Source organism: Lepidochelys olivacea (genome assembly GCF_965140295.1).
Source record: "Lepidochelys olivacea isolate rLepOli2 genome assembly, chromosome: 22".
Classification (NCBI taxonomy): Eukaryota; Metazoa; Chordata; order Testudines; family Cheloniidae; genus Lepidochelys; species Lepidochelys olivacea.
In genome coordinates this window covers 9,326,527-9,470,264 of record NC_140432.1, presented here as the reverse complement: position 1 = coordinate 9,470,264, position 143,738 = coordinate 9,326,527, and the positions used below count along the sequence as shown (strand labels likewise).

Here is a 143,738-nt window from a genome sequence, read left to right as displayed (position 1 = left end):
AGAAAATATTGGAATCAGTGCACTGGGGGGGAAATAATAATACTCCGCTCTCTGTAATGCATTTCCTCTGTAGATCTCAAAAGCACTTTGCAAAGGAGAGCGGGATCATTGTCCCCATTTTACAGTGGGGGAAACTGAGGCACAGAGTGGCAAAGTGACTTGTCCAAGATCACACCCAGAGTCATGAGAAGAGAAGCTGTTTCCCGAGTTTGAGTACCCATCCAGTACTCTGTTAGAGCCAGGGTTCTGAACCAGCGGGTTATGACCACTGTACTGTTTTCATATTGCTAAATGGGGAAAAGGCCCCAGTATGGACTAAGGACCTTGCACATGACTATATGAAGGAACAAACTAACCAGCTGCAGTGTGATAAGCTATCACACTTCAAAAGGTGGAACACCTCTAAAGCTGGAGAACAAATTAATTCTTGTTCCTCCCCAGCAATACGTCCCTTGTTCCCTCGATGCTCCCATACCTCTGGCTGCCCTTCCCCTTTTGACTCCCTGCCATACCTCCTCCTTCCTCTGGCTCCCCATATGTTCCCCACCCCCCCCCAACTACCCACAAGTTCCCTGCCTAGAGAGACCCTATCAGGAGCATGGTCCCCAGCTGGCCTGTGACTATGGACTTATGTTTAGAGCACCTGTCTGCATAGACCCACACAGCCCACAACTTTCACTGTATCTCTGCAGCCAAAAGTGTGGGGGGGGCGGGTCTAGGCAAAGAGTCCTGGATGACCCCTAGAGCGATCCTGTGGGACTCTACCCATATGGACGCAGCACAGAGCACCTACCCCACATCTGCTAAGAAAAATGGGCCATAGAACGGGGTGTTCTGGGAGCAGGTGCCTAAACTTAGGAAAGTCCAGGCTGTCATGCTGGTTTTTTTTTTCTTTTTTTCCCCTCTCTTCTTCGGAATGGGCAGCCACTGTCCTGCCTGTGGGAGAGCCACTTTGGCCAGGGACTCCCTAGTTTCTCAGGGGTGAAATAGGCCGGGAGGCTGCAGAGCTCTGTGTGATGAGACATAACTGTGTCCCAGGGGAACTGCTGAGAAGCACTTGGCCAGGGGAGGGGCACGTGTCCCAGTGACAACCAGGCCAAGGCCAGACAGTGTGACTGAGGGACGATTGTGTGTCTGAGCTGTAACCTTGCCATGGCCCATTCACTGAGGCACAGACGTGTGCCATAGAAGGGGGTAATGTCCCCTTTGTTCTGTCCTCCCTCCCACCCTGCTCATGCAGGGGCTTGAAATACAGGCAGGTGTTTCTAATCAATTAGACTAATACAGAACTGGCTGTGTGGGAGACTTCCTAATTTACACAGGTGTTCACCAGTAAGGCTGGACCCAGTTTAAGGTTTTGCAGTTATAAGATTTCCTAGCTGTTGGGGGGATTTATTCTTTGTATTGTATTACAATAGCATCCCAAATCCATAATGGATACTGGGCCCCTGTTGTCCTAGGTGCTGTATTGTATGCGTAATAACAGAGTCACTGCTCCAAACAGCTTAGAATCTAAATACACAAGACAGACCCTGGGTGGGAATAACATACCTAAGGTCACATAGTAATACCAGGGAGAGAACTCAGCTAACCTGACTCCTAGTTTAATGCTCTATCCACTGGGCTACACTGCCTTCAATGCCACAACTTCTCTTGCTAATTTTAATGAGAGTGGATAGTCAATCTCCTGCCCTGATTTGAAAAAAAAAATCTGCATAATAAATAAGAAAACAAAAAGTAGAATTTGGAAGTTTAGACAAACAAATATGGAATGAAATGTTTTAATGAACATAAAACACCTAATGAAATGAAAACAGAGGTTTTGGGGTGGAGTGCAGGTTTTGTGTTTTGTTTTGCATCCCAGACACTGAGTTACTGTGGGATACCCAGAAAGCCAAACTGACCAGCCTACTGTAATAGTCCCACCTAAAGGAGAAATGCAAAAGATAAAAAGGAACATGCAATCTGGCTGCATGGGAAAATGCAAACGAGACTGGTTTGGGGTTTTTTTGCTAGCTATTCACTGAAGTTAAACAATCCAGCAATTTCCCTACATTCAGCCAAAGCCTGGAGTGCAAGGAAGAACTGGAGAACAATGCAAAGAAAGGAGAGGTAAAAATGGTTTGTTTGTTTTTTTTAAAAAAAACAACCTTGTAAAGAGGAAAAATCTTTTAAAAAAAACTGAGTCCCCCCGACCCAAATGGGTGAAAGGGGACAATGCAGATAGAAGCCTATGCCTTAACTTTCTCCATTCCTTCCTTCCATTTAGAACTGGGCTGAGTCCCATGGTACTGGTTCTGGTTACCTGATTGGCTGCGCATATCTCCTGTGGTCAAATGGGCTAGTAGAAGCCATAATGACTTTCTTTTTCAGAGGCAGAAGCAGCAGCTGGGTGTTCTGATGCAGCAGAGAGAAAGGTTGTTTAATGTCTCCTCACCCTGAAGACAGCCCAAGATTTTACTGGAGCAGCGATCTCGCCTGGCAGCCTCCCACAAAACATTAGCTGGGAGAGAGCAAGGATTCCAGATCATGGGACTATTCAGCCAATGAGAAGACAATAAAAGGTAGGATTGAAGTTAAAGGCCAAAGTGTACCTGAATCTTTTGAGGTGCCTAGGTTTCCTTGGAGTTTGTTTAGGATGCGGGGCTGGTAGACTCTGTGCGTTTATGTACAATAGAGTTTTATTAGTTTAAAATCTGCATATGGGTGCTGCCACACTTCTGGCTTGAAGTGGTTTCCATTATATACAGGATTTACAGTTTGGTTCGACGGCTCTCAGTACCCCCACTATACAAATCGTTCCAGCACCCTTGAATCTACATTTTTTAAAATTTTGTTGCCCTTGTGGTCATAGTGTATGGATCATAAGGATCAGTAATGCTGCTGGAAATACTGGCTGGCTTGTCTGACACACCATGACAACAGCAAGAACAATTTAAGATGTGATTTCAAACTTGGTTCGCTCATTTGGGATGCCTGAAATTCTGTCTGAAAGGTGTACATTTTGTCAACCCCCATCTGTGTGTGTGTACTTCCCATATTAATCTGTGTAGGCTTTTTGTACATGTTGTTCTATATCTCTACATGCCAAAAATGCTCAAATGGCAGCCACAGGTCTTGTGTGACATTTGGAATGGGCAAAATCATGAGCTAGAAGAGGAGAATTTTGCAAGCTGACCTGGGGCAGGGGAGGAGGGAGAGGGGATTTGTGGAAAGGGTGGCAAAGTTTAGAATTTGATGGAAAAGCACTTTGAATGCTCAGAGGGTCATGCAAAACAAATGGATCAAAATGTACCTGCAAAATGTTGTAGAAGGGTCATTGCTAATTTAGACTAGTCCTAGAGGGGATTAGTGGACATTGCTAATGACTAAGATGCCTTTCTGTCTTCAGTTGCATAAGGGAATAGTAGCGGTCATGGGTATAGGGCCAGGTGCCTCTCTGTGACCAGTGGTGTACAGTGACAAAACAGGCTTCTGAAACCAATGCACTGTTTATTTTAACAATAGGAACAAAGCATTTAGAGAAAAAGGCAGACCTAACTTCTTCAGACACCCCCAGCAGGTGTGTGTCTCAATCCGGTTCCTACAAACAACTCCCTGCTCTCGAGAGACAGACTCGTTTTAAGTTGCTATAGTTTTTTAGTTCTTTGGGATCCCAGGCTTTTCCCTGTCCTAGTATTGTCTCTTAATAATCCTTAAGTGTTTGCAGAAAAGTGGCTTATCTGGACCCATTTTTCTTCGTTTTTGCTTGACAAGGGAATGGGTTAACTATGGGCCTGATTTTGAGCTGAATTTAACTCCTGTTGTCACTACTTTCCATTGATTTCAACCGGAATTGGACAATGGGCTCATAGGGGTGCTGAAAATCTACATCTCCCACTGAAATTAATGGGAGCTGCCAGGTACTCAGTGCACTTGTCAAATCAGGCCCTAGATTGCGAAGGTATTTTTAAAGTACCCACTATTATAGTATCTAAACACACGATGCAGGATGAAAAGAATCCCTCCTTGTTTGTAAGGACTAGTTTGTAAGGACTGGCTAGTAAGACCATATCACCATACAAAAGTTGTACTGCGTTAACTACAGTTGAAGCGGTACAAGCCTCCTTTTGTGTGTGCAGATAAGGGCCATTTCTAGGGGTGGGTGAGAGGGCAGCTGCCCTTGGCTCCAACTTCCAGGGGACACCAAACTGCTTATTTCTGTAGAGGAAGGGGAATAACCTATGCTGGTATTATGTGTGCAGTAGGGGTTGTACCAGTATAACTATCAGTACCACTAACTGACTTAGTTATATACCAGTACAATAGCTGTGTAGTCCAGGCCTGACCGTCCCTGCTGCACAGGTGGGAAAGGGTCAGTCGGATTTGCGGGAAAGCCACATGCAGAATGGTGATTAAAAGGGACAGCAAATGGTCAGAGAATCCCTGTTGAGAAGGATGAAATATCTCAAGGGAAATGTGACGCAATTTCCAGCCAAACGTAGTACATTTTACAAATGCTTTAACCATTAATTAATATCAAAATCTGCAGCCCATTATAGGGCTTTGGCAAAACATTTCGCTTCATACTCAAATAATTGGGAGAGTGCCCAAGTGTATTCATAGGCCAACTCCCAGGGCTACAATAAAGGCTATTGTCTTGTGTCAAATAGTAATTTACCCCTCCTAAGTCTCTTTACTCTCTGTATGACCTTTGGAACGGGGCAGTTGCCTTTACCATACATGGAAGAGCATCTTCAAACCTTAGTGCTGAGGTTAGGAGGTATTTTTATTTTTGTAAACCTAAAATATCATTGTTACCAAAAAAATCTGGGAACTAGGACGAAAAAACTCTGCAAACTCAGCCAAGCATTGCAATATGGTTTAGATTTAGTGCGAGAATTATGTCATCACTGAGCCCTGTAGCCCAAGCAGGAACTTCTGGTGTCTCTCATGATGGAAGGTCAGCCTGAACGAAGGGTGACACAGTTTCTTGTTCTAATGACTGACTGTTGGGACCCTAGGAGAACAGCAGGCTCTAGTGTACTAAGCATAGGACTGGGAGCCTACACTCCTTGAGCCAAATTTTCAAAATTCAGCTTCTATTTAGGCACCAGAATGAGGGGCTAGATTTTCGAAAGAGCTCAGTAGCAAGGGTCACATCTTTCCCTGCCCAGAAGGGTCCTGATGAGAGCTGCTGCATGCTGTGCTCTGTTTAAAAAATGTGACCCTGGACTCTGTTTCTGGCTCCACCACTGACTCTGTACCTCTGAGCAAGTCGTTGTGCTTAAGGCACTGAACTAATTCAATTCCCTGCCCTGTGTGACTTTGGCAAAGTCCCTGAATCTCTCCCTGTTCCCCACCTCTAAAATGGGGATAAAAATACTTTCATTCTCCCCTCGCTGTCTTTCTGTGTAGATGAAGTGACCAGCACATAGTTAGACTGGGAGTCTGCCGCACAGTTAGGAGGTGAACCCAGATCTGCAGAGATCCAGTCCAGTGCTATAAGCCATCCTTCCTTAGACCTCCAGGTTACACTTGCTTAAAGGTAACATGTAGTAATTAGGGCAGGGGATTGGGAACCAAGTCACCTGGGTTATTTCCTGACTCCGCCACTAACTCGCGGTGCTATCTTGGGCCAGTCGCCCTAGTACGTACCCGGGGGCCCTGGGGGGGATTTGTACACAGGTAGCTAGCCCAAGCTGCTGCTCCTGCTACCCCCAGCTACACTGCTCTTTAGTGCACTTGCTCAAGCAGAGCTAGCATGTGTGTCATGCTGGGAAGTACCCTCCCAGGAACTGCACAGATGTACTTAGCCTCTTCCTCTGTAAAACCCACTTCGGTGATTTGCTTTGAGGACCTTCAGCAAAAGGCATTGTATACGTGCAGAAGCGTTAGCCCTTTAATCACCATTAATAAGGCAGTTATCTTAATAAAAGAACAGATTATGACATGACCGTTGTGTTGCGGTTGAACAGCTGCCATGGATCCACTGAATTATAGATTTGTTAATCCTCAACGAGGGTGTTCCGTTTTGTCGGTGGATTTTTAGTGAACATGTAATAAGTGTTTTACTCAAGTGAATCTCTATTAAATGCATATGTGGAAATCTTAATTTGAAGCATGGCAGGAAAGAAGGACTTGGTTCAATTCATAAAATAGTGTTTAAACCCGGTGGGCTCCAAAATCCATCCAATGCCAAAGCAAACTGTGACCTGTAAACTTCAGACCAGATATCTCACATGGGATAGAATAAAAAGCCAAGGGGAAAAAAGAAAAAGAGTCAGAGGGGAACAGTTTGGCCCTTGAATCTCCAACCCATACAAAGGGGTTTCGTTTCCATTCAGGAAATACAAACCTCTTCTGTGTGGTTCATATTCAAACGGTGTGTGTACAAGAGTCCCCCTTCTCCCTTCCCAACCTCCCAAGCAGCAGCAACAGCTCTAAGTAACGCTGGCGAGCAGAAGCCAGATCTCGTAGCGAGGTTTAGGACATGTTCTATGCCTCCCTTGAAACGATGGAGGAAAAAGGGACATCAAATGCAATTGCGGTGGCAGAGATGGCTTCATAGGACATGGACTGGGCTTTGGCCTAGCAATAGGCCAGTACAGAAGCTCCCGATCTGAGTACCCAGTGGTCTGAGGGAAAGGTTGATCTTGTGGTTTAGACACTTGACTAGGAGGTAGGAGACCCGAGTGCCACTCCTGGCTCTGATCCTGACTCCCTGAGTGATTTTGGGCAAGTGTTTTCACCTTTTTGTGCCTTCATGTAGTCCGCCCCGCCCATCAGTAACCTGGGGAGACAACTTTTCTGCCTCACTGGCCTATTGCAAGAGTACATTAATTCATCTTTGTGAGAGGCTCAGGTACTGTGTTGACGGAGGCCATATAAGTGCCTGGATAGTTGCAATCTTTTCAGCTGACCCTTCTCTGTAGGCACAGCAGTTTGACTCAGCCTGTCAGAGAACACCCCTGCGTTTTGGGGAAGTTCAGATCCAGATTGAAACTCTTCAGGGCTCTAGTACTTATCGTAGGTTCCATAATGTGGGACGTACTTTGTATTCGTTCCACCTGTATGTAAATATGTCCCTTTGGAAGGGGGGTAAGGGGGAAGAGGCGATTCGTCCAGATTTCTGCAGCTGGCTGAGCCATCCTCATTTTGAGCAAATAAAATCTAGTAACTGAAGTAGGGGACTGGCACCTGGGTCTTCAGGGTTCTATTCCCACCACTGTCACTGACTCACTAAGTCACCCTGGGCAAGTCTCTTCACCTCTGTTGTACGTTTTCCCATCTGTAAAGCAAGGCTATTTGCCTGCTTCAGAAGGGATGTTGTGTTGCTTGATTTACAAACATGAACTACTACAAGATCATCTGATATAACAATAGCACTTAGCACTTTCTCAGCTGGAAATACTTTACCAAGGTGGGTAGAGTATCATTATCCCATTTTACAGAGAGGGAAACAGAGGTACAGGGAGGCAAAATGATTTGCCCAAGGCCACAAAGTGAGTCAGTGGCAGAGGTATTAAAAGAAACCGTCTCCTGACTCCCATGCCCACTTCAAACAGTCCACAGCTACATTGAGGAGAGGGCCTATATCCAAATGAAACTTTGTATTACCATTTGGGATGTATTGTCAGGATTAGGTTGTATTTCTTGTGGCAAATAACTGGATGGCATCGGGTACAGGATTCTGTGTTGGAAGCATTTCCAGAGAGGCCAACCCCACTTTCCATACTTAAGTATTGACCCCTGTGTGTTCTTGGTTTAATTGGAGTTGATCTCCACAGTTCTGGTCCCGCCTACGTCCTCCCACCTCTGCCACCATTTTCTCCTTACTCAGACCATAGGGGTCTCAGGGTAGCTTCATTTGTCTCCTCCACTCACTCTTGACTTCACAGCTTTATCCAGGCTGTCCTGTATGCTTGGACCAGCTTTCAAACTCCTGGCTGCTGGGCTTTCCTCATTCTAGCCAGCTGTCATGGGCACATCTCACTCTGGGTCTGTTCGCTATCTTGTACCCATTTGTTCTCTGATGCATGCTTCAGGCCAGGGATCTTGTTGGCTTTTTGCTGAGCACGTTCTACCTGGTGTGAAAAGGCAGAACCCCTCATCCAAATCTTACCCTCCTTAAGATTGCAAAACTCCCTTCTTACATTGCAAGCTGGTCAGGAAAGCAGCCATGTCCACTTCTCTGTCTGTATTGTATCTAGCACAACAAGGCCCAATCCTGACTGGGCCAATGGGCTTTATCCTGATAGAAGTAATAACTATGCTGAATAAGGACTAAGGTCTTGACGATTTGATGCATAGGAATAAGGGGAGGGGGGATAAAACCTATTAGATCATCTAATCCCTTTCCTCAGCTATTGGAGAATTGTTTCCTATATTCCACTCTCCATTGTTTTCTCAAGTCTAATTATAAATGTACCCTGGGGTGGAGATTCCACCTCTGTCCTTGGGAAATTATTCCACAACCTATTAGGTCTCACCATTAGGAGTTTTTCCTGATATTCAGCCTAAATTTTCCCTTTCCTAATTTCATCCCATGACTCCTCGTTATACCCGCCCCCTTCTATTGTCCTAAATAATTCCACTTTCTGTAATGTTTATTTGCTCTGTATATCATGAGCAGTTATGTTCTCTCCCTCACCCCCTCTTAATCATTTTCTCCTGAGTCAGTCCCTCCAGCCCCCTCTTCATTTTTGTGGTGGTTCTTGGAATCCCAGCTGGTGACAGTATTCATTACAATAACATCACTACCTTCAATGACTGTGAGAGACATTTGGGGGTTCAACCCAGAGCAATAAAGGATTGTGTCACTTCCTACTCTGCAACTCTGGCTGCCTTCAATGCTATGCTGTTGTGGTTCACAGCCCGGACACCAACAGCCAACCTACAAGCATGCAAGTCACAGCCTGGCCTGTCCACTTTTCACCACAGGCCTCCCTCCCTTCCCATCTCCCACCCAGCCAGGTTGGCAGCTGGAGCCCATCTGGGGAGCCCGGGCAGCATGGGGCGCCGTGCTACGGATCCTCCCCCTGCCTGGGATAGGGGCGGGGGCCGAGAGCAGCCCCCAGCTCATGTCTCCGCTCCCCGTGCCCCCTGCCCAGGGCAGGTGGAGGGTCTGCGTTGTGGCTCCCCACAACGTCCTGGCTGGGCTGCAGTTCTGAGGTCCTGTCCCTCAGTTGGAGCTGGGGCGGGGAGAGCCACGTGGGCAGCTGTAAGGAGCTGCAAACCCTCCCCCTGCCCTGGGTGGGGGGTCCGCAAGGTGGAGACACAGGCCAGGGGCTGCTCTCAGACACACACACCCCCACCCCTATCTCTGGCAGGTGGATGGTCCATGGCTCCCAGCCTGCTCTGGCTTCTGGCTTGTCTGGGGCCTCAGGCGGAAGGGGCAGGGCGGGGCCATGGGAGGGCCTCTGGCCCCCCCACTTTTGGAAAGGCTCTGCCACCCCTGAATACCTGCCTAGGTACATATGCCATGTCTTCCCTGTGGAACACATAGGACCTAGGATGCACCTCCAGAGAGGATGCCCTTTTGAGGAATATATGCTGGGGCTCCGTTTTCAAATGTATGCCTTAATAGGGTGTCCAAATCCACCCTTTAGATTTTAAGATCATGTAGATGCCACCACAAAGCCATAGAATGGGTAAATGAAAATGTGAGCACCCAAACGTAAAATTTGAACTTCCTATTGCGTTGCCTACATTTGAAAGTTGGGCTCTATATGCCCAAAGGCATCGAAACAGTTAGGAGTTGAAGTTCTGGGCATGTTAGCAAAAGTGCTTCATATAATTAAGGAAACAGCTAGAGCCAGGCGAATAGTGGGGAAAATCTGTTTTGTGGACATTCATTTGTGTTCTAAAACGAATTTAGATTCAGCTGCATTCGCGAGCTTTTGATGTTCATTTCCTGGGAATATGCGAGGGGAATTCCTAGTGTGAATCCTGTTTTGTGACTGGTTAGGCAGCAGGTGTGCTGAGACCACTGCCAGTCCTTCTAGCCAGTATTGTTTCTTTGTGCTCTCCTATCTGTCTGTTGTCTCTTGTCTTATACATAAATTGTAAGCTTTTGAAAACAGGGACCTTCTCTTTGTTCTGTGTTTGTACAGCGCCTAACACAATGAAGTCCCAGGCCATGACTGGGGCTCTGGGGGGCACTATGGCAATACAAATTAATAAGAAAGTGAGTTTTATGCTTGAATCCTCCATTCTATAAATGCAAAATTCTAATTATATATTTTGCTGCACTATTCACAGCTTTAGTTCTGAGTTTTCCAACCAGCAAACAAAACCCACACCGTGTGACCTATGTAACTAACCAATGCCACATGAAGCTTGAATATCAAGTATTGTAAACAATTGCTTGACAGTTTGGGGGATAAGTCTATGTCCGTTGATGGAATCCATTTTGGTTTTGCAAATGCTACATATTTCAAACTCCATTTTGAATGTCACCTTTGAGCGTGGATTTTGTTGTAGGAACGTCACACTTAGTGGAGAGACTGTGTCTGGGAAGCTGTGACAGAGAAATCAGGGGGCCACCAACTAATCTGCAATGGGTTTGCTACCAGCGGGGCCATTGACTTTGTGAGGACCCTAAGGAAAAGTGTATTCAAGAGTTTGTTGTGTGTCCATAGACGTGTGATTCTCTTGTGCTTCTTTAAGAGTACAATGTGTGTGCGTGTGCACATATGTGTGAGAAGTTCCTTTGCTAAGCCTGTGTTTCCTTCATTTACTACCACATTGTAACTAGGAAACGAGAGCTCTCACAGCCAGACAGACTAAGGGGAAACGTGTTTAAGCAACTGGGGGACTTGGAAGGACTGAGGCATTGGTTTCAGGGTCTCGGCATCCAGGCTGCAGGGTCCCACTCCCCAAAAAGAGTGTCAGGAACAGCATCTGCACCTGACCATGCACTTGAGGGACCCAGAGCTAGGAAGGGCGATCAGTTGTTACCCAGAGCCAGGGGCTTGGAAGCATGTGGGATCCAGTGGTTGGATCCAAACCAAGACTAGTGTCTGTCCAGAGAATGAGACTGGGCCAGGCTGTGACAGATGGTTATTGACACAGAGGGAAACTTTTGTGAATAACTTCAGATTCAGGAATATCACCATCTGCTAATGAAAAGAAAAACATGTACAATTTGGCATAATACATTATTTGTTAGCAATTATTCACTTGGCAACAATGTTTTTGAGCTGTGTTCCTGGTTATCCCTTAAAAATTATTTAACGTTGTGGTCACAAATGGAGCAAAATGTAAAGTATTTGAATAGAACAGAGGTAGAGAAAGGAAGTGGAGGAATGAAATCAATTCAGATGCATGGGTTGACCAGAAGTGTTTAATGTCAATTGTTCATGAGGGGGTGTTTGTGATCGGGGGGGAACGTGATACCATCTCAGATCACAGAACTTTCAGATAAATAGGGTTTTACTGTGTGAGTGGGGAGAATGGGAGTTGGCGGTATAAGCACAGAGGAAGCAAATGGGGACATGAGTCTATGGTAGGCTCAGATGAACAGGAAGGTCCTCTGTTACTGATGGAAACATAGCAAACATAGCAAACTGATGGAAACATAGCAAAAGCTTTTGCTTCACCTTGCTGCTGTCTGTCCCTCAGCTCAACATAGTGTCCTATTTTTACCATGTTTTGCCTGCGGCAATTTTGTAAGACTAAGACACGGTCTGAACAGCCACAAGCCTGTTTTACCTCACTGAGACTATCATTATCCTGAAATCGGAATTCATCACCCTGCCGATACCTTGTTTTAACGAGTAGGTTGTCTGTCTGCTGATGCTACAATGATAACAGAACCTCTGACTTCTTCGCAAAGTGCCTGTCATATTACGGAAAAGTGATTGGGGCCAGAGTTCTTGTATGGGGGCAGTGCCCTTGTTATGAATAACCAGGCAGACGCAGAGGGCTGTGGTGGATGTCTTTACTGTAACTCTCAACTCAGCTGCCTACTTGACGTTCACTTGAGGAGTGCGCCCAATAATGGTGGATGAATCCAGGAAAAGGAGGATAATCATGGAGGCATCTTGTAGATGGCTGTGTTATGCCTGCCCTGAATTGTTATTCTGGATGAGACTAATTGTCCATGTAGCCTACTATCTTGTCGCTGACAGTGGCCAGCACCAGGTATTCCAGAGGAAAGTACAAGGAACCCCATAATGTACAATTATGGAATAACCTGTCCCTCAGGGAAGTTTCTTCCTGACCCCCCAGCGATGAGTGGTTGCCTCATTCCCTGGAGCATAAGGATATTTTCTTTAAAAATTGTTATCCTAGTTAAGGTAGCTGGGGATGTTCTCATGTCCAATCCTTTCTCGGATTCTGCTAAACTGATGGCCTCAGTGATAACATGTGGATGTCACAGGAAATAAGTTAGTATTATGTTGAAATATCCTTTATTAATTGTAGATTCAAGGAGTGAAATAGGTTACCACTGTGGATATTTGTGCCCATGGAAGTTACAAGTTAAAAGCCAGCAAAATGATGGACTTGTGACAAGCCAGGACAGTGGACATCTCTCTTGTAGATTTGGGATCTGCTATACCCTGTCAGAAGAGCTGTGGGGTTGCTTAACACTTACAGTTCTTCTGACAAGTGTCTGTCTTCACTTATGATAGAGGCTTTGGTCCTTGTATCCAACAGTAACAGAATCTTGCCTAGGGAGTTGTCCGTGGCACATGGTCAAAGATGTTTGCGTGGCGTAAGCCATGCTGAATGTCAAGTCATGTCATCTTTCTGTGGCTCAGTTTCCCATATGGGAAATGGGGATAATGCTTCCTTTCCCCATCCTTTTCTGCCTGGTCTCGGACGGTGCCTCTAGGTGTTGGACACCCTCTCCGTGGCAACTACGGTTCTTGGGTGTATGAATACGCCCTATGAGGACAGTGTTAGAGACACATGAAAGTAAACTCCCTTTAACAAGCCAGTGCAGCTAATTGAGTACATCTCCCTGTTGTTTTCTTTGTTACCCATGATGATTTATGACTCTCCCCTAACCTCCACCAGTTCCCACTGCTCTGATCTCTCCAAGGCCTTTTTTTTTTTTTAATATCCTTCCTTGGGTGTTTGCTATGTTTCCAACCAAGATGCTATCCACAAATCAGCATCCAGGTGAGGGCTTTTGCATTTAGTCAAAAAAAATCCTCTGAAAATGCTTGAACACCTTGCCTGGACTGCACCTGGAAGCAATCCCTTCTGTAAGCCTGAAAGATGCTTCACCGGTGGGACTGAAGAAGTCTGCAGTGAACACCAGTTGCCTGTGGACCAGTGTCTTCTGATGATTGATCCCACTTGCCTATACACAAGACTCTGTCCCACCCATGTGCTATGTTGTTGTTCTCCTTGATGGGCTGTGTTTGACAGCCTAGCTCTAAGGGCCTTTTTTGTGTGTGTGTGTGAGTACCCTGTGTGGCAGCTGCCAGTTAACTGGGAGTAGAGGATGGCTGGCTGAATAACTCTTTCTTCTCGTTCTTGTCCACGGTTTCTCAGCACCCAGAGAGGGCACATCAAGCCTTATGCAATAGCTCACTGGTGCAGTTTCACTTGGGATTGGCTGGTTTCTGTAAAGTGCTTTGAAATGTTGGGCGAGAATTTGAAATATGCTGGAAGTACAGCAAAGCGTGATCACCTTGTCATTGTTACAACTCCTCCCAACCCATCCAACATTACAGTACTGGTGATGCTGTATGGAATCTGGGGGACACCTGTGGATATGAATATCAATACTGTAAAATTGCAATGAGTTATGCCAGATATGCCGTGTAAGATATCTGAAAAAATGTTATAATTTGCCAGATCTGATCATCTCATTTATATGTGTATCACCTTTGTATTTTGGGTTATAGATATGTATGTCTGTATTTCAAATTTGGCCTATGCTTCTGGGTGACACGCCCAGAGAGTTTGGCATTAGCACTGCCTAGCCATTAAGGACCAACAGCTATACAATTGACCCACTGAGAGAAGGCAGATACACTTTGTGACTCAGCAAAGCATGCAGGGGCATGCCTATGGACAGAACTCTAAGGCCTCCAAGCCATGTGCTGGGCAGTTTGTGTTGGAAACAAAGGAAGCACAGGCCACATGGCAAAAGACTATAAAAGGCAGCTGCATCTTCTCCATTTTGTCTTCAATCCTGTTTCTTACCTCTGGAGGAACTTAGATACAAACAGAAGCTCTGAATAAAGGACTGAATAACCCATCCAAGCTGTGGGTGTGATCCAGAGGGACTTTTAAACCAGCAAACTCACAACTACTGCTAGGAACCTGATATGTGGACTTTGAAGTCTTTGTATATGTCTGACTGTTTTACCGTTTAACATCTCTCTTCTTTCTTCTTTCTTTATAATAAACCTTTAGTTTTAGATACTAAAGGATTGGCTGGCAGCATGGTATTTTGGGTAAAAGCCAGACCTATACTGACCTGGTAATGTGGCTGACCCTTTGGGGTCAGAAGAACATTTTGTATATGTGAGCAGAGTTTTTTAAATAACTTCTCACTGTACTGGACCTAGGTGCTGATTGGGAACCAGAGAGCTGGAACACAATAAAGTGGGGGCTGTGTGATTTCTTTTTTGCTTCTTCGTAACCCGTGTGGGGGATCAGAAGCACAGTTTGTGACTGGTTGGGGAGTTTAACTTCAGTGTTACCCACCGGTCTTGGGAGTATCTACTGTCCCTTGTGCAGCCTGCCCTGACCTTGGCATTTACAGTGAGGGCTGCCCCAGGCACCACTGGTCATAGTACCCACTAAGCAGTCTGAGATTTCTGCTCTCAGCTGTTCATGGTCTGTAAACCACTTTTTTCTTCCCTTTGGGAATTCCTAGAATCACAGAAATTAGAGATGGAAAAGATCTATGAGGTCATCTGGTTCATCCACCTCCTCCTGGGGCAGATTTGTTCCCTACACTATATTTTCCTGTATTTTGTCCAGTTTTCAGTGATTTAAGCAATGGGGCTTCCATCATTTCCCTTTGGGGACTGTTCCACAGCCTGGCAGACCTCTCACCATTAGGAAAGTTTTTCCTAATGTTCGACCTAACCGTTCCATTTCTTAACTCCATCTCCTGGAACGACGAGGAATACAAAATATAGAATTTTGCTGAGAATTAGTTACGTGAGACCTTCTATCATCTTACTCTCTAGGTGTCAATCTTACATTTGTGATTTACCCTTTTCATGCCAGTCAAGTGAACGTAAGAACAGCCATACCAGGTCAGACCAATGGTCCATCTAGCCCAGTGTTCTGTCTTCTGACAGTGACCAATGCCAAGCGCTTCAGTAGGAATGAACAGAGCACGCAATCATCGAATGATCCATCTTGCTGTCGCCTACTCCCAGCTTCTGGCAGTCAGAAGCTGGGGACACCCAGAGTATGGGGCTGTGTCCCTATGTTGGCTAATAGCCATTGATGGACCTATCCTCCAGGAACTTGTCTCGTTCTTTTTTGAACCCTGTTATAGTTTTGGCCTTCACAACCACCCTGGCAACATGTTCCCCAGATTGTCTATGCTTTGTGTGAAGAAATACTTCCTTTTGTTTGTTTTCAACCTGCTACCTATTAATTTCATTTCAACTTCTGTTATGTAAAAGAGCAAATAACACTTCCTTATTCACTTGCTCCACACTAGTCATGATTTTACAGACCTCTATCATATCCTCTATTAGTCATCTCTTTCCAAGCTGAGTCTTTTTAATCTCTCCTCATATGGAAGCTGTTCCTTACCCTTAATCATTTTTGTTGCCCTTCTCTGTACCTTTTCCAAGTCTAAAATAACTTTTTTGAGATGAGGCGACCAGAACTGCAAGCAATATCCAAGGTGTGGGCATACCATGGAATTCTAGATTGGCATTATGATATTTTCTGACCTCTTATCCATCCCTCCAGTCCAGTGGAAACCGCACCAAGTGTTGCACCCCGTTTGCCCAGGTACAAGTCTGTTCTACACTGTCTTGTTGCTGATGATTTGAATTTAATGTTGCTAAAAGGCAGTAGCGTGACAGAGTCAAAACTTTTATCCATGAAAATAGGGCTGGCCAGAGCAGAAGCAGTGTAGCTGTCCCATCCCTTAACTGAGCAGCTGGGGTTGGCTGATGAGTGATTACTTGAACGAGTTGGCAGTAAATTATAAACAGGCAGGATGCTTATTAATTAAACTGATAGAACGGTAGAGAACGTTACGGTCTTCTGAATACCTGGGAGCACTTGCAGTTCTACCCCTATCCCTGAGGCTGTCTCAGAGCCTTTCCGTAACCTAGTCTGTCTCCTCTGGGTAACAGAGGTGAACTCTCGGCCATTGTTCCTAGGTAGCTGGGCCTTACGATTTCAGCTACCTGGTAGCTGCCACCTCTGCCCCTTTCAGTCAATCCCAGTGTTTTCACACAAAGCACACTTAACCTGTGGATCTTGATGCTGTAAGATATCACTGGGGCCAAGACTAGTAGGGTTCAATGAAGGATTGATCACTATATATGGATAACAAGAATATCCACATTTGTTGCAGTTAGGGCTTAAAAATCCCGAGGTTTGGAAGGCCACCCACTTCAGGACATAAGCCAATTTCTACTTGCTGAAGATCAGGAAGAAAATTTCTCTGTGAGCCGGTTATTCCATCACGGACTATTGCAGGATTTCTTCCACATTCCCCTGAAGTATCTGCTGTTGGCCACTGTTGAGGTCAGAATATTGAATGAGATGGACTGTTGGTCTGATCCAGCTTGACAGCTGTTTTATTTAGGCTTTGCCTCTGCTTAAACATCCCCATCAGGAAGTAGGTGTTTCCTTTCCCGCTTCTTCTTCTTCCTGTATTACCTGAGAAGCTATTGATTTTTCTGTTTGGGGGAGGGGGAGTTAATCCTGACTGTGCTGCCCTTGCCACTTACCTGACAGGGTGACTCTATCTACTTTAGTGTAAAATACAACCTGCTAAATGGATCAGTCACTACAGGGTAAAGCCGCTTCCCAGGACCTAATCTTGTAAACATTCTGGAGAGCCCTCTGCCTGGGATGGTTTAGAGTAGACCACAAATCCTGCATCTTGGCAGGGGGTTAGACTAGATGACCCTTGCGGTCCCTCCTCACCCTGTGGTTCTGTGATTCTATAATTAATTCTTTTCAACATTTGCTTTGTTTTATTTGTGTAACGAAAAACGGTAGTGTAATTTTAAGAAATGTAGCACAATTTGGCCAAAGAGGAGCCAGTGGAAGAGTAAGTGAAAACAGTGAAAGCTAGTAATAATTAAGGCTGTGATTTAGTCATGGAAGTCACAGAATCCGTGACTTCCAAAGACCTCCGTGACTTCAGCCAGCACCAGCACCAGGGAGCTGCAAGATACCCCTGCTGCCCCGGGTGCCGGGAGCCCCACACAGCTCCCAGCCACTGCAGGTGGCAGGGGGGACCCCCGCTCTTCCTGGCTGCCCTGTGCGATGGGGGGAACCCCAGAGCTCATGGTGGCTGCTGGTGGCAGGGGGAACCCCCGCAGCTCCAGGCCGCTGTGGGTGGCATGGGGACCCCCATAGCTCCCTGCTGCCATGGGTGGCAGGGGGGAACCCTTGCAGCTTCCGGCTGCCCTAGCGGCAGGGGGGACCCCCACTGCTCCTGGCCGCCCCAGGCGACGGGGGAACTGTAGAGCTCCTGGCGGCTGTTGGTGGCAGGAGGAATCTCCACAGCTCCAGGCTGCCGTGGGTGGCAGGGGGGACCGCCGCAGCTCAGAGCCACCAGCGGAGTGGGACCCTGGAGCTTCGAGCCCACACGGGTGGTGGGGGCCCCTGTAGCTCCCAGCCCACACGCAGCTGCCCAGACTTAGTCCCCATTTTGTCAGGGATATTTTTAGTAAAATTCAGGGACAGGTCATGGGCTTCCATGAAATTTTCATTATTGCCCATGCCCTGTCCATGATTTTTACTAAAAATATCCATGACAAAAATCTTAGCCTTAGTGATAATACGTATAGGTTGGCTGGACAAAGGATGAAACAGGAGACCCATTTAAGTATTTCCAAGAGCCAAATGCCAAGAAGGGTGAGAAATTGCTTAGGCCGGGACAAGAGGACGGAATCAGGAGTAATGGGATGGAATCAGGCAGAATGTCAGGGCATGTTTCCTAATGGTCAGTTTTGTGCAACTATGGAATGGTCTCCCAAGATGAGTGGTGGAACCTCTAAGTCAGACTGGGGAATAAAACATAGGGAACAATCTTGCATTCACCACCTGGGGTGGAGCAGATGTTCTAGTAGGTCTTTTCCATCCCTCACTTGCATTGTCCTCAGTCTTACTGTAACTGGTGTGGGACTGGATGAGTGAACGAGCGAGTTTGTTGGGGCAGGGAATCACAGCCCAGGTGTTGGGAGACAAAGCCAATGAACATGACTAAACAGCTTCATAAAGCAGAACCACGGCTGGGTGAATCAGAGTCAGACTTTCCTGCAGGAATGTCCGATAATGGTGTGCACACAATTGAGATCACATTTTTAGCAGGAGCTGGCTGCAATATGAGACTCAGTCATCTGGCAGCAAGTTGCTTATTGCTGTCTCCGAGGCAACCCTTGGACATCGTGCATGTTGTCTTCTCTCTTACTGTAAGCCCGGCAGATGTGAAAGGCTTTACCCATGCCAGTGAACCTTTACCGGACAGCTCTGCTGTGACAAATGGTATGACCTTGCACAAAAGATTCATCGGTTTTAAGGCCAGAAGAGACTATTATGTTCATCTAAGGTCTGTTCCTCCTCTGTCTGTCTGTCTCTAGCTGATGTCAGCGACAAAAAGCTTCACTTCTTCCTCTAGCTACCTCTGAGAGTGAGCTGGAATCTACTCCCTGGGCATCATCTACTATCTTGTTTACAAACCCACTGGAGACAGATATCCCTGGGGTATAGCAGTGTACACAGAGGCATTTATTAATAATGCTGATGCATGAGGTGAAAAGAGCCCAGTTCAGCTGTCAGGTCCCATGGTGAGTTTGCCAGGCCCACAGTTGATAACTATTTATAAACCAACCATAAACCCAGGGTTGTGAGTTCAATCCTTGAGGGGGCCATTTAGGGATCTGGGGCAAAAAAAATTGGGGATTGGTCCTGCATTGAGCAGGGGGTTGGACTAGATAACCTCCTGAGGTCCCTTCCAACCCTGATATTCTATGATCTCTAAAATGGAGAAAAGGGAGACCCTACAAACATGCACCTCGGACAGTCACGAACGTAAACGCCCGTGCGCATTGATCTGCAGTGCGAGGCTGCCCCGGAAATTGTGGTGTCTGTGCATAGGACTGGGTGCTTGGGTTCTAGCCCTGGCTTGGCCTCAGGTTTGGGCAAGTAACCGCCTCTGTCTTTGTTTCCCCATCTGAGTACATCAGTGTTACCTCACACACAGGGCTGGGGGCTCCACGTGTGCTTCTCATACACTCCCCCAGGCTGCTCAGAGCTCTTCTCGTTTTGCCTGAGGCACATGAGGCAGAGCAAAGAGCAGCGAAGTGCTGAATCAGAATGGGTTCAGTGCCTGGCCATCCTTCCAAGCAGCCAGTAAGAGAGGAGATGGAAGGTATGAGAATTGCTTTTCCCTTGCCTCTAAGCAACCAAGTGCCAGCAGAGAGTACATAACCGTGGAAACGTGTCATGATGCGGCTTTGCAGTGACACAATCAAGGTGCAGAAGTCCTTAAAGGGACACCACTGCCCGATTAGCTGTCTAGTTCTTTGAGTGGAGTACTGCCGACAGAGGATATAATACCACCTTCTTCACAGGGGTGCCAGGGTGCTTAACAAATGTTTGTAAAGGGCTTGAAGAGCACTGATGCCGCAGAACAGGGGCGGCCAACCTGGGGCTCCGGAGCCACACGCGGCTCTTCAGAGGTTAAGACGCAGCTCCCTGTCTAGGCACCGGATCCGGGGCCGGAGCTACAGGGGCCAACTTTCCAGTGTGCCGGGGGGAGCTCGCTGCTCAACCCCCGACTCTGCCACAGCCCCTGCCCCCACTCCACCCCTTCCCGCCCCCTCCCCAGAGCCTGCCGCGCCCTCGCTCCTCCCCCTCTCCCCCAGAGTCTCCTGCATGCCATGGAAGAGCTGATGGGGAGGGAAGGGGAGGCGCTGATTGGCAGGGCTGCTGGTGGGTGGGAGGTGCTGGGAGCACGGGGGGAGCTGACGTATTACTGTGGCTCTTTGGCAATGTACATTGGTAAATTCTGGCTCCTTCTCAGACTCTGGTTGGCCACCCCTGCTGCAGAAGGACAAATAACTGACCCAATTCCCACGATTGATTTATAGTTCAGAAAGGCATTGTTGCGCGGCCGAGATGGAGCTGAAATGGGGGTATGTGTGCGTCGAGAAAAAATACTGACCTTCTGCACTGAGCTTATAAAGGGATCCCGATCTCGTGAAAGTATCAATATAAATAAGTGGCCTTCTATCTTTGACTAGTAAGAGGCCCATGAACTGCTTCTAAACATGTCCGCTAGTATGACGCCTTCCTTGGCGTGTGCTCAACACAGCCAGACATACCATCAGCAAGACTTCCCCTGACCAAACCTTCCCCTTTCACAGTTCAAGTATGACTTTCGGGGGTGGGGGAATTCAGGCCTTCTCACTCCTTCCAGGATTAGAAAACAATCCAGGCTGCTGACATCAAGGCTTCTAGCATCTAGTGTTCCCACCTGTCAGTGAGAATAGAAGAGCCAGGAAATGCAGGGGCCGTGCATGCAAGAATACATGGGAGGAGTCTCTGTGCTCGACAAAGGCAGTGTAACCCCATCTTCTGCGCTCTGAGAATGCTGGGCTCTTAACGTTCTGGGCTGGCAGGAGGCCAGGGAAAAATCCGTTGCATAAGAGAAAATGAAAAGTTGTAAAACTCCTACACTGAAGCTGAAGTCAGCTGGAAGTTATGAGTCTGATCCTGGGAAGCATGGCACATCCTCAGCTTCTAATAGCAGCTCCGTGCTGCCCGGGCCCTGGGTGTTCTGCCAAGCTAGGGTGACCAGACAGCAAATGTGAAAAATCGGAACGGGGGTGGGGGTTAATAGGAGCCTATATAAGAAAAAGACCCCAAAATCGGGACTGTCCCTATAAAATCGGGACATCTGGTCACCCTATGCTAAGCCCAGGCTTCTGAGATTGGAATTCTGTCCACACACAAAAAAGACAGTCATAGAATTACAGCTGCTAACCAGAAAGCAGCCTGGCCCAATCACACCACAGCCACTCTCGCAGGGTCGGATTGCTAATGGTTTGATTGCATTTTTGTCCTCACTTACTGGGAACCCTCATTCAGCTGCCACCCTCCCAGCAACTCTGTAAGGAGCTGGCATTTTATAAATGATGGGCCAGGTTCTGTACCTCTTAGCACCTGACTTGGCAAATGGTCCCATTAAACTCAAGGGTCAGAACCAGCCGCCCTCACTCCCTCTTGATCATGATTTGTACTACGATGCCCATGTGAAAACGTAAACGGGAATAAGAGCCACTCCCTCCCCTTCCCATCCAACATTTCCTGCTCAGACCTTGAATTCAGGGCTGCCTGCTTCTTACTCCTTGTGCAGAACACATGGGTGAGAGAGAGCTGGGTGTAGGCTGAGCCTTGGCTCCACTCTCGGTGGCCAGCACAGATCAGCCATTGCTGGGTGCAATAAAAATCTGCTGGTATAGGCCACCCCTAAACTGGGGCAAGGAGCAAATGAGGATGAATTGTGACCTACGCTGGTAGACAATCTCCTATCCCGGTGTCCTCATTCGAGGCCTGCTTCTGCTATCCTTACTTGTGTTATGTAGCATCTTACGTCTTGTTGATTTCAGTGGGGGTTTACAGAGTAAGGCTCGATGAGCTGTGAATGAGGAGGGGAGAATCTTGCCCATGGTTCTTACCAATGAGGGCTGCAGGATTTGGCTCAGGGTTTTCAAAAGCATCTTGAGTTCTTCCTGGGTGACAGGTACTCTAGATATATGGCATTCTCATTTACACTGCCTTATGACTGTCCTAGGAATAAAAAATATGGTCTCTATCTTAAGCCTGTTTGAGTATCAGGGAGCTAGATGCAAACCTGAGCTGCTTCATTTGCTCAGGTACATTTGCTCACCTATTATTTTTCAGCAATAACAGTAGTTAGGAAATCCCATATTGGAGTTGTGAGCCCTACTTTCTTCCCAATCAGATTCTGGCTGTCTGGACTAGACATGCACAGCTCTGCCAGTGACCTCAGTTGCAGCATCTCTTGCTAGTCCAGTCCTGGGTTTCTCCTGAGCCAAGTCTGCCACTTGTGCCAAAGAGTGGGGATGTGTTTATTTAGACATGCATCCTCCAGGGACCAAGCAGATGCCACCAAATCAGTTTAAGGTGTGACACAGGCCTGGTACTCTGAGCCTGAGTCTCCCCAAGTCTCCCAAAGCAACCAGTGAGAGAACTGATGGAACCCATTGTTGCATTACATTGAGGATCAGAGCAGAGAGAAGGCTTAGAGGGGTGGCGATGCCTGCCACTCCACCTCTGAGGAGCTGTAACTCAGTGATACTTGGGAGAATATCACCCAGCAGGAAAGCCAAATGGGGCTGGAGTATGCAGCGTTTACACTGAGCTGTCAGCCGCGATAAGATAAGAGCCTGAGTGTGAAATAATGAATCTGCCTGGCAGGTTGAGATAATTGTTTTTGAGGGATGTTATGGAGACTGTCCACTTATGTCTTGGCTGCTAAGGTGGCTTCTTCCCGCATCTCCCCATCAGCGAGCGGGGAAATGTGTTTTGGAAATGGATCGCTTCAAGTGAAGTGGCCGACAGACACATTACAGTAATTCTCCTCTCATGGATGCGCTCCTTGATGGACCCGTGTTTCCCAAAGAACAGTTAGATCAGCGACGCTAACTCCAGACAGAGATTCTACTGCCTTGTAATGTCCCCAGAATGAACTGGGAGGAGAGAGGAAGCAACATCTGGGCTGCTGCTCTCCAAGTGAGGCATGCACAGAAATAAATGGGCTTGTGCATGGTCCCCTTGCTTAATCAAGCTCACAAGTGAAATACAGGGAAGGAGATAGGTTAGTGCTGAAGCACATGTAGGGCCTGATACAAAAGGGTGGTGTAAAAGTCGAGCTGTATGGGAGAGAATATTGCCCTCTAGGGGCTATGGAACAGGTAGGATGAGAAACCTACTGCAGTGTGGTTCTCCTTTAGCTCACATGCTAGGGCCTGCGCTTTTGGAGCAGGAGGACCTGAGTTCTATCCCCATTCTTGCCATGAAGTTCTGAATAGCTAAGGTTTGGAGCTTACCCTGGCCTGCCCTCTCCTGGCTAGAAATTGAATGTCCTTGTTAGCCCCACAGTGTGCGGGCATATGAGAGGGATGACACCCCACTTCTGGTTGCAGCCAACAGATGGCAAAAGCTTTATGGTCCCTCACCAAAGGCTTTTAAGCAAAGTAAGCTGTCATGGGATAAGAGGGAAGGTCCTCTCATGGATGGGTAACTGGTTAAAAGATAGGAAACAAGGGTAGGAATAAATGGTCCGTTTTCAGAATGGAGAGCTGTAAATAGTGGTGTCCCCCAGGGGTCTGTACTGGGACTGGTCTAATTCAACATATTCATACAAGATCTGGAAAAAGGGGTAAACAGTCAGGTGGCAAAATTTGCAGATGATACAAAACTACTCAAGACAGTGAAGTCCCAGGCAGACTGCGAAGAGCTACAAAAGGATCTCACAAAACTGCGTGACTGTGCAACAAAATGGGAGATGAAATTCAATGTTGATAAATGCAAAGTAATACACATTGGAAAACATAATCCCAGCTATACATATAAAATTAGCTGTTACCACTCAAGAAAGAGATCTTGGAATCATTGAGGATAGTTCTCTGAAAACATCCACTCAGTATGCAGTGGCAGTCAAAAAAGCAAACAGAATGCTGGGAATCATTAAGAAAGGGATAGATAAGACAGAAAATACCATGTTGCCTCTATATTAATCCATGGTACGCCCACACCTTGAATACTGTGTGCAGATGTGGTCGCCCCATCTCAAAAAAGATATATTAGAATTGGAAAAGATTCAGAAAAGGGCAACAAAAATGATTAGGAGTATGGAACAGCTTCTGTATGAGGAGAGCCAGGGCCAGCCAAGAATGGGCGAGGGGGAAGGGAGGTGGGCATCAAAGCTGACAAGTGTTGGCACAAAGGCCAGCTAAGCATGAGAGTCAGAATCAGCCAAGCACAAGGGCAGCTGGCACCATGCCACCTTTTGAGCAAACTGAGTCACTCCTTGAGTACCCGCTGTGTGTGCGCTAGTTACGGCCAAGGCTTTGGACTAGGCAGCGCATGGGGATGGCATTTATCCATCACACTAATGCCAGTATATGGAGAAATGTTTCTTTCAACAAGTCTGGTGCCCTCACGCGGCAGCTTTCCTCTCCTCCCAGTGTGTTTCTATCTCTCTACCGGAGCCACTGGCGAGCATGAAGCCTTCATTGGTTGCACAGGGCAAATATTCTGTGCGTTAATGGAGCACTTTTCCTCTGCAAGCTTGCTCTCTACACACTTCAGGCCAAACCCTGAGACGCACTTAGCACCTGCCATACCCACAGACTCCAGCTGGATCCACAGGCACCCAGAACCCCTTAGGATTTGGTCCTTAAAATGCAGGGAGCACCAGTGAACATAGGTGCTGGAACTAGGGGTATGGGGGAGTGCTGCTGAACCCCCTGGCTTGAAGTGGTTCCCATTCTATCCAGGGTTTACAGTTTGGTTCAATGGCTCTCAGCACCCCTCATTATACAAATTGTTCCAGCACCCCTGCCAGTGAAATGCAGCCACCTCCAAAGTGGAACAAGGTAACTGTTGCTATGTCAGGGTTTAGGACACAAAGTGGAGAAGAATCCTGTATCCAATTAAAACTGCAGGGGGCGGGGGTTGGGGACACGGAACATAATTGTCCATCTTGGCCAGAACAGGGGAACTCAGAAATATACCTAGATTTACTCTGAAAGGGAAGCCCGCATGGTCATTTTGTCTGGCCCTTCCAAGTCATGTGAAAATCTTTTCCATGTAACCATGTACACCTGGGATATTTTCCTTGGTTTGATTCATCATGTGTAATTTCTCCAGAGGGCCCTGTGCAGTTTCACAATCACTCACAATCTGTTTGGGGGTTGTTCTTGGTCTGGGCATGGTTGCTTTGGGTCCTGCTCCCAGTGTTCTCATTCACCTCTAAGGGATGCAGCTATTTCCAGCTACCGTCTGCAGATCTCGTTAGGGTTTCCTCCACCTCCCAGCAGTGTGAAATGCTGTCAGCTCCCCGTTCCCTGACCCTTTTGCCTGAGTGGGCTTTTTGGGGTTAGAGGCCTCACCGATGATTGCTTTAGGATCCTTGATCTCTTTACTTTTCTCACCGTTTCTAAGGCGACCGATGCAATAAGAGCTGAACATCAGTCCCTCTTGTATATTTTGTGTGTGGACAGGTCTGAGTCTCTGCTTCGCCTCCCAGTTACTTCCTCTGTTGCCCTCGGGTTACATAAGCCTCTTGCCTCCCCCATTCTCAGTGTTACTGTTAAACGTCTCCAGCCATGAGCACAGCAACCACTCACCCCTAACGGCTTGACATACAAAGCGGACCGAACACTGTGCTTACATTGCTGCTGATTTATTTAGGCCGACGCAAGTGGGCAAATGGCCAGCCCGAAGCGTGGCCTCAACAGACCCTTTGCAGTTTCTTTTTTACTTTAGATTAAGCTGAGTGGTAGTGAGAAGTGCCAAACTGACAGCCCCACAGACGGGGCTGCCTTGTCTATCCACAGAGCAAAAACTGACATGGCAGTGACAGGGCAAGCTTCCCTCACACACAACCCCACCAAGTGTGCCTTTGTCCTGACAAGGACCATCTGCCTGGAGGGACAAAAGACTAGTTCTGTTTCCATGCCTTTGGGTGTGAGGCTCCTGCAAACCCACCCCAGAATAGAGGTCACCCACCACTCAAAGAGATCATTGAATTCCAGCTGTCACAGACAGTGCTTTCCTCAGGGGTCCTTCAAGGGAGCTTTAGAATAGCTACAGTACAGGTATCTGAACAATTACATCGTCGTACTGCCATTGGATAAGCCGGGATTCTGCTTCCTGGCTGATGGAAATTAGTCTGGTTTGGAAGGTGACAAAGTAAGGATGTCTTAGGAGGTTAGATACAATGCTTTGCAGTTGATCCACAGCTGAGTTAAGGAGATTTGGCCAAGAGTCAGTGTCTAGCTACCTTCACTGACCTCTAATTGGAATCAGGGTCTATGATTCAGCACAGCAATTGTTACGTTTGTGGACGAGATGGGATGATGGGATTGCCTACGATGGCGTGTAGCCGATCTGCAACTGCTTGTAGCAAATATCTCCAATGGCTGGTGATGGGACACTAGATGGGGAGGCTCTGAGTTACTACGGAGGATTCTTTCCCAGGTGTCTGGCTGGTGGGTCTTTCCCACATGCTCAGGGTCTAACTGATTGTCATATTTGGGGTTGGAAAGGAATTTTCCCCTCGGTCAGATTGGCAGAGACCCGGGGTAGGGGTTTGTCTTCCTCTGCAGCGTGAGGCACGGGTCACTTGCAGGTTTAAACTAGTGTAAATGGTGGATTCTCTGTAACTTGAACTCTTTAAACCATAATTTGAGGACTTCAGTAACTCAGCCAGAGGTTAAAAGTCTATTACAGGTGGGTGAGGTTCTATGGCCTGCAATGAGCAGGAGGTCAGACTAGATGATCATGATGGTCCCTTCTGACCTTAAAGTCTCTGAGACTCCTTAAGAGAAACAGCAGCTTCAGAGCAAAGAAGATGGGAAACACCCCAATACATAAAGACACCAAGGCCCTGAGAACAGTGCCAGCAGCGACTGTGGAAAATAGAGAAGGATCTGAGACGCAAATATTCAGATCCAGATAGGGATTCTCCCCCACCCAAATTTGGCCATGTTTGGGTCAGAGTTTTATTTCTGCCAAATTCAGATCCTGATTCAGGTTCCACATCAGAATCTACCCTCTTCCCTCTCTAGTTCAGGGCTGTTTAGATCCAGGATCATCTCTAGCGGGAGCAAGTCAGTCATTATAAATGCTGTCAGGCTTGAACCTGGAGCTAAACAGAATGAAGGAACTTTCCAGACTGATTCAGTTCTATTTCCATCCCCTTTCCCTCTGAGAGGTCTATTTATTTACCTGACAATGTCTCCCAGCTGCTGTGAACTGTACATGTCCCTTCAACACACAGTGTTGAGTACATTTGTTTCTCTGTAGAGTTTCTCATACTTCCTCTGTGCTCTCCAGGTGCTGTCTCACATATTGTCTGCCACCACCCCCTTGGCTTGGAGAGACGAAGGGACGTGGATTGCAGGATGGACACCTGCCCTTTAGGTGCCCCTCTCTTCACCATCTCAACAATCCCAGATGTTTCTCAGCAGGCAGGATAGCCAGGAGCCCTTTTTAGCATGGCAAAGAGAGACATCTAGTGGGAGATGAAGTAAATATGATTTTTAACATCTTCCTTTTTCCACATATAAGTAGAGAAGATGTGAGTGGGTCTGAGAGAAGGTGTGTACATCAGACTGAGTTTTGGGGTAGTCGTGAACTTAGCCATTGTCTGTCTGGTTCTGCTCTAAAGTCCGGATGCTTAGTCGTTAGGACTCCGCATTGTCCAGTTTGACTCTCTGCTCCTCAGACTGGGAGCTCGGTTGGGGTTGCCCTGGTTTCCTCTGGGGTTAGTTAATTGCATTGCCATGTAGGAGAAGTAGGTTGGATGTCCAGCCATAATATGTTGCTCTTTTTCAGGCTGGTTCTGAAGGGCCAGCCGCATGACCTGTCTCTTGTGGCTCACAGGCTTGCGCTTGAATAACCCAGCAATGACCAAGGGGTTTCTTGCTTCCCATTGAGCTGTTTGAATGGCTCATGTGACAGCTTTTGACACAGTCTCCCACAGTATTCTTGTCAGCAAGTTAAGGAAGTATGGGCTGGATGAATGCACTATAAGGTGGGTAGAAAGCTGGCTAGATTGTCGGGCTCAACGGGTAGTGATCAATGGCTCCATGTCTAGTTGGCAGCCGGTGTCAAGTGGAGTGCCCCAAGGGTCGGTCCTGGGGCCGGTTTTGTTCAATATCTTCATAAATGATCTGGAGGATGGTGTGGATTGCACTCTCAGCAAATTTGCGGATGATACTAAACTGGGAGGAGTGGTAGATACGCTGGAGGGGAAGGATAGGATACAGAAGGACCTAGACAAATTGGAGGATTGGGCCAAAAGAAATCTGATGAGGTTCAATAAGGATAAGTGCAGGGTCCTGCACTTAGGATGGAAGAATCCAATACACCGCTACAGATTAGGGACCGAATGGCTAGGCAGCAGTTCTGCGGAAAAGGACCTAGGGGTGACAGTGGACGAGAAGCTGGATATGAGTCAACAGTGTGCCCTTGTTGCCAAGAAGGCCAATGGCATTTTGGGATGTATAAGTAGGGGCATAGCGAGCAGATCGAGGGACATGATCGTTCCCCTCTATTCGACATTGGTGAGGCCTCATCTGGAGTACTGTGTCCAGTTTTGGGCCCCACACTACAAGAAGGATGTGGATAAATTGGAGAGAGTCCAGCGAAGGGCAACAAAAATGATTAGGGGTCTAGAACACATGACTTATGAGGAGAGGCTGAGGGAGCTGGGATTGTTTAGCCTGCAGAAGAGAAGAATGAGGGGGGATTTGATAGCTGCTTTCAACTACCTGAAAGGGGGTTCCAAAGAGGATGGCTCTAGACTGTTCTCAATGGTAGCAGATGACAGAACGAGGAGTAATGGTCTCAAGTTGCAGTGGGGGAGGTTTAGATTGGATATTAGGAAAAACTTTTTCACTAAGAGGGTGGTGAAACACTGGAATGCGTTACCTAGGGAGGTGGTAGAATCTCCTTCCTTAGAGGTTTTTAAGGTCAGGCTTGACAAAGCCCTGGCTGGGATGATTTAACTGGGAATTGGTCCTGCTTCAAGCAGGGGGTTGGACTAGATGACCTTCAGGGGTCCCTTCCAACCCTGATATTCTATTATTCTATGATCCACAAGGACAATATTTTCGTATTCTCTTGAAGAAACCAAATAGCTTAGTAAATTTCATACTAGGATTGGACATTAGTAAGGGTAAGAAAGTAGTAGCGACAGTGACACTAACGAAGGTAAATATTGCAAGGCTTTTATGCTTTGCGGGCATTAGCCAATCACCAGCTGGGGAGGAGTCCAGAAAACATCTCCCTCCTCCACTGGTGATCTATGAGGCTAAGTGAGCAGTTACATTTTCCTGACAGCTAGAAGGTCCATCTTCTCCAGTTTGGCAAGTCATCTGTTCTTGACTTGGGTCCTTCTGTTCCTAGCTCTGAAGACTGATGGGTTGGCTTGTTATTTGGGATTCTTCTATAGTTCCTGATCAGCCCTCCCCGTGGGCTCTCAAAGAGTAAAGCGATCCAGCAGTCAACTTTGTGAAGGGTATGGGGAGGGGAAGAATAAGTCTGCCACATCAGAAGTAGCTTACAATAATACACAGGACCTGTTTGTTTGACACACATACAGGCACAGACCCCCACCTGTAATCTCCTGGCTCCCCAAAGACAGGGCTAATCTTTGATTTAACGTTTGTCTCTTGCTGAAATCCCATTCTTGGCACTGCTACCTCTCTCTCTCTCTAATAGGTTGCACATAGTTAGGCAGAAACACGCCAGCAGCAGCAGCAGGGAATAAAGCACGTGATGGGAAAGTTTTCTCTGCTCTCATGTAAGACAGGAGAATGGGGGATTTGGTGTGTGTCATAAATAATTTGCTCTGAACCTGGCTGGCTGCTCTGACTAGTCACAGGAGTCTTGAAGATCTCACATCCTGGGTCTAGACTGTGGCTCTTAATAAAGGGGGATGATGACAGACAGAAAAGTGTTGCCATTATTATTTCTATTACAACAGTGCCCAGAGGTCCCAGCTGAGATCAGGGCCCCATTGTGCTAGGCGCTGTAGGGTAAGAGACAGTCCCTGTTGTGCAGAGTTTATAATCTAAATAGGCAAAGCGGACAAGGGGTGAGAGAGGAAATATCTCTATGTTACAAACACAGACTAGAGAGAGACAAGGGTGAAGTAACCTGTCTCTGGCAGAGCCAGGAACTGAACCCTGCTCCCCTGGGTTCCAATCCGGTGCCATAATCTCAGAACCATCCTTCCTCTCTAACCTTGCCATTGGCCATCTCATGAGAAGGTGGGGAATGACACTTATGGAGCAGGGGAGAAGAGAGGAGCCATTTCTGGAACTCCATTTAGTGTAAGCATTCTTGTTCACAGGGCAAACCCCTTACGTGAATTTGGGGCTATACAGGCTCAGGGGATGTCATCTTGTTTAATTCTGAGCCCATTCAGACATTTGAAATGTCTTCCTTGTAGACGTTGGCACGTCTATGGCTAGGATCGAGTGAGTCAGGTAACTAAACCTCAAAGTGCCCCCGAGGAACTCCTCAGATGCTGCTGCCAAAGTATCTGCCCTGTTGGGGATTGGCAAGCTAAAGGTGGCCCTGTGGTGTCTAATGGGGTCAGCGAATGCGATCTGAGAGGGGGCAACAGCAAAGGGTCTGAATGGGGTAATGAGAACTCGAGAAGAGAAGAATGAAGCTAGATCCTCCTTTGAAAGTCCCGCTCGTTGGTCCCTCTCCCCACTTCACCAAGCAGCCCATAGGCAGGTGAGCTGCCAGCACTGTTCAGTGGACGCCAATGGCTCACAGAGGGCTGATGTGCCATACCAGGCCTCTCATTGTCAGAGCAGAGCTCAAGAGATCTCTTGACCTCGTGAACTTTGCGCCTCAGCTTGGATTCCTTCTCCCAGTAATCTTCTTCCGTGCGGGACACTTCTGACACTACTTCCATACTTCATGTTCAGTAGTAAGGAAGGCACTGGTGTTAAAATGAGTGAGATGACCCCATGGCTTTAAAACTAGGCCATGCTGGTCAGTGTGGCTTTCTCCCTCATTTCAATTCTAGCATGGTGTTGGCAGCCAATATTTTGATAAGTCCCTAGAGGCAGAGTTGAATGACATATGCCACTTGAAAAGTGGGATTCCAAGCTCTTGGACGGCATTCCGTGTTGGTACTGTCTCATAACGGTCCTTGAGAAGTCAGAGAGCATGAAAATCGGGTTGGAAGTGAAATAAGAGGAAGAAACCAAGACTGTCATAGAATCATAGAAGATTGGGGTTTTAAGAGACCTCAGGAGGTCATCTAGTCCAGCCCCTTGCTCAAAGCAGGCCCAACACCAACTAAATCATCCCAGCCAGGGCTTTGTCAAGCCGGGCCTTAAAAACCTCTAAGGATGGAGATTCCACCACCTCCCTAGGTAACCCATTCCAGGGCTTCACCACCCTCCTTGTGAAATAGCGTTTCCTAATATCCAACCTAGACCTTGTCATTGAAACAATGAAACAATGTCATTGAAAGTTGGATTTCCTACACACCACCCCAGTGTTAGGGGAAAAAACTCCTAGACATCATCAACAAGTTAATCTTCCCAGCTTTCTAGTAAGGTATAACATTAGTTCCTATCCATGCAAGCTCATGACGTATATTTTGAAGAGATCATTGGCCCTTGGATCAGGCAAAAAAAACTAGGCCATTTACCAAACAGACCCAGGTGATTTCAGCATACTGAGTATGTCAAATATCCACCCCTTTCATCTACTAATGTTTTCGGCCCATCTCCCAACCACTCTTCAGAGCTCAATTTTGCCAAACGCTAGCCCTCAAAAATACATTCCAGTCCATGCTCATCTTGCATTACAGACACAATAAACACACATACCTAGCAGTGCCAAGAGTGAAGAATGAGTTTTCTACTCCACTAACCTTCCCTGCCTATCAAACCATGTTACTCAAGAATCACAATAGCCCCATTATAAATCAGGTGACGTTATAAACCCACAAAAAATGGAAGGAAGGAACTTTTAAATCAAAGGTTCCATTAAGATCCATTCGTAGCGAGAACGGGCAGAATGTTCCTTTCCACTGCATGTCTCCCACTGCACATCTTGGGTGATAGGACCCTGGCTGCGTCACGTTTACGTTCAGGGCATAAAGGACACATTGGAGAAGGAAGGAAGGAATGTGATGTCAGAGCCAAAAAGGCTTTTAAGATATTCCTCTCCCAAAATTAATTCAGGACAGATGATAGTCGGCTAGCTTAGATCCAGTCTGCAGTGATGGATGAAAAGTATTGTCCTTCCGTTCTTCTCCCCACCTCCCCGTGTACTTCTTAAGAAACCGCGTCAGCTGTTCAAGGATCACCCGGTGGTTTCTGATTTGACGCATCCAGGAATTAAATTGGCCTCCTCAAGCACCCATGTGTTTTTAACTGGGCTTTGTCAGCAAGGAGTTTACTAAGCAAAGCAGTCACGTCCACATGAACTCGGGTACTTCACGATGATTTGTCCTGGCCTGCTGCTTGTTGTTTTGTTTCTAGGGAGGGTGGGTAAAAATTCAAAAGTACCTTTAGTTATGTAGGTGTTTTTGAGATTTTTACCCATCTTTTAACTAGTATATTCGATTAAACAGTTGGTATGATTTATTTGCCTGAAACATCCCAAGAAAGGGTTAACTGGGCTCCACTGACTCACTGCCTCACTGGGATACAAGGAAGGTGAGAGAGGACCTAGAGTATGGGCTGAGTAGCCGTGAAGGGGGAACCAAAGAAGCAGCCAAAGCTGGGGAGAAGATTTGTGCTGAATTTTTTTGTTGTTGATTACTTTGTTAGTAAAGCCAAACCCTAGGAAGGGGATGAATTTGGACTCTACAGGGTGTTCGCAGAACAGACTGGGAAAGCATGCCCATCACCATAGCATCTGAGTGCTTATAGGGAGGAGCTGAACCGTTCAATACTTCAGTGGAAATTGAGGCCACCTGGGGTATGTCTACACTGCACACTAAGCTGACTCGGGCTCACGGGGCTATAAAATGGCAGTGTAGACGTCCGGGCTCTGAGACCCTCGCCTGTTGCGGGGTCCCAGAGCTCGGACGTCTACCCTGCCATTTTATAGCTTCACAGCCCAAGACCCGGGAGCCTAAGTCAGCTAACGTGAGCCAGCTGCGTATGTTTTATTGCAGTGCAGACAGACCCTTTGAGACAGATACTGGGGGATGGGAGACTAGGGTTTTGGGAAATAGCCCCTTGGCAAGCAGTCAACCCAATCACTGAATTTAAGAGTCTTCCAGGATTCTAGTTCAGGCCATGTCTACACACAGATTTGCACCAGTTTAGTTGCACCAGTGCAAACCCATGTGTGTGAACAGTTGTATTTCAGTGGAAGGACAGTTTAAAATCACCCCTTAAATTAAACTGATGCAACATTGCTTGTAGTACAATCCCTCTGTGTTCACAGCCGCAAGGACAGAAGAAGCTGGAAGGATTCCCCAGGTAGGGAGGTCTAAAGTCTGGACCAGTTTAACTTAAGGTATGGTTTTAAAATTGCTTTAGTTAAACTGTTGCCAAAGGCCGCCTGGGCCCTTGCAGTTTGGCTTCATTTAAGTCAGTTACAAACAAGTTTAAACTAAACCAGCCGCTCTTAAACCTAAATAAGAGTGTCCACATGGAAGCTTACACCACGTTAAGTAAACCTAGTTTAGCTAAACCAGTGCAAATTTGAATGTAGATAAGGCCTGAGTCTTGTCTTCTCTCTTTCCAACCTGCAGTGCAAGGCTGACCAGGGCTGTGCCATTCCCAAGAGACAAGGGCCCTCGAGCAAGGGTCAGTCTGGATCAGCCCAGCTGCCCTGGTAATCTCTGCTTGTTGTGGCAGGGCCTCCATTACTCCGAGCCAATTAAAGGGTCTGGATTGTAATTGGATTTGTCTAAATTTAATTGCTTCAATGTCATCTTGGTGGTTTAACTTGATCTGGGATTAGTTTGATTCCTCATTGCCAATCATAAGATCTGCCTTAACTTCAAGTGACTGTGAGGATGGATGGGTGGGGGGACAGGAGGATGGAGAAGACCCCAGATCTCCTGGGCTTGTTCTGACTGGGTGAAGGAGAGAGAAACCACATGCTTGGAACACGAGTGATGTTTATGGAAAGACTGGATCTAGCTACCCATTGAAATGGAGTGGTTCAGAGATAGGATTTATGATCTTGGGAGAGACCCATGGTTCATCTAATCCTGTATCCCGTGACCGGGGCAGATGCTGAGGGCAGAGATGCTCAGACAGTGGCTCGCAAGCCGCATGTGGCTCTTTAATGTGTCTTTGCAACACATGTGTGACTTAATTATAAACCAATCAGGATGCTTTTACTATGTAATTAACCAATTGTAGTTGATTAAAATAATAATACTTGGTGAGTCATTTTGCTGTGAGAATAATATACACTAAATATTTCCCATCATACTCACTGCAATGAGCCCCTTGCTGGCCCAAATCGGTCTGAACGGTGATAGTTATGAACTGATCCTGCTTGGTAGGTTCAAAGAGCATTTGGCTTCTGCTAGCAATGTGACACACTCCCAGCCCGAAGATTTGTGTGACAGACCCTGAGTGACTCCCCTAATCCGCTCGCTCAGAGGTTTAACAGCAGCTCAGCCTGCGAAGGGGCTAAGGGGAACAGTCACTGCTGTGGGTGGCACTGCACAGCCCTGATGGGAAGTGCAGGGGCCCAGGGAAGTCATGTATGTAGCCAACGTCCCAGAGGTTTCTCACCCATTCAGCCGTCACCTCTGATTAGAGAGGGAGAGAGTGTGAGTGCACACACCCAGAGACCAGAGTCCCCAAGCCTTAGGATGGGGCTGAAAACTTCCGAAGAAGCCATAGGGCTGTTCTCAGGAGCAGTACTGTACTGATCGCAGGTCCAGGTCTGCTCTCTGACACCCATGTTAATCTGGAGTAACTACTGAACCACTGGAATTGCTTAGTCTTTACGAGGAGTAAAACTGAGAGCAGCTTGACTTCTAGTTATGTCACAGGCTCTGGGCCAGATTCTGATCTCTGTTACACTGATGTAAATCGGAAGTAACTCCATGTGACACTTTCTTGTTCCCAGAGCTGTGAGTCACTTGTTACACCTCTGCCTCCAGCAAGAGAGAGAGAGAAACTTGCTGGTTCTTAATTGGTTGTCAGCTCCCTGTTAGCACCAGCATGTCAATCTCCTCTGGGCTACACCAGCCCGAACTTTGCCTTGCAGGTTAACAATGGTGCACCCCAGGCCCTGAGACCCTGTGATATCCAGCCCCTGTCACTGGCTACTCACAGAAATACCAGGTTTGCTATCCCCAAGGGACCGGTGAAGTGCTAGCATGTTTGATCAGCTCAGCATCACAGCACTGAGATCTGTTTACATGGAAAACACCCATCAGTTTGTCATCAAAGATTAAGATTGGAAAGATAGGGAGTAAGGATGAATGATAGAAACATCAAAGTTACATATAAAACAAAATCCTAACACGCTTTCTAGCGATTTGGCTTAACCTCCTGTCTAAAGCAGTCTAAACTCACCAAAGTTGTCTTGCAGTATTTCCAACCCAGGCTGGGTAGGAGCCTGTTTTCATGAGTGTAATCGCACTACTCAATTACTTCCGCAGGTGCAGGATAAAGGGGTATCTTTTTGCCTTCCTCTCATATTCCCCAAAGTCATTGTCCCCAGAGTTAAGAGGACCCCCGCCCCCTTCGGGATTTATTCTCCAGTGTCTTGCCTCTCTGTTGACTTCCCATCCCCCTGCTGACTTCAGATGTAAATGGAGCTTGCAGTGTGTTCGCTTACAATGATCAATTTTGTGTGAACCAATACAGACAGGTGACTATCCATCCCATACCTGGCAGAGACCTGTTTGCCAACCCTGCCTTGATTCAGACTTGAGAAACATATTTTCATTCTACAGATAGAATGTTTTACATAATAACTGGACATACATTTCATAATGATATTAATGATCCCGGCTTTCACTGAGGCTCCTACATGACATCATTGATGGATAAATGCCATGATGGTGACAGGCTAGGTGACGTGAGTTTGTCAGGAGTTGCTGTTACAGAGCAGTGAACCTGTTGCCAGATGGCACCAATGGGCTGCTGTTTCATACTCCACTGACTTGCTTTGGAACTACCCAGGTGTGAGCGATGACAGAATATGACCCTCTGCCATTCAGGATCTATACACTTGGGTTATATACCCAAGGCCTGATCCTTCTCTTACTTACACCATTTGACACCGGTTTAGTGTCACTGTCTTCAGTGTGGTTAACCCCTGATTTATACCTGTGTAACTGAGAATATTAGCCCCCAGAGTCTACTGTAGATACCCAGCTTGGTTTGTGTTCCTCCTAGTCACTGGTGAATGAGGCTGTCCTGATGCTGTCACATTGATTAGCCCAAAGGCTCAGCTCAGCACCTTAATTTTACGGGACTGGATTGAGTAAGAATTTTTCGTGATTCACTTGGAGAGTCCGACAGTATAGATCAGTCTGGTGGCTATTGTACTAGAGCCCACATGGCACTTCCAGGTGGTCCATGGAGCAGCTTCTGTCCTATTGGAAAAGCGCCTCTCCAGATCCCCAGGCATGAGGCTTCCTAATAGTTCTAGCTCAGACTAGGACCATTGATGGATTCCCAGAGGCTAATGACAACCCAAACCCCTTGCTGCACCATGAAGCCCTGCTCCATGGCTTTCTGCCTGTTTCTTTTTGTGCGGTGTAAATGCAGGATCAGATTTGTGGATGACAAAAAAACTGGAGGAATAACTAACATACAGAGGGGAGAGAAGCAAAGTGAATTCAGAACACAGAAAAGTGCAAACGATAGGGGAGGTTCGTGCTAGTGAATGCAGTGTCTTGTGCTCAGCAGGAGCCTAGATGCAAAGTGGTGGTGGGAGTAATGGGGAGACAGAACCAACCAGCCCACGTGGGTGCATTAAAGTAAGTTTATTTCCATCTTCTCTCCTTGATCCTGTCCAAATGTGACTGCTTCATACAACAGACCACGAGAAATGCCACGGGAAGGATGCAGGATCAGGAGTGGGTGGTTGGGAAAGGAGATGTTCACTAGAAGATCGGGGTCATAAGAAGTGGACACAATATGAGAAAGTTTCAGAAGTTGTGTGTGTGTGCGCGCACGCGTGCACAAGAGTGACACTCTTGTACAAAAAAAAGGAGGACTTGTGGCACCTTAGAGACTAACCAATTTATTTGAGCATGAGCTTTCATGAGCTACAGCTCACTTCATCGGATGCATACCGTGGAAACTGCAGCAAACTTTTATATACACACAGAGAATATGAAACAATATTCTCTGTGTGTATATAAAGCAGGACAGTGGGGTGGGAGGAGGTATTGTTTCATATTCTCTGTGTGTATTATAAAGTCTGCTGCAGTTTCCACGGTATGCATCCGATGAAGTGAGCTGTAGCTCACGAAAGCTCATGCTCAAATAAATTGGTTAGTCTCTAAGGTGCCACAAGTACTCCTTTTCTTTTTGCGAATACAGACTAACACGGCTGTTACTCTGAAACCTGACTCTTGTACAAGGAAGAAAAGAGATCATCAAGTGTCAATGGATAAGATGTAAACACAGCTAGAGAGAGATTAGCTAGATACTCTCACATACTCCAGGACGCTAAATTATGTTAAACTGGAATTAAGATCGTGAGGCCGTATCAGTAACCGAAGGGTAGAAAACATTACAAGAATGCTGTAATTCGTCCCAAAACGAGCACTATAAACCCAAGATATTCAGTCAAGGCTGAATTTAAAAGAAATCCAGACAAGCCAAGAGATGGGAATGCACAGCTAGGGAACCCAAAGAGCTTGAGCTCTGCCTTGTAGTCAGGATCAGGCCCTTTGTAATTTTGTTTATCATCAATCATAATAGTCAAATAGCACATTCATAGTCATCAGCCCCGCTGCAGGTTTCATTCTGGCCACTAGAGCAAGGCAGCCTGAAAAAGAGAGAGAGCAGACTGGGGATTACAGAGATCCAGGCAGTAACACTCCTGAATAATGCTTGTTTGACTCTGGGCTCGAAGCATGAGCTGCTGGCATTTGGAATGATCAGACTGACAATCATGAGCCAGGATACGGGGAGAGCTCTGATTCGAGTGGGTGACTTGTGGGGAAAGGGACCTCTCAGAGTAAGGAGGGGTAGCACAATCAGGCCCTTAGGTGTCACCATTAAGCTATGTCAAAATATTAAATCCATAGCTGACTCTCTTTGTTATGATTCATTTGTATTTCGATAACTCCTGTGTTGTGGTTTTTATTTATATTAAATAGTTCCAGCCAAGATCAGGGGAGGCCCATCGTGCTAGGAGTTGTATATATACATAATGACAGACAGTCTCTGCCCCCTGAGAGCTTACAATCTAGAGACAAGATATGTAAAGGGTGGGAGGAAGGAAGTATTATTGCCCTCATTTCACAGTGGGGGAAACTGAAGCACAGAGAGACTAAGTGACATGACAAAGGATGCACTGTCTGTGACAGAGCCCAGACCCAGATCTCTAAACCCCAGCCCACTGCTGCAACCAGAAGATCATTTTGTCTTCCCTGCTGATTTTGCTTATATAACCATAGCCACTGACCCGACACGGGACTGAGTCCCAAAAACCTTTGTCATTCCAGTCACATGACTGGAACCAGCAAATGAAGTCCAGTTTCTTAGCAGCCCTTGTTGCATGCCAGACTGTTACTCCGTACAGTACTGGGAGGGGAGGGGATGATTGCCTACTAGATAGCAACCAAATGTCAAGGGTTAATTTTTCTTAATGCAAACTCCCATTGTCCAGGACTCCTTTAAAAAAAATGAAAACTACTTTGTGCAATTCGGAAGGTGGAATTAAAAAAGCAACAAAGAAGCAGGACTCTTAAACCAAAGGGCTCCAGGCTGTTCTATGGAAGTCTGTGACCATTAGGTACAGAACAGCCATAGTAATGTACAAACACGAGAGCCTGGTAAATTGATTTAAACACTTTCCCTTATTGTAACATCTATCTACTTATAAGGCCCCATAAGGATTGAATATTCCACATAGATTGATGGATTTATCCTTGCCATACCCCAGTGAGATAGGGATGTGATATGCTATTTTACAGCTGGGGAAACTGAGGCACCGAGCGATTAAAGCATGAGCCTATGCCCATTGAAATCAGTGGGAGTCTTTCCACTGACTTAGGCCCACCGAAGTGACTTGACCAAGGTCACACAGGGAGTCTGTGACACAGCAAGTAATTAATTCAGTGTCTCCTGAGTCGCAACCCAGGATCTTAACTTCAAGCTCATCCTTTCTTCCTAGAAAAACAGGCAGCATCGTGTAATAGGCAGAATAAAATCCGTTTCCCTGGAGAGAATCTGTTCTTCTGTCAAATTGAGCCATGCCTGAGCTGTGAACGTCAAATCCCAATTCCAGCTCCTGAGCATTCAGTGTGTTTGGATCAGTGGAGTCAATTGGGCGGAGGCTGGGGAAAAAGGTTGACCCAGGCCTGTAATTCTGGAGTAAGAGGATCAGCATTTGGTCCCTGCTACAGCTTTGAAGTGCTAGAGGGCCCTGGTGTGCAGTTTTTAAAACCTCATTCAATAGAAATCTCATTTCTGCTGCCTCCTGCCTTTGCACCCCAACTGCATGGAAGAGTCCCCTGGGGCTCCCAGGAGTTCTCTTCTAGCCCTGGCTACCTACTGCCCTGAGGCAAACTCCCTATTCCATTTCTGCCTTCCAGTCCTTTTTCTCACGTGATATATACAGGAGTGTGGACTTGGGACAGAAGGTGGGAATGGGAGGGCCTGGGAGACAGGGCTCCTGGGTTCTAATCCCACCGCTGACTTGCTGGGTGAACTCATGGAAAGTTACTGTGTCTCTGTGCCTCTATTTCCCCATCTGTATGGTAGGTGCAATAATAAACCTTTACCCCTCAGGCTGAGTATTACGGAGCTTAGTTAATGTACCTCAAGTGCCTTTAACCCACAGTTGCACGTTCCCTGACACCACCAATGATAACATCAACCCTTTTCACCCAAGCATCTCAAAATACTTCCTATATTGCAGTAACTGAGCTTCACAATTCCCCCTGCGAAGGTTAAGAAACAATCTTCATTTACAGATGGAGGAAACTGAGCCCCTAAGGGACCCATTCCAAGTGAACTCTCTCTCGTGGTTCCAGAGAGGATGGTTCTAGACTATTCTCAGTGGTAGAAGAGGACAGGACAAGGAGTAATGGTCTCAAGTTGCAGTGGGGGAGGTTTAGGTTGGATATTAGGAAAAACTTTTTCACTAGGAGGGGGTGAAACACTGGAATGCGTTACCTAGGGAGGTGGTAGAATCTCCTTCCTTAGAAGTTTTTAAGGTCAGGCTAGACAAAGCCCTGGCTGGGATGATTTAATTGGGGATTGGTCCTGCTTTGAGCAGGGGGTTGGACTAGATGACCTCCTGAGGTCCCTTCCAACCCTGATATCGTATGATTCTATGATTCCTCTGCTGCTGGACATCTGGATCCACCTCTGCATTGTGGCAGGGCAGCCGCACTGCAGCCCCTTGCTGAGTTGTTCGATAGTGACATCTGCTGGCAAAGCAATGGTACTTTGGGGTTTTGGGTTCATCGAGGCGGGGGGGGAGGCCGAGCGTGCTTAGCTGAGCCTTTCCTTCTGCTGGTTTAAACAGGGCAAGCCAGTGTAAAAGTCCAGGATCAGTATCCCACCCTCAAGAGCTGAGACCTGCATTACTGAATTATCAGAGCAAGCCCAGCCTGTGATATGGATAAAGGGGGCATCCTGGTGCTTTCTCTCTTCTGATTGTATGCTGAGCCTCCGCCTTCAGGTCTAGCCTCTGTACCCCAGTCTGTGCATTGAAGACAAATATCTGCCTAGTTTCAAACAGAACAGAGAAGGGCCCAGATCCAATCCCAGCAGCCCCAAACTCTGGGGTAGTTGGATTCCGGAGCCGAACTTCATGGCTGAGGCCTATTCCTAGAGCGAGCTCCTGATCAGTTGCACCTGGTCCTGGCATCCCGGAGGGATACAGCTCCCAAGGCAAACTGCAGCTCAGGCTCACCTCTACTAGCAAAGTATCTGCATGTTGCTAGTGTAGACAGGAAGCAGGGCAGGCTTCCTCCCCCAGCATGTCCCACCGATGTCCCTGCCCCCGCCCCCCCAGCTACACATGCAGGACAAATCCCCCTTCGTCCAAGAGGTGGAGATCAGCCTCCATGGCCCACTCAGTGCTTAGCCTCTCAGCCGAGTGGGGAGGCCAATTAGTGGTGTCTGGGGTAGTGGTCTGTATGACTAGGGGGTCTCACACTTAACTGCTTCTGTAGGCAGAGCTTATGGCACACACCAGGGGCTCTTTGAATCCTCAATTTCACTTCACAAGCCCCTTGAGCCACCTTCCATCCCCCTCTTAAATAGATGGCAGGAACTCTCCCTGTCAGTTTTCCACCCCCCACCCCCAAATCAGTAGGGATCTGGCCACTGATGCCTGCAATGCTCCCTGAAATTTTGGACTTGATTGGATGTGGAATTCAACGTTCTCACACTAGACAGACAGCTGCAGAAATGCCATCCAGCTGAGTGTACAGCCTTCTCCAACTAGGTCAGATGTCCAATCCCAGAATTATTTTTCTTTTTTATGCAGGGTTCATGCAACCAGAAACTATGTCCTTGTCTTGAAAGCTGTTACTAGTTATGCTCATGACCTGAAGAAGAGTTCTGTGTATGCTCGAAAGCTTGTCTCTCCCACCAACAGAAATTGGTCCAATACAAGCTATTACTTCACTCACCTTATCACTGTAATATCCTGGGACCCACATGGCTACACCACCACTGCATACATGATACTCACAGCTGTCTTGGTGGGTCATGACCCATCTGCTGGGACCTCCACAATTAGGATAGGTGCTTGAATAGGCACAGGACATGAACCAGGAAGCCAGTGCAGGGTGCTGAGCATCACCGGGCTTCTCTGCTCAGCAAGTGGCCCAAGATCGACAGACCTCTCTCTACATCCTTTCAACTGCACCTTTAATGATGGTTGTAACGCTGTTTAGTACCCTCTATATCCTCACAGCCCTTCTAACTCCCAGTGATTGTTTTACAACACCAATGATTCACAGTGAAGTCAGAGAGAGTCCTGACAATGTGAGAGCAATTGCGGAAAGCTGTGTAAAAGCTGCCGCTGATCATCTAAATGTAGCAATTTGCCATTCTCATGTGTGCCACAAGGTGGTGCAAGGGAAATGGTTTCAGTCCCTCTTTTCCTTGGCCTCTGGGAGCTTCATGTGTCTAACTTTTATTTCACTCTAGGAAGCGATGACCTCAGGGATTGGTGGCAGGGGCTGCCTAGCCACATAAATGCCCAGAGATCCATAATGGTATATCCAAATTTTCTTTTGCACCCTTGGGCTTCTCCCAATTCAAAGGTCACATCCCTTGCTGCCTCAGGCTGGCTTCATCTGGCCCACAGGAGGAGAGGATGCTCCCGCCCTATCAGATTAACATCTATAACTGCAGCATAAATCACTCACTCACCCCAGTAAGAGTGAAATGACAGCAGGTCTGCGTGTGGGGGAAGCGAATGTAGGTCTAGACTGGCGCAGAGCTGGCATATAAGAGCTAAAGAGCTTGCTTTTCCATTCGCCTAAGTGTGGGGAACTTCGTTGGAGTCATTCTCACCTCGCTGTTGTGGGGAAGATCAAAATCAGGTCTTAACGTTTTCTGAGCTGACCTATTTCTCTGTCGCCAGAAAAGCGAGGAGGTGGGAGGGGACAGCAGAGCTGGGGGGACCTTTCCCTTTCTTAGAAGCACAGTGGGTTCGGGTGAGAAAGGAAAGCTGAGTTGCAGAGCAAACCACCAGTGTTCCAATCGGGAAGAAACCCCCTAGATTCACATCTGAAGAAGGGTGGGTTTTTTTACCCATGAAAGCTTATGCCCAAATAAATCTGTTAGTCTTTAAGGTGCCACCGGACTCCTCGTTGTTTTTCTAGATTCACATCTTAACTAACTCTCCTCAGCTGCTTGCTGGCTACCTTAGAGCTGGGATTAGGATTTTAAAGGCGTATTGTTTTTTAGAACACATCAGCTCACCCATGCTAACTAACCCACTCTAAAACTCCACTGTAGACAAGGCGACAGAGACGTGACCAGTTTAGCACGTTAAAATACGTGAAACGAGCGAGGAGTTCATTGAAATCTCTGGCACTGCTCGCTGTAGTAAAGTTAACCACATATGTAAGTGTTTGTGGGATCAGGCCTTAGTGTGTAGCAAGTAATGATTTGTCTGTAGCATCTTTGCCTTTAGAATGAACTACAGTGCAGAGACAGGGCCCCATTCTGACTTACATTAAGTAGTGCTTCCTCCTGCAATTACTCCGATAGATTTCAGGGGCACTGTTTGGGCTTACTGAGTAAATAAATTAGGTCCACTATTGTCAGCTCACCCCCGAGAGACTTCAGAAGACTCATCGTGGAGAGTTGATAGTTCATAGACTGTGAACTGTTTGGGGGGGGGGGGGGACTTTATCCTCTTTTGTACAATGCTTAGCACAATGTGAGGCCTCTCCGTGCTACTGTCATATAAGCCCGGATCCTGCGATCATGCATGTGCTTAACCTTACTACTGTGAGTAGTCCAGTCCTCTCAGTAATAAAGATACTCATGGTCATAAGTGCTTGCAGAATCATGGATGAAATGTTTAGGAACGTACAGTGGCAAGGTGATGGGCTAGGGTGACCAGGTGTCCGATTTTTGACAGGAACTCCCCCTTGAAAAGGGATCCTGGCAGCTGTGGTCAGCACCACCGATTGGGCCGTTAAAAGTCTTGTGAGTGGTGCTGCGGGACCAAGGCAGGTTAGTTTCTACCTGTCCTGGCACCGCACTACATAGACTGCCCTCGCCCCAGGCACCGGCTCTGCACTCCTATTGGCTGGGAAGGGTGCCTGTGGGCAAGAGCAGCGCACAGAGCCTCCCCCTGCCCAGAAGCCAGACCTGCTGGCTGCTTCCGAGGAGCAGCACAGTACCAGGACAGGCAGGGAACCTGCCTTAGCCCTGCTACGCCACTGACTGGGAGCTGCCTGAGGTTAGCCCATGCCCCCAACCTTGAGCCTCAACACCCTGCTCCAGCCCTGAGCCCCCCCCCACACACACACACACAACCTGGAGCTCCCTCCTGCACCCCCAGCCCATCATCTCCAGCCCCACCCCAGAGCCTATACCCACTCCTGAACCCCAACCCCCTGCCACAACCCACAGTCCCCTCCCACACTCTGAATCCCTCAGCCCCACACCCCAGCCTGGATCCCCCTACTGCACCCCAAACCCAAGCCCCACAAACCTCTCCTGCACAACCCACTGCCTCAGCCCAGTGAAAATGAGCAAGAGCGAGCCACCATGGTCGGGGGAATGTAGTGAACACTGGTGAGGCCTGGGGGGACGGGCAGGGCTAGGGTGTTCCGTTTTATGCGATTGGAAAGTTGGCAACCCTATGATGGGCGCAGGGCAGGACTTTAAATATATAATGACCTAGACAAATAAGCATTTTCCTAGAGAGGATGTGCTTGGAATCACCTTTGAACACAGGGGTGTATTATTATTTTTATCATTTCATGTATCTTAATAGATTGACACAAGATCACCAACATACGATAAAACTGCATTACATAGACAGACAAATTGTAGAAAAATTCTCGAAAACCATTCCTACAGCAAATTCCATTAAAATACGCAGCGAGAGAGAACACATTCAGTGGCTGAAAAGATTCCTCTGAATGTACTACAAATGGGAATTTGAGAATTAAAGTAGGAGGATCTAGAGATTCTAAATTAGATTAGGGTATATTTCCCCCATACCTAGGTTTGTTTTGGTTATGTTCACCCTTGCAAACTGCTATAGAATTGCTAGTATACAAATACATGTATATATATATAATATGTGTGTGTGTGTGTGTGTCCATCCATCAGGACACTTCAGAGAACCGGCTTTTTCTGGAGGGATTACAGCAGCTCATCAGAAGGGTATTAAATATGTCATTTGCATTCACACTAAGAATTGGTCATCTTTCAGTGCTGTGGTGGGACAAATCAGAGGTGGTTAATAGGAACACGTAGCTGGGAAATCTGTGATTGCGCACAAAAGAAACCAATTCCATTTCATCAATATGGCACGTGTCTCTGAGCCCATGGCATTATACTGGGAGAGAGTGAATTGAATTGATGAAATTGATAACCTCTCTCTTGCTCGAGTGCGATCTAGACATTCAAGCAGGGAAAGGGGAGTTAGTTTAAAATCCTTGCGTTCTGTTCCTAGCTCTTCCATTCATTCCAGAAACACAACTTTGAGGCATTGAGCCATTAAAAGATTTCCCTCGGTTTCCCCAGCAGGAAACCTGGGACTCTGTTACAATCCAGCCCTCAATCTGGGATTTCTGGTCTCTTTTATGATCTGCCAAGGGTCTTATGCCGAGAGGCAGATGTGAGTGCCTTGTAGAGAGCGCTGCATAAATAGCCAGTGGACTAGTTGTCTCCCCATTCCCCCCTTTCACTAATTTATTTAATTATTCATTTGTCTCCTTCTCCCACCCCCACCAGGATGCATGGCAGTCCTGTGAAAATCAGAAATGGTAGAGAGCATTCTGGAAACCTGTCAGAGTCACCATTTTGTCATAGATGTAAAACCAAAGATTAAGAACCCAATGGATCCTGCTCATAAATGTGTCATGGTTTTATAGCACAGTCAAGTGATTGTGGGTTTTTGTTTTTGTTTTTTTTGGGGGGGGGGGGAAGGGGAGAAGAGAAGGAAGAAAGGTCACATGCAATAAAAGTAACAAGGGAGAAATTTCTTTGTTTTTAAGGTATTAAACCAGGACAGTGTTTGAAGTAACAATCATACTGTTTCCAATGGCAGATGAACATGTTTTCATATTTAACACCTCCCATCCCACCAGCCTGAGTCTACCAGAGCCCCTGCTTCCCTCCCTATCTTACCCTCCCTTGGTTGATCCTGCTGCCCCGACCTAGCCAGCCCCTGACATCAAGAGGAGCTGCTGCTGCAGGTTCGGCAGCTGGTGGTGGTTGAGGCCTGGCACGCGGCACCCAGGGCAGGGGCTAGGTTTTGGCCGGGCCACAGCCCACAATCTCCCAGCCACGTTCAAGACCTGAACTTCAGGCTTTACAAAGCAAAGGGCCGTTGCTTCCTTGGAGCCCTGTCTCCAGCCCTTATGCTTTGTCAATATTATTGAAAGGATACATTGCAGCCCTGTCTGAAAGGACTGAATGCAGGTCAGCTGCCACTGAGGTTTCCATTTTAAAGCAGCGCTTCCTCAGCTCTGCCTAAGTGAGAGGTGCTTTGGCCACAGGGCAGGATCTCAACGGTTGTCAAAAATGGAACCCATTGCAACTGTCCTCATCTTTTGCCTGGAGGTATCCATGATCGTGTGAGGTGTTATGCACAGATGAAGGTAGAGTACTGTATGTGGGGACCTGCTATCACGGTTCCTTACCCATTCTGAACTCTAGGGTACAGACCGGGGACCGGCATGGAAGACCCCCAAGCTTATTTCTACCAGCTTAGGTTAAAAGCTTCCCCAAGGCACAAATACTTCCTTGTCCTTGGATGAGTACTGCTGCCACCACCAAGTGACTTAGACACAGATTCAGGAAAAGGACCACTTGGAGTTCCTGTTCCCCAAAATATTTCCCCAAACCCCTTCAGCCGCTTTCCTGGGGAGGCTTGAGAATAATCTACCAACCAGATAGGTAAACAAGGTGAGCACAGACCAGACCCTTGGGTTTTTAGGACACTAAACCCCCTCAGATTCTTAAAAACAGAACTTTATTATAAAGAAAAAAGTAAAAGCAGCACCTCTAAAACCTGGATGGAAGGTAATTTTACAGGGTAGTAAGACTTAAAACAGAGGATTCCCCCCTAGGTAAAACTTCAAAGTTACAAAAAAACAGAGCTAAACCTCTTTTAGCAGAGGGAAAATTCACAAGCTAAAAACAAAAGAATCTAATGCATTAGAACTTACTATTTCTCTAATATTAGATGCATCATTTCAGTAGGAGCTGGTTTACTTGCTTGGTCTGTCTCTGAGACACCACACAGAGCACAAAAACAAAGCCTTCCCCCATCTCCCCAGATTTGAAAATATCTTCTTTCCCCATTGGTCCTTCTGGTCAGGTGCCAACTAGGTTAATTGAGCTGATTAACCCGTTACAGGTAAGGGGATTCTGTACCTCTGGCCAAGAGGGATTTTATATTAATGCATACATAAAGGTTGTTACCCTTCCCTTTATATTTAGGACACCTGCAATTTTCACAAGCTGCTGCTCAGAGCTGAGGGGCAATGTGGTCTAGTGGCATTAGGCACAGGACTAGGAGATCCTCATTCATTAATGCATAGGGATTAATTGTCCTCCTGTCAATGAGGCCAGTAATATCCCTGCTCAGCTGTGTAAAGTATTTGGAAATCCCCAAATGGAAAGCACTACATAAACGCTAAGTTTGTTGCTGAAGACAAGGGTGGCCACAAGCCACTTCATAGAATTGGAAGGTCAGCAACTAAATTATCCCGGCTTTGGAGCAAGAGAAAAGGACATGGGTCTGTTATAGGATCTTCAGGAGGTAGTTGCATTTTGCGCTGGATAAACCCATAATGGGTAACTGCATTATACATAGTGAGGGGCCGGCATCCAGTTTGCCTGGAAAGGGACCATTTTTGCTATTGCTCGGCTAATGATTGGGAGGCCTTTTTGGGACATTCAGTCACCAATTTGATGACATTCATTGTGCTTCTGCATGTAGCAGGGGAGACCACAAGCAGGTTATCATCTCCTCCCCCAGGAGGAGGATAGTCAGTATGAAATGGGCTTTGACTAGGTGGTTTTCTTATTTCCCTGGTACTTACGCAGCTGGTGCGTTGGGTTTTAAATTACAAAAAAAATAAAACAGATCTGGCAAAGATCTCTGCCACAAGGCTTACATAAAACCGACCATGGTTCGGCTGCTGGTGAGTGGAGTCCACTGCCCATCATGCTGATGAAAGTCTCTTTCCCTGCTTGTGGTCTCTGCTCTGTTGATACCCATCTGTTCTTTCTTGTCTTAAACTTAGACTATAAGCTCTTTGGGTGGGGGGAGGGGAGAGAAGAGAAGAGTTGTCATTTTATTCAGTGTTTATATGGCAGCTAACACAATGGGGTCCTGGGCCATGACTTGGGCTCCTAGGTGTTTAATAATAATAATAAATAAAGTATCAGTTTAGCCTTAAATATTTTCACTGGGGAAAGGACCTGTAACAGATAGGGCACTCACCATGACATGTAGCAGCTCGCTCACCAGCACCTCCTGCTGGCTAGTCTGGGAATTAGCTCAATCTCCAGCCTCAGAACACCCCCTGCTGGCCAGGGTCTCACCTGCCTCAGGCCCCTTGTCCCTCCCAGACCCAGGACTCCTTACTCTGGAGTTCTGCCCACTGCAGTGCCCCCACACACTAGGTCTTCCCTCCCAGGGGAAACCCCTAATCCCTACCTTGTCTCAGAGGGTGCTGCCAGTCATCATCTAGCCCCCTCTCACTGGGGCAAACTGCAGTCTGTAATGGCCACTCACCATTGGCGAGGGGGTTGGACCAACTGCTTCTACCTACTCCCAGGCTGCACTTCTGCAGCCCCAGTACCTCCTTGGGCCTTAAACAAGGCCTCAGCCTGGGGAGTGGCCAGGCTGGAGCTCCCCAGCTCCTCTTGCCTTTTCCCAGCACTGCTTTGCTTCAGGAAGCCTTTTCTCCCAGGCAGCTAAGTCCTTCTCACTCCCCAGCTGGAGTAAGACTAACCTACTGCCTCCCTGAGCCCTTATATCCAGGCCAACTGTGGCCACACCCAGTCAGGCCACAGCTGTGCCTGCTTCCCCAGTCAGCCTACCCTGTTTTCCCAGGAGTGGGGTCACTGCCCCACGACGCTATCCCAAATGGCACAGCTAAATGCGAGATGGAACAAATGGTTTAATAGTTAGCACATCTTCTAAGGGACCTTTCCCAGACCAGAAGAAGAACTGTGTGTAGCTCGAAAGCTTCTCTCTCTCACCAACAGAAGTTGGTCCAGTAAAAGATGGTACCTCACCTACCTTGCCTCTCTGATATCCTGGGACCGACACAGCTACACTGCATGCATAACGCCACACAAGGAGGTTGGGGAGCAAACAGCCTCCATTATCATATTCAGATCCAGGGTTAGGCTACTCACCGAGGGTATGGGACAGCCTTGGTCAGTTTCATCTCCCTTACTGGGGCGGAAAAGGGATTTGAAGAGGATCTGTGTGTCCTGAGAAGAGGCCTCATGCATACCTATTAGACTAGTGGTTAGATAATGTAAGGGGGCTGTGGTAGACTCTGAGTCAGTTCTTCCATTCTAGCCCACGAGAAGGGATTTGAATAGGGCTGTTTATTGTATCAAGTGAGTGCCACAGGGATATTTGGACGTTGGTTGCTCTTCACATATTCTTGAAACTGTTCCACTTTCATCAAATAGTAATTGGGCAACAAAGAACATGAAGACCCCTCTGTAGTCCAGGGTTTTGGGTACGTGCCCAGGTTTCTAGTGGGTCTGGTTTAAATCCCTTTTCTTCTTAATGAGAAGGGAGTTCAACCCAAATCTCTTGCCTCTTAAGTGAATGTTCTAAGTGCTGAGGTATTCTGAGCTGATGGTTCCCTCTGTCTTTTCCGTTGAAGGAGGGTCACTTTAATTACATATTCGTTGGCCAAAAGGCATAGTAAACAGCTGGGTGTAGTTTAGAGGGTTGGGTCATGACCTATGATGTGGGAGAATGGGGTTCAAATCCCATTTCGCCTTGAAAAGAAGGGATCTGAACTTTGATGGTATCTCTCAAGTGAAAGGCCTAAGTGCTGGGCTAGGAGGTAGTTGGATGTGGGGGCTCTACACATCTTTTCTGTTTCTAGTCTTTTCTGTTGAAGGTAGGTCACTTTCAGTAAATATTACATGAGAACTGGGGCAGCAGATTTCTGAGGTTCCCTCTGTAGTCCTGTGGTTTGGCTACTTGCCCCAGAAGCAGTAAACTGCGGGTTCAAATTCTCCTTTCTGTTTCTTGAAAAGGCATTGGCAGCTTGATCTCTTACCTTGCAGGCGTTCCACTTGAACTATATATTAACTGGAGCAAAGGACACTTTCCAAGCCCTCTATGGTATGAGGGTTAGGGTGCTCACTTGACATGTGAGTGCTCCTGGTTCAAAGCCCCCTTGGGTTGGGTGAGAAGGGAGTGGTGTCTTAATCTCTTACCTCTCAAGCCTTCCACTTTAACTATATATTAACCGGAGCAAGCTAAGCTCTTAAGTCCCTCTATGGTACAGGGGTTAGGGCGCTTGCTTGGATTGTGGGTGACCCTGGTTCAAATCCCTGCTCTGTGGGGCAGGAGGGCCTCTGGCAGGTGAGAGGAGACCCCTCCTAGCTGAGCAAGAGGCCTGGCACAGGGCCTCTTCCTCTTTTTAGTAAAGAGGAGAATGCCCCTAAACAGTAAAACCCCCCTCTCACTCTTGTCCACCCTGATCAGGATACACGCCCAGGTTGTGGCAGACCCCAGGGCACTCCCCTGCTCTTTTGAGGGGTGTGAACTGGGGGCCGCCACCTCCTGGGGAGAGTCACTGGCGAGCGATCCCTGTCCAAATCCCCTCTCCGTCCCAAGAAGACAACGGCCTCTTGAGAAAGAGAGGGGCTTCGGACAAGGATGGCCCACCCAAAGGACGGTCGCCTAGGAGGCAGGAAATCCCTGTGCAAATCCCTGCTGAACGGGCAGCTGGGGGATTTGAACCAGGATCTCCCCCAACCCAGGCAAGTATCCTAACCACTGGACTAGAGAGTGAGGGTAGCCGGGCAGGCGGCCCAGAGCCCATTTAACTAAAGTGGAACAGCTTCAACAGGCAAGAAGTCAGGCACTATACCAGCAAGGTCAGGGCACCTGCACAAACGGAGACTTGAACCCACATCTCCCACAGCCCAGGCATATAGTCCAACCACTAGCCTACAGCAGGAAGTGCTTCAGGCTTTTGGCCCAAATACCATTTAAGTAAAGTGAAACAGCTTTGAAAGGCAAGAAGGCAAGTACCCACAACACTACTGCAGAAAGATGAGAGCACATGCACGAGGGGAGATTTGAACCCATGTCTCCCCCACCCCAGGCCCATAATCTAACCTTCAGCCTACAGAGGGAATTGTGTCAGCCTGAGGCCCAACAACCATTTAATTAAAGTGGAACAGCTTCCACAGCAATAGGGCAGAGTCCCTGCATTGTGCTGGAGACTCATCTCAAGCCCTTCTTAGTATCAGCAGAGGGAGGGAAGTGAACCCACAACACCCATAACCCCCACATACAGCCCAACCACTGGACCATGGAAGGAGTGACTGCTACTGCTTTGCTCAAACAATAGTTAATTAATATGAAACACCTTCTACGAGCAAAAGGCAAGGGCCATACCCACCACTAACTCAGAGACACCCTGGAACGGCTGGGGACATCCTTTCAGAGGCCCCTGCAACGGACAGAGGAAGGATTTGAACCCACAGCAGCCACAAGCCAGACCAGTGGTCTAACCACTGGACTATACAGGAAGATGTTAGGTTTCTTGACCCAAATAATATTTCATTAAAGTTGAACAGCTTCACGGGCAAGAGGAAGGGTGCATGAGACCTCCCCCCCCCAATCACTAGAGCCACAGAACCACAGAACATAAGACAGGCTGTAGGAAAGCCCTCTTCAAACCCCCGCAAGCTTCCCAGCAGGGAGAAGCAGGATTTGACCAATCCAGCCTCACAGTCCCTCTGTGACACTTAACCACAGGATCAGAGAGGGAACCACAACCTTTAACTGGACCCAGCAGCCTTTAATTAAAGTGTAACAGCTTCAACTGAGGGTGCTCCCATCGCTGTAGCCCAGGACCCAATGATTAGGGCACTCACCCGGGCAGTAGGTGAGCCCTTTTCACATCCCCTGTGCTCATCAGGCAGAGGGGCGAGTTAAGAACGTGAATGGGCAGATTGCATCAGACCAACGGCCCAGCTAGCCCACTGTCCTGTGTTCCCACAGCAGCCAACGCCGGCTGCTTCAAAGGCAGTGAACAGAAGAGGCCACTTACCAAGCGACCCGTCCCATCGGCCCCTCCCAGCAGCTGGCAGTCAGCGGGCACAGGATGCCCGGACCACAGGGCTGCATCACTGACCACCTTGGCTAATAGCCACGGATGGACCCATTCGCCACAAACTTTCTCATTCTTTTTTTCAAACCCACGTACAGTTTTGGCCCACCCCACCTCCACCAGGAACCAGTTCCACAGGCTGAGCGTGCGTTGTGGGGCGAAGTTTGGTTTGGGTTAAACCTGTTGCCTGCTCATTTCAGCGGGTGACCACAGTTCTTGCGTTGCGTGAAGGGGTAAATAACACGTCCCGATTCACATTCTCCACCCCAGTCTTGATTGTCTAGACCACTATCAGATACCAACTTAATTGCCTCTTTTCCCAGCTGAACTGGAAGTGCCCCCCCCAACCCCCATCACAGGTGAGGCCCCACTAACCACTAGGTTAAAAGTTACACGGGGGGGCCTCTGCCTCCTTCCCCCTGGGCTGTTTTGTGGGACATTTGGCCGGTCCCTAACCCTCTCACGCTAAATGGTCTAGGCACCGAAGTCACCGGAGGGGTTCCTGGCTGTGGCTGGCAAGCAGAGGTCAGTACCTGGGAGGGCAAGATGCTGGTTCAAGTGCCTTCCCCCTGCCTGATGTGCAGGGAGTTGAGTAGGGCTTTGCATTCTCTCAAGCGTGAGCCCCAGTACTGAAGGGAAGGACAGCCTGAGGAGGGTTGCTCTTTGTAGCGTGTCGAGGCTGTGCCACGTTCATTAAGTAGTAACTGGCCAGCCTTGCGACCTGAATCCCTCTGTAGTCCAGTGCTTTGGGTGCTTGCCCAGCATGTGGGTGATGCTGGTTCAACTCCTCCCCCAGCTTGCTGAGGAAGGATTTGAACAGCCTGTTCTCAAGTAAATATCCTGCTGCTGGACTAAGAGGTGTTCTCCTGGAGTGCTTGGCCCCCCTGTGACTTTTTTTTTTTCTGCTGAAGCTGTTCCATTTACATGACATATGCAGGGGGCCACTAGTTTAGCCAGCAACCCTGTGTAGTCTAATGGTTGGGGTGTGTGCCTATTGGGTGGGAGGCTGGGGTTCAAAGCCCCTTTCTTCTTACTGAGAATGGATTTGAACTTTGATCTCCTGCCTCTCAGGTGAATGGCCTAAGTGCTGAGCTAGGGTGTTCTCCCCATGTGGGGGCTCACTCAGTGTTTTCTGCTGGAGGTGGGCCACTTGTGTTACATATTCATGGGGCCACAAGTCCAACCAGTAGCCCTGTGTAGCCTAGTGGTTGTGGTTTATGCCCAGTGTGGGGGAGGTGGGGGTTCAAAGCCCCTTTCTTCTCCCTGAGAAAGGGGTTTGAACCTTGATCTCCTGCCTCTCAGGTGAATGGCCTAAGTGCTGGGCTAGGAGGTTTTCCCACGTGGGCGCACTCTGTCTTGTCTGTTGAAGGAGGGCCACTTTTGTTACATATTCATTGGGACAAAGACAAAACAAGCAGTAGTGGGTAGTCTAGGGGCTTGGCAAGCTGCCCAGCATGTGGGTGGTTGGGGTTTGAATCCCCTTCTTTCTTCTTGAAGAAAAGGGAGTTGTGCCTTGATGACTTCCCTCTCAACTGAATGGCCTAAGTGCCTGGCTAGGAAGTAGTGGGATGTGGGGTCTCCCTCAGTCTATTCTGTTGAAGGTAGGTCACTTTCAGTAAATATTACATGAGAATTGGGGCAGCAGATTTCTGTGGTTCCCTCTGTAGTCCTGTGGTTTGGCTACTTGCCCCAGAAGCAGTAAACTGTGGGTTCAAATCCCCTTTCTATTTCTTGAAAAGGCATTGGCAGCTTGATTTCTTACCTCGCAGGTGTTTCACTTGAACTACATATTAACTGGAGCAAAGGACACTTTCCAAGTCCTCTTTAGTACAGGGGTTAGGGTGCTCACTTAGTATATGAGTGCTCCTGGTTCAAAGCCCCCTTGGGTTGGGTGGGAAGGGCATGGTGCCTTAATCTCTTACCTCTCAAGCCTTCCACTTTAACTATATAATAATCGGAACAAACTAAACTCTTAAGTCCCTCTATGGTACGGGGGTTAGGGTGTTTGCTTGGCATATGAGTGTTCCTGGTTCAAAGCCCCCTTGGGTTGGGTGAGAAGGGAGTGGTGTCTTAATCTCTTACCTCTCAAGCCTTCCACTTTAACTATATATTAACCGGAGCAAGCTAAGCTCTTAAGTCCCTCTATAGTACAGGGGTTAGGGTGCTTGCTTAGATTGTGGGTGACCCTGGTTCAAATCCCTGCTCTGTGGGGCAGGAGGGCCTCTGGCAGGTGAGAGGAGACCCCTCCTAGCTGAGCAAGAGGCCTGGCACAGGGCCTCTTGCTCTTTTTAGTAAAGAGGAGAATGCCCCTAAACAGTAAAACCCCCCTCTCACTCTTGTCCACCCTGATCAGGATACACGCCCAGGTTGTGGCAGACCCCAGGGCACTCCCCTGCTCTTTTGAGGGGTGTGAACTGGGGGCCGCCACCTCCTGGGGAGAGTCACTGGCGAGCGATCCCTGTCCAAATCCCCTCTCCGTCCCAAGAAGACAACGGCCTCTTGAGAAAGAGAGGGGCTTCGGACAAGGATGGCCCACCCAAAGGACGGTCACCTAGGAGGCAGGAAATCCCTGTGCAAATCCCTGCTGAACTGGCAGCTGGGGGATTTGAACCAGGATTTTCTACAACCCAGGCGAGTATCCTAACCACTGGACTAGAGAGTGAGGGTAGCTATGAGGCTGGCCCAGAGCACATTTAACTAAAGTAGAACAGCTTCAACAGGCAAGAAGTCAGGCACCCCAAACACTATACCACCTGGGCGGAAGGTGAGCCCCCTTCAAATCCCTTCTCCTCACCAGGCAGAAGTGTTATGGCCATAAGAACGGTCAGACTGGGTCAGACCACCGATCCAGCTCGCCCCATAGCCTGTCTTCCGACAGTGGCCAATGCCAGACATTTCAAAGGCAGTGAACAGAAGGAGGCAAATATCAAGGGATCCGTCCTCTGTTGTCCACGCCCAGCATCTGGCAGTCAGAGGGTTTGGGTCTCCCAGGTCATGGGGCTGCATCCCTGCCCACCTTGGCTAATAGCCATTGATGGACCTAGCCTCCACAACCTTGCTAATGCTTTTTTGAACCCACGTATAGTGTTGGCCTTCACAATGTCAACGGGCAACAAGTCCTACATGTAGACAGCCTGCTGTGTGTGAAGCAGTGCTTTTAAAGCAGCTGCCTGTTAATTTCATCGGGTCCCCCCCCAGTCTTGGGTTAGGTGAAGGGGTAAATAACACGTCCTTATTCACTTGCTCCACTCCATCACATCCCCCCTGAGTCTTTGCTTTTCCAAGTTGAAATTGATACGCGGTCCCCGGCATCACAGGTGAGGACCTAACCACAAGGCTCAAGGTTACACAACCCCGTCTCCTCTGTGGGGCATTAGCCAAGGATCCAACCCTCTCACAGGAAACAGGTCAGGCACCTGAGCCTGCCCCGGGCGGTGTAGTTAGGGCGAGGCAGTGACCGTGTAGACCCCCCATGGCTGACATCGACCGGCGCTGCCGCCCACCTCGCAAGGGCGCCCGCTGGCCGTGAACTCGGTGCAAGCCAGCGGCGTGCGGACCTGCACAAGCCGGTGAAGTCCCGCTGCACGGCCAGGCGATTTAGGACAGGTCCGTTTGTGGGGCAGCCTTGCCCTTTAAGGGTTTTCCCCTCGGTCCTTCCCGTAAGGAGCCGCTTCTTGCAGCTGTGCCGGATGAGCGAGCCAGGCTTTCCAGCGCAGCCCCAAGCTCCCCGCGCCCTGCCCACTTCACCCCGGAGTTTTTGCTCGCCTGGGGCAGCAGGCGGCTCCGCGGGAGGAAACGCGCCCCAGCCCCCGCGCGCGGGTTTGCGGCCCGGGTCCGCCTGGTGGGGAAACGCCGGCCCCGGGGCGGAGCTGGGCTGGGCTGGGCTGGGCGGGGAGGGGTCGAGGTGCTCGGGCTGCTCCCCTGCGCCGGGCACCTCCTCTGCCTCCGCTCTGCCGAGCCAGCCATGGACCCCCCCCCCCCCGCCAGCACGGTGCCCTACGCCCGCCTGCAGCTCCCCGACCTCGACTCCGCGCCCTCCTACAAGTACTGGGCCATCTGCAACATCCTGTGCTGCTGCCTGCCCCTGGGGCTGGTCGCGGTCTACTACTCGGGACAGGTAAGCCGCCCTCCTCCCCATGGAAACTTGCCCCCTGGCTCCGCTCTGGGCAGAGCCCAAAGGCTGGGGGGTCAGACAGGGACCGGAGCAAGCAGCCCTCTGGGGTTAGAGCTCCCTTCCCCTCCACCGCTTCCTTCGCCGCTGCAGCGTCCCTCGCTGCCTTTGGGCTCTCGGGGCAAGGCCTCCCGTTTGTTTTCGTCTCCCTTGCCTCGTGTGTGTGGGTGCAAAGGCAGCCTGCGCGTGTCTAAAGGCACAGGGGACGTTGTAGTTCAGTGCATGGGGGGTTTTTTGTTTGTTTGGTTTTTTTAAAAAATTGGTGTTTTTCTTCCAAGCAATCTTTGTCGCCTCCCACCATGGTGCGCAGACTGCATTGCTGTCTGGGGGGTATTTAATAATTACCCTTCCATGCTGCACAGCTGGCCTGCATGCTTTAGTGGGTGGGGGAGAGGGCTCTGAGTTTGTGAATTCTTCCTCAGAACTGGGAGTGAGGGAAACTCTGTGTATTTATAATACTCCTGCGAGGGCCAAGGGGAGTTGGGGGATGCAGTCCCCTGCCGAAACTCCATGGCTGGGGGGCACCAAGCTGCCTGAAACCCTTTAAGCCCTGTATATCAACACCGGCCCTCCTGCAGAGTGCAAGGAGTTGACTATGCACATGCCCCAGTGATGTACTGACTGCCTGGCCTTGATACCCATGTAACTTGCCTCAACCAAAGTTTGTAGCGTGAATGTGGCCTCGGTCTCAGTGACTCGCTCTGTATTTTTTACGGTCTCTGAAATTTATCTCTTGTTGCGACTCTTCTGCATGTTTTCTTTTGGGGCCCTCCTCTGGGAATCTATGAACTAGGCTGTTCGTTTTGGTGAAACCGAGCGTGGTGAAATAATTGCGTATTCTGACAGATAGATGGTTTTATAACCCCCTGAGTGCCAAAAAACTGAGGGAAGGTTCAAATATTGCACCTTGAGCGGAGACGTGGAGGAGGGGTGGGAAAGCTGATGCTGAAATGCGTCAGGCTTTCTTAGATGAGCAGTCCCAGGGTATGTAAGGTGGCCTCGCAAGTGCACATTGGGAAAGGCCGCAGGACTTTACCGTTATAGAACATGTGAGTTGCTCTGTGCAGATCTCTCTACGGCAACTCCCCCTCCATTGAGACTGTGCTGTCTAGAGACCAGCTGGAGCATGTCTTGACAGAGACATTTTATGAGTAACTTCTGTGTGTGAGCAAATTTTGTATTCTTTGTGAATGAGATCCCTCATTCCTGACTCTGCCATCTGGGCTCTGGTTACCCAAAATCAGGGATGGGAAGGAGCCATATCCCCCCCTCCAATTCTTAGTATGCCTTCTCAGGATATCCATCCTCACCCCTGGGTTGTGTTTTTCATATGAGGAAACCTTTTCCTTCCTGGGGAGCAATCCTATGATTCAATCCTCCAGAGCCAGAGTCCTCTCTGTGCCCATCCGGTTATGGGGCAGGACTCTGTGTCCTCTGGTGCAATCCCTGGTTGAGTAATCCCTTGGCCCTGGGCCACTGCCTCTGACCTTGTGCGTCAGAGCCAATTTGGCTGATGCAGATTATGGAGCCCTGTGCAGAAGTCTTTCCCCTTTCCCGCTCTGACACGTTTCTCCCATTTCCTAGCTTTGTGCAAGTGTTCTGAGCTGACCTGCTCTTTACAATGAGGAGGAGATGCTCCCACCTTCCTCCCAGCTCCTGTGGCCTAACAAAGCCTTCTGTTTGCCCAGGCAGCAGCCAGCAGGGCTGGGCTCTGCCCCAAGCTTGCCACATCACTTCTTTATGAAATCTCAGTTGCAATGGCCCCAGATAGTCCTGAGCAGTCTTTACCGGGGTCTGGGCTAAGGGCTCTGCAAATGGTTCTACCTTTGGGAGCTAGCACCCACGTCCATCTCCCTTCCAGCACTTGATGTGATTTCGCCCCCTGGGGCCTTACTAGGGTCTGGGCTAGGCCAGTGTCCTTCCACCCCTAAAATGTCTGCCCCTTAACTTGCATTGGGGATCGGGTTTTCCTGTTCCCGTGAGGAAGAGAACTTGTGTACAGATGGCTGAGTAAATTCAGCCATATGCCCGATGTACAGGATGTGGAACTCCCCTCCCTCTCAAGGCTGAATACCCTAGTTAACGCCAGATCTTTGCCACTCAGGCTGGCTCTCCAGCTGGACGGTCAGTATGTTAACCAGCCGTGCAGCACGGCCAGTCCCCTGGCACCTGAAACCTGGGCAGCTTGCTCACTTGTGGCCTGTTCCCAGAGACTGGAGGGCTTTTAACTCTTTGTGAGTCATCTTGGGGCTGCTCCCTTTGCCCTTTTTAGGATTATCCATTTCTCCTTGCTGAGCTGCACCTGCCTATTTCCCCCCTCCTAGGTCCCATGCTTGGGCCAGTCCCCCTTTGGTCTTCTGTTAAGAACCAGGCCTGGTATCCACATACTCGTCAGCCTGTGGCACAGAGGTCTTTTGGCTTCCTCGCCCTACCCACCTTGTAAGATTGTGGGGGGACAGATCCTAAACCTGTTCCATCCTGACCATTTCGTGCTGCTCCCCTCAGGGAGAGCCTCCCCCTGCCTTTGGTAATGCTGCAGCTGAGTCGCTATGACCTTCTAGTCCACCCCCCAAGATCTTTTCTGATCAACCTGGGGAGTCAGTTCGAATTTAAGGATCAAGGCCACTTTAAATTGATCGTAATCCTCCGAGACTGGCCTGGCCATTTGGCTGTAGGCTGCTATGGCTTTTTACCTCCGATAAGGGAGTGACAAAGCCGATCCGCAGGGGGAAACCCGACAGCCTGGCGCTCAGCACAGTGCTCTGATACATCCCATGATGAGAAGACCTTTTCCTTTGTCTTTTACATGTAAATGGAATAATGTAGATCATTAACAATTTCCGAAGAAACCCCTTTGAATCCTGGAAGACGCTATCAGACCATATGAGCCGCTTTAGGATCCCACTTTAGTGTAGGAGAACATAGAGCATAGTCATGGGACTTCACTTTGTATCCCCTTTCCTCTGTGGTGTGGGTAGATGTGAACCTGTGATGCTTTTTGTTTTCTCTGTGTAGCCCTTTTAAACTCCTGTGTTCATTTTCTGCGTGCAGAGAGCAGCAGCTATTCTGTGCTCAGGGCAGATTGTCCACAGAGGGAGCTGCCTTCGCGGGGTGAGAGCCATTGGTATTCCCATTCTTAAACTGGGGCAACAAGTCAGCATCTGTTCTCCATGCGGAGTCAGCATGCTGTTTTCTATCTCCGCTTACCGGATCGCCAATTTTTAAAAAGGGCTCCAGAGGTGATCCTAGCAATTACAGGCTAGCAAGCCTAACATCAGTACCAGCAAACTGGTTGAAATTATAGTAAAGAATTGTCAGGTACATAGATGAACACAATGTGTTGGGGAAGAGTCAACATGGTTTTTGTAAAGGGAAATCATGCCTTACCAATCTACTAGAATTCTTTGGGGGGGTCAACAAGCACATAGACAAGGATGATATAGTGTATTTAGATTTTTCAGAAAGCCTTTAACGAGGTCCCTCACCAAAGGCTCTTAAGCAAAGTAAGCTGTCGTGGGATAAAAGGGAAGGTCCTCTCATGGATCGGTAACTGGCTAAAAGATAGGAAACAGAGTAGGAATAAATAGTCAGTTTTTAGATTGCAGAGAGAGAAATAGTGGTGTCCCCCAGGGGTCTGTACTGGGTCCAGTCCTATTCAACTTAGTCATAAATGATTTGGGAAAAGGGGTAAACAGTGAGGTGGTAAAATTTGCAGATGATACAAAACTACTCAAGATAGTTAAGTAGTTAAGGATGCAAAGCAGACTGTGAAGAGTTACAAAGGGATCTCACAAAACTGGGTGACTGGGCAACAAAATGGCAGATGAAATTCAATGTTGATAAATGCGAAGTAATGCACATTGGAAAACATAATCCCAACTATACACAGAAAATGATGGGATCTAAATTAGCTGTTACCACTCAAGAAAGAGATCTTGGAGTCATTGTGGAGAGTTCTCTGAAAACATCCATTCAATGTGCAGTGCCAGACAAAAAAGCAAACAGTGTTGGGAATCATTTAAGAAAGGGATAGATAAGATAGAAAATATCATATTGCCTCTATATAAATCCATGGTACGCCCACATCTTGAATACTGCATGCTGATGGGGTCACCCCATCTCAAAAAAGATATGTGGGAAAAGGTACAGAAAAGGGCAACAAGAATGATTAGGGGTGTGGTCAGCTTTCGTATGAGGAGAGATGAATAAGACTGGGACTTTTCAACTTGGAATAGAGACGACTGAGGAGGGGATACGATAGAGGTCTATAAAATCAAGATGGTGTGGAGAAAGTAAATGTGGTGTTTACTCCGTCTCATAACACAAGAACTAGGGGTCACCAAATGAAATGAATAGGCAGCAGGTTTAAAACAAACAAAAGGAAGTGTTTCTTCCACACAGTGCACAATTTGTGGAACTCCTTGCCAGAGGATGTTGTTATAGTTTTGGGCTTCACGGGGTTTAAAAAAGAACTAGATAAGTTCATGGAGGATACGTCCATCAATGGCTGTTAGCCAGGATGGGCAGGGATGGTGTCCCTAGTCTCTGTTTGCCAGAAGCTGGGAGTGGGCGACAGGGGATGGATCACTGGATGATGACCTGGTCTGTTCATTCCCTCTGGGGCACCTGGCATTGGCTGCTGGGTTGGATGGACCTTTGGTCTGACCCAGTCCGGCCATTACGTTCACTAGGTCTCTGGCTCCTCTGTTGCAATAAGGTCCCATTCGCACTGGCGCTGTGCTTCCAAGGTGCGGGCCCCGATGCTCCCCGTTCATTGTGGTTTTTTCTCCCTATGCTGGTGCTGCACCTCCTGGTCAACAAGCCCTTTTGGGCTCCACTTCCACCCCCTGCAGGAGAAGTTCTCTCCTCCAGCTGCAGCTTCTGTCACTCCAGGACCTACTGAATCATGCAACCCGGATGGGCTCAGTCACTGTTCTAGCTTTTCTCTCTCAGAAAATCTGGCCAAAATTACCTGACATTAATAACACTGAAGAATCTGCACCATTGTTATTGACTCAGGGAACCCTAGTATAGAAGGGTTGCTGCTGTTTTAAGCACTGTGTCAACTGAGCTGGCTCGGGTCTAATTATTAATAATTGTTTGTATTAGGGTAGTGCCTAAGAGACCTAGTCATGAACCAGGGCCCCATTGTGCTTGCCACTGGACAGACCCGGGGGCGGGGGGGGGGAGTCCCTGGCCCCAAAAGCTTATAATTTAGGTCAGTGGCTTTCAACCTTTCTGGACTACTGTATCCCTTTCAGGAGTCGGAATTTTGTCTTGCTGTGACCGGGGTCCCACACTGAAGTTCCTTAACTAGGGTGAACTGCAAAGAATGGGGCAGACAATCCCCAAAGCTGGTGGTCATTCCAGTACTTAAATCCACTAAGCTAGCCTCAAAACAGCTTCTGGTTACCCAGAAGCCAAAACACAGTTCCCTTAAAGCAACCCAGCCTCAGGCCTCCACCCAGACACCCAAGTCAAATATGATGAGGATTACTGAAAATCTTATCATATAAAAAAGTTCTACCAATCCCAAAGGATCGGACACATTACCTCCCAGGTTAATGAATATTCCAGATTTTACCCAAGTACATGCTTACCGCCAATTCTTAGTAATTAAACTAGAATTTATTATTATTTTTTTTAAAGTGAGTATTGGTTAAAAGATCAGTATACATACAGACATGAGCACCATTCTGAGATCAGTTTTATAGTAGAGATGGTGAGCTTTGTAGTTTCAAAAAGTCCTTTCAGAGTTGGTCCATAGGTTATAGTCCAATGTTCATATTTGCGGTGATCCAGGTGGGACCGGAGATCTCAGTCTTAGGACTCAAGCTTCCCCTGCATAAAGCATCAAGCAGATCTGAGATTAAAAGGATCAGGACCCAAGACACCTTAATACAGTTCCAGGCCTTCCCTTGACAGCACGGAGTTCTTAGGCAATAAGCAACAATAGGCAATCATCAAGACTTTGAAGTGGACCTATTTCCTAAGCATCACTGGTAGTTAACTAACAAGGCATTTGCCTGTTTTCCACCATTCACAGGTGATTGCTTTACATTTCAAAGAGAGATCAATACAGTGATATCACTATATTTACTGTTCATTTAAATGTTAAGATCTGTTAATCCAGAGATCAAAAGGAGAATTCAGCATAGACAGTACCCGTTTGGTTACACTGTCAACCTCAAAACAATATATATATATATAATCACACAAAAACACAAGCATCTAATAACAGGTCCCTAGAGGTTGAATTTGGGTTATTTATCCTGCAGGGTTCTTAATGCATTCTGGCCATGTGTCACATTTGCATACCCCATGTTTCACCTCACTTAAACTACTTGCTTACAAAATCAGACCTGCAGAATACAAAATCATCCCAGCCCACTGTCACTGAACCGTTGACTTTCTCATTTTAACCATTTATCAGATAAATCAATTGGAATGTAAATATTGTACTCACAGGTCAGCACTCCATTCCTAGAGCAGTATAAACAAGTCGTTGTCTGTAGGAAATGTTAGTTTGTACTGACTTTGCTAGTGGTTTTTATGTAGCCTGTTGTAAAACAAGGCAGATCTCGAGCTGAGTTGATGTGCTCCCTGGAAGACCCCTGCATACCCCTGGTTGAGCACCACGGAGCTAGGTGAAGCAGTGTGTAAAATGGCAACCTGCCTACCTCGGTGGGCTGGCACCTGTGATAAGCTGAATGTGCGCTAGGAATGGGGGTGGGGGGCAAGACCTCTGCATGAACTTCCCACAGCAGTTTGGTTTGAAACTGAGCAAGTATTGCCCAGGCGCCGTAAACCGTTAAAGACGTGCCTTTGGCCCCAAAATCAGGACTCCTCTGCCAAATCAAACTCTCCCCAGTGTCACAATAGCAAATGCCAGCAGCAGCCGAGCACTCAGCCAGACCTCTTTTCTCACAACGTACAAACAAGCTAATGAAAGGCTCCAAGTCATGCAGGGAGACCTTGCCCACCTGTGCCGGTAATTCTGTGATTTCTACACAGGAAACAGGGAGGAATCTGTATAACTCATTGCTGTGGTTGTATTTTCGGGGGGGAGGGGGGGAGAGGAGAAACTCCCATTTCCACACAGCTCATGGTCTTAAGTCAAGTCATAACGCTTATGCCAGAGAGGCCCTAGTTTTCAGAGCTAAGACTGGACTCCCTCCAGGATGATGTTCAGACAGTATAATCTTGCGCAAATTAGAGACCGCAGGTGACGTAATATCTTTTATTGGACCAACTTCTGTTGGTGGGAGAGGGAAGATTTCAGGCCAGTTATTTCACCACTCTGGGCTATAACTTGCCACTGTGTAAAGCATTGCTCCCTTCCTAACCTTGTGACATTCCGTAGGGGTTAAAGTCACTGTTGAGGGTACAGCGCTCAGAGAAGCTTGGAAGGAAGGTGCTAGAGAATGGCAAAGATTGTTATCCGTGATGTTCTCAGAGGTGGAGGCTCTGTAATGAATTAGTGAGAGATTTGCCTAGACAATCAATCCCTTGAGCAACTGGCTGAATTGAGGATCTCATCTCGCCAAACACAGACCCAGCACCCTCTCCTCCTCTTCTACCACATACCTGGTGGAATCTGCTGTTTGGTCTCCTGTCTGACTCGTGATCTAGACTGTCTGGAAGTGGTCAGGGATGAAATGGGCAAATGTGGACTGATCCGAACTAAATATAAAACTGTTGCCAAGCAGCACAGTGATCAGTTTTACACAGCGTCTTACAAATGTAACCCCCAAGGGCTTCAGATGAGGAAGCATGGCTTTGTTAAGGCACTGGGCTGGGACTCAGGAGATCTGGGTTCAGTTCTGGTTCTGCCACAGACTCCCTGGGTTACCTCAGGCAAGTTGCTAAGGACTAGATTTTAAAAGGTGTCCTGCCACCCAGTGGAATTCAGAGCCCCCAATTAGGCGCCCAGGCTTCACACACATTGTAGGGGAGAGTTAGGCCCCTAAGAGAGGGATTCTCAAAAGCCAGCACTCTGAACAGGGAGCTGCCTAAGCCAGCCAGGAGTGAAATGCAGAGGAAAGGAGTGGGGCTTAGGGTCCAATCCACAGAGGGTCTTAGGTGCCTAACTCCCATGGATCTGGGCCTCTAGGTACCTGACAACAGGCTAGAGGGAGGTGTCTAACCTTCATGGGGATTCTCAGCCATGAACTCTCTCCTAGAATTAGCTTTCTCAACCAGGTCATCCATTTTTCCAGGGGATGGGGGGAGGACCCCAATACAGCCAATAGCCCAGGGGCAGAGCACTCCCCTGGGATGTGGGAGTCCTGTTTTCAAATCCCAGATCTACCTTATCTGGAGCAGAAACTTGAACCTAGGTCTCTCACCTCCCAGGAAAATGCCCATCCCACCCAGCTGTTGGGTATTGTGGGGGTGGGTGTCTCAATCTCTGTGGTTGACACTGTTTCACTTTGTATTCAGTGAGCGAGACAGTAGCCTGGTGATTGGGGCACTTGGGTATTACAGGGATGCGCATCTGCCTCCAAAATTCCTACCCTGCTTGCCCCAGCTGTCTTTTTGTGTGGGTATGTTCAGCTCACCCACCCAAGTGAGATCGCTAGGGGAATGCTTTGCTTGAGAATCCCTTCAGGGCTTAGGCATGAGCAAGGGCTCGAAGCAGCTCCTGAGCGTCCTCATGCCTACCAGTGGAAACATAGGGGACGCTAGGCTCCTAGAGGAGTAAGCAGCAGCTGAGCAGAGATTTTGTGTATGTCAGAGGGGCCTAAATGTTGGGTTTTAAGTCCCTTTGTGAATCTAGCACTTAACAGATCTGTCCTTCACTTCCCCATCTGTAAACTGCAAATATTTCCCTACCTCCTGTCAGATACTGGGGTGCTCTACACAAGTCCTTAGATGAGCAAAGACAGTAGATTTGGGCTCAGAGGAAGGTAAGGGCTTGAATATCCCTTCATATGCCCCTGAATGGCTGGCCCGCACAGAGACCCCCTAATGGGACAGGAAACAATCAGTAAGCTCCTCACCCCAAAGAGCAAATCTGCACTGAGTAATGGTATCCATTTCAGCTGACTGCTGTGGGGTTTGGTGTTTGAGCAGTGCCCTAAGGCACTGGAAAATCTTCACCGTAATGCAGCTAGTTCAATGTCCTTGAGCATAAGGTTAATGGGAGCTCTTTAAAGGACGTATAGTTGTATCCCTATTGCGTACACCAAACATGCAGCTGCAGGGCATCTTTTTACAACAGTGAAGAACCTCATGGGAGTGGTGCACAAAACAAAGATCAGTTTCAATTGAGGATGACCCCTTCATTACAGACCTCTGCTCTGTCCATCCTGGGTTTCATATCTAGGCTCTGATCCTGCTGAGCACCTCCAAGTCCCAGTGACTTTGACTTGAGCACTTTGAGACCCTGGCAAAGGGCAGCAATTTCATGTCTCAGCCCAGTTCATTACTGTGAAACTAATAATCTGTGACATTCACTGAGCTTGAGAACTTGCTAGCACTGTTGTACGGACACTTAATTATAGACTCCTTATTTACCTTAGTTTTCCCTTTTCATGCATCTTGCTCTGATTCTGTGCTTAAGGAAACCACACAGAGCTGCTGCTTACATCTTTCCCTATTCTGCTCTGTATTTAAGCCATCTGCTCAATTGCTTTTCCCCATATGTTTGATTATCTGTAACTTGGATTTATCTTAATGGCAATGAATTACTTCCCTGTGTTCATTCCATCTACTATTATCTTCTGCAGTGGTGTTTCTGGGGTTGATCTAGAGCAGTGCTGAATACCATCATCTCCCCCTGACTTCAGTAGGAGTTACAGGTGCTCAGCACTCTTGGGAACAAGCAGAGAGATTGGAAGCCTTGTGTGACTTGATTTTCATGGACATAAGTCAATGCTAGTTTAGTTTTCACTAACGATTGGACTGCAGCATTTCCTTGCGTGACTAGGCACATGGTGCACCAGAGAAGGCATTGGGCTGAGAATCAGGACACCTAGTGGCAGAAGCAGCACCTCAGTTTGTGTTTGGCCTTGGTTTTGTCATCTGTAAAGTGGGGACAACGCTGCTTTAGCTGCCAGAGTACCACACTTGGAGATGGAAGCATGAAAAGTGCAAAGCTTTAGAATAGGGGATGTTTTACTGTAATCCACTAGTTTTAAAGATCTGTCTCTGAATGATAGAACAACTCCACAACACAGCCAGAATGCATTTGTGCAATCAGTCAGATTTCTCACTTACTGGAACAAATGGGCCAAATTCACCCAGGCATAATTTGGCCCAGTGAGTTCAACTTTTGCTGCTGATTTTTGAATGCAACACATTTTAGTCTTGCTCTGGGTGTAGTGCTTGTTCTGTTAATCCACCACTTACCTCTCCATCAACACTTGCATTAGGTGGGTTCTTTTTACCTGTTTAGCTGGGTTTGAAAAATCAGAGGGCAAGGGCTATCAGTTTCTGCAGAATCTAAGCTTTAAAAAAACCCAGAAAATCTATCCCTTCTTGCTGTTCAGGAATCTTTCTGATTGGTAATGGTATGTGTGAACCAATGCAGTATTGTCATCCTGAGTCTGCAGCTCAGAGTTCTCTCAAGCTGCCCATAGTGAAAACTAACCCACTTCTTGTCAGTTTTCACCTCTGCTGTTTAGAAGCCTGTGGTCAGGGTGAAAGTGACAAGCATCAGTTTAGGCAGGAGGGCCAGAGGAGCAGACACACCCTGCTCAAGAGCTAGAAAGCTGAGAGAGGGGTGGAGCTATGTAAGCGCACCCAGAGCAGCAGCCAGGAGGCTGGAGAAAAGGTAGAATAGCACCCCTTCCTTCCTCAGCCACCCTTGTAGCCTCCCAAGACACCCTGCTGTGGGAGTGGAGGAGGAAGAGATTGCTCCCCTTCCCTTCTAGCTGCCAGAGCCGCTTAGGGGTTTGAAATCTGAAGCACCCTACTTGGTGGAGAATTATATGAAACAAGGGAACCCCCCAACAAAGGTCCTGGAAGAGCAGCCTTGGAGAAATCCCAGCTCCATCCCCTTTCCCAGTAGTGACTTGTCAGGGGCTTCTCACCTGAGAATTGACATGGACCACGCCTCTCCCTAAAACTGCTGATAACAGGCTTAGTTCCCCAACTACTAGGGTCTGGAAATTCCAGGCTGCTGAAATGAAATTCTCTCCGAAGGAAAAGGAGTGCTTGTGGCACATGCTAGAGCTGTTAGATGGAACACAGCTGCAATCATAATTAACCTGGTGCTCTACAATTTATGGGTGGTTTTCTTCTAATCTACTCAATCTGATGGCCCATTACATTTATGCAGCATATTGCACCAAGGTCTGCTTTAGCATACCAAGTAGTATATCTTAGCACTTGGTTTATCCTTGCTTCTCAGACCTCATCTAAACCTTTATCCTGAAGGACAAACTGAATGGCTAAGTTCTCACAGCCCCAGGGAGTATAAAAGACAGACAGCCTTTAATGTCCTTAGAAAACCAGTTTGAGGGCATGGTGTGGTATCAATTTGTTCTATCTACAGCAGGGGTGGGCAAACTTTTTGGCCCGAGGGTCACATCAGGGTTGCAAAACTTTATGGAGGGCCGGGTAGGGAAGGCTGTGCCTCCCCAAACAGCCTGGACCCTGACCCATCCAACCCCCCTGCTCCTTATCCCCTGACCCCTTATCATGCTGCTCGGTGCAGCGCACTGAGGCTGCGGTGGAGGGGAGACAGCAGGGAAGGGGCTGGGGGGAAGCCTCCCTGGCCAGGAGCTCCTGAGCTGGGCAGGATGGTCCTACGGGCTGGAGGTGGCCCACCTCTGATTTATAGACTTTGCAGAACTTGATACTACTTTAAAAAAATAATTTTGACATATACCAGTTTGTTTTTAAGCAGTTTCTGATTTGTCTATTTTAATGGTTGTTGTTGCCCAAAATTATGGATTAAGGATTTCCACCCCTCCCCTGATGTTTAAATTTTCACAGGTGCAGGCAGATGACAGTAGGTGTTGATTCAGAAAAACTGAAATCATATGTCCAAATATACAAAGTAAACATCCTTAAATCAAATGCAAGTTCTCAAGCAGCATTTCTCACTTAGACTAGCTGTAAATTCCAATTATCAATGGAAATTTTTCCCCCCCCTGTGTTTGAACAGAGAAATCACCTTTTACTGGTTACAAATCTAATCCTCCTTAGTTCTGTGGCTGGACATTTTTAAGGGCTGAGTGATGACTTTGACACGAATGCTTGTAACTATGCAAACTCTGACACAAACATTCAGATCTCATGCTTTGAGGTGGATCACCCAAGGGAGCGGGAGAGAAGTCTCCCCCCTACCCCTTTATCGGCTGGGATTTGAACATGCGAGGCTGTGCACAGTCTGTTGGGGAGCAAGGCAGGCAATTCTCCCACCTGTTTAATACTGCTGAGTTGGCTACTCTAGAGGTAGGGTTTCCTCAACTGGACCATTGCTCTATCTACTCTGAAAGATCTTTGGACAAAGTCTACCCCCTCTACATTTTTAACCATTGCACAAGCAACAGGTGAGTCAGTCATCTTAGGGGGTTTCTAGAGAGGCAGAAGCTGGAAAGTTCAGATCTAACCTATCCCAGGATTTGGGGAAGTTTTAGTTCTGGGTTTAGCACATCAATCCCTTTGCAGAAGCGTAACACAACCATGACTGGATAGTGAAAGGGTGTTTATTCTAGGTTTAACAACGAAGCAGTTGTGCCAGCTTAATTCATTCAAGTAACTAGCTACACATTAACAAAAGAAGGAAGGTAGGTTTCAAGTAATAATGAAGGTACAGTTCATCCTAACAAAGAGCCTAGCTGGGCCTAGTAAGTGTCCTGTCTTTTCTCCCTCTCATATTGGAGTAGCTACATAGATGACTGACTGTTCACACCACTTTACCAGGACAACATAAAGGCTAAATGACAGGTTTCAGAGTAACAGCCGCATTAGTCTGTATTCGCAAAAAGAAAAGGAGTACTTGTGGCACCTTAGAGACTAACCCATTTATTTGAGCATGAGCTTTCGTGAGCTACAGCTCACTTCATTGGATGAAGTGATCCGATGAAGTGAGCTGTAGCTCACAAAAGCTCATGCTCAAATAAATGGGTTAGTCTAAGGTGCCACAAATACTCCTTTTCTTTTTATAAAGGCTAAAGTCTCTCCTGGGCACACTGATCTTTAACAGTGCCCTTTTTAAAAAGCAGATGGATACATTTTTTGTATTTCATTTGACTGACACAATGATGCCTCTAGACAAAGCTTTATTAGGCTTTCAGCTCCCATAGCAACAAAAAAAAAATTTTTTCCCCAAATTTAAGGTGTACTTGTGTGAATTTTCCAATCTGCCTGATCTGAAACCTCCCCCCTCCATTAACTAGTCTTGTGGTAGAGGTGGCTAATTTGGGGAGTGAGACTCAGAACTTAGCCCCTCTGGTTTCTTGTCCCACTGACGGGCTGTGCAGCCCTGTCTACACGTGAAACCCTGAGGCACCTACGCTGACATGAGCAGAACAGCAAGGAATGCAGCACACTGACAGTTAGTCGCAGCTGGTTAAGGGAGTTGCTCAGCTCATGACCTATTAGGGATTATGTGAAGACAGTAAGTCTCCCATAAACACCACACACACAGATTACTAAGAGTGAAGACTTCCTACAGCAGGTCTGCAAAGTAAATGGACTTTAAAACCCAGTTTTACAGGTATAGTCATCTTGCCCTGAACTAAGCAATATGAAACCCTTTAGAGCCATACTTTCACACAGCCCATGGTTTTCAACTCTGATTTAACTGTACAGTGAGAGGGTAACATTAAGAATCAAGACAATGGCAGCAGCGACTAATAGGATTCTTAAATCAGAACTATCACCTCAGTGCAAGTAATACCCCCCCCTGTCTTGAACTCATGTTCAACTCCTCACTTAGCTCAAGATGGTCATGTTCATGTGGAAGTGGGTTGGGTGGCTGTCAGGAACTTGCTCAGCCCCAGTGAAGGAGTCAAGGTGTTAGATGCTCCTATTCCACCCTGTAGTTAGTATAGGGGCACCAAAGACGATGATGATTCAATCTGTTCCTCTTCGTAAGGGATGTAGCCGTGAGAAATCTCTTAAGCTTCTCCTTGGGCATGAGCAGGTTGCCGTGCAGCCTTGAATATCGTGCCCTGTATTTCCTTACCCACAGTAGTGGCGAAGTCTAGGTGTAGACTTGTTTCAGACAGGCTCCAAGTATGCCCACTGATGCATGTGACTTTTCTTGGTGCATTCCTGGAGCCCTAGTGTCCAGAATAAGAAACATTTACAAGTCTAATTTAGACAAGAGACAACTCAACACTCCTCCTCCCCCCCCCCGCCCCCCCATTGCCATGTGTGACCCACAATCAGGGGAGAAAGTTGTAAAAGCAAAGCAATGTCAAAATAACCCTTCTCACACACAGCAGTTGAATTCAACTCTTGTATCTTCCTATCATTTTAGTAGGATGCTGGACCCAATGCGTCCCCTCCAAAATAAAGATGACCGGGGATCCACCCTATTTTACATTTGATATGCCAGCATGAACAGCACTCCCATGCACGGCAGGAGAGCCCCTTGCCCTCTGCTGACCCCTTAAATAAAGAGGTGCCCATCAGAGGGCTACATGGTGATGAGGCTGGGGAAAGCCTGCTCATGCTGTTGGGGACGTTCCCTAGTGCCTATGGGGAGGTGTCGTTTCCATGGTCTGCACCTCCTTGGAGTAGCGCCACTCATGTAAGGCAAAGTCAACCTGGCAGCTGCCAGGTTATTACCCAAGGCTTCATGGTGGGAATCCTGTTGCAGTAATATTGTGATACTCAGATAGCTGCTGATGGGATGCATTAGTAGTTACACTCTGCTCTGGCTCCCACGCAGGAGTCTCTGATGTTAGATTTTAAGGCAGTGGCCATTTAAAAGGGGCAGCTGGATGACAAAAGGAAAGCTAGATCAATCCAAACCCTGGGGATGTTCAGCTCCAGAGCTGAACTTCATAGTCCCTCTGTTTCAAAACCTTCCTGGTTTCAAGCGCAGACTGTTCACAGCCAAAGTAACCATACGTAGTTGATCCTAACCTAGACTAGATTTGAAGCAAGGGCCTAGAGGGGAAGGTCAGGCCTTTATCCCATTTTGATGCCTTGTACAGTCCAGTCACTCCACATGCTTGAGTCTGAAAAAAATCTGATTTGATGTTGCTGTTTCTGACCCCATGCGCTTATGGGCAGGCAGCTTGTGTGGCCGGGGTGGGGGGTCTGGCAGGAGCTGGCTAACTGGGACCTGTGAATGGAGGAATGGGGAATAGGAAGGAAAACTGATTTTAAAATCAGATTAAAAGCATCATCTCAGCCAGCCCCTTCCTTGGGATTCACTGCTTTGGGCAGTTTTTCCCAACAGCTTTTCCTGTTCTCCTCCCAGCTCAGAGTGGATGTCAGCTCTGCTGTAAGCAGCAAAAACTTTCTAAACCCACGCTGAGTTCAGTGGCTTCTGCCTAACCCATAAAGCTTTCAAAACCAGGAAAGCAACAGGGCTTAAAATACAGAATCGCTAAATAGACACTGGGGCATTTTAGTTTGTGTATTAAATGCAAGGAGACCCTTTAAAAAAAGATAATTTTTAAAAAAATTCTCATTTGTTGGCCGCTATAGCTCACTACCCTGCTTGTGATGTTCCGGACCTTGGCCAGGTCTGTGACGGTCTCAGCTGCACAAATGTAAACTAGTGTCAATGAAACAAGAGTGAACTGCACTGGTGCAGCACGTGTATGCTAGGGGTTTGCATTAGTTGCCCTGGTGGCTTCAACACAAATGTAGACAAGTTCTAAGACCCTAATCCAGAAGAGCACTTAAACACTAGTATATAATCCTTGTGGAAGCCCATGGGACTTCAGTGACGCTCTTGAGCTTTGCTGGATTGGGGTGTGACTGGCTGAAGGAGAGTTTCATGGAAACTTCAGCAGGTCTGAACAAGTTTCATTCGTTCCACTGGGTGTTAGAATGCTTTGAAGGGAAAACAACTCACCTCCTGGAGGGGGCGGGTCACTCCAAAGGTGAAACATGTTGACTGACTAGAGTTGGGGGAGTCTTGCACAGCTGCCTCCTGGGCCGGCAAACCCTTCTCACCAGCACTAAAAATATTAAAATGTATGCAGGGAAACACAGTCAGGTAACCAATGTACAGGAGGATGACGTAGACCAGATAAGAGACTTCTTTCAGTTAGATGGTTCATTCATCAAGGTTGTTGCTCAACCTGGCTGTACTGGTGACTCTGGTCACTGCTGGCTTATTTCAGCAGAACTCTGTTGCAAATAGCTTTCTAGACAGAGAGGGGGGATGTTATTCCTCTGTTAGAGGTAAGGAACAGTACCAAGTTTCCCTTCCCCACACCATTGTGGGAGTGGGTCATACCACCAAGAGCTAGAGCAGTGGCTCTCAACCTTTCCAGATTACTGTACCCCTTTCAGGAGTCTGATTCATCTTGCATACCCCCAAGTTTCACCTCCCTTAAACTACTTGCTTACAAAATCAGACATCAGAATACAAAAGTGTCCCCGCACACTGGTACTGACAGATTGCTTCCTCTCATTTTTACCACATAATTATAAAATAAATCAGTGTATATAAATATTGTACTTACATTTGTGTGCAGTATAAACAAGTCATTGTCTGTATGAAATTTTAGTTTGCACTGACTTCAATTGTCAGTGTAAAACTAGGCAAATATCTAGATGGGTTGCTGTACCCCTGGAAGACCTCAGCATACCCCCCACAGGGTTACACGTACCCTGGTTGAGAACCACTAAGCTACATGATCTCAGTATCTTTGAGAAGCTGAGACTTTTGATCCCCTGATAGAATCTAGTTGCAACACAAATGAGTTAAAGGGAAGAGATTTAATCTAAATTCCTCCCCCCACCCACACTCTGATACTTGGATCATCTTGCCCTAGGAGGGAAAGCTGACCTACCCAACCATGAAGTACCCCTGTCTCCAGGCATGAGAGCAGCAGACTGCTGCATGGCCTTGGACAAGTCAGTCAAGCCTAAATGTTCAGGAACAGCCATGGATTGTCTGCCCAGCGTGATACCTACGGACTCGTTTTAGGGGTGCAGAGAACACCCAACAGCTCTCCTAGGAACTCAGCACCTCTGAAGCCAAAGGGGGTTACAAGTTGAGTGCCTGAAAACTGACCTTAGCTTTGATGGTCCAGATTCTGCTCTCATTTTTGTTGGTGTAAAGCCAGAGTAACTCCAGTGAAATCAGTGGAGCGACTTTAGATTTATAACCGAGCAGAATCTGGTCTGGTTTCTCTTTTACCTGCCTGTCAAACAGATCTCGTATTTTACCTGTTGTAGGGGAAGCCAGTTCATTAGGTACAAGACCTGTAAACACTGGGGATTGAAAGCAGTTTACAAAATGTCATCACTAATTAGCCCATGCCTCTGTCCCCAGGTGGAGGAGTGCCTAGCACGCAGAGATACCGCAGGAGCAAAGGCCGCCTCGGACACCGCAAGAACCATCAACATCCTCGCTGTGGTGGTCGGGTTGGCATGCATTGGTGCGACCATATTCTTTATGATCCAGAGAGCTGAGCTGATCAAAGCAGCACAACCAACCCAGTTTCCCTTCTACAATTTAGGCTGAGGCCATGGTGCTGCCCCCCCACAGGCTTGGGGAAATGGAAACCACAATTGCAAAAATTTGTGTTTGAATTCTGCTCCGTCTGGGTTCTCGCTCTTCCTTACTCTGCTGGTAGCCAGTAAGTTTCCTCTGCAGCTGGTGCTACCGTAAGTGTGTTTGCAGATTTTATGCCCCCAAGATCATAGTCAAGCTGACAGCTGCAGATATTGAATTGGGAATCCTTGTCTCAGCCTTCACCGCAACCCATGGGTATAATTCTCATGGCATTAACTCCTTTCTCGCTAGGCTGGGAAGAAATAAAAAAAGGCACTGAAATCTTTCCAGGCCCCACAGATAGACTTGCTGCTGATGCCAAGGTTCTTTAATAAAGCACCACCTGGGAGCAGGGGCTGCACTGGGCGTGGGTGGAGCTTGCAGGAGCAGCTTGCAGGGGTGATCAGCTCCCCCACAGCAGCGGCTGCTAGTCAGCCACCCAGGGCTGAAGACAGAGCGGAAAGAGCAGTGGCTGGGCGCCCAGCTCTGAAGGCAGTGCCGCCACCCGCAGTGGCGGGGGGGCCAAAGAGCAGCTCCTGACCCTGTGTCCTCGCCCATCAGGGCACACTGTCCAGGGCAGGTGGAGAGTCTGGGGCTGCCCGTTCTGGCCCATGTTCCTGGGCGCTGCTCCAGGCTCTTGGCCCCAGAGCCAGGTCCCCCTGTCTGGTGGCTGTTACTGGCTACAAGCAGTTGAAGGGCAGCAGGGAGCTGAGGAGCAGTTACAGCCTGGGCAGGGCCTGGGAGGAGGTGGGGCCAGAATTTAGGAGGACCAGGGGCAGGGCCACGGAGAGCTGGGGCACAGCCCAATTTTCTGTCTAGCCCACCTCCATACCCCCACCCCTTTCCTGGCTCAGGCCAGCACCACCCCGCCCAAGAGCGAGGAAGGGACCTCATTCTGCTCCCACACAGGAGCTAGAGTAAGGCTCTTCCATTCTCCTCCCCTCAAATTCTTCCAGGCTTATACAGAAAGATAAGTCTTGGCTCCAGCAATGATCCCTGGTGGCCACATTCATCCCCAGTCTCCCCACAACACAGCCTTCACAGGCCCTAGCTAGCACCTGTCCTGGCAAGCTGTGTGCTTCTTATTTTAAAGAGGTTACTAAGTGCCTGGTCGCTGAGACCACTGCCATTTCCCCACTAGCTCCGGGAGAGGACTGTAGAGGATTACTGGTTTCAGAGTAGCAGCCGATGCATCCGATGAAGTGAGCTGTAGCTCACGAATGCTTATGCTCAAATAAATGGGTTAGTCTCTAAGGTGCCACACATCCTTTTTTTTTTTTTTTTTTTTTTTTTTTTTAAGATGATTACTGTGAGGTGTTCAGGGCTAATCAATATAATCACTTAAAGTTTTGTATCCACTCTCGTTACAACTGTAACCGATCGGGCTAAAACCATGTCTGCTTTACTTTGGCTGGGACACCGCCACTATGTATGATCAGTTTCATAGTTGCTGCTCCTTGTGGCCTTTTACCCACCCCCCCCCCAAAGCAAAAGATCAGGAAGGGATCTTTTATGAAAGCCCAGAAATTGATAGGGGAGCTCAAAGGCAGAGAGGGAGGGAACCTTGAACTACTTCAGATTCTTTGAAGTAGATTTCACTTTGTCTGTTCACCACCACACCTTGCCCTTCACAAGAGCGGAGGGAGTGTTCAGAAGCACAGGGAGCAGAGACTAAGAATAGGAGAATGGATTTTACACTGTGCCTGTATACCTGGGCTTTTAATGTGCTTGCCATTTAATGTGTACTGTTTAAAGGAGGGGGCTCACCTGTAAACAGCTTATTCCACTGTTTAAGAGTTTACAAAAATGTAAATAAATGCTTCTGATACCAAAGGGCAGTGGCTCTAGTTTTTAGTATGTGATATCTCTCCTGTGTGCTTAAAACTATTCAAAATAGGTTAATGCTGGTGAAAGGTACCAGACAGACAGCCCTAAAAAGAAACAGACAGATAGATACTGCAAGGCTGTGCAGTATTAGAAGCTCTAGGCCACCAGCATGACCTGGCTTGAGCTCCCTTTTCTGCTGGGAGTGAAAAAGTTCATTCCCCATGGTCATGGAGTTGATTAGAGCAGGGTACGACATGCTTTTTAAATGTCAAGTTATCAAAAAATAAACTCAAACTGATTCCCCCCCTCCCCGGGTTTTGACACAGGGAATTTCTCTCACGAACACTTGTTTAGTCAAGCCATTTCCCAGTGGAATCTGTAATTGTAAACCCTCCAACTCACTTTTTGTAGGCTAGCCAACAACCATCAGCTGGTAGCCACTTTGCATCCCTTCCAACATGGGCTGGACTTGAACCAGTCAGAGGCGAAAGGCTCACAATCTCACGTGGTCACTGGTTCTATTGCTGCCTATACCCAGAGGTGATTGAATGCTGGTTAACTTACTTCAGCAAGGAGACTTGGTGCATATCTTCCTCAATGGTGCTGAGTCCAGGTCCAGGTGACAGAGCCACGCAGATGTTGATGACGATGGCTGGAATCGATGTCACTGTGAAGATAAGAGGGGAAAGGCTCAGGTATCTCTTTCTAGAGTTCTTCTCTCCTCAGAAAAAGATAATACAATTCCTCCTGGCCCAAACCTCCTCTACCCACTCAGTAGATTTCAGCTAAGTCTGGGTCAGAGAGAGACAAGGCAGGTGGGGTAATAGCTTGTATTAGACCAACTTCTGTTGGTGAAAGAGACGAGCTTTCCAGCACCACAGAGCTCTTATCCAGGCAGCTCAAAAACTTGTCTCTTTCCCCACAGAAGCTGGTCCAGTAAAAGCTATTACTTCCCCTACCTTGTCTCTGGGATATCCTGGGATCAACACTGCAGACAAGTTTAGATCTAAAATTCTTCAGAGTCCAGGGTGCTGGTAGCAGAGTTCAGCACCTCGCTGCAGGAAAAAAAGGCCCACCACACACTGTCTTCTCCAAGACCTGGCAAACTTGTACCAGCGTTGGGCTGTTTAGGGCACTGCATTCAGCTGCCTTTCTGGTCACAGGCTTACAGCTGTGTTGCAAAATATATACAGGTCTTGGCTGACTAAGTGATGGGTGGAATAGCCCATCCCCTCATTCTTTTGTCCGCTAATTAGGCCTAATTCCCATCACACCACTTTTGGGTCAGTGAGTTCCTGTCCTGCACGTCCCTTGTTTACCAGGCATAATGTAACCTATAACAGAACTATAGCAGCAGGCCTGTTTTAGTCGACCTTCCCTTTTACACCTTTTCCCATCCCATTGATTGATTTAGGCTATTGTGACACTCTACCCAGCTCTTTACAGTTGGGCTCACAAGGCAAAGACCCCATTATTACAGCACTCCTGCTGCCACCAGCAGTTAAGGGATAAACGGCTGCTGTACATTAGCCTGTCTGCCCTGTGCCCAGAGCAGAGAATTGTACCCGAAGCCTGAACAAATACACACAAGGGGCATCTCCACCTACACACCAGATTCTATCAAATGTTTATCCTTCAGGGGTTTGTCTACATGGGGAAACAGAATGGAATACACTGTTCTGCAGTAGCTGCCTGTGTAGATGCTCTTATTCTGGAATAAGTGTGCACGGGAGGAGCTATTCAGAGTTGCTTTTGCATAACAGCTTATTCCACAGGAGCTACACGGGCAATTTCTCTGGGGGAACAACAGCTGAATATTCCATGGGTTCTGGCCACCTCTTCATTCATTGCAGAGCACAAATTAAACTCTTCAGCGTCCTGGTCCCTTCCAAAGTATAAGCTAAATGAATACTTGGCTACTGGACCTCCATAGCAAGCCATGGGTGGCAGGTGTATTACACACCCATGTCTCATGCACAGGATACACTTACTAATGTGTGCAGATGCTTAAAGAATTCCCCTTGCCCACAGTGCCAACATGCTAGGCAGTGGCTATGCCACTCAAGCCCTAATAGTTTAGGGAACGATTTACCACTGCAGAATGTCCAGCAGAGGGTGGCATGGGCCCTGTTGACTCCTCATGGGATGGTGACTAGATGCACCAAACTCTAAAACCAGAGCTAGTTCTTTTTTCATGCTTGAGAGATGGGAGGGAGGGGAAAAAAGCAAGAGGATCTCCCAAGGGCTGCAGGAGTGACGCTGTACAGCTGCAGGCTCCAGGACTCACCTCAAGCAGCAAGATCCTACCCCAGTCTGATCCAGGGATTAGCCCATGGGGGAGGGGATCAGTTTGGCTTGCTGAGCCCTGTTCTCCTCTGCGGCTTCTGTTTGCTGCCAGAGCTAGTGAAATGATCATAGAGCTCTGGGTTTTTTCAGAGCAGGACGGTGCAGCTGGCGGGTGGTTAGGTAAATAGTGAATGTGGTGGGGGTGGGAAGCTGGCATTTGAGTTATTGCAGCTAGCCTGCTCCACTGACCTTGGCAATATCCGGCAAGCCACACGCAACCATCACCCTGGGGCCATTACACCAGAGGCAAGTCACTATACTCTGAGCTGAGAGGGGACAGCAGCATCACAAGAGAAAATCTCACCAACCGAGGGGCAGTGGGTACAACCATGTTAACTCAGCGGGTGAGGGAAAGGACGACAGACTGGAAGGGACTGAAAACCACAGAGACAGCCCGTGCCATGGCCTGTGAAAAGCATGCTGAGATGCATCTGCAATGACTATGTATTGGCAACTACACACTGCAAAGCCAATCCCTCCTCCCTCTTCCCCACCCCATGCTTTGGAGACTAGCTCTAGAGCTGCACTGCTCAGCTGTGCCCCCTCTCTGAGCTGGGCCAACCCCAATTCAGATCTGAATTGTGCAGAGGACACCTCTCATCGGGTGACCCACATCTCTTGAACCAAACGGCCCTGCACATCAAAGAGGTTTGGACCTGGATCTGAACGCTGCAGCTTGTGCCCATTTAAATGTACGGCAGCCTCAGAGCAGCGTTTCTACCAACCAATCCACCTGGGCACTTGCTCCGGCCAACACTACAGCCAATCTTAGGAGAACGTGGGTCATACAGCGAGCCCAGCCTTGTGCAGACATTAACCCTACATTTGAAACAAGACTGAATTACACTAGGGTGGCCAGATGTCCTGATTTTATAGGGACAGTCCCGACATTTGGGGCTTTTTCTTATATAGGCGCCTATTACCCCCCTACCCCGATTTTTCACTTTCTATGCCGTCACCCTAGTCCCAACCCATTATAACTTCAACACCCTCCCCCAACACACACACACACACACACTTCCATCCACCCCTCTCTTTCCTTCTGCCTGAGGGCAGAAAAAAATATTCCCCTCCTGCTGCTCCCCACTGAGTCACGGCCGTGCTAGGGCCCCTCTGTCCACTCAGCCTAGATGCCAAAGATCCTGCTTTAATATATCCATGACAAGTTAGTGGTACTGCCTCCACCCAGACAGACACTGCTTACCACCTCATAGATCATGTCGACAAGGTATAAAGATGAAATGCTGGCCAGCTCACAGGGGATTGCAGGACATTCACTTCCAGTAATTCTACGGTGTGCCCGCTACCGCTGGACAGGAGTCTGCAGGCACCTCTGCCCTGCACTGGAGAAGGCTGCTACCAGGAACTAACGTCAATTTCCACCGCCTTGGCCAAGAAAGGAAGCTACAAGGGGAGTGAGGTCCAGGGATTTCTTTAACAGCTGATTCCCACTCCCACACTCCTAAACAGCACCCCACCCCCATTTTACAGATAGGAGATTTGGGGTAGAACAGATGGAAAATTTGACTTTTGACCGTTCTCTCTAGGCTGGCTGAGAACATAGCAAGCATTTTTTGCAAAACTGATTGGTCAAAAGCTCCAGTTTTGGAAGAGATGGGGAGAGAGAAATGGGTCCCCGGGGCCTCATCACCGTAAGATCAGAGCACAAGGTAATCAGAATAGGTTTTATCCTCACTACACCCAGGAAGGCAAGGAAGTTTAATCCCGGTTTCACTGCTGGAGAACGGAGGGCCAGGGGAGGTTAAATGACTCACCCATGATCAAACAGAGAGGCTGGGGCCGAATCTAGGTCTCCAGTCCTGTTCAGTGCCCTACCCACTAGATCAGCCAATGTACTCACTAACTAAAGGCTTTGTGTGGCTACAGAGCCTTCCATCCTCAGACCTCAAAGCCCTTCATGCCTGAAACATTCGCACTTGCCTCATTTCACAGAGAGGGGAAGTAGCTTGCTCAAGGTCACCCAGTGAGTCAGAAGTAGAGGGGAGGAACAGGACCCGGTCTCTGGATTGCAGCCTCCTGCTCCACCTACCAGACCATGGATGAGGTCAGTTACCATTGTTCATTCAAGTGCCTTGATGGGACAGTAAACAAGTGAAATAAACTGAGGAATGAAATATCCATGGGGAGACAAAGTTCAGAAAGAGGAAGCAGAGCAGGAAGCTGCCAGAGATACATACTCTCCACCCTGCAAGGTATCAATTGCATCTCCCAAACATGGTGGACTTTGGCAGGCTGCTGATAGGAATAGTTTTTTATAGGGGATGTTTTATTACCGGGTTAGAGGTGTATTTCTGGGCAGAGAGTCAAATGGGAATAGTTAATTTCATAGAAGGGCAACTGCCAGACCCTAGGGAAATTCAGGACACCAGCTTCCTTTTAGCCCAGAACTGCCCTGCAAGCCTGTCCTGAGAATTTCAGGGTGGGTGGGGACAACACTGAGACATAGATCCTCAACAGGTATTTAGGCTCCTGACTTAGTCCCTGCACCCAGATGTGCCCCAACATTGCAGCCACCCCTGAATGAGGCTTCTCTACATGCCTCTGCAATACTAGTACAGCAGATGCCCCAGAGGGGGCTCGGTCCCCCCGCACTTAAGGACTATTGCACAATATACTGGGCCGTTAACATCCCATTCTCTTGCACCCTATATCCGCTACTCTTCAGTAGCCAGACCCTGACCTTCCCAAGGGCTTTAGAAGGTGCTTCCCCTGCCTCGTAGGGGGAAGGAAAGCAATCTCACCCAGCTCTCCAGGTGGTTTCTGGGTCTCTTCCTTGGGTCATTCCTTGCCAGGCTGCCAATGAGCTTCCTTGTAGTAGTCCCCAGCCTCTCTGGCACCCGCCCTGGTCTGCCTGAGCTGCAGCCGTTGATGCCAGCTGTTGCTAGTCCGTTAATTAGCCGCAGACAGGAAAGTAGCTGCTCTGTCCATTAACCTCTGTTGCAGCATACAGTTCATACACCCCATCATAAGGGCCTCCTGGATCCATCCCATAATGCTGTTGCCCACTCTTCTGTGATTACCCTAGCCAGGTCCCCTGGCACGATAATCCTCCCCCATCCCCTGGGGCCATTGCACTGCATGTTGCTTACCTGTATATAGCACACGCCTGCCTCTCCCTATGCCCATCTCAGAGGCTACGTCAGCTCTCCTGCCGCTCAGGGAGTTTTACTCGTTCCAGCTGGGAAGTCTCCTCCCTGCAGGGCACACCCCAGAGCCTCCTCTGCAGATTCCTAGCTGGAGTTCCAGGCTGCGCAGCAACCGCCAGCCAGCAATTCCAGGGCTCCGGGGACGTGGCTTCTTCCTAAGGCCGGAGATGCATGCAAATGAACTTGGGGAACAGCAAGCGAAGCCTCCAAAACGAGGCACTGGAGGGATTTGTGGGAAAGCCAGGGCGGCGATTTTGAGAGCATGAAGGCTTCCAAAGCCAGTGAAAGCTCTACGCCCTTCAATCCTGATCCCCTCTTCCAGTCTGCAGCCTCCCCTCATACCCACAGCTCTGCCCAGACCCCAGTCCTGAGCTGCTGCCCCCCCACCCCGCTATTCCACCCTTGCCCCCGCCAGTTCTGCCACTGCCCCCCTGCTTCCTGTTCCAGCACCCCTCCACATCTTGGGCAATGCCCCTCAGTCTTCTGCCCCAGGCCTGCTCTTCCCAAATAGAACAATGAGTCTTCTGTTTGTGGACCACGTTCTGCCCTTGCAGAGGGGACAGACCGGGTCTAGTTGGCCTTTCCCATCCCAAGTACCACAGAGAGTTTTGAGCTACAGTATAATCCATCCTGAATGGGCTGCGGGTTGCACTGCCACCTAATGGTCACAGTGCTTCATTACAGCAAAGCTTATGGATTGGGGAAAGTATGACAAGTGTGATTGCAACCCTGAGCCAGAATAGCCAGACGGCTGGAAAACCGTAAGGGCTTGTCTCTAAGGGGAAATTGGCCAGCATAGTTATTCCAGAATAAGGATTCTACTATTGCTATTATGGAATAGCTCTCCATGTGGAACATCCTACTCCAGGATAGCTACAGCACTTTAAATTCCCACCCTACCTCATTCTGGAGTAACTTCTGATCACAGACAAGCCCCGAGACACTCCATCCTCCCTTCTTCACATGTGCATCACCTCCACAGAGAACGCTGCTGACAAAGGAGGCATTCCTTTTCCCCCACGCTCCGTCCTGGCTGGCGAGCAATGAAGGCCCCACAACTGGATAATTGGGAGGGCCCACCAAGGAAACCCACAGGAAGCACTAGCTAGGAGGGGGAGCAACATAAAACCACATGCCTCCCCTCCCCACCCCACCCCGGGCCCAAAGAGCCCTAGAAACTGAACTGCAGGGTGAGTACAGCTGAGGAAGATCCATTCAGACTGAGGACAGGAGAGAGCGTGGTCTAGTGGATGGAGCATTGGCACTAGAATCAGGAAACCTTGGCTCTATTTCCACCTCCGTCTCTTCCCCTGCCTGTGCCCCATTTCCCACCCTCTGCCTCATCTATTTGGACGGGATGCTACCTGGGGCAGAGTCTCTCTCTCACTGGGTTTGTACAGCATCAAGCACAATAGAGCCCTGACCTGGGCTGGGGCCTGTGGAGGTTACTGGAATGCCAAAAATGCCCTCCACCGCCACGTAGGGATCCAGCCTCCTCTTTCTTTGCCCGCCCTTTGGAGCGAGCCACACACATTCCAACCAGGAGGGAGCCTCCGGGCCTGAGCCCCCTCAGGAGATAGGATGTGGGTTCCATTTACCTGAGCTGAGAGTCTGACAAGCAGCCCCGTGGTCCCAACCTGGGAGCAAGTGAGGATCCAGACAGGTCAAGTCCTGCAGGGAGGGAGGAGGTTGTTGTTAGGGTATAGGATAGGCCTGGTGCACGGGGAGCAAGTGGCACTGCCCTGACAACCTGCATCCAATTTGCTCCCGTCACAGATCAAGGCCCTTCTAGGAGGTCCTTTTTCTGCACCAGCCCATTCCGTGCCCATGAGTGCAGAATTCCAGGCATCCCCTTCAAACAGCCAGTTCACATCGCCAAGCCTTCCTGCTGCATTCCTTACACTGCCATCGGTGACCAAGCCAGCCTTTGGCAAGGCCCATGTCACGTGCAGCAAGCTAAGGCTCTTTCCTACAGAGCATCCCGCCTTCCGGCATGGGAAGGGATGGTGATCACAGGGCTAACAGGTACATGCTCCACAGAGCACACTAGGCAGCCAGCCGAATCCCGGGATCCGGTGGCCCTGAGCTTGGGCGAGGCCCGGTCTGGAGTCAAGTTTTATGGCTGATGTCATCCCCACAGTGGGCCGAAGCCCAGGTCTGTGCAGCCCCAACGTCAACGTTTGAATTTCCGGCTTAACTCTGTGACTTGGGGCCAGCTCTGCTCAGGATGCTCCTACAGCCCACGAGGTCACTAGCTAACCCTCCTTCCTCTCCCCAGGCCCAGGATCAGAGGTGTGCCTTGAGCAGGGATCTCACAAAGCTGCCGCTGCCATGTAGGCAGCTCCCAGGGAGCAACGTGTAGCGAGGTGGAGGACAAGCCGTGGGGTTGTTTCAATGCCTCGTGACGGGCAGATTTGGGAAAGTGAAAACCCCGCTTCCTGAGAGCATAAGTACAAATCGCCATCCCGCTGCACTGCGTGGAGAGCAGAGGCCGCCAGGGGCCGATACCAGATAGAGATTCGTAGGGTTACTCACCCTCCTGTGGCTTAGCCGTCATCCGCTGCAGTTGGCTTCCTTCCGAGGCTCAGCCCAAGGGGCTGCTGCAACAAGGTTGGCTGGCTATTGGCGTCCTCTGGAGCTCTCCGCAAGCCTCTCTCTCCAGCTGCGCAGCTCCCTACACCCAGCATCTATCTGACGTACGTACCTAGCCCCCCTCCCCAGAGTATCCGAGCACCGCATGATCTGTAACGGAGTGACCCTCGCAACACTCTGTGAGATAGGACAGGGCGACAACCCCATTTTACAGATGGGAAACTGAGGCACAGAGCGATTAAGTGACTTCACATAGGAAATTTGTGGCAGAGCAGGGACTTCAACCCAGGTCTTCAGTCAGCGCCCTAACCACTGGACCATGCTTCCTCTCTAGACCCTCGTCAATATTAGGTTACCAGATCTTGTCTGATATTCTGCCACCCATTTCCTGCACAATCTTTGAATCACAGAATCCTAGAAGATTAGGGTTGGAAGAGACCTCAGTAGGTCATCTAGTCCAATCCCCCACAAGGTAGGACCAACCCCAACTAAATCATCCCAGCCAGGGCTTTGTCAAGCCAGGCCTTAAAAACCTCTAAGGATGGAGATTCCACCACCTCCCTAGGTAACCCATTCCAGTGCTTCACCACCCTCCTAGTGAAATAGTGTTTCCTAATATCCAACCAAGACCGCCACCACTGCAACTTGGGTCAAGTCACCTTTCTGCGCCTCAGTTTCCCCAGCTGTGAAATAGGCACAAGAATCCGTCCCTCACAGAGGGCCTTGAGATCAGTTCAGCGAGGTTTACGAAGTGCTCCAAGACCTCTCGGTACAGCAATAAAGAATGAAATGTTCAGAGTAATACAAAAATCCCCAGTTTAATACAGGTTTTCTCCAAGCCTCTCCATTTCATTCAGATCTTTACAAAAAAAGTGACTTTACAACAAAGAAGTGCGGAAGGAGGTTAAACTGAGCAGGAAGGGCCTGCTTTCATCCTTCCAACATATGTACAATACTACCGTAGGGAGCAATATATACAGAAGAAAACCGGATCAAAATCAGCACATTTGAAATCATTTTGCAACATTCCTTTTTAAAAAACAGATTAAAAAGCCATCAGGCGCCGCCTCTTAACCCAGCCTGGCTCGTGCCAGGGACCAGGGGCAGGCAGAGACATTTCCTAAAACGGCAACACTCTCTTTAGGGCTGCGGCAAGCTGTTCAAACGCGCAAATGATTTTACACGTTTATCAGCTCCCCTCTGTCCTGGCAGATTGCTGCCTGATCCTGCAACGAGCAGGGTGCCAGTGATTCCAGAATCAGGGCCCAGCACTGGCAAGAAAAGGGAAGTACCAAAGATTCATGGAGGAACCACCTCACCGGTACCTACAAGTCCCTACTCCCACCTTGTCCCCATAGCAACGCTAGCCAATCACAAAATGACTTCTATTACATCACCACTACACATACACACAGAGCAGGGCTTGCAGTCATGTTCCCAAGCAGCCAGAAGTCTCCTATTGGGGCTCCGAGTCCATACCCTGCCTACGTCCTGCTCAAAGGCATTACAGAGTCTGGGTCTAACGCTGCAGCCATTATCATTCCCAATATTCCCACTGGTCCATATAAGGGCTACAGGGTCAGCCCTGTGCTCAGGATCTCAACGCACTGCCTGGGGGCCTACTTTGGGGTACCCTGAAGAGCAGCCTCCGTGCGACCCTTCGTCTCCACAATCTCACATGGCACCCAAGGCTTCAGCCTGCCGCAAGGACTAAAGAACCAGCTAAAGGACTGAGGCGCTCGTGTCCCACAGACGGTCGGTGGGGTTTCACAGACAGCTAACGAGGTCACACTTCCCTTCTTACAGTTAAGGCACATTGTGGCAATGCCAATCTGACCCGTAAACAGGTCAGAAGATAGATAACGCGTACACACACACACACCATACACACGCACAGGCTCTCCAGTAGCTACATTTAAACCATTCTTGTGAAAAGCAGGCGGACAAGGGGGGAGCAAAGTTTAGCCCGCAACTCAATAGCGACTGACCCATCTGGAATTCTGCAATGTGACCCCCAGAGGCCCCTCAACAGAGGCTAGATGCATTTCCTTGTGGGTTTGCGTGACGAACCTTGCAGAGGGACTACAAGTCCCAGAAGGTAGTGGATCTGAGCAGTGTGCCGAGACCAGTGGGCCAAACCTCTGTGTTTAAACTTAGGCACAACCCACCTCAAAAGGAGATGGAGGCTCTGTAGATCCATCCCCTGACATGCTAGATCCCCTAGTGTGCATGGTACACAAACCTAGCTCTCAGCAAGCAGGGTCAGCTGCTGGCACTCAGTAACGGTCCAGTGAGAACAGACGGACTGACTGAACGGCAGCCACCCCAGCACAAACAGTGCCCTGGCTAGGCCGAGCTGACTGCCACGTGCCATCTCAACCGCCCTGGGCGTGAGAATAGCTGTCTTGCACCAGGGGGATTTCCCAGTCATCTCCTCCCTGACTCAGCTCTCAGGATCCAAGCAGGGTGTCGCCAACCACCTCCGCTTTGCTCCAAAACAAGCAGATCAAAACCACTCTTGTGAGGAAAGATTCATTTGAAGCATCACTATCACCTCCATCACTCCCCTGCAGTGGGCAGCAGTAAGCCTTCCCTGCCATGCAGAGCCTGGCATTCGTTGCACTGACATAAGGAAAGGATCTAAGAGCAGGACGAGCTGTCCCGTCCCAGAACCACCGCCAGGCCGGAGGCAGAATGCAGCAGCTCAGGGCGGGAGAAGGTCCAACAGAGCCTGGATTTTCCATCATTGACAGATCAGGGGAGATTTTACCTCTAGATATTCAACCTCTCATTTAAGTGTTTTACTGGAGTCAAGGAGAGGAGTTTTTTGGGGGTCATTCAATGGTAGGCAACCAATACAGACTGCTAACCTGCCCCGTGCAGCACTATCAGGGGCAACTGGAGATCCTCAACAATTAAACCTGCTCCGAAAACAAGAATCAAAAACACAGTTAAAAAAATGGGTATTTAAAAGCCCATCTGAACGGGAACTAGATGGTTGCCAGGGCCAGAGCGGGGGGTTGAATGGGCAGTCCCTCGTCATTCATCAAAAAACAGCTCTGCCATCACCTGCCAAACACTGGGCAGTTCTGGGGAAACACACACACACACAGCCCCACTTTAAATACGGACAAGCGTGTCCTTTGTGCAGCACCCCCCGGTGGCTGCTGCAGCCCTATCCCTCTGGACTAGGATGAGCAGGGGGTTCTCCCGGCTCCCTCCACAATGTGCGCCCACCCGCCACAGTTCATGCTGAGGTGAGATGGGAGGAGGATTCCTATGCTCTCCCTTTGTAGGTTCCTGCTCACCAGAGGTAGGGGTTAAGTTCACATTAGAGGCAGTTCCCTGAAGGAGGAGGGGAGGGAATACGGGGAAGGATACAAGCTGCCCACTTCTCACCCCCATGCCTTCGAACAGGCCAGGCGTCCCGCTGGTCCAGTCCCATGGGGGAGGGGAGGAAATCACACACACACACACACACACACACACGATTCCCTTCACATCAGCTGGGAGTGTCTTCAACCACCGGCTTGAAAGAGACCCAGAGCGGAACGTGAGAGGCGCCGCCCACCCTGTGTGTCCATCCGGATCAAGAGCCCCTCGCTGGAGCCCTCCTAGAGACTGGTGTGCTGCTTGATCCAGTCCCGCAGCTTGGAGACCCGAGTGTAGACTCCCGGCTTGTTCCGCCGGGCGCAGCCGTCTCCCCAGCTGACCACACCGGCCAGAAACAGCCTGTTGTTGCTCTCCACGCTAACCAACGGCCCGCCTGAGTCCCCCTGCACGGAAACGGAACCACAGGTGAAAAAACAGGCTAACCCCCTCTCACCTTGGGCTCTTCCTCCATTTAGAGGATCTGCCTGTGCCCACATACAGTGATTAACCAAATGAAGGAATTCGTAAGGGACGTGGAATGTTTCTAGAAGTTATGTCCACTGGTCATTTGCACCCGAGTGTGTTTAGAGGTGGGGTAGGAGGTATGAGGGTGATCAACTGTCACTGTAAGTTAATGAAATTTTCACATGGGAATTTTCTAGGTGGTTTATTTTTTTCACCTAAAAAGACCTCGCAGGAGTCTCTGAAGCTCCTTGATGTTTGCATTAACTTCCTCTTTCAACTTCTCCCCTCCCTTGGTGACCTTGACGGTATTTGGGGAACGGGAGTCCCGTCTTCCAGCGAATTTCACGCTGGTGAATAGAACCGTCTTAGCAACCTGTTATGCAGGCAGCAGCACTGAGCGCCTTCTCAGCCCTGATCTTGGCTCCTTGGCTGAGGCAGGAGAGTCCAGCCTCAGGGCTCATTGAGTCCTTGGCCTCTCTGCAGGAGACCACAGCTCCGGGCAGGTAGGCCAGAGGAATCAGGCAAACAGCTATCAGCTAGCAACAGCTTCCCAGCACCAGTGAGCCAGGGACGGATGAGAACCGACAAGCAAATGGCGGTGACCCATGTTTTGAAATCTGGATCCAGAGCCAAAGAGCATCTCCCGCACACACCTCCCCGCCAAAGGACGGGGTGTTACAGAAGAACATCAGCGATTCCCATTGATTAACAGTAAGGAAATAAAATCTCTCCTCGGAGAGAGACTGCCTATGTATCCAGAATACACAAGGGCTGACGGAGATACGAAGTAAGCCGCCGTGCTGGACCCAGCTTGCTAAGAAAGGGCTACCCCCACTTCCCAGGGTTTCAGCACAATTTGGTTAAATCCCTTCCAAACCCAGAGGCTCCTACCTGGCAGGCATCAATACCCCCGGTCAGGATCCCCACACAAATCATGCGCGACGTTATCTGGTCAGTCAGCAGCGTGTTGCACATGGTCTGGTTAATCACCCGAATCGCCGCCTTCTGCAGGATGGTGGCACCAATACCTACAAAGACCAGAGGGGAGAGCTGCATTAAAGATGGGAGTCCCCTCTAAAGCGTCTGGGGTGGAGAGCACATGCCCCAACTCCTAATCCTCAGCGCCCTGAGGGTTACGAGCGGACAAGTGCTCTCCTCACCAACATGCTCCCTTCACGACTTCCCCCAAAGTGAGGCCCCTGCCTCCCATCCCCAATTCCAGCCATCAGAACCCAGCTGTGCCCCAGAGACACCTCCCTTCCCGTCAGATTCAATCCCACCACTGACTGCCAGCCACGCCCTGACCTCTCCCCACCGCTGCATTGCAGGCTCCTGACGGAAGCCCACTTCCTCCCAGCAAGAGGATCCAAAACCAGCTACAACGGCTGGGGGCAGCATGTGCGGCACAGGCTGAGGGGGAAGTCTGGCAGCAGACTCAGGACTCACTCCAGACAGTCCCAAAACACCCTCTCTCTCAGCTGCTGGAAACATGCCTTCATTCTCGGCACAGGGCCCCTCCAATGGCGGCCTATGGGTTAAATGAGTTTCTAATGAGGTGAGGAACTACCAAGACCTGCAGGTTCTCCCCCTCCCCACTTGAGCTACGCGCTGATCAGCCAAGTGGCATCCGGTGGACCCAGAGCAAATACAGGCATCCAGCCCCACCTCCCTCACCCCTTCCCAGGTGACTCCCTCACCTCCTTCCGAGGTGGCCCCCCACCCGGTCACCCAGATTTCCTTGCCAGCAGGGAAGTCATGGGTGGCATCGGGCAGGCAGATGGGCCGGACGGTGGCGGTGAATTTGACGGGACTCTGCAGCTCCAGCACAGCGATGTCGTAGTCGTAGGTGAAGTCATTGAATTGGGGGTTGGTGATGATGCGCTTGATGCTCCGCTCTTGCACCATCTTGTTAGTCCGGTCACTCTGGTCATGAAGCCCGAGAAAGGCCGTCCACAGTGTGGGGTCCGAGTACCTGCACAGAGACATGCCACAGGGTGACACGGGGCAAAACCAGAGACGGGTCTAGGGCTGGGATCGGACTGGGTAAAAGTTTTCCATCGAAATTTTTTTTTTTTTTTTTTTTTTGTAAAGAACAGAAAATTGGGTTTTCAACTAATTGCGTTTCCATAAAATGGAGTTTGCTTTCCACGGAAACGTCTGGTTTCTGGTCAAACAAACAAGTGCCTGAAAACTGAATTAGGAGTCTTTGGGCTATCCTGTCACGACGCCTCATGGGAGCGGTAGTTCAGGTACCTCATGGCCTCATTCTCTTCTATGGTTTGGGCTCCCCAAAAAGACTACATCTCCCATGATGCACTACAGTCACGGATTCCCATGATGCAATGACCTGCCCCCATTATGAGGGATGCAGAATGAGAGATGTAGACTTACCAGGTAACCCGGCCTAGACCGAATAGGAGCATAAGGAAGCCAGTCTACAACTCCCATGAAGCATCACTTCCCATTTTGATTTTTTCACCGAAATTGAACTTCTCCGGGGGGTGGGAAAAAGAGTGCCCATTTTCTGACCAGCTCCACAGAGCACCCAGGAGTCCCTCAGAGCTCCATTGTGGCTGCCGAGCTATTGGGTGGAACATGGAGCTTCCCTGCAAAGCCCCCTACCGGAATACGCACGGCACAATGCCACTACCATACGCTTTCATGGCATCTCATCCAAAAACCTCACACAGCTCTTCACAAGGGTGGGTATTATCCCCAATTCACAGATGGGCACAGAGAAATTAAGGGTCCCACCCACAGTCAGAATCAGGTGCAGAGCTGGAAATAGACCCCTGGTGTTCTGACTCCCAGTCCTTTGGCAGGACTAGATCATCCCTGAGTTGCTGCTTCCCAGACCACCAGAGCACCTACTGCAAACCACCTGGAAGGTGATCCCGAGATGCAGTTTAAACAGCTGTGACCAGCGAGGTGATGATAAACTCACACCCTTCCGTTTTTCTAAGCATGGCAGGTTCCCCCAGCAGTCCAATGGCAGAGCCACTGCTTGCCAAGAACTACTAGCCACAACAGGAGCCTGGAGAGGAGTCGAAATCCCATCCAACGAGCATGACCAGTGGCAGCACACCCATCATCCCCAGTCGATAGAGGTTGCCATCTGCTAACAGTGGGGTTAGACTCATTACTTGGACCAGGCCCAATACAGGATTCAAAGCATCCATTGAATTGTTAGGAGGGAAAGCAGCATCCCCTATGCATCAGAGTAAACTCCCCTTTGGAGAGAACATTCTCGGTTATTCCCTTATGGGCAGGGGGCAGCCTACGCATGTGTTGGTTATGCCTTCCTCTGAAGCAGCTGGTACTGGCCTCCATTAGTGAAAGGATACTAGGCCAGAGAGCCCATTGGTCTGATCTACTATAGCAATTCCTATCCTCCATGTGCATGTCTGACATGGCACCAAGTCTGCCCAACCCTAGAGAGCAGCAGAGACCCAATCCCACTGCACCCACCAACCTGATCTGCGACTCTTCTTGGAAGCAGTGTGCTGCTGACACCAGCCACTTGTTCGATATCAGCGAGGCCCCACAGACATGCCCTTGGCTTTTCACGTGCAGGCTGACCTGCCACGGCCACTCGCCCTCTTCCGAGTCCTGCCCGCCGACAATCCGGGTCTGCTTGCTGTAAGAGCGGATCCCACAGTCTGAGATGGGAGAGTGAGGGAAAGACCAGAGAAAAGAGACCACTCCTGTTAGTTACCTGCTGTCAATCTCGTCAGACACCCTCTCTATCCTTGGGGAATCTATTTAACGGTGTTGTTGCTGCCTTGCTTTGGCAACCGATATTAGAGTTATCACTGCAGTAGGAAGAGAGTTTGCGAACTGCAGTGGCAGAGTCAGCAGTGTGTGAATAAGAGTGTTTGTGTAGGTCCTATGTAAACTTTTTAATATAAAAACAAAAATCAAACCATCACCTCAACTTCTTGATGACAGCCTGGCTATTCCCTAGCAAAACAAATCCATTCCAAAAAGCACATGTCTATTCGGGAGCCCAAACTATCCCGCCCCGCAACCTCCCTTTCCAACTCCATAAAACAATTAATTAAGAGGTCTCAGGATCTACGCCCTGACTCAGGGGAGTGCCAACCACCACACCAGCACTGAGAAGGAGCATCACCCACCACAGCTCTCCTCGTCCGAGTTATCATCACAGTCTTTCGTCCCATCGCACTCCGGGTTGGTCTTGCTCAAGCACAAGCTGTTGTGGCATTTGTAGGTGTAATCCTTGCAGGAGACGGACTTCACTACTGGCAGGCCGAAGGGAGAAGCATTAGCCCCAGATGGCACCGTGCTGGGGAACCCCCCAGACACTAGCTCATGGGGAGGACGCTGAGGCCAGGAGGAATGTTGTCTGGGACAGCCCTTTAGGCTCCTTCCCAGGAGAAGGGCGTGGGGACCATATGAACCCCTTGGTGTTTCAGCTACATGGTTTTGCTGGTACATGCGGCACCAGTGACATGCAGCTCCAACGGGAATCGCACCCGTGTCCCAGTGTCGTGGCTTTTTGAGATCTCCCTCTTGTCACGTTGTCATGATCCCACAGATTTCCAGCAAACGGAAGCCCTGTTCGTGGCCCCTTGCTGGGGACCTGCAGGAGGCTCACGCGAGTCTCGCTAACAAGCATGCCGATTTCGAGACTCTCCTCCCCGGCCCGTCCTCACCTTTGCTGCAGGTGCCCTCGTCACTCCCGTCCCCACAGTCATCCTTGCTGTCACATTTCTGGGTTTCAGGGATGCATTTCCCGTTGCTGCACTTGAAGTGCTTATCTGGGCATTCTGGGAGAGAGAGGAAGCAGCCGCTGCTCAGAAATGGCAAAAAGGGCACGAAGTGCCATACACCCGGTTTTCAGCAACCCGCCCGAGGGAGGAGACAGACTGTGCTGTCAGGGATATAAAGGAGATTCCTTAGTGAGGCTGCAGGACGCAGACAGACCCTGTGGTTCTCTAGCTTAGACTAACGCCTCTTTAACCCCACACTCATGTTCTATTTCCCTTCTGTTTCTTTCTCCATCTCTTCCTAGGAATCTGCTCTTTTCTTTCTCCCCTTTTCCACAAAACATTTATGTTATTCCTAGGCTTGGCAGAATTCCCATTTTTATTGATTTATCATTTCCATGGGAAATATTGAGGTTTATTCTTAAGCTTTTTGTTGAGCTATTTATCAAATTAAATAGCACAATTTATTTTTATTGTAAAGTAAATCTACTTTACTTTACAGGTGTGCAAAATCTACCCAATTTTTATTGATTTAAATGTTCAATGGCTGGAAACTGGGGCTGGGGTCAGGCAAGAATTATTGAAGGCCAGACTTTGAGATTCAGAAAGTTACAGCTTTGTTCCTCAGGTTTGGGTGTACGATGAAATTGACATTTACAAAAATCCAACCCTTCCAAGCCTAGTTATTCCTTACCCAGCCCCTTATATTACCCCCACTTTGTCCCAAATAGCCTGAATTTGGCAACTTTCCAGGTGCTCTACAAAAGACACCTGCTTTGAAAGGGTCTGGGTGAGGGTGCACTTCCTAGATCACACAGAAGGTTAGTAGCTAGCTGGCAGCAGAGTTCCTGCAGAACTGATTTTAATACAGCTGGCACTTAGTTTAATTGTATTTATTGCATGGATTAATTATGTTAGGGCCCCCAGAACATGGGATAGGAAATTTATTTTTAATCTAAATAAATTATAAAACTCTTGCTTTTCTGTGGGAAAAGTGAAAATATTAATCTAGCTCCAGTTACTCCAATTTTTATTTAATTTATTTATTTATTTAGCAGGCAAAGTTGATCCTCCCTCTCTTTGTTAAAACCAGTTCAAACTAAACACAAAGTCACCGCAATTGCAGCTAGAGTCAGATCCAGCTCTCACTTCACCAGTTCTAGCACACTTCCCACCAGTGTTTTTCACACATTGTCAGGTCTCGGTCCCTCCCGTTCTTTGTCTGCGGCACACATTAGTTTATTCTCCTGAGGGCTGTAATACTTTGGTCTAATGGTGGTTGTTGATTTCGTGGGTGGGGGTGTTAGTGGCCTAGACTATACAGGAGGTCAGCCCAGATGTTCTGGTGGCATCGTCTGGCCTTCGACACTGTGACTTAATGGCCAGGTCTCAGTGTGGGGTGAAGCAATGGTCGAGCCACTTACTGCACTGCAGTTCATCACTGTTGTCCCCGCAATCATTCACACCGTCACAGAGCCAGAAGCGTGGCTTGCACCAGCCGTTATTACACCTGAACTGCTCCTTGGTGCAATCTGGGGAAGGAAGGGGAGACGTTAGATGATGCACCGATGCCGTCGCTCACCTGTACGATAGACAACTACAAGCTGGTGAGGGGTTTCAGACAGTGACTTTTCAGCAGGTCCCTCTACCTTGGAGACATGCACAGAATACACTTTGGACGAGGCCCTGGGCGGAGTCCTTCCTGCATCTCCACCCCTGGGAGCTGAATGTGCTCAGCAGTCTCCCAGGCTGGGCCCCTTCCTGAGAAACAGAAGAGCCAGAACGACTGACTGTACTGGGAGAGCATTGGGGACACCAAGGAGGATCTTCAAAGCCACAAAGAACCTTTCAAATGCACCCTTAAGGAGGAGAAATGGGAGCCACTCTAACATCAAATGGGGACAGATGTTTAGCCCCTCAGAGCAAGTCTGACTCAACATCTGAGGCTGAGCATTTGGATGAGAAGGAACCTTCTGCAACAACTGGCCATTCCAGCTGGCCAGTCACTGGCCAGTTCAGCACTTGGCATCAGCCTCACACACACATGGTGCCCAGATACCACCGGGGATCAGTGCCCTGCAAATACCTGGGGGCCTGGCAACAGGCACAGACATATTTTGGTAGCCCGTTTGCAGTATCTTAATCTGAGCGGGTTACGACAAGCATGGCTGAGTGGCACCCTGGGAGCAGCTTTTTCAAGGCAGTTTGGGCATCCTCACCAGCCATACTGCATAAGCGTTTGGCCCAGTGCCTTCTGGGAAAAGCTGGGCAGCTACCCCATCATGCCTCAGCAGGGAACTGAGTGCCCAGCAAACGTGTGCACAGACTGATACCAGAAGCACATGGAGCAATGCACTCTGGGATGCACTGGAAGAGTCAGGAGGAAGCAACACCAGTCAAACCCATTACAAAAAGTCAATCATGTTCCAAGCTAGACAAGACTCAGCTGCCAATGGACAGGGCAGTAAACATGTTTTGAGCTGACTGTGTCACTAACTGGTCAAACTCAGTAGCACAGACAGAGCCCGATGCGTTTCTAGGATAAGGGAGCAAAGAACTGGAGAACAGATTTTTCACTCGAAAAGAGCCTAGGATTGAGTACACACCCAAGCACCCACTCATCGCCCCGGGGGGCAGTGAGCACCCACAGGCCGGGAGCACACCACTTGCATCCCAAGGGAGTTAAGTCCTGTCATTTAGTACAATGAGACCTGAGCCAGAGGCTCCATTCTCCTCTCATGGACTCTAGGCCATGGCTAATGACATTATCTGTGGGATTGTATATTAATCCAAGAGATAAAAATGAATCCACACACACACACACTCATGCTCTGCCCAGGAAGGAACTATAAACAGCACAGCAGTGCCCTGAGCATGACAGGTAATGAAATGCATGCAGGTACGCCAGCCCCCTGGGGCATGCAGGGGCCAGGTGGTTGGGACCACAAAGCAGCATCAGCAAGGATTAAACAGCAGAAACAATCTCCCAACAGGCAGTGGTCGGAGGAAGGTTAGTGAGTGAAAGTCACCTGGCATTGGCTCTTTGCAGGGAGATTAACAACAATAAGAATGAACCCTCCCGAACTATAAAGGGATTCCAGACTGATCAAGCCACTGATTGTTGCTTATCTACACCCGTCTGAAGGTTGGGGGAGGAAGCGGTTTCCACTAGAAGCTTAATGCTAGTTGGACTGGGGAGATCCCCAAGCCAGCAGGCTTTGGCTTTCCTCCGTGAAAAGGGGAAGACCAGTCTGACTCACAGTCAGATTCAGGTCTCAAACAAAAAGCCACAGCGCCAGAAGACCTGATCTTTGGGGAGACACACCCACACACACAGACACACACCCACACACCCCATGTCCCCTGTGTTCAAGGGGTTCGGATCAACTCAGTCAGCTGGGTGCTGGGATGAAGGCCGCTGCTCCATGGATTACAGCACCAAGGTCCATTTTCACTCCTGATGAATGACAGGAACAGCAGCAGCCCCGACGCCTTTGCGTCAGTTGCTACGCACATACAGAGCTGAAGCAGCCGGTGTAGAGCTGCAGTACAGCCGTCACCCAAAAGCTCGGCAGCCTGGTAGGATCTGTTCGTGGTGCACCCCACAGGTCATGCAGCTGGTTGCCAGAGCCACCGAGACAGCGTTGGACTTGTAACCCATGTCTAAATTCATCTCCAGCAAGACAGCAGCTCTGCAAGCTGCTGGAGGGGATTGCTGGGCCCAGCAATGAAGAAAGGACTTTCCCCACCGAGATCTCTCTCCCTAAGGGGTCATTCTTGTGGCTTAGGATGCACCGGTTCCAAGACACCCCAGTCTGGCTAACCTCCAGCCCTGCCGCTGGACTACCAAGAACTGCCTTCAGCCCCCAGCGCTGAGGCATTAACCCAACCTGTCCACTTAGGGGATCCCTGAGCAAGCCAGGAGTTCCCTCCCACTTGCTGGCATTCGGCAGAGACCTCTCCATCCCATAGCATGGCCCTGCAAAGAGACTCCAAAGGAAGGACTTACTGCAGGAGCGCTCGTCGCTGGCATCCGTGCAGTCCACCCAGCCGTCACAGCGCATGACTTTATCAATGCAGCGGCCAGTGTTGCAGGTGAACTTGCCAGGACAGGCTGCAAGCAACAAGGGAGAAAGAGAAAGGAGCAACATGCATTAGCCTGGCCAATAACCCATCAGCTCCTCTTGCATTCAGTTTCTGACGCGTCCATTCCTCTGAAAACACATGCAGCACTGAGGACACATCATCTGGACCAGTGTGGGTGAATGCTCTTCTGCGAGTGGAGTGGATTTTCCAGGGACCAGCTGCTTCCCGCACTGGGATGTTCCTAAACCCTGTTTGGCTAGTCTACCCTGTGCTTGCATCTCACCACGTCTGTTTCCACCCACTGGACACTTGGCATGAAGAAGCCAAAATGAGACATTATGTGAGAACAAACATGAGAAACAAGGTTCGAATGACAGACTGGATCCTGATCCAGACTTCACCAAAGCACAAGTGTATCTGTACCTCGTGGACTCAGTGAGTGAAGAGGACTGGACCAGAAGACCTCTCGAGGTCCTTTCCAGTCCTACACTTCTATGATTCTATGTCTCCCTCGAGTGCTGGGTCCAGTGACTACAACAATCTGCTACTTACTCCCAATGAAGAGGAGTTACTCTTTTCACTCAAATACCCTCGACGCCTAAGGTCTTGCAACCTGGGGTGGTCTCATTAAATTCGAGCTAGGATTTCCTTTGGCCCATTTTCAGTAACAAAATTCAGATTTGGCTCAGTACTTGCCCAGCATTTGGAGTGATCCAATTCAAAGTTCTGGCCCATCTTTAACAATAACCTACGCTTGCCACAAAATTGCACTAGGAAAAAAAAAAGGGATATGCAAATAGATACATATTGAATTCCCAGGATTTTATCAGTCAACAATGAATGCATGCTACCCAACTTATAGGGCAACTACAGCAATAAGCCAAGTCCACAAGCAGGTGTCCTCCCCAAGATGTGATGGCCTACCTGGGCTATGCACATCTGTCACCACAACTCATTTCACTTATGACCCAAACCCTCCAGAGGTCAAAGGGCAGACCAATAACCCAGCTGCATCCCTCCTTCCTCAGCAGCTAAGAAAATAAACCAGGTCCCCTGAAAGTTCACAGCATCTGGGTTTCAACTTACGGTCACTGGAATCATAAGACAGGAACTTTGCCAAGAAGCCAGTGTCTGTGTGCGACTGGTCTGAATGGAACCGGACAGTGATTTTGCTGGTATTACTTGCCACCACAAACTGGGAGCGCTCTCCACAGTACCTGGAAAGAGGACAGCACAGATTTAGGAACTGTTACCGTACGGAAGAGATGGTCCCTCCCTGACCAGTAGAAAAAGGCAATTTCCTCTCCATGTCTCTCACACGTCCATTGGCCTAGGACATCAGCAGGGTCTTCTCACTCCCATTCACTCTAAAAAAGGGCTGACCCCAGCATGGATTAGTGGGGTGGTCATGGCTCCATGCCAGGTGCCAGATTTAGATGCCTTGCCCCAAACTGCAGGGCTGCAAAGTTGAGACCTGGATTTCAATCGGGGTGCTTGGATCGGTGGTATGGGGGGGCTGTTTGATATGGCCCATGCGAAATACAAGGGCCTGCAGAAAATCTTGTTGATAGCTGGTGTGCTGCCCCTCACGCTGACCAGCAAGGTCACTGTGCTTCCTTGGCTGCCTGGATCCACCTGTTGTCTCTTGTTTTATACTCAGATTGTAAGCCCCTTGGGGCACTGACCGTCTCTTTGTTCTGTGTGCCAGGCACTGTACACACAATGGGGTCACCCAATTGGCTGTGAAATTTGGGTCTGGATTTAGATTCTGATCTCCCCCACATTTCCGAAAGGGTGGTTAGCCCTAGAGAACTGACCCAAGCACTCAACAAGATAGCTCATTTCTATTGAAACTTTTTAAATCATTAATTATTTTTGCAGGAGTTATTACACTTCAAAGCAGCAAGCAGGTGTTGCTTTCAATTCCATTGACAAATTAATGGAAAACTAATGTAACCAAGTTGTCCTTGTAGTGTACATAGCTGATCTTGCTTACTGCACCTTTAAATTTCTACGAGTCTGCCACGGCATATTCGTTTCAGATGACTCACACACCAATCACTCCCCTTCTCCACTTGACTTTTGTGCTTCTCTTTTAGGACGATTACTGAGGTTGAAACCACAGCGCTGCTCGGTGCGAACAGAAAGAAGAACAGTCCTGTCTGGATTCCTAACCGGCATCTGACAGCGGTTAGCTTTGTAGACAGCATCTGATGTTGAAATCCAAGTAGAGTAACCCCCAGCTATAGCCACTCAGCAGCGATCCCCAGTGATGGGCAACGAGCCAGATGCTCACAGCAACAATAGTGTAATCCCACCATTCTCCATGGGACATAGGAACTGCCAGACTGGATCAGACACCTGGTCCAGCCAGTCCAGTATCCCATCTGACAGCAGCCAGTGCCAGGTGATTCAGAGGAAAGTGAGAGATAACCTGCCCCCACGAAGATCTCACCCTAATCCTCAATAGTTATTGGCTTAAACCCTGAAACATGAGGTTTTATATCCCTTCCAGTATCTGTTAGCATTTGCTATAGCAGCTCTGGGGATTCTTGTAAACGATATAAATGCCCAATCCCATTTGGAATCTTGAAAAATTCTTGGCCTCAATGATTCTGTGGCAGTGAGTTCCACAGCCTAATGACATGTTGTGTGAAAAAGTATTTCCTTTGATCAGTTTAATTTGCCACCATTTGTTTCACTGGCTGTCCCCAGCCTGTGTCTCTGCGTCACGTCACATTGCCCAGTACTTACTTTGTATTGCTGATTTCCACATAATCCTTGGTGCAGGAACTGACCGGGATGCCAGGTTCCAATATGTAGAACACGTTGAAATGCACCTTCACGTTCTTTGTAGAGGGGACCTGAGAGGGGCGAGACAAGAGTCAGAGTCAGTGGGAAGGGAGTGAGAGGGGGGGGGAACTGGTTTCTCTTCCTTCCTCCTTTGGCGATCAGAAAAGGGATGGGTATTTCAGGTATTTATGCAGAGCTTTTTCAAACCTGATTCACAACAGAGACCAGGCCAGTCAGAAAATCTTCCACCTGTAGTTTACTCTGAACAGCTCCCATGGGTTACCAGGCAAGCCGTAGCTTCAGTCCTAGCCGCATCGGGCCAGGTGTTGCTACAGGAGTTACCCATCACCCAGCTGACCTGATCAGTTTCAGAGGAACGATGTGAATGGTCAGGGAAAAGCCTCATGACACCCCTGGAGTCATTCAGAACAAGGACTGAACAAAGCAAGGTAGGGGATGTTGACAGAGGGGAGAAACCAACACAGAAATGGACAAATCCAGACAAGCCAGGGCCCATCATCTCCAGCATCCCATCCCCCATGGTGGCCAGTAGCAAACGCTTCTGAGGAAAGTGCAAGAACCAACACCAGTGGAATAACCTGCCCACGGCAAAAGTTTCTTCCTACCCCATCAATCAGAGGCTGGATTGTTCCCCCAAGTCCCTTACGTCCTGTGTAAAGCCATAGCTGATGCTATTATTTACATACAACACTGAGGGGGATGAAAGTCAATGGGAGCTAGGCACCTAAAAAAAACCAAAACTATCCTCACCCCCATTCCTTGTGGGAATCCTGTTCATCTCTTGGCCTTGGCGATCACCTGCCGAACTCACTGCCATGACTTTAACAATGGGCTAAGCTGACCCCACCTCCCGCTTCTATCAATCCACACTAGGCAGAAGGGTCCGTCCTGTGCTCTCACCTCTATGTTCCAGACACAATCCATGTCGGGCGGATAGTGGGCCGGGTAGAAAGGGGTGGTGAAGGTTCCACTTTCTCCTTTCAAAGTCTTGCTGCAGGCTAGAAGACAAGCAGGAAAAGGAAATCAAGATGCCAGGGCTTCCAAAAGCAGCGATCGGCTATTACCCGAGGCAGAAACAGACACAGGCAGAGCAGCCTTTAAATGAGGTTAAGCCAATCTCTGGAGATACCGGCTCTACTCCAAGGTATGGATAGAACCCAGGAGACCAATTACATGGTCTTCCCAGCTAATCCAACTTAATTCCTTCCCCCTTCTCCTTAGGGGGCATCATTAAAGAAGACAAGAGCATTGTGGGTAAGAAAAGAGCTTCTGAGAGCCAGGAAGAGACCTGATTCTAAGGGGCTCCTGTGCAATTGGCATCATCACCACAAGCATCTGGCTTCTCCCTTCCCCCACCTCCACAAGAGAGAGGCTTTCCCGAGCCCCCTAACTTACTTTTAGGCTTCGGGAGCTGGAAGAACTCCGCCTTGAAGCCAGGGTTCCGCCCCTCAGCGTTGGTGATCAGCGTCACCAGCATGACGTTCTGGGAGGACAGGAAGGTCAGGTTGTAGGACGGAGGGTAACTGCCACACAGACTGGGAGGAGAAAAGCACAGAGAGCACCACACAATGGAATGGAGCAGAGACAGGGGCTCAGTCGCTGCGTTAAGCCCTCTTCACTGCTCGGCATTCCCCTTCCCCACCACGAACAGAGTCCCAACCGCGCCCCAGAAAAAACAAATCCCAGATTTAAAGGGACACTATCAGCTCACTCTTGTAATAATATCCAGTTCGCATTAGACCTCACAGTGCTTTACAAAGGAGGGCTGGATCATAATCCCCACTTTACAGCTGGGGAAACTGAGGCACAGAGCAGGGGCGAGGGGGAGTGACTTGCCCAAGGTCACCTAGCTGGCCAGTAGCAGAGCCAGGAACAGAACTCAGCTCTCTTGAGTCCCAGTCCACTCGGCCATGCTGAGCTATGGGACCCTGTTACTGGGGGCTGCAGAGTGGGCTTTTCCTCCTAGTTGCTAAACTGCATGACAAGAAATGCAAGATTTTCTTTTGTGAGCAATTGTCGTTGCCAGAGGGATTGTATGCGGTCAGGAACAGGCAGCCTGGCATCTAGGATGCGCATGACACTTGGAGCAGGTTTCCCAGCGGTGAAGAAGTCGTCCATGGAAGCCTGTCTCTCCCACCAAAGTTGGACCGACAAAAGCTATTACCTCCACCACCTTGTCTCTCGAATACCCTGGGACCCACAAAGCTATACCAACACTGCATAGATTTTGTGTGTATTGCAGCAGCCCGGAGACCCAAATCACAGGCCAGGACCCCACTGTGTCAGGTGCTGTACAAACAAAACGGAAGCCCCTGTCCTGAGAAACTCGCAATCTAAGTCAGTCGAGGAAATGGGGGTTTTTCTTTCGGTTCAACTTTTTCACAGTTGGCGCCGTATCTCGAGAGCTGTTTTAAGTGAACATTTCTTTGCCTGGGCTGCCAACACGTTACGGTTATTAAAATGGATTTACAAAAGAATCACAACAACTGTCCATTCATTGTATTACCCTCCTCGTGGACAAAAACAAATCAGTGAGGGCAGCTTCACTTGCAGAGGCTTATGGCGATAATATTCACGTTGGCTCACTCTGCAATGAGAAAGCTCGGCAGGCAAAAAAACAAACTGCTTCCACTGGAATATGCATTAAAAAGAAATATTTCTATCAGCTTGGGACCATCATTGTTCTGTGTTCGTACAGTGCCGGCCATGACCAGAGCGCCTAGGTGCCACCACAACACAATAAGTGAATTATTAATTATATATTAATTATCTTAATCCTCCCAGGAAGGAGGCTTCAAATGACCTATTTATTCAAGAGCTCTCTCCCCATCTTGGTTTCCTCCTTGCAATCCCTTTGCTCACACCCCCTGCTGCTCTCATGCTGGTCTTGCATTTATTCATTCTTGCTCTGTTCAGTTAGTATTTGGTCCGACCCCGGTTAAGTCTTGAGTTCAGTATCACCCCACTGATTTATCAGATTACTTCTATTGTGACAGCAGCCCCATCGTGCTGGATGCCACACAGACACACAGGAAGATAGTCCCTGCCCTAAAGGGCTTGCATCCCACTCACTTTTCTTCGGAGGCTAATTCCACAGTCTAGCAGCTCTGGCTGTCGGACAATTCCCTTGTTATTCAGCACAAGATTCCTGTGACTCAGCATAATCCATTACTCCTAACTATACCTCTCGCTCTGCCCAAGACAGCTCCTCTCACTCCTTGGCGTTTGACACCGTTCAGAACGGGCCCCGCATTCTTTCCCTGCCCCCATATCTCCCCACAGAAGGAGGTAGCCCAGAAAAGTCACTCACTTCACAAGTTCATGGGGTTCCACGGGGCTCAGGGAGTTGTAGACCCTGATGATGTCGCTCCCTTCGCTGCAGAGCTCCACATCGAACGTCTTGAAGGTCAGGCTGATGATGGAGTCGACGTCGGCCCTCAGGACCCACGTGCAATGAGCATTGTTCGGGTACGGGCTGTTGGGAAAGCCCGGTGTAGTGAAGCTGGTGATCTCACCTTCCTCGGCATGAAGGGCAAAACTGCAGCTATCTGCGGAGAGGAGGGGGACAGGGGAGATGGTCCGGATGTCAGTAAAGGCATCACAGAAGGGAAACCAGATAGATGTCACAAGCAGGTAGTTCTTGGTTTAAATCGCAAGAGATGAGAAGCACCGAGGTCCAACACCACCACTGTATCTGGCCCCCAGTAATCCCAAGGTGTGGGCTAAGAGGCCAGGAAGCTCCGATGACTTGGTTTTCTGAGTGCAGCTTTAAATTTCTAAAAACTCTCCCTGCCTGCAGAGTCCAACAGGGGATTTAGTCCTTAGTCTCTCTGCTGACTGTTACAGAGGAAACGTAGGCGCTATGCTCTCTCAGGGAGACCTGACCTTTGTTCTTTCTTGTTATTGTTTTCCTTTAGCTAAAAAGGAAAGTTGCACTATCTATGGAAAAACCTGCCACTTGGGATAGGCCCACCTGATCCTACTGGAGGATCCCGAGGTCAGGCCCAGTGAGGGGTCACGTATTCGGAATCACGGGCATCCCGAGGCTTCTCCTGCCCGCGAATGAAAACCCTCCCAGCAAATACAACAGTTTCCTACAGCCCAACGCAGGGGGCTCCTAGTGGAAAAGAGGAATCGGTCCCACCCTCCAATTCAGGGGAAATATTTGCTGGCAAGAACAGTAAGAGTTACACTTACTGCCTCGTGATGATTGGATTATACTGGGATCAGCAGCTACAAGAGAAAAACACATTTCATTAGTAACAAGTTCACTGCTCAGATGCTAGGCAGGGAGCACCCAGCCAGCCTGCGTTTGACAGGGGAAAGAGCATCTTCCCTGACAGCGAGAGCCAGGGAAGCTGGTCCTCTGCCCCCAAAATAAGCAGAGCTCTGGCTTGGGTGCCTTGGGTCACAGGGGAGAGGACTCAGGTCTGGAGGCTTCAGAATCCAAGCGAACGAGCCACAGCACACAGTTCTCTTATGATCTCGTCCCAGAGGGAGCAGCAGGGAGGACCCTGGGTTTCCCCATGAGCACCATCTGCTTCCAGCTGGGATTCCCCACCGGGGTTGCGGAATCCTCCTTTCTCCCCCGCCCCATCCCTCATCAGAGGGGGCATGAGCTCGCTCAAGCCAAAAAAATAAAATCCCACTCCCTAGGTAGGCCCCGCCCCAAAGAGTCCCTTAGCGCTGCGACTGCTGCTTCCCCTACACCATCCATAGAGCACGTCAGCTGTCCCGGGCATCCAGTGCTTGTCAAATTAGCACTTTGCCCTTCTGTAGAGCCTTCCCTCCAAGGACTCTCAAGCCATTCCCTGTCATTAACCGTCACAGCCCGGGCAAAGCAAGCAAACATCGTCCCTACTGTACAGACAGGGAAACTGAGGCATGGAGCCATTAAGAGACCTACCCACACCCAGCGAGCTAGTGGCAAAGCTAATAGGACAGCTCGCAGGCCTCCAAGCACAGGTCTATTCCGCCTCCCCAAGAATCACCAAGGGCATCAGGCAGTTCCCTCCCACCTGACCCAGAGCCCAACGAGGAAGAAGAGAAGGGGAACGGAGCCAGGACTCACGGAAAGCAACAATCGAATTGACTTGCAGCACAGGGTTCCGTGACTTGTACTTCACCGTTTGGATCAGACTCTGCTCGTCAGCCATGGCCTTGTCGAGCGCCTTGGCCCTGTATGCTGGGACAATGAACTCCGACCAATAATAGGCAATGACGCTGCCTTCGCTGCGGGGGAAAAGGGAGCCAAGTTACCGACAGCGTGCAAACACCGGATGGAGGAGGAGAAGGAGACAGGGTCCTGGGACTCAGACTCAAAGGTCAGCAGGGATCAATCATCATGATCATCTAGTCTGACCCTCCTGCACATCACAGGCCACAGAACCTCCCCCACCCACTCCTATAATGGACCCCTAACCTCTGACTGAGTTACTGAAGTCCTCAAATCAAGTTACAGAGAATCCACCATTTACACTAGTTTAAACAAGCAAGGGACCCGTGCCCCACGCTGCAGAGGAAGGCGAAAAAGCCCCAGGGTCTCTGCAAATCTGACCCACAGGAAAATTCCTTCCCGACCCCAAATACAGCGATCAGTTAGACACTGAGCATGTGGGCGAGAGCCACCAGCCAGACACCTGGGAAAGAACTCTTTGTAGTAACTCAGAGCCTTCCCATATAGTGTCCCATCACCGGCCACTGAAGATATTTGCTGGTAGCAGTCGCAGATCGGCTACCCACCATCGTAGGCAGTCCCATCATCCCATCCCCTCCATAAACTTATCAAGCTCAGTCTTGAAGCCAGTTTGTTTTTTTGCCCACACTCCTCCCCTTGGGAGGCTGCTCCAGAACTTCTCTCCGCTGATGGTTAGAAACCTTTATCTAATTGCAAGCCTAAACTTGTTGATGGCCAGTTTATGTGTGTTTGTTCTTGTGTCCACATTGGCGCTTAACTTAAATAACTCCTCTCCCTCCCTGGTATTTACAGAGAGCATGCATATCTCCCCTCAGCTTTCTTTTGGCTAGGCTAAACAAGCCAAGCTCTTTGAGTCTCTTCTCACAAGGTAGGTTCCTATTCCTCGGATCATCCTAGATGTCCTCCTCTGCACCTGTTCCACTTTGAAGTCAAGGCCCATAAGCAGTGGAGGCTGCAGGGAATGAGGGCACACTGCTCTCACCTGAAACCCCCTGGCTCAGCCTGGTTCTGAGGCTCTTGGGGCAGAAGGTGAGCTAAACAAAAGGGCTGAATATGGCCTTGTCAGGAGCTCTGTTCAGGGAAGGGCCCTGCCAGACTGAGTCACCCCATGACTAGGCCCATCACAGACCAAGTCACTTAATTTTGCCTGGTGCCACACAGTTCCGTTCCCTGGGGGCTGCCATTGGGTGCTCCCATTCAGAAGCAGCGTGTTACAAAGACGACTAATTGCACTGGGCTCAAGTCCCGGTGAGGTCATTCTTACTCTCTTAATCCAAATTAAAGGGAGCCCGACTGAGGAGCTCACAGCTGCTCTCTGTGCATGGAGGAAAATTGCTGCAGTGAGGTGGGTCTGTCCCATGGTAACCCAGGGAAGGTGAGTTTTTACCTCCTTGTAATTTCCGGGATGTACCAGCTCCCTGCCCCTACATACGGGCTCAGGATGCAACTGTAGGGAGGCAGCACCCACCTGAATGCAGTTATTACTGTCTCCTTGTGATAAGGGCCAATGTCTTGATTATTTTTATACATCTCCTTGATCTAAAAAAAACAAACAAAAAAAACACAACAGTAAAGAGAAACACATTATATATACAGAAAAGAATTTAAAATCAGGAGCACTTCAATTCCCAGCAGGTCTGGATGTTAAAAGAACAGAGTCAGGTTAAAAAAAACTAACATCACAGCCAAAGTTTGCGAGCCTGGGAACCTAAGGCAGGCTCCCGAGTCCATATTTAGACACCTACAAAGTCATGGGAGGACAACGTCAGCATCATTCGTGGGGGGCTCAGATCCTTCAGCGATTGGAGGTAGAGGAAGGGGTGTTGACATCCTATAAATGCCTATACAGCTGGATCCACGACCCTTTCCACAGCACTGAGCTCAGCCCAGTGAGCTCAGGTGGACATATAGAAGGCCGTTACTGCAGCCGGGGAGAGGAATCAGGGCAAGAAAGGGCCAAATGAACTGCAGTGCTGCGTGCAAGATCCCAGCACCCATGACAAGCTCTGGGGTGGGAAGACAGCTGAGCTGAGAGCTCCCTCTGGGGAAGCCCCACGTGGGGAGAGGTCAGCAAGTCCCTTACCGTCTGCTTCACCTTCTTGGAGAGCAGGGCAAACTCGGTGGTGCTGGAGTTCTCGTAGGCGTCAATGAAGTTCAAATTCAGAATCACTAGATGGCCATTGTAAACCTTCTGGACAGGGGCTCTCCGGTCTGGAAAACACCATCGCAGAAAGAGAAAAGGATTTCAGTGCAGCTATCAGAGCGAGAAAGCCTGAGCAAGACGGAGAACTCAGGAGTCCTGGCCTCCTACTCTAACCACTGGAAAACACAGACAGACCCTGGGCGTCAGCGGGCAGGACTGAGTGTGGGACCTCTGGAGCTTAGTGCATGAGCCTCTACCGCGTGAGCTAAAAGCCAGCTGGCTCTTACCCACAGTTGTAAGAGCAGACTCATTAATGCTCTCTCTTTAAGTGGTCTTGATGCCACGAGATGGGAAAGAACACCACACCCAGGTGGTGTGTGGGTTACACTACCACCTATGGAATTTAAGGCCAGAAGGAACCACCAGATCATCTAGGCTAATTGCCACCAAAATCAGACAAAGTCTTCCAGCCCAGAGGAGACTCAACTGCTGTGTGCCACAGGCAGGGAACAGGAGGAACTGGGATGCTCAAGTGCCAGAGGCCCCCGCAATGGCCACCCCACTTTCACCCACAGCACCTCAGGAGTCGGTCACCAAGTGGGGGCACCCCAGACAGGATGGGCTGCTGCAGCTGCCCCCCAAGGTAGTGCAATTGAGCCACATAAGCCACACTAAGCAGAGAGGGGGCCACCAGCTTTTAAGTGGCACTTCGGTTGAAAGCTCTGCAGAGCAGGGACTGAATCTTACTTCGGTGTTTGTGCAGAGGACAATACAATGGGGCCCGTGAACCCAAAAAGCAGCATGGTTCATCTGCGGGCAGCTCATTTGTGGGAATTAAAGGCCTCTGATCTGGGGGGGGGTCAGGCGCCATGGGCGAGCCCCCCCAGCTGCCCAGTCTAGCTGCACCGTCTGGGCGGGAAAGCACCTCACTCACATTTGAAGTGCCACACCAGGAGGCCGACAAGGAGGGAGACGAGCAGGAAGACAATCAGCACAGCAGTCACCACCACCCATCGCTTCGGGCCGCGCTTCTCCACCTTCTTGGCATTCATGGTGGGGAGGAACTCCACCCCCTCCTCTTGGCCGTTCATGTCCTAGGAAGGAGAGTAGGGGACTCAGGGTTAGAAAGCTCATTGCTACAGGCATACCACGCCCTGGTGCCAGGGCTTTTCAGAGCAGAGGAACAGGACTGGAACTTGAGAGATGTGGGTTCTAGTCCTGGTTCCCCTCACGTGAACGTGAAGCACAAAGATCCCATTCTCTGATTGATTGATGTCTTTATTTAGGAAGTTTTAACGCATTGACAATTCTAGCCACATAAAGATCAGACAATACAATAATCGTTACAACAGCGAGCTTCTGTCTAGAGAAATAATATGCCGTAATCTAATAATTGGACCTCTCTCTGTAACAAGGTGTTACCACTCATTCTCTTCTCTTTTTAATAATGACCCTTGGGCGATGCCAGAGCAGTCATTGGAAGTCCTCTCTCGCCACTGATCAGGGTTAAAATAACCCCCCTCTCCCAGCTCAGCCCCCATCCCACCCAGAACTCGTCATCAGTGCTGGTAACCTGCACTCGGCACCTTCTCCCCAAGAGCCTCCATCTCGCCATAGTAATGGGCTCCGGTGTCAACCCTGAGGAGCGTTAAATAACCCCCCCGTGCAATAATGCAACACATCATCGCAGAGAAACTCGCTAGAACAGTAGGGCAACATCGAAGTGGTCCTTGAATCCCAGACACCGCAGTTGGCTAATGAACACACACAAACGACTGGGTCCCAACGTACAGGCCTACCCAATGAGATCAGCTCTGCCAGAAGATTGAGCAGGTCAACATTCCACCTACCAGAGGGCCCTGGTGCACATATGCAAATCACTGAGTTATAACCTTATAAGAACTTAGTTTCATCAGCTTGAAGACAAACACGAAGTTACCCAAAACAATTCTGCAACATGTGTGCACCACACACAGCCGGCTGCGTATTGCAACACACACCAAACTATAAATAACTTGACTTCCCTGTTCCCAGGAAAGTTTTGCAACATGCTTCTGCAACCCAAAAATCAAGCAGCTCCTGAATTCACAAAAGGCAAATCAATCCAATGCCAGTTAAAGGAAATCAAAAGTGAAAACAGACCAAGTGTGTGAACACATCAGGCAGGAGCTGTGACTGCTTAAAGAGAGGAGACCAGTGAGATGTAGAAGGTGTGATGCATGCAGCGTGTGACCGCTAAAGTACTCAGAGGGGGCTGGAAGGAAGTGGGACTAGTGGTTATCACAGGGAACTAGGATGCAGGATTCCTGGGTTCCATCTCCAGCTTGCTTAGTGACTTTGGAAAGTTACTTAAACTCACCCGGAAATGGGATCACCACAAGAGCCTTGTGAGGTTTAGAGAGAGAGGTTTGTAAAGTGCTTTGAAGTGCTTGGTGGAAAGAGTCTACGGACATGCAAAATGTTCTAGGTTCAGAGAGAAGCTCATGCCATACATTTCAGTAGCCTAAAACCAGAAACTCCCAGGTGGGATACTGGGAGAGCATGAAGGAGCACGCAGATCTAGAGAGCACAGAAACACGGTGGACAAAGATACTCCATCAGGATGTGGGCACCACATGGAGCTTGGGCTCTGTCCACACCAGCAGGCTGCACCGTAATTCGCAGGGTAGAGGGAGGTCAGAGCTCCCTGGTCCTGTCTCCACTCCAGCTTCCAGCCTTGCCATAAATCACCACCAGCCCGTGCAGGAGGCAGGGTTTTCTCAGGGGCTTGGCTTAGACTGTGGAACAAACTCCCGCGGGCACTAGGGACCATCCCAAACCTCACACCGCCTCCTGCTTCAAGTTCCAGGCACACTACTTTGACCTGCTGCCTCCAACAAACGCAGAGGAGCATGGACACAAACAAAGCCTAAACAAAACACTCCACAGAGTACAATTCTCCCCCTGGGGAGAGGATGAGAGAGGCAACAGAGCACACAACAGATTTTAGTTACTCACAGCTGGAAGGTGCTAGGATATCAGGGTGATGAGGGCTGTATAATAGCAGATATAGAACAGTAGAAGAGCACTAGTAGTCGCAAAATTTGCTTGCACCCTTAAGTACAAGGGTAAGCAAGTATTCACCTCTCATAGCTGGGGAAACTGAGGCACCGAGGGGCAAAGTGACTTGTCAGGCAGTGGCAAGGCTGGGAGTTGAGCCCAGGTCTCCTCGCTCTAACCATTAGACATCACTGTTTCCGACACTTGACTGTGGGATGTTCATACGGGGGCATCCTGCCCAAGAACAGGACACCAGAAGTCAAGCTGAGAAGTTTGCCAGTCTACATCTGAGCGTTTGAGTGCTAAGAGCAGCACCCCTCCCCCCATGGCTCAGAGCACCTGTTGAATCATTTGTGGTTTTCACAGTTACCAGGGAATGCCACACAAATGCACACCAAAGCAGGGTCAAGGAGTAGAAAGGGTCCTGACTCACCTGCAGCATGAACAGACAGAAACCCAGAGGCTGCAGGGAGGTGCCGATGAACTCAGTGCCACATACCGGGACGGTTTCAGTGACACACACGGAGCTTCACTTTCTCACAATGCCTGCCCCCAGCTCGCCTTACCCCACCCACATACGTGCAAGCAGCGAACTCAGCCAGGCCAGGGAGGGACCCAGCAACAGCCTGTGCATTTCCTTCCAAGATCACGGAAGGATGGGCAAAGAGGAAGGAGCAAATGTGATACATTCTGCTTTTGCTTCTGTTTCTCGCCAGCCTTGGCATGAACTGTGGTTGCACACACTCCGTATGCTCAGCCATTGACGCAAGGAGGTCTCATTTTGCACTTACTGCATTTCCTGTTTTATGCACCATCTGGAGGGCGTGGCAGAGTTCTTACCATCAGCCCTGCAGTCTAGATACATCCTACTAAAAGGGGTTCAAATCCCACCTGAGCTAACACAAGCCCTTCATCCTGCTTCGTACAGTTCACCATGCCTTTCTGAGCCTCTTTGACACCAAGACCTACCTGCTAGGAAGGGATTTTAAAAACCCCAGGGCACTTCTCATGAGAGCAGGGGTTTGGAGCCCCAGTTCGTTGGCCAAGTTTCTGCTCCCCCATAGCAAGCCAGCTGCCCCACTTCTTATCCAGAGGTGGCTGCATTTCTGTGCTGAAGGGGTGCAATTTGTGAAGCACTCTGGGACCCTTCAGCTTGAAATGCACCAAGCAATGAGCAAGTCCAGGCCTCCTCTCCCTTTGAGCACTGCAGCCTACTCCAGCCTGTCCCTAACTGCTGCCCAGCTCACCTTCCCATCCCCTTCACCCTGGCCATGTTACCTCTACTCAAGGCTCCTTCTGGGCTTCCCACAACAAATCCAAGGACCCCTGAGGGTGAGGCCCTACTCAGCTGCCTCCTACCCTATCCATGTATCTGCTCTCCCTGGCTATTTGCCCTAGTGCTTGCAAAGCTCTGCACCGCTTGTCACTTATTCTCAACTTTGCACCTTCCCTTATTTCCCACCCCCCACAAGTTTAGAATAGTCTCCCACTTCCTGTCTGCTGCTGAGCCCAGCCCTCTCCCCTAACACTCCCATAATTCCAGAAATACTTCCTACCTTGCCCTCTTCCCCAATAACCTCTCCAAACCCTCTCTTTCCCAAGCCATGGCCTCAGGCTTTTTATCCCAAACTGTCCAGGACAGAGAACACATTCTACTGACGATCTGCTAAACCCTATGTAAATGTAACCCTTTGTAAGTAATTATTAAGGTGGTCATTGAAAGGCCCTGGATACTAAAAGAACACAGGGTTCTCAACAGCTCTTTCAAGACTTCTCTTAGTTACTGGCTGAATGAATTAGTCCAAGACTCAGAGGCACGTCGTTACCATAAAGCCCTGAGAGTCGGCTCTATTAAGATGGCTTCTAGTACCCTTGGCTTTCTCTCCATCAGCTGACTCTGAGGAGCGTTTGTAAACCACCATGTACAGCTGTGACTTGATAATCAGATGGCTTGTCCACCAAAAGAGGGGGAAGAGCAGAACCACCATGAAGTCCATGATGGCCCACACTATAGGGACCTAGTTTACCTAAACAGCATGTAATTCCCATGAGGCTGGGTACAATAGAAGAAAGGACAGACTGATTGCCACAAAACCCAAATATTGCACAAATGGACAAATTTATTGTGCACATTGATCAGGATGGACCAACAGAAACCAATTGGAACCAAAGCTTCTTGGAGGTTCTAACACATTTCTCCTCAGTATCAATAACTGGCCATAACTGGAAGCCATAAAATACCTCCATCTAGGTCATTTTCACAGAATTGCCAGCTCTCCTGATTTTATCATTCATTATAGCAGTTGCTTTTCTTAAAACCCTGGCTCTGAAGTCACGTTATCCCCTCAGAATCTCAGCGTTCATTGAAATAAAGGAATAAATAACAGTCTAGCTTCATGGTTACAGAGAAAAGCTTGAAAATGCAAACCCTGAAGACTCAGGAACCAGAAAGAAAATAAAAAGCCTCCAGTGTAGCCTTTAAAAGCAAAAATCTCATCTTCTTTGAGCCAATCTCATGCGTGTTTGGAATTGGATTCATGTGCTGTGACTGCTTTGGGATGGCAATGCTGTCCTTGCCACACTCCCAAATGTGCTCACCATCCCCCGGGGAAACCTCCTTCCCATGAGGCTTCCAGCCCAGTTGTGCTGACCAAGAGGTTCAGAATAGAATGAGGTCGTCTGGATGCTTTTCCAAATCCAGCCATGACCCTTCTGAGGTCCCCTCCCCTTCAGCTCCACTATAACCCCAAGAGCCACAACTACACACAAGAGTCTTATTTTAAACTAACCATCCCGAGATCACCGCTCTGGCTGTCTCATAGGCTCCCAGTGGACTCCCCTGAACCCACTCTGAGTGGGAAAAGCCCCCACTCAGGGGGCATCTCACCCCAGCTGGGAACAGGGTCCAGCCACTCAGCTCCCCGGAGGGGCAGGGGGCAGCTAGGCTCTAGCTGCCTGAGCTGTGAAATTGACAAGACAGCTGATGGGAGGGAAGCAGTGTCTACATAGACACTGCATTGCCCTAACCAGACTGACATAAGCCTCTCGTGGAGGTGGAGTTATGATGTCAGTATATTAGGGAACTTACATCGGCGGGAGGAAGGCTGTAGGGTGGACTCTGACATAATTAGGTCAACAGAAACTGCCTTTTGTCGACCGAACTGTGTAATGTAGACCAGCCCTGAGTTGCTGTTAAAAAAAGAAAAAGACCTTCCCTTCCCGCAGGGCAGGCGGTTAAAGGAGCAAGACTGCAGGTGGCCCAGTGGCACTTTCTCCTGGGGCATGCAGGGAGCCAGGTTCCATTGGCATTCCTGGCGTCTCTCACACGCAGCCCAGGGGGCGGACGTAACAGTAAGGGGCAGGGGGAGCAGTTTGCATTGCTGCTCCTCGTGCCGTAGGTGCTCTGTGGTTAAACCAAGAGCCTTCAGTCTCCAGGGCTGCTAATGTGGCATCTTTCACCAGCTGCTACGTTTTCATGCAATGAGCAATGAAAAACCCAGAAGATTCAACTTTACTAAGTAAAACTGCGGGCCTAAAATCATTCACCAAATACATTCAGTTCTCAGACACTGGAAGCAGATCTCCTGTTCCAGTCTTTGCTTTATAGCTCTCCGCCCATCTGATCACAAGTCCTCCCTAGCTATTGCAGGTTTCAGAGTAACAGCCGTGTTAGTCTGTACTTGCAAAAAGAAAAGGAGGACTTGTGGCACCTTAGAGACTAACCAATTTATTAGAGCATAAGCTTTCGTGAGCTACAGCTAATCTGTGGGCTGGTTTCATTTGACCTGATTCATTGCTCGACTCCCACGACTCAGCTTTTAACGACAGGATAAAAACATTCTGCTAGATGCCAACAAATCCAGCTGTAGGGTCATTGGTGGGGAGCCATGTCAATCATTGGGTAGCTTGGAGTGGCACGGTGCCCTATTCTCCCTTCACACCACTCTCGAGACACAAAGCCATCTGTCATTTTAACCCACACGCAGCACTTCAGCCCTTTTGGCAGAGGCAGAAAACTACAATTTCTCCTCCTTAGCAGCCCCGGTGACTCAACGGGAAGGAAGAGGCCACACGCAACTAACGTCAACAAGACCAAAGCAAGTTAGTCCAAAAAAAAGCCCCCACAAATATATCTTACTCTATGTTCCATTCTACACAGCCGATGAAGTGGGCTGTAGCCCACGAAAGCTTATGCTCTAATAAATGTTGTTAGTCTCTAAGGTGCAACAAGTCCTCCTGTTCTTTTTGCAGATACAGACTAACACGGCTGCTACTCTGAAATCTCCCGCCTCTGAGATCCAGCTGTTCAAGGTATTTTTAGACTGGAATCGTGATCTGTCCAGAAAAAACAGAACTTCAGGGAAAGCAATGACTCATGCTGCCAGCAGCAAGTCCAGAGCATGCATAGGCAGCAGGGAGAGGGGTCAGGTCCTTGAACTAGGAAGGTTTTACAGTACTGAAAAGCAGACGCCCCAGCCGGCAGAGAGGAGCCGATGGGATCCACCGCTCAGAGAACCAGGTTGTGTTTGGAACGTGACGCTGTACTGCTATGGTGACTCAGGAGTTCATGGTCAGAGGCATCGGCTTCTCTAGCTGGCAGACCACTCATGGGTGGGCGTGCAGCGCAGCACCCTGCTCATGGAGCAAGCTGTCACTGCTCAGCATCACCGCCTTCAGGTGCTGTGCTGTTCAGAAGATCAAGCCGCTCCAATTTGAGAGATGCCTGACCTAACAGCACATGGGATTTAAACACAGGCACTCCCACTCAAGGTCTGGGAATGAACTGGCTAGTTTGTGTGTGTACACACCACTGCCCTCTGCTGGATGGGATTAAAAGTGCTCAGCTGTGTGCCATTAGCCCTATACTGCTAGCAGCTAATGGGGAGTCATAGAATCATAGAATATCAGGGTTGGAAGGGACCCCAGAAGGTCATCTAGTCCAACCCCCTGCTCGAAGCAGGACCAGAGTCTCCTTCGCTGAGGTGGGTAGAGGGCTTTGTTTGTGGAGAGGGAGGATCAGAGAGTCCTAGCCTGCTGTCACCATACCATTCTGAACGGTCAGGCCATGTGACACAGTGACAACAAGAATAAACGCTACAGAAGCAATAAGCTATCCAGCTACCCAGCACATGTGATACCGGGCTCCACCCAGGCTGCTACTGGCTCTGCTTCTGACACCCGCTCACTCCACACTTTTGGGGGGGTGGGGGGGAAGGACACATCTTGGCTCTCCACACCGCCCCCAGCTCTTCTCACAACATGAACATAAGAAGGATTTTTATTTAAACAAAAAAAAGTTCCCTCCACCCAAGCTGGAGCCAAACCTGGAATTTTCAAGCCACATGCCCAACCCCACAGAGCTGCTGGCACCCTCCCATCCTAGCTCTGACGTGAGGCAGAGATCAAGGTCCAGCTACGTGGCTGGTGGGGTCCCAGGAGAGGCACGGTGGCCAGAGGACAATTTCCGGGCACAGGCATGAGATCCACACTGGCGAAAGGCAGGGACTGAGTGTGCAGAGTTGGGCCTCAGGACAAGACTCATCTGTGGTGAGGGACTGGGCAGAGCAGAAGGCACAGTCCCAGTGCTGGATACTTCACCTTCACCATCAGCCCACACCTCACTGTACCTCCAGAGACCTATCCTCCAGCTGAACCAACGAACACTCTCAAAAGGGAGCAAGCTGTTTCGGGGCTCTATGCTGCTGGCATCAGTCTGCGGTGTCACCCAATACCTGCCCTCCCCACGCTGCCAATTCCTGAGTTACAGGAGGGGTTCCACTTCCCCATGAGGATCAGGATTTACCAGGAGAAAGGTTACCTGTGACCTTTCAAAAACCCTGGTGCATTTGGAGCCAGCGGCTCTGATCCAGGCTGCAGGCTCTGGCTTGCTCGGCAGCTCCAACTGAGAAGACGGCAGGGCAATAGATCAGGAAGAACGAGCAAAAGGAGATGAAAGGAAGGTGATACTGGAAAATCAGTTCAACTGCAGGACAGCATGGCCCAGGGGTCAGGAACCGCAGCATCACCTTTGTCCATTATTAATGCAATGCCCAGAGATGAACAGGACCCTTTCCAACAGTCTACCCGAAAGAGCTTGCAGTCTAGCTCATGGCCTGACTGAGACAGGACGTGACCAGGCAGTGCCAGTGGGATGGGGAAGGATGGGGCTACAGCATGGCCTGGCTGTTCTACACAAGCTTTTCAAAAGTTTGTTTTAACCTCAGTTTCTGAACCAATGCTAAATGCAATTCAGTCTTTGGTTTTACCTGCAGTTAGTGTTCAGCGGCACTCTGTCAGGCTCTGCCTTGCAGTCGTCAGGCCTACTAGTTGGAGCAGAGATCGAAGCGGGACATAGGGATGGGACCGGCCCAGGGTGGTGCTGGAATTGAGATCCAGGGGTCAGAACGGAGATCAGAGTCCACAGACAAGCCAGAATCAGTACCGTAGCTGGGATCCAGGTCCAGGCCAAAGGTCAAAGCCGGGTAGTCTGAGTGTGAGGAAGGTCAGGAAGTGGAGGCAAGGCTGGAGCAAAGTCACAGTAGGGCTCAAACAAGGATGGGGCAGGAACAGGATTGAGAGCAGGCTCGGAGTCTCGAAAGCCTGACACACCGCGAGGCTTGCAGGAGGGTTCCTGGTTGGGTGGTGCTGTTGCACAGACTGATCTGCAGCTCTGGCGGGGTTGGAGAAATACCCGGGGCCTGGGGGGCAGGTCATTTGACCCAGGCTCTACTCTGGGACAGGCTGCTGCCTGTGACCAAAGACTGAGTCACTACAGGCTCTGTGGGAAGGGTGAGCGAGTGCAATCGGGTTGTTGCAGTCACTCACAGCAGCTCTGCTGGACGGGCAGCTGAGGGAGCAGCCCTGATTGGGCTGCGGGTTTGCCTCGCACACCCACGGTCAGCTGTGGCATCCAGCATATCTCCCCCTTTGCGGGTACTACACTTGAGTCCCGTCTCTTCACCATCACTGCAGTGTTCTGGGATAAGCAGGACAAAAACTGGAAACACTAGGCACACATGAGACTCAACCTGATACGACCCAGCCAAGCCATCACTTCGGGACAGGGGTCCGTCCTTTCCAAGGCCTCGCTACCATCTCTTCTGGTCTCTGTACAGACCTGCAAACATCTCGAACTGCTAGTGAGGCACGTATTGAGAGAAACCCTAAAACAAGAATCCCTGGACAAGAAGAGAGCCCAGCACATGTCGAGGAGGAGGCAGAACTCAGAGGGCTGGCTGAGAGCTGTAGGAAAAGGCAGGTCTCATCTGACCAAACAGGGCAGCTGGACGGGAGCGGGCATCTGACCTTGATTCAGGGCCGTTCTGTTCAGCAATGTTTTTTGCCATCATCTGTAAATAAGGTTTCAGAGTAGCAGCCGTGTTAGAGTCTCTAAGGTGCCACAAGTCCTCCTTTTCTTTTTGCGAATACAGACTAACACGGCTGCTACTCTGAAACCTGTCATTATGCAAGGCACTGCATTTAGCCGTATGGAGTGGAAATCTATCAACTGCATAAAAGAAATGCTCAAATAAATTGGTTAGTCTCTAAGGTGCCACAAGTACTCCTTTTCTATCTGTAAATAAGTCTTTCAATTCAAGACTCCAGGTCCCAGCCTGTGAATCCAAAGACGTGCCCACCCCAGGTCTCATCTGCCGAGGCTGATGTTTAATAAGTCAAATAAACGCCAAATATGCAGCCTGGGGCCAGGTCTACACTTGGAAGGTCTTGTCCGCACAGCTATCCTACGCCAACAAAGCACTCCTAGTGGGGATGCAGCTTATATCAGCAAAACCGCACAGCTTTGCCAGTACAACTGTGTCCACACGGAGGGCTTTTGCTGGTACAGCTACATCGGTCAGGGATTGCACCTCATCACACCCCTGGCCAACACAGCTATGTCTGACAGAAGTTTGTAATACAAACCCGACCGGGGGTAAGTGCCAGAAGGGGCAAAAATAGCACCACATCATTCAACTCAGCCTTCCAAACCAGACAGGTTTAGGATGCTCCAAGCCACTACACAAATAGATCGCACTTTAATTCCCCATTCACAGCCATATGCTCAAGAGACACTATTTCAAGAAAGACTTGCATCCAGACAAATTACGTCCAACTCTGTGTTTGAGACACAAATGGCTGATGCTGCTCCCAGTGAAGTCAATGGCAAAACTCTCCTGGATTTTAGCAGGAATGAGACTTTAGACACTCAGGTCAAAATTTGCAGTAACAAGCTTTCCATAAAAACCTTTACAGTAGTAGATGCCTTTTTATCTCTAAGTTTTCCCACACATATATTCAGTGATTCTAATGGAAACAGGATATTTTTGCCCAGTAAGGACGTGATTTTCACTTCAAACTATTCATATTAATTTGAATGGGAATTGGGCAGCCCAATCTCTTTGATTACTTGGAAATATCCCATCCTAAATATTCCCCTGCAACCCATTCAGATCCATCACGGTGCCGCATCGCAGAGCCTGGAAGCAAAATGACTAGTCAGTAACTAAATGCTAAAGTGAAATTGACATATCCATTTCCCTTGTCCCAACACAAGAACCTAATCATGTCACATTACAGTTGAAACCAGAAAAACATGAAAATATGATTTGTTTTAATACTGTAAGAAGTAACAGCAATAATGATGAAAAATCACACGGGACTGCATCCCGCAGCAAGTTTTCAGACTTCTCCATTGAAATCAACAGAAAGTTCTGCTTAAACACCAATAGCCAAGCCCACAAAAATAAATTAAAAAATCAAAACAATAAAAAAATAAATAAAATCATGGTACCCCAAAATCATGATATTTAAACACACACACACACACCCCAATACTTGTTAGGGGGTTATTTGCCCGCTGGGTTTTAAGCCCTTGGGGACACATTTTCAAGCTTTTCTCTGGAACTATGCTAACTAGTCACTTAGCTTTATTAATTATGATGATGATGATTTTAAGAACAAAGATTCTCAGGCAACCACATGGCTCCAGGAGCTGGGGCTTTAAGATATGCACTACATATCGCGAGACTTATGACAAAAATCACGAGAGCCGGCACGTGGTGCATCTGACAAAGAAATCTAAGCAATCCAAAAGCCAACAAAATTTACATGTTAAAATGGTCTGTGTTTCACACGAGATTTCACACTAAATTTCAAATGAGAGCAGGTGTTCACATATTGGCTGAAATGTACAGCTATGGGAGTGAGATGGAGTCACTTTCCTTTTACAGAGACCAAACCTAAGCGCTGTTAGTTGGGCAGCACGAAGCACAGAGTTAGAATTGTTTAAACAATTCAGTTGGACAACAGTGTTGCACCCAGATCCTTTGTAAACTCTGCTTGTACCATTATCAAAGTATATAACAAGAGGTTATCCTTTTCATGCAAGGCTGGAATAGGCTTTTGATAAGAACAAACACATTTGAAAATAGGTTTCAGAGTAACAGCCGTGTTAGTCTGTATTCGCAAAAAGAAAAGGAGTACTTGTGGCACCTTAGAGACTAACCAATTTATTTGAGCATAAGCTTTCGTGAGCTACAGCTCACACTCATGCTCAAATAAATTGGTTAGTCTCTAAGGTGCCACAAGTACTCCTTTTTATTTGAAAATAGGACGCCTACAACTAAACAGCCTTAGGGCAGCAGAGAAATCCTGTCAGTCTCCGCATTTCTCTTCCTCCCCAGTTCCTTGTTAAGGACAATTAGATTATAAAATGGAGATTAACCTAAGGAAGGAATAAACTGCAGGAAGTGAGAGACAGAGCTTCCTGCCAACACAAGTGTCCTTCCTGATAAAGGGGGGAAAGACCTGTGGGAATCAGTTCAGCATAAATCTGGTAAAGAGCGCTGAGTGTGCCACACCTCTGGTTAGAAGCTGCCTTGAGTCTTTAGAGCCACAAGTTCAATTCCCCACTAAGCCAACTCATCTTGTTGCCTTTCTGAGTTAGATGAGAAACTGAATCCCATTATGTTTACTGTGGAGGATTCTCATGGAGGAAACTTGAAAGCCAAGGCCCATTCTGCTCTGCATAGACACTGAAGATTTGGTCCAGTGCCCCAGGCCAGGGTTACCAACCCAGCTGCCTTTGGGCAGTGTGCTGCATGCCAGCTGGCTGGTGCCCTGCACCCCAGAAATGGCTGCATCAGACACATGGATAGAACTTTACATAAGACTTCAGAATTCTTTGGAATAAAAAGTTACATTATGGTCATGATTTTGATCTCACTCACACCAGTGAAACGCCATTCATGTCAATGGATTTTAAACGCCAATTTACACCTCTATTTGTGAGAAAGGAAGCATGCCTTGACATTTATGTGCACCCTTTTAAAAAAAGCTGTTCTCCAATACAGCTGTAGAGAGATAAAGATGTCAAAAAAAAAAAAAGCCCCCCACAAGGGACTGTCTCCCTCAATGAGTTTCAAGCAGAATCCCACATTGAAATCAATAGGGAGTTTCACTTAAAGCCGGATAGTTAAGACTTGATCTTCCATGCCAAGCTCCCATTGACTTCAGTGGGAGTTTGGGGTGTGTAGGCAAGATCAAGTCTGATGTACCTGCTTTGATATCGTCGCCATTCCACGTGGCTGATTGGTCTGTCTACTGTAAGCTCCTTGTGGGCACAGGCAGCTTCATGATTCAGACTGCACTGAGCATCCTCTCTGGGTTCTTAATTAAGCATAAATCTAAATCTTGGTTCCCCTCCCACCCCACAAGATAGAATATGTTCATGATATCCCTCCATTAGTCACCTGATGCTATTTAACTAGCAATAAATGACAATAGATGTAAATGGCAGCCCTCTCCTGTCTAGGTGTTCAGATCACCGTACAGCCAAATAGAAGAGAGTCAGGAATTCAATACCTAGCAATGGTCTCCCTGAGTAATGAAGGTCAGAGTCAGACTTTACCAGAGGGGTTTTGTTTTGTTTTTAAGGGGTGGGGAATCTAGGTTCCAATTTAGGCCCATTAATAGAGACAGCAGAAGACCGATGCAAGCACTTTGCATCAGACACTAACCCAGAGAAAGTAGATGGAAATTCTATCATTTTACCATCCACACCAGCTGGCAAGGATTTACACTTAACTAGTGCAAGAAATCTGGTCCCACCTAAAACTCTGCTGCTGCTCTGAAACCTACATGTGAGCTAAAGAAGAAACTCCATTATTATTTGTCGCAGGCTAAGGCCTATGACACAGTGGAATAGATTTGTTGCCAATTCCTGAGATATTTGGCAAACAAAATAAAAAGAAAAAAAAGGAAAACCAGCCCCTGGAAGCTAGTCATTAGTCATTGATACTCTCAGCTCTACCCTTAAATGGGGGGGGGGGGGATTATAATTATAATTACAGAGAATAATAATATACAGAGAATTATAAACCAGTCAGCCATAACTTCTGGAACCTAGAAAGATACTGGAAGAAGCTAGAAATCAATTTGTAAGCACCTAGAGCAGTGGTCCCCAAACTGTGGCGCAGACCTCTATGGGGGCACGGAGGAACGTTCGGGGGGCACAGGGTGCCTGGCCCAAGCCAACCCCCATGGGGGGGTCAGCAGGGAGCATCACCCTGCCCCACTCTACCCCCAGCTCCGCTCCCAGCAGCAGCTGCAGGTCCTACCCTGGCCTTTGCCACTGTCTCCTGGCTGAACACGGACCAGGTAGGGGAGGCGTGGACAAAAAAGTTTGGAGACCAATGACCTAGAGGGTAATAGGATTTTAATTAATAGCCAGTACAGATTTGTCAAGAACAAATCACACCAAACCAACCCCGTTTCCTTCTTTGCCAGGGTTACTGATCTAGTGAATAGGGGGAAGCAGTAGCTGGGATATATACTCCTGAGGGAATTCTGCCCCAAAAACCCCAAAATTCTGCATATTTTGTTTGTCAGAATAGTGCACTATAATCACACCAGTTTCACTTATTTTGCTAATTTATTTAAACTACCATACGGGGTGGTGGGGGGGGAGGCGGGAATCACAACAACGGTTCAGCATTTCCTAAACACATGGAAGTTAAGTTACAAATACTTGGTAACCAATATCCTGCATTCCAGTTATAATCCTGGATTTTCATTTAAAATTACGTGACTTTTACTTTGGTGGTTGGTGAGCTGTAAAGTAGACTGTCGCTTTAAATGGCTCCAACTTGCACACATGAAAGCCGTACAGTTTTGCTAATCATTGTCTTGCATTTTTTTTTAAATGGGTAAGTAAAACAGATCTTGAGCTGTAATCTAACCCTATTCATAGGCTCATAGAAGATTAGGGTTGGAAGAGACCTCAGGAGGTATCTAGTCCACAGTGGCACAGGGGGGAAAAAAGAAAAAGGGAGAGAGCACATAGACCTTCCTAGCTGAGAATTCCATTACTGTCATTTACAATAAGGCTCTGGCAAGGTAAAGGAGCCTTAATTGACTAAGAATGGGAACAATTCACCGACAATGGGAACATTAGCAGCCTGCCTGCTTAGTTGCTACATTTCTGCTCTGCCTCAGGGACAGAGCCTGCTTCACACAGCCCTGCACCTCCAAGGCTGGGATGCAGGGACAGGGACAGAGAGAGTCTGTCTCATTCCTTCGCAAGGCAGGCAGGCACCCAGCCCCAGCCTCTTACCCTGTCTCCAGAGACCCATACACACGCCCAGTCTCCTTCCTCCCCTCCGCACCAGGCTGCCAGGGAACGGGGGTGCTTCCCACAGATTTCTTGGCTCCCCCATTTTTCTGCAGGGGAGCCAAGAAATCTGCTGAAGGTATGAATTCTGCACCTCCTTCCCCCAGGACTAGATATAACTTGATTTTAGTAAAGTTTTTGACACAGCCCCACAGAACATTCTTCTCATAAGCACACTAGGGAAATGTGGTCTTGATTAAATCAGATGGGTGCGCAACTAGAGTTGTTACCAATGGCTTACTGACAAACAGTGAGGGTGTATCTCCTGAAGTCCTGCAGAAGTCTTCCCTGGGTCTGGTAGTACTCAACATTTGTATTAGTGGCTTGCATAATGGAGTGGAGAATAGGCTATAGAAAATCTGCAGATGGCACCAAAAGTCTAGTTGCAAGCACTGTGGAGGACTAGATTAGAATTCAAAATGACCTTGGCAAATTAGAGAATTGATCTGAAATCAACACGACAAAATTCAGTCAAGACAAGTGATAAGTACTACATTTAGGAAGAAAACAAAATATCGAATGCACAGCTACAAAATGGGGAATAGATGGTCGTACTGCTGAAAAGGACCTGTGGTTTATAGTGGATCACAAACCGAGTATGAGCCAAGAATGTAATGCAGTGGCAAAAAAAAAAAAAAAGCTAATATTCTGGGGTGTATTAATAGGAGCATTGTATATAAGACACAGGAGGTAACTGCCCCCACTTTACTCAGTGCTGGTGAGGCCTCAGCTGGAGTACTGTGTCCAGCTCTGGGCGCCACACTAGTAAAGATGTGGACAAACTGGAGAGTCCAGAGGAGAGCAACAAAAATTATCAAAGATTTAGAAAACTTGACCTATGAGGAAAGGTTAAAAAACTGGACATGTTTAGTCTTGAGAACAGAAGACTGAGAAGGCACCTAATAGTCTTCAAATACGTTAAGGGCTGTTATAAAGAGTACCATGAGCAAATTTTCTGCATGTCTAATGAAAGTAGGACACAAAATAAGGGGCTTAATCTGCAAAAACAGAGCTTTAAATTAGATATTAGGAAAAGCTTTCTATCTAGAAGGGTAGTTAAACTCTGGAACAGGCTTCCAAAGGAGGCTTTGGAATCCCCGTCATGGGAGGTGTCTAAGAACAGGTTGGACAAACACCTGTCAGGGCCGGTCTAGGTTTACTTGGTCCTGCCTCTCAAGGTCCCTGCCAGCCCAACATTTCTATGATTCTGTGATTCAAACAACCTAGTTAAAACAATCCAACTTCCAAACCTGCTGGTTGTGGACAGAGCTTGAAAGTACACCCTTAAAGGTTCAATAAAAACCCAGAGGGCAAATATCCTTCCCCTTAAAAAAAAAAGTTTATTTGCCCTTTCATGATTTTTATGCCAGTGATATGACGGGGAGCAGGGGTCATGATTCCTGAGCAGGTTTCAGAGTAACAGCCGTGTAAGTCTGTATTCGCAAAAAGAAAAGGAGTACTTGTGGCCCCTTAGAGACTAACCAATTTATTTGAGCATAAGCTTTCGTGAGTTACAGCTCACTTCATCGGATGCATACTGTGGAAAGGGTAGAAGATCCTTTCCACAGTATGCATCCGATGAAGTGAGCTGTAGCTCATGAAAGCTTATGCTCAAATAAATTGGTTAGTCTCTAAGGGGCCACAAGTACTCCTTTTCTTTTTGGCATTCCTGAGCAGTTAGGATTGGCAACATTAAAACCAGCTACTCCTGTTGGAAAAACATTTTTTTCTGTTGCCAAAGGCTGGCAGGGACACAGTTTTTGTCGGGCTAGCACTGAAAGGACTCATGGTTTGGAGTTTCCTGGATGAAAAAGGCCCCTTTTGCCTCTTTGCATTTTAAGCATCCTCCTTGTATCGCTCCCATGTGCTTTTTCAGAGTCATCTTTGACATATTTGAGCCTTGCAATCTAAGGCAGGAGTCAAACAGCAGGAAGTTTTGTTAACTAAAACTAGTCCTACCCTAAAAGATCTACAGTTTGTTCCTTCATTATTGCCTAATCCCTGCTCTGAACAGACCACAGACCCTTCTCCTTGAAAATGCAGCATAAAACTCCTAGGACTGCTACCAGTCAACATCATTAGCAAACACACACCTTCTTTCAGTCACAAACTTTCCCCCACCTACATACCAGCACCTAGGCCTGGTAGAGGAGGAAGTGTGTGTGTAAGTGGAACCATCCTGTTGTCTTCATATTAGCTACTTGTCTCTGCTTGATTTTTTTGGTCTGATATTATGGAGAAGGCTTCAGTGAAAAGGCCAGTGAATATACGGCTCTATAACCCTCCAATGGATGGAAATAATATGTTTCCCAGATCTGGGTGAATACTAATTTGTGAAAATTTGGTCCAATACAACCCATGTATTCACTTTAACAACACTGCCCAGTCATTTCCCACCACAAACAGAGCAAATTTCATTTGCAGTGCAAAGGTCTCAAATAGTTTGGCTCATGAGTTCTGATCACCATATTTGGGATCAGGAAGGAATTTCCCCCTGGTCACATTGGCAGAGACCCTGGGGGGAGGGAGGGGGTTGCCTTCCTCTGCAGCATGGGTCACTATTTTACTGCAAGTGTAAATGGTGGATTCTCTGTAACTTGAATTATTGAAACCATGATTTGAGGACTTCAGTAACTCAGCCAGAGGTCAGAGGTCTATTGCAGGAGTGGGTGGGTGAGGCTCTGTGGCCCACAACAAGCAGGAGGTCAGACTAGATGTTCATGATGGTCCCGTCTTGCCTTAAAGTCTATGAGTCTGTGCATTTGACTGGCCATCTTTGGTCTATCCTCCTGCTCAGAGCAGATTCAACCATGGTTACTGAACTAGTCCTGAATATAATTTGTCCTCCTTGGCTACAACTGCAGCAAAATAGTGCTTATTCGCGCACCAGTTCTGCTGCATGTTGTCAGCAACAGTAGCCTTAACAAGCCCTGTGGGGAAATCACACACTGAAGGAGCAAGAAACAGCTGCAATCAGACACCACTGAGAGCTGCAGTGAGTAGGTCACCAAACAGCCCAAAGGCTAAATAAAATTCATTTGAGTGAAGTAGTTGGAATTGTCCTACTGACCAGACCACCTGCTTGCTGCTAACACATGAAGAGAAAATAAAGGCTGAATTAATCAGGTAAGATTATTCCTGGGAAGAGTTCACTCAGCTCCAGGATGGACTAACTATACAGCTCACACAAGTGGCATGGCCACAAAGCTTTGCAGATCCACGCAGTCTTCCTCGTCACCCCAAGGAGGAATTGTAATTGAAGTTGCTAACCAGAACCAGCTCCTCAGCTGCAACACTGATTACCTCTGAACAAGCTGCACATGAAGCGTGGAAAGGTTAAAGCAATCAGGCCTTGCCGTCTCTTCTCTGCTTGGCTGCATTATGGATTCTCCACCAATGGTATTTCTAAGGGGCCTACGTTCTGCTCTCATTCACGTCAGGGACTCCTGCGGGGCTCTGAGGCGGACACAGAACAGAACGTGACTCCAAATCTGAGAACCTCTCAGTTTTCTGCTTAATGAAAGCTCTCGGCACCACAGAATATGAAACAATAAAGGTCTTTACAGAGCAGCTGATCTGCTTGGGCTGCATAGATGCAGATACAATTACTGATTCTTCAAATCTGTAACAAGCCATTAGGCAGGGCAAGGCAGGGCAGGGGAAAGATAATAGGTAGAAACTCTGCAGTGAAGACAGGGCTCATCTTCTCTGCGAAGTTAACTCCCAGGTTGCTCCTAGAATCCCATCCACAGCAAAACCCCTTCACTCAGTGTCAGTGGTGCTAACTCAAGCTGGCTGGCCTGGAAGGACGTTCAGACTGGGAGCACAATTAATCAGCTGCTAAGACAACCAGAATGCAGGGTACCACCCCTAGTCCTCCAATGCCTTCCTATCATTCCTCCTCGCACCACTGCCGTGACCTGTGTGGAGACAGCACTTGAGGGTTGTTTTGTAGCATGGCTACAAGCTAGGCTCACTGGAGAGGAGTAACTTGAGTGTAGATTGATGCAGAGTTAACTCTACATCAAAGACATTCTCACAGCCTGAGACCAGATGGGGCCATTTGCCTTGAATAACTAAATTCTTCATTCAGGGCAAGAAGAAAGTGACTCAGCAATTCTTCACCATTGCCCGCTAACAATCACTCTAGGAGGAACCCACAGATCAAAGATCAACAACTAAGAGACTAAGGTGCCACAAGTCCTCCTTTTCTTTTTGCGAATACAGACTAACACGGCTGTTACTCTGAAACTAAGAGACTAGAAACAATCTGGGAAGTCACTTACACTTTGTTTTAATATAAAAATACAATTTTCTAAACGCCAGGTTTTAAAATAAGCAGAAACTGTAAGAGGTGCACATGCTTCTGGGTGAGCACCAGTGGCCCAAATCCACTCTCAGAAAATATCCTCTCTGACATGACCTTACCCTTCAAGTGATAAGGCCTCACCAGAACTGTTCAACACCTTAGCAGGAAATTCCAAACCAAGGCCTTGGAGTTAAGATACAAGGCCAGGTTAGCCTGGCCCTCTCACAAGGCAAGAGCAATAATCCACACAACCAATAAGCAACAAAACAGGCCCCTTAATTGAGGTAAGGCCTGGGCTGCACAAGTAACTTGCTCTAGATCACATACAGGGGGGATTTTGAACTATTTGAGTTAGATCCAGTGCAAAACAGTGTGGACTCTTAACACACTTAAATTGCATTTATAGCTATTGAAAATATCTGTACTCGTTTTAACCTAAAACGATATAAGCCTGGTTCAAACTTGAGTTAAGAGTACTGAAATTATGTTTTGCACCTGTTTAACTAAATTGGTTTTTAGAGTAATGGATTTTAAGGTGAGAATGAACTATTATTAGGTCATCTAGTCTGACCTGTATAACATAAACCACAGCATTTCACCCAATTACCCCTGTATTGAACTCAATTACTTGCATTCAAACTGATTCAAAGCTGGCACAGTACAGTTTGTAACACAGCCACAGCCTGCATTAAGCTAAAAATCAAAACAACCTGAGGTTTAAGTCTATGTAAGATGGTCCATACAAGGCTGTCCGCTGGTTTAACCAAAGCGGATTCAAAACAGGTTCCAGTTTGCATGAAAGAGTCTGAACAAGAGCATTCCTGTAAGTCACCTCCAGCTAAGGTGAAGTGGGACGAAAGGCCTATCCAACAGTTCTGTTGCTGTGAAAACTAACAGACAGCATTTCTCCTATGAAAAGCCCTGCAAGGACTCATCAGACCAGCCCAAACCCTGTAATCGAAGACACCCTGAGCTAAAGCAGCAACCAGTTCCAGCCTCCCTCCCCACTACGTGTGATTTGCTGTGCAAGAGCTGCTGCTTATCCATCCCACAAGCCAGGAAAGCAGAACGCTCCCGGTCACTCCACAAGCCTTCGAGCCAGCACTAGGGAATACTTGGAACTCGTTTTTATTTTAGAAAACACCCTAAAATCTGCATCTTGCAAGCAAGCGCCCTTAGAACTGGCCTTCCCCTCCCTGAAGAAAGCCACCTCACTCCTCAAACAGGAGAGGGAAAGGGTTAGAAAACAGCCCCCTCAAATGCAGCTCACCTCTTTTCTATTGTTGTACTTCAGCCCTGAATCCGAGGTTTTCAGTTTTCTTCCTGGGGAAAGCTGATAATCATTCATTTTTCTTTCTTCCGAAGGCCAATAGTTCATGTTTTCCTTCCCCCCTCCTTTTTTGGAGGTTTGGGAGAACGGGGATGTGGAGTTTGCACCCCAAACAATTCAACGTTTTCAGTCCCAGCGCACAGAGCAGTTGGTCCCGCTGCGGTGTGCAAAGTCCTTCCTGGTGACTGAGTAGCTCAAAAACCTGAGTCCATGGCTGATCAGTTTCAGCTGAAACTCAGAGACCGGGTGAAGCCAGCTGTGGGAACTGCAAGGTCTCGGAGTACAGTACTTCCTTGCTCCCTAGGTTACCCTCCCACTTGGGTCCCGCACTTTGGTCCCCTTCCCTTGCCCTTTTCTCCTCCCTGTGTTGTTTATCTGGAGTTTTCCTCCCCTTCTCCTGGAGCTCAGGTAGTTTCAAGGTGTGGCTGTTTCTCTCTGTGTGTGTGATCACACGAGATTACCTCGCCTGAGCCCCTCCTCTCTCTCTCTTTCTTCTGGCAGGTGAAAGATCCTGCCCCTGCAAAAGGCTCATTCAGCAGCTCTATTCACTTGCAAAAAAAAAACAACCCTGGTGGTTCCAGTCCTCTGTCCCTGTGAGGCACCCAGATACAGGGGTGCCCACACACACTGGTGAGGAGCGAGCATTTCATATATTTTAACAATTAGAAAAACTCTGGGCGACCCAAAAATTAATTAGATTTACAGTAACACGAGGAGCCCCCTCCCCCCATAGAAATAAACATGTATACATAAAGGAACCAGCCAGCTGGTAAATCAAAGCAGCAGAAAAGCCCCCTTTATTCCCACTAGAATAACCTTCCCCAAAACCTTATCAAATTTTGGGGATACCCCCAGGCACTGGGCATGTGGGGTGACACCCCCAGGCACTAGCTGGGAGTGGATATTTGGGGGGGATACGCAGCAATTAGAAAAGGAGGACTTGTGGTACCTTAGAGACTAACAAATTTATTTGAGCATAAGCTTTCCTGAGCTACAGCAGATTCCTCTCAATTGAGCCCCCCCTCACCACACACACACACACACTCTCTCTCTCCCATACTGAAGCCAAACGGTAACAATGGAGCCCTACTTCTCAGGGGAGAGGTTGTGCTGGGGAAATGCACTAATTTCATGCAGGCACAGAGCAATCAAACCTTTCTGAATAGGCTGCTAAGGTGAAATTGACAATGTGAGCCACTAGAATAGAGCTGGGAAGCAACAGGGAGTGAACAAAGGACTTCCCAGCGGGGAGTCTATGCCAGCAAACACCAGGTCCCATCTTCTCACTGCTTTGAGTAGGGTTGCAGATTGCACCAAAGATTCTAATGCCTGGGTGTCCCTATGTGTTTGGTCACCATGGTTTGGTCCACACACCATTTTTGTACCAGCATAACTATTTGTTGTTGGGAGTGACTTTTTTTTACCAGACTAGTTATCCTGGTACACCCCCTAGCGTGGCCAGTTATACTGATATAAAGGAGTCTTAGACCAGTATAGCCTAGTCCCCTTCGTGTATGTGAATACCTATGCCAGCATAAATCAGCTTTATACTGATATAACTGCATCCACAACAGGGAGGTTGTACCATTCTAGTAATACCCGACTAGTTAAAGCAGCACCACTTTTGTGGGCAGCTAAGCTCTGATGAATCAAGGGAAGGCATTTACTTGGTAACAGTTTCAGGATGCAGACAAATGCCTACAGCATGGCATGTGGTGCCCATACCATCAGATGTTAAGGTTAACAACAGATGTGGCTGCAGTGGGACTGACCGGATCTATCGCTAGACCGTGAGATGAAGCCACAACAAAACCTCAGATCCAAACTTTGGGGAAACTGATCTGGAGGCAGATTTGAAAATTGTGGGTGGGGCCTATTTATATTGAAACTCCATCCACCCACATTCTCCTCCACGGCTATTTCTTTAGGGACGAGGTGTGTGGCCAAATAGGGGCCAAATCCCTGGACTCCCTAATTTTTAATCTTCCAGGCTCAGGGGTGGATTAAGAATAAATGAAACATGGATTCACCTCAACTTTTCAGCTTCTGCCCAGCTCCTCTCCCCCAACTCTTTGATCTTCCTCTCCTGCCATTCACAGGGTCTCTTCCAACCCAGCTCTTTCCTCCTTAGGCCATGTCTACTCTCCAAAAGCTTTTGTCAGCATACTTGTGCTGGTCAAAGATGAGAGGAGGTCCGCTCTGTGATCGATATATAACTGTGCTGGCAGAAGCCACTAGTGCAGATGAAGTTATTCGGACAAAACTGTAACGTTGACAGGTACAGATTGTTTTGCTCAGGGAGGCTGGAATAAGTGATGCTACTGGGAAAAGCACAGTTTTGTCGGTATAAGCTGCACCCATTCTGCTGATGTTTGCTGGCCTGGTATACGGGTATAGCTACACCAGCAAAACAGTCTGACCTCGTCTCAATTCCATTTTCCAGACTTGGGTATGATCCACATGAATTTCTAATACGCTTGCCACACCCCTTATAGCCTGGCCCTGTGTTCCTCACTGCTGACCTGGGTCCCTTTCACACCAGTTGGTCTCTCCCCCAAGGATCCAGCCTTAATCCATCCTTACAGGGTGGGGTGGATGTAGCTGGGAAAGTGGGATCTGCCATGCACTGTCCTTTTATATTCCTAAAAACTCTGCCAGTGCACAGCAGAAGCTGCCATTGTGTTCTCACACTTGTGGCTGGGACAGCCTGTGACAGAGGAGACACACTCATATCCTGTGAAAAGAAAAGGAGTACCTTAGAGACTAACCAATTTATTTGAGCATAAGCTTTCTTGAGCTACAGCATCCGATGAATTGAGCTGTAGCTCACGAAAGCTTATGATCAAATAAATTGGTTAGTCTCTAAGGTGCCCCAAGTCCTCCTTTTCTTTTTGCGAATACCGACTAACACGGCTGCTACTCTGAAACCTGTCATATCCTGTGCTCGCTCTCTCTGTTGTTTTCCTTAGTCTAAACTATATCATTCTGATTGCAAATCTGCCGTAGGCCATTCCTGCAGCCCATGTGTGGAAGATCTGCTCCTACAATTTGCTCTTTGTGTACATATAAACCACAATGTACACTGACAGCTCCTTCTCCTGCATGTAGAAACCTTAACTCCCTCCCCACCCCCCCTTCTCCTGCTCTCTCACAAGCTCCTACCATCCCAATCACTTAACCAGGAAGTATCCTTAGATAAAGACTAACCTTCGAAACCTGAAACCGATAGGTGGCTGGTCTCAGGAGCAGGTGAGGGGCCTACAGGTGGCCTATGCGGTATCATAGAAGACTGACTGGACGAGAGCCAGCTGTGTTGTGCAATAGCTGGCTGTGTTTCTACCAGCCTCCCTGCCTTAGGAGCCTCGGGGGCTGCCGGCCAGAGAGCAGTTTCTGTGTTACACTGGTAGGCAGGCGGAAGGGCATTTCTGAGCCATGCAGCACCCTCCCTGAACTGATCCACTGCTCTCTCTTCCCTCTCCAGTCCCTCCTCAGCACCCATTGTGTTATCAAGCTAAGTGCTTTTGCTGGGAGCGGAAGGAGCTCCGCGCTGGGGCTGAAGACAGGATTTGTACGCTGCCATCCTGATTCACTGTTTCCGAACACCCGCAGCTCCTGCTGACGTCACCTGGAGTTGGGAGTGTTCAGCACTTTGGTGAATCAGGTTCCTACTGCTTACAGGCTAATGCTTTCACCTGCTGTGCTGAGCAGCTTTTTGCATACGAGGCAGCAATCTGAAGTGTCTGGGGGGGAAAAGTGTGACGATGCAAAGGAACTAAAGAGACAGAGAAGTCAGGGGCCCCAAGCTAATTACGGCCTTTCAGTTCTACAGTTTGGGGGCAGAGAGCTGGCCTTAGGTCTGTTTCACTGCAATAATGGTATTATTGATTTATTCTTCGTGGTGCAGCAGCACTCAGGAACCCGAGGCATGGCCCACGAGGCCCTGGTGCTAGGCACAGTACGAACACAGAACAAAAAGATGGTCTCTGCCCCACTGAGCTGACAATCTGCTTGGCATGTTTTCAATGGTATGCAGTTATATACAGGATGGATATATTTTCCCAAAGCTTTCTTTTTTCACAGAGGTTATATTTTTATTGGGTTTTGATACATCATGAACATAAGTCACTTAAACACTGTTAGATAAAGATCAGGGGAGAGAGAACAAAATAAATGATCGTGTGAAGGGGTCAGAAAGGGATACCCCTGTTCTCCCCCACCAATGATTTTGTATGACTCCTTCCTTTGAACCATCAGGGATGGCTATGGCTGGAGATGGGAAACTGGAGCGGGAGAGCCAGTGTTCGGAGGTGGCAAAGAACATTCTCTCTCGCAGATGCTTGGTTGGCTGGTTCCTACTCACAAGCTCAGGATCTAACTCATCTCCCTATGTAAGGGCAGAAGGGTAGGGACTTTGGGTTTTTCATTGTTTTTCCACCTTCCGCTGCAGCACATGGGTGTGGGTCACTTACCAGAATCATCTGGGTACAGCTCACTTAAATCAATTGCTTGCCAGGGCCTTGGGCACCAGTGCACCTCAGTCCCTTCTCTGCCTGTGGCACAGAACTCTCTCAGTGCCTGAGGCCTGTAATATTTGCTCACATTTCGGTTGTTAGGTTTACTATGCGGCTCTTGGCCTGTGATACACGGAAGTCAGACTTCTGACCTTAAACTCCATGACTCTAATAAATGTAGTAACAACTCTTTGGGGGAAAGGGACCGAGAAGTACCAAGATCTCAAAGCACTAATTCAAGTTGTAATCAATTAAATCTTCTAGCCCCCTGTGAGAAAAGGAAGTATAATGAGCCCCATTTTAACGGATGCAGAAATTGGAGCAGAGAGATGAGTAACTCAGGAGTTTGACTCATAGCTCTTGCTGCTTAACTACTCAGACACATTTCAGAGTAGCAGCCATGTTAGTCTGTATTTGCAAAAAGAAGAGGAGTACGAATGGCACCTTAGAGACTAACCAATTTATTTGAGCATAAGCTTTCGAGAGCTACAGCTCACTTCATCGGATGCATTCAACGGAAAATACAGTGAGGAGATTTATATACACACAGAACATGAAAAAAATGGGTGTGTACGATGATACCCGTTTTTTCATGTTCGGTGTGTGTATAAATCTCCTCACTGTATTTTCCACTGAATGCATCCGATGAAGCGAGCTGTAGCTCACGAAAGCTTATGCTCAAATAAATTGGTTAGTCTCTAAGGTGCCACAAGTACTCCTGTTCTTTTTACTCAGACACAATCACTCCTTTAGGAAGAGTGTGACTGTGTTCTTCATACGCCATTTAAACATTACAGGCCAAATTCATCCTGGGTGGAACTCAGCCATTAGATTTACAGGGTTGAAACTGATCTCAGGGAGGGTCCTTATCTTTAACAGTGAATGTATTTTGGTATGAAACAGCAATCATGCCGTAACTGTTCCAGGAGTTATCCATTACAGGTTAAAGAAGCCAGTAGAGGTGAGGCTTGATACACTAGCTGCCCTGTACAACATTTAGCAGATAGGAAGGATATCCCTTCATGATGAGCTAAAGCACTAAGACGGTACACCCATGTGCTGTGTTCAGGGGGGCTAGCCATTCCATTGCTGTTGGACTAGGAGTGTGCTTACACAGTGACTTCTAGATGTCGGCTAACTGCCAAGTTCCTGGTACTTCTCACGCCATAGCATACTATAACAGCAATAATTTCAATTCTCTGCATTTGAAGTCTTTAAATCGTGATTGGAGGACTTCAGTGACTCAGGCAGAGGTTAGGGGTCTAGTACAGGAGTGGGTGAGGTGAGCTTCTGTGGCCTGCACGGTGCAGGAGGTCAGACTAGATAATCACAATAGTCCACGCTGAACTAAATCCATGAGCATTCACGCTCCCTGGCTCGGGAAGGGCTGAGTTCAAACTGTTTCAAAACTAAAGGTGCTTCCTTTACTGGAAGTCAATAAACTCTAAGTGCTCTGCTCTCAGGGACAGGTCCTAAATCCAACCTCCAGCAGCAATCGCTAACACCCATTCCTCCCACACACACTTCTGCGAGGCAGTCATATAGAAACCAATCCAGCTATGTCCACATTCACTTCCAAGAAGAGACCTAAATCTCATCCAGCTACTCGCATGGTGATAAAAGTGGGATCAGAAGAGAAATGAAATGTACGTGGTGTCCGGTTACCTCATGTTCCAAAGAGTAAATAAAAAAGGTGATTCACTAGGAGGAGACACAGCAAAAGCCAATGAGCGGAAAATGTCATTCAGAACCACTCCAGTCTCTCAGCTAAATATGCAATGCCCAGGAGAGTGTGAAGCATAGAAGAAGCATGGTCTAGTGGGGTAAGAGCAGGGAACAGGTAATCCAGGGATCTATGGTTGAGTAGCTCAGGACTAAAGCAGTCATAACGCAAGTACCCTTGCACTGCCTGGGGGGCATGAGCTGACATGTGTTAATACTCTTAGAAAGCTGTTCAATAATTGCGGTGTACCAAATTGTTCATTAATCTCTGAGGACAGGACAAGAAGCAATGGGCTTGCATTTAGGTTGGACATTAGGAAAAACTTCCTGTGAGGGTAGTTAAGCACTGGAATAAACTGCCTAGGGAGGCTGTAGAATCTGCAACATTAGAGGTTTTTAAGAGCAGGTTCGACAAACACTTGTCAGGGATGGTCTAGATAATACTTAGTCTTGCCTTGAGTGCAGGGGGCGGGACTAGATGACCGCTCGCGGTTCCCTGAATGGCAGCTCATCTCCTGATACCAGCTACAACCCCTGTAAGAACCTTGAAATTGGATTCCTTCTTTCAGAAAGACCTGTTGGGATACCATTAAAAACAACTAAATATCAAGGTCCTAAAACTGAGCCACTCCCTCAAAATACATTCACAGGAAAATTTCTAATGAAGTGCGGGGGGGAGGGGGGAGGAATTATGGTAATTCACAAACAAAACTGGACTTCGAATGAAAAACCCATGTTTAAAGAAGATCTGGAATGCTGACAGCAAAGCACCATGTTTTCCATAATCCCCCCCACTTCTAACAGACTAAAGGGTAGTAGGTGATGACATATACTGATTCACAAGAGCGAAAGATACAATGAAGAATTGTTAAAGGTACATTAAGAACTTTGATAGTTATTTTTTAATAAGTTGTTATTATGGATAATGAGTAAGAATAGACAAGGTAACACTTAGACCATGATCTTGCTGGCATAAGTATGGTTTTGCCAATTTTTCTTTTACATAGAATTGCTGATTGTTTTGCTTTCAGACTGGAAGGACATATCGAGTGGAGTCCTGCAGGCATCTGTTCTGGGTCTGGTACTATTCAATAATTTCTTTAACTTAGATGAAGAAGTAAAAGATACGTGTGCAAAATTTGCGGCTAACACCAAGCTGGGAGAGGGATTGCAAGCACTTTGCACAACTGGATTAGAATTCAAAAAGTGATCTCGATAAACTGAAAAATTGGTCTGAAATCAATAAAATGAAAGTTAATAAAGACAAGAGCTAAGTACTACATTCAGGAAGGGAAAATCAGATGCACAACTACAAAAAGGGGGAAAAACTGGTTAGGCAGCTGTGCTGCCGGCAAGGATCTGGAGATCATAGTAGACTGCACATTGACTATGAGTCAATAGTGAGACGCTGCGGCAAAAGTCTAGGGCGTATTTACAGGAGTGCCATATGTATGACATGGGACATAATTGTTCTGCCCTTTCAGCACTGGTGAGGCCTCAGCTGGAGTACTGTTTCCCATTTCGGGCACTGCACATGGACAAATTGGAGAGAGTCCATAGGAGAGCAATAAAAATAAAACATTTATAACACGTGGCCTGTGAAGAAAGATTGACAGAATTGGGCACGTTTAGTCTTCAGAAGAGAAGGCTGAGGGGGCACACGAGAACAGTCTTCAGAAAAGGTGTGTTAAAGAGGATGCTGATTGATTGTTTTCCATGTCCACCAAGGGTAGCACAAGAAGTAATGGGCTTAGTTCACAGCAGGAGAGATTTAAATTAGATATTAGGAAAACTTTCTAATTATACGACTTGTTAAGCCCTGAAACAGGCTATCTAGGGAGGCTGTGGAATCTGCATCACCGGAGGTTTTTAAGAACAGGTTAGACAAACACCTGTCAGGGATGGGCTAGGTTTACCTGCTGAATCCTGCTTCAGCATGGTTGGCTGGACTAGAGGACCTCTTGAGGTCCCTTCCAGCCCTGCATTTCTATGATCATGGCTTTAAAGGCAAAACCTCTGCAGTAGGCTGTGAATTAGAAAAGGCAGCACTTGCCAACTGCCTTTTAACTGCAAACGAGTCAAATGACTTGGTGCCATGGTTCCCAATGTGTTGTGTGTTCTGAAACCAGGCTAAAGAGTCAGGCATGCCCAACCGTGACAGACACAGTTAAGGTCCTGTCTTTACGATAAACTAGAACCAGGTATCTAGATGCCTTGACTTGATTGCAAGTGAAGTGCACACATTGGCATTGCTCGCTTTTTGCTGGTTTGTTGCAAGCCAATGGCCTTAACTGACTTTCAGTTGCCTTGCAATTGTCTGCAACAAAATCTCACTCACACAGAAGAGCTCTGGGGTGGATTGTTTAAAGGCAAAAAGAAAAGGAGTACTTGTGGCACCTTAGAGACTAACCAATTTATTTGAGCATAAGCTTTTGTGAGCTCCAGCTCACTTCATCGGATGCATACTGTGGAAAATACAGAAGATGTTTTTATACATACAAACCACGAAAACATGGGTATTTACAACTACAAAAGGTTTTCTCTCCCCCCACCCCACTCTCCTGCTGGTAATAGCTTATCTAAAGTGATCACTCTCCTTACAATGTGTATGATAATCAAGGTGGGCCATTTCCAGCACAAATCCAGGGTTTAACAAGAACATCTGAGGAACGGCGGGGGGGGGGGGTGTCAGAAAAAACAAGGGGAAATAGGCTTGACTTGAGACTGGGAGTGGCTAAGTCATTATGCAAGGTAACCTAAGTTAATTGTATCCAATTTGCAGATGCATTCCATTTCAACAGTCTCTCGCTGGAGTCTGGTTTTGAAGTTTTACTGTTGTAATATCGCAACTTTCATGTCTGTAATCGTGTGACCAGAGAGATTGAAGTGTTCTCCGACTGGTTTATGAATGTTATAATTCTTGACATCTGATTTGTGTGCATTTATTCTTTTACGTAAAGACTGTCCAGTTTGACCAATGTACATGGCAGAGGGGCATTGCTGGCACATGATGGCATATATCACATTGGTAGATGTGCAGGTGAACAAGCCTCTGATAGCGTGGCTGATGTTATTAGGCCCGGTGATGGTGTCCCCTGAATAGATATGTGGGCACAGTTGGCAACGGGCTTTGTTGCAAGGATAGGTTCCTGGGTTAGTGGTTCTGTTGTGTGGTATTTGGTTGCTGGTGAGTATTTGCTTCAGGTTGGGGGGCTGTCTGTAGACAAGGACTGGCCTGTCAGCCATAAACATGTTGGCATACTGTGGGGTCATGCGACTTTGTGACTTTGTCCTTACCCATAACTATTTTACATTTGTGGACAATGTATACCTTCAAATCAGCAGCACTGCTATGGGTACCCGCATGGCCCCACAGTATGCCAACATGTTTATGGCTGACTTAGAACAACACTTCCTCAGCTCTCGTCCCCTAACGCCCCTACTCTACTTGCGCTATATTGATGACATCTTCATCATCTGGACCCATGGAAAAGAAGCCCTTGAGGAATTCCACCACGATTTCAACAATTTCCATCCCACCATCAACCTCAGCCTGGTCCAGTCCACACAAGAGATCCACTTCCTGGACACTACAGTGCTAATAAACGATGGTCACATAAACACCGCCCTATACCGGAAACCTACTGACCGCTATTCCTATCTACATGCCTCCAGCTTTCACCCTGACCACACCACACGATCCATTGTCTACAGCCACGCTCTGCGATACAACCGCATTTGCTCCAACCCCTCAGACAGAGGCAAACACCTACAAGATCTCTATCAAGCATTCTTACAACTACAATACCCACCTGCTGAAGTGAAGAAACAGATTGATAGAGCCAAAAGAGTTCCCAGAAGTCACCTACTACAGGACAGGCCTAACAAAGAAAATAACAGAACGCCACTAGCCGTCACCTTCAGCCCCCAACTAAAACCCCTCCAATGCATCATCAAGGATCTATATCCTATCCTGAAGGATGACCCAACACTCTCACAAATCTTGGGAGACAGGCCAGTCCTTGCCTATAGACAGCCCCCCAACCTGAAGCAAATACTCACCAGCAACCACATACCACACAACAGAACCGCTAACCCAGGAACCTATCCTTGCAACAAAGCCCGTTGCCAACTGTGCCCACATATCTATTCAGGGGACACCATCACAGGGCCTAATAACATCAGCCACACTATCAGAGGCTCGTTCACCTGCACATCTACCAATGTGATACATGCCATCATGTGTCAGGAATGCCCCTCTGCCATGTACATTGGTCAAACTGGACAGTCTCTACGTAAAAGAATAAATGGACACAAATCAGATGTCAAGAATTATAACATTCATAAACCAGTCGGAGAACACTTCAATCTCTCTGGTCACGCGATTACAGACATGAAAGTTGCGATATTACAACAGAAAAACTTCAAAACCAGACTCCAGCGAGAGACTGTTGAATTGGAATTCATTTGCAAATTGGATACAATTAACTTAGGCTTGACTAGAGACTGGGAGTGGCTAAGTCATTATACAAGGTAACCTATTTCCCCTTGTTTTTTCCTACCCCCCTCCTCAGACGTTCTTGTTAAACCCTGGATTTGTGCTGGAAATGGCCCACCTTGATCATCATACACATTGTAAGGAGAGTGATCACTTTAGATAAGCTATTACCAGCAGGAGAGTGGGGGGTTGGGGGAGAGAAAACCTTTTGTAGTTGTAAACACCCATGTTTTCATGGTTTGTATGTATAAAAACATCTTCTCTTTTTTCCACAGTATGAATCCGATGAAGCGAGCTGGAGCTCACGAAAGCTCATGCTCAAATAAATTGGTTAGTCTCTAAGGTGCCACAAGTACTCCTTTTCTTTTTGCGAATACAGACTAACACGGCTGTTACTCTGAAACCTGTTTAAGGGCAGGATCTCAGGCTTTTGCAAGTGTCATAAATCAGTTCACTTTGCTGGTCCACGACAGACAATTTGCGTTGGAAGTATTTTGATGGGAGGAGTTAAATTGGGATGCAAAATACAAGCAGTACAAGTCCGAGCATGAATACGGGTACAGTGGTCCATTTCTCAAGCCTGTTGAGATATCTCTGAGGCAATCATCCATCTAGTGGATCGATGTGGTACTGCAGCAGGCAAATCTCCTCTGCATAAAGTTGAAATCAGTTGGAATTTTTTTCTTTGAGACAAAGTGACAGTCACTGTATTCCTGAGGGACATTTGATACAAAAAAAATGTGTGGGCACTCTGGGAAAAGGATCTGGTTAGACCAGTTGTGTCAGAGGAACGGGGTTTGATCTGTAAAAACCTCTGTGTGTAGTACAAGAAAAGGAAATTTCTTTACACTACTGTTTCAATGGTAGTGCACACCAGTCAGGTTAAGAAGTAATACACATAGATTGGATGTATAAATAAAAGATTGAATAACTGTGGTGAAAGAAGAGATTTTACACATTGATGCTGGACATGTCTAGTCAGCAGAGAGTACTGGGATGCAGTTCTTAACCAAATATCACAAACGGTTGGATATTTGTTACCAAAGGATCCTTGGGTAATCATCTGGGAGCTTTCGGGCAGAAATGGTCACACTAAGAGGAAATGAAGAATAAATATCTTGCCTGCTAGTAGGTGAAAGGATACTGATGGCTTCTCATTGGAATAAGAAAAATAGTCCAACTTTACAGGAATGGTACAAAAAATACGAGAGGTGGTTGTTATGGAAAAATTAATGAACCAATTATAAATAAGGGACAGGTAGATATTTACATATCTGGTTACCATTTATTCAATATTCAATGTATATTTGCCTGCAAATAAACCAGCACACCTGTCCAAATTTTTCAACAACATTTAATAGAAATGCCTATTTTGTTAAATACATGGAATCAAGGATTTCACTCAATTTAATAAAATCACTAGCAACAGCATGTCCTGGATACTGTCAAGATGGTAACTCTGTGATATGGTAACACCCAGTTCAATAGAGAGATGTGATAGCCCTATTACTGTATAATATTTCTCTAAACAAAAGCTCACTGTGGTAACGATTATTGGTTTGCCTCTATTTACAGAGCAAGGATTTGTAAACCTCTTACAACTTCCTAAGTAACTAAAGAGTTTAAAAAAAAAAGTGTGGAGAGGAACATGCCACACATGGTGTTAATGGAGGAGCAGACTCTAAAGTCCAGCAGTGGGTGGGGAGCTGGGTTGATGGGTTTCCATAACATTTAAAGAAAATCCAAAGCTGAGTGAAAAGAGTGGGTTAAGATGGTCACGATTCACAGCAGCAGACCAGACAGCTTACTCAGGTCAGGGAGGGTATGGCACCTTTAGATTTTCTTTTCATCGTTCTCCCAGTCCTGCAAAGCCTGGCTGCAAATGATATTTTGGAAAGCAAGACCTTGGCGAGAGCTGACAAAATGCAGTGAGTGGAATGGCCCTGTCTGAGCAGCGCCAGTCAGAGAGCTGGCTGGATTGCAGTGGGTGACCGCGTTTATGAATTTCTAGTTCACCACGGTGGTCCCATTTTTGCTAACCCATGTCCAGGTTTAAATGGTCAACCCAGGAGCCAGTAACTTTGAGAAACTGCAAACCAGGATCTAATGACTTCGGCCTTGTCTAGCTTAGGGAGAAAAATGGTATTTTGTTAATAAAAAAACACCACCTCACGCTGGCTATTATACTTTAATCAAGTGTGGTTTAAAACATGTTAGCACCTACCTCTGACAGTTTTTAACACCTTTAAGATGTGTTCACTGGGGGTGGTCAAGCAGTGGCTCCTCCAATTGTTTTCATGGTAGCAGGGTGTCCAGGTGAGTTTACATATCACTTGTGTAAAACAGAATTAATCATCCCCACATGGTTTCTCCCTGGGCAGAGTGAGAGAGAAAGAAGGGATCACTGGGGGAAGATGCAAATGCACTTCAGGCAGGGGCTCAGATTTAATAATTGTATTAAGATGATGTTGAAGTAAAAAGAAAACGGTACAGAGTTTAAGCGTAGAAGTTTCTGGTTATCAGGGAATAAGGTACAGATTATCAAGGGCTGTGAAATTCGGTTTAGGAACAGGTGGCGTAAGGAATACATAATCTGCAATCTCCCTGATTGGGGGTAAAAGTTTAACGGGTCAAAGTACAGACACTGAGATATGGGGTTATGTTGTTCATATAATGGCTATGTTCAGGTGTGGAGTATAATGTGTGGATACGCTGATGAGGATGGATTTACCCTCATTTGATGGGATTTAATGTTCAGTGAGTTTGTACTACATTGATGAGGGCTGTAAGAACCGGACTAGAACAGAACTACCCTTGCAGCAGCTCCCAGAAGTACACCACCTCAGGGAGGCCCAATGGTCCAGGGATTGCACACAGCAGTGGCATCTGCTACCCCTTTCCACAGGTTGCATTGCATCCCCCGCCCCCTCACACTCTCTCTCTTTATTGGAACTTCCATATATGCTTCCTACAAGCATTGCTAATGCCAGAGTCCCCTCCTGTGCCCGCTCCCTCACTGTGAGCTCATCCCAGAGCTAGGCACAGCCGGGCCCTCCAAGAAGCAGCAATCAGAGTAAAGTAGATCAAACAACAGAGCTAGCGCACACATTGCTGGGAAAGCTGGGTGCCCAGAAGCGGATTTCCAGACTAGATAGGCTAGTGCCTGAACCTCCCTCCCAGTAATGAGCACATGGGAGAAGGATCTGGCAATCCAATTTAGTGCTGAGCAACAGGAAGTGCTCCGGGCAATGATATCCATAAGTGCTACCTATAGTTACATCTACTGTAATAGTCTGCATCACACCAGGGAAGTGATCCAGGATCTGGGCAGACAACTGTAAGGCTCCTGCAGCTGTTCTACGGACAGGGTCCTTCCCACCCATGCTTCTCTATAAACATCCTGAGGGCTGTTGCTGAAGCTGTTGGGGATGCTAGTGACTAGGGCCCAGATTCTCAAAGGCGCCTTCCTCCCACTGATTTCAAATGGAAATCAGGTGCCTAAATACTTTTGAGGATCTGGGCATAGGACTCCTTTCCATTCCCAGCTCGGTTATGGACCTGCTGGGTGACTTTGGGTAAGTCAACTTGTCTTTCTGTGCCTGTTTCCCATTTGTCATGACACAATGCTGAGAGCTCTCAGGTTGTCCATTTTGCGGGGAGCTGTACCAACACACTAAAAAAGAAGTCCCTGTGCTAAAGCATTTACAGTGTATGTTAATGATAAAAAGCAACAGGTGGATGAAACAAAAACATGCAGCTATAAAGTTCTTGAGAGCTCTCAGTGAAAGCCATCTAGAAGAGCTAAGTACAATTAAAGTGAAAGCTGCTTCTGAATTGGTGTTTGGAACTTAATATCACCCTACAAAGGCATTTGATCTGGTGTTTGAGGCACAGAATGGGGAGTCAGGAGTTTTGGGGGGCCAGGAGGGGGTTTCTGGCTCAGCCACTGATTCTCCGTAGCTTTGGGTAAGTCATTTCACCTCTTTGAGCCACGGTCCCTCTCTGAGATCACATACTTCTCAGGAAGGAAACGAGGGTAAATTCAGTCACATTTGCAAAGGGTAAATATTGAAACAAATCCATGACTAGCTACAGCTTCATGATGACCACTCTCCTCTGTACAGATTCAAAACCTCTTGCTGACAGCCTCTTCCTGCTTTAAAAGCACACACCAATAGAGCTAATAATTGACAATTGCTGTTAGCAGTAGAGGAGGAAGGAGATGAAGCTGAACCCGTCTTATTCCACCTTCCAGAGAGCAATAATGAAACTCACATCATTCTGTGATTGGTGGCCCTCTGATGAAGAGGAAAGAGGATCTGCTTTCTCAGCCATGGAAATACCAGTGATTTGGGAAGAGAAATGGGACTTACTTGGGAGTTTTGCCTAACAACTAAGTGAAGACATTGGGGTTTGGCTCCAAATACAGATGTTCGGTAGAAGAGGAGCCAGCAGCAGCAGTCGGGAAGGAGAGTGCATTTCTCCAGGAAGACAGCAGTACAAAGTATGTGTCGATGGCAGCTCTAAAATGACACAGCAGAGGAGCTGGAACGAGACCTGCCAATGTGGAAGTGGGAGCTCTTTTTTGCTTCTTTATGAGATACAGCAAGGGCCTAACATGTGGCTGGGTTTTTCCTGCTGGTGCTTTTGCACTGGAAACTAGATCTCCTCTGTCCAATTTTCCTCGAAAGACTCCATGGATGACTGGAGAATGAAAAGGATTATGGCATTAAAAGTACTATGGGTGAAATCCTCACTCTATTGACTTAAGTGGAGGCCAGATTCACCTCATGCATTTAAATCTGAATGAGAAATATTTAGTCAGACACGGATTTTAACAATGTATTTAACTCAGACATTTGAGAAACACTTGGGAGAAAATATCGGTGTTAAAGAGTCAGACTCCCTTACCCTTTGATTAAAGGACAAGAAACCTCACACTCCACGTTTCTGAGACCTCCAGTGGGGCTACCAGA

General features: G+C 48.2%; 2 protein-coding genes across 6 annotated transcripts; one reads left to right on the top strand and one right to left on the bottom strand.

Moving 5' to 3' along the window:
* The first annotated feature begins 56,011 nt into the window (after positions 1-56,011).
* On the top strand, positions 56,012-75,777 carry LOC311511286 (uncharacterized protein). The gene is made up of 2 exons (XM_084611733.1): positions 56,012-56,243; positions 73,723-75,777. The coding sequence occupies exons 1-2, from the start codon at positions 56,091-56,093 to the stop codon at positions 73,912-73,914; spliced, it is 345 nt and encodes a 114-aa protein (XP_084467859.1). The 5' UTR covers positions 56,012-56,090; the 3' UTR covers positions 73,915-75,777.
* ST14 (ST14 transmembrane serine protease matriptase) lies at positions 61,953-128,469 on the bottom strand. 5 transcript variants are annotated; one of them, XR_014709243.1, is made up of 26 exons: positions 127,972-128,469; positions 107,618-107,777; positions 106,624-106,751; positions 106,009-106,079; positions 104,415-104,575; positions 103,541-103,576; positions 102,654-102,891; positions 100,739-100,878; positions 100,244-100,341; positions 99,284-99,393; positions 97,616-97,746; positions 96,453-96,557; positions 93,868-93,975; positions 92,390-92,503; positions 91,850-91,975; positions 91,186-91,372; positions 89,411-89,685; positions 88,605-88,741; positions 82,883-87,652; positions 81,228-81,439; positions 80,059-80,209; positions 79,322-79,521; positions 76,336-76,438; positions 72,292-72,397; positions 70,441-70,537; positions 61,953-62,138 (listed from the first exon to the last, which is right to left on the bottom strand). XR_014709243.1 is itself a non-coding variant. In XM_084611728.1 (19 exons), exons 1-19 carry the CDS (start codon positions 128,077-128,079, stop codon positions 87,491-87,493), a joined length of 2,595 nt encoding a protein of 864 aa, XP_084467854.1. In that variant the 5' UTR covers positions 128,080-128,469; the 3' UTR covers positions 82,874-87,490. The 5 variants fall into 5 exon arrangements, 1 of the variants encoding a protein (XP_084467854.1); XR_014709244.1 differs by lacking the exon at positions 61,953-62,138 and having other exon boundaries at positions 69,397-70,537; XR_014709245.1 differs by lacking the exon at positions 61,953-62,138 and having other exon boundaries at positions 69,397-70,537; positions 80,059-80,163.
* Between the last annotated feature and the right edge of the window lie 15,269 nt (positions 128,470-143,738).

What these genes read in the sequence shown, in the direction of transcription:
- ST14 (XM_084611728.1), bottom strand. Translation starts at nt 128,079, where the DNA reads ATGAACTATTGGCCTTCGGAAGAAAGAAAAATGAATGATTATCAGCTT. An exon ending in CGAGGGCACCTGCAGCAAAG is followed by an intron (nt 91,976 to 92,389) that starts GTGAGGACGGGC and finishes TCGGCCTGCCAG; the next exon opens with TAGTGAAGTCCGTCTCCTGC. An exon ending in GGGGTATTGATGCCTGCCAG is followed by an intron (nt 87,653 to 88,604) that starts GTAGGAGCCTCT and finishes GTTTCCGTGCAG; the next exon opens with GGGGACTCAGGCGGGCCGTT.
- LOC311511286 (XM_084611733.1), top strand. Translation starts at nt 56,091, where the DNA reads ATGGACCCCCCCCCCCCCGCCAGCACGGTGCCCTACGCCCGCCTGCAG. An exon ending in CGGTCTACTACTCGGGACAG is followed by an intron (nt 56,244 to 73,722) that starts GTAAGCCGCCCT and finishes CTCTGTCCCCAG; the next exon opens with GTGGAGGAGTGCCTAGCACG.